The sequence below is a fragment of the Pseudopodoces humilis genome, chromosome 1 (assembly GCF_049639895.1).
Source record: "Pseudopodoces humilis isolate 2021_Gansu_Grassland_sample_001 chromosome 1, ASM4963989v1, whole genome shotgun sequence".
NCBI classification, from domain to species: domain Eukaryota; kingdom Metazoa; phylum Chordata; class Aves; order Passeriformes; family Paridae; genus Pseudopodoces; species Pseudopodoces humilis.
The window spans coordinates 91,562,233-91,684,128 of NC_142200.1; the positions used below are offsets into that span (position 1 = coordinate 91,562,233).

At 42.1% G+C, this 121,896-nt stretch overlaps 1 protein-coding gene across 1 annotated transcript; it reads right to left on the reverse strand.

The window, feature by feature from the left end:
• Nucleotides 1–65,367: 65,367 nt before the first annotated feature.
• On the reverse strand, nucleotides 65,368–121,583 carry MBOAT1 (membrane bound glycerophospholipid O-acyltransferase 1). Its single transcript, XM_005525341.3, has 13 exons — nucleotides 121,450–121,583; nucleotides 98,584–98,729; nucleotides 97,990–98,067; nucleotides 94,599–94,694; nucleotides 84,375–84,430; nucleotides 82,092–82,146; nucleotides 79,212–79,395; nucleotides 77,373–77,565; nucleotides 74,508–74,611; nucleotides 71,676–71,740; nucleotides 70,206–70,338; nucleotides 68,919–69,070; nucleotides 65,368–67,220 (listed from the first exon to the last, which is right to left on the reverse strand). The coding sequence occupies exons 1-13, from the start codon at nucleotides 121,537–121,539 to the stop codon at nucleotides 67,088–67,090; spliced, it is 1,485 nt and encodes a 494-aa protein (XP_005525398.2). The 5' UTR covers nucleotides 121,540–121,583; the 3' UTR covers nucleotides 65,368–67,087.
• Nucleotides 121,584–121,896: the final 313 nt, after the last annotated feature.

Sequence of the window (121,896 nt, forward strand, 5' to 3'; positions counted from 1 at the left end):
CGAGAGACTGATCCTCAGTACCCATCCATTCTATTTTTTCAAAGGGCTATGCCATTTTTCTGCAGAGATTCTGATTTTGCACTCATAATTTTATCATCTTCCTGGTGCTGGTCCTCTTAAACAAGTGTTTGTTAACATATCATGAGGAGACTCACATTCAGACTGTCATACTGTTCTACCAGATTAAGGTATTTGCATATTTCCCTGCAAAATAAACCCATTGTCACAGTGGATTGATAGGAAATAAAGAAGGCAGAAAAATGCAGATTTTAGCATGCAAGCCCATGTCTTTCACCTATTGTACAATTGGTTTGCATTAGCTGATTAGTGAGTGTGATGGTTTGGGAACACAAAGTTTTGCCCCTCTTTTCCGTTTTAATGGTAGCAGATACACAAATAAAATAAAGGAATGTCACCTCTTGCAGTCAATGACAAGAGCACAACAAAATCACAGACCACCAGCTTTCTAAAGTATCCTGAAACCTTGAAAAGAAAGATGACTGATACACGATGCTGTTCTGGAATGGTACAACCTGACAATCTGCCAGGGAGAGAGGAAAGAGAAGTGAACAAATTAGAAAGGGGGAGGGGGGGGGGAAGGGAAGAAAAAAAAAAGAAAGGGAAAAAAAAAAAAGCTGAAAATACTTTCAACCGTGTGCCAAAAAAGAAAAAGTTGAATTTTAGCAAAAGCAACACCCCAGTGGACACGTGGTCTCCAAGTGTATTATTCCATGCAGATACTAACGAAGGGAAGTCGCTAAGTGTCCATGTGCTCCTAGCTCGTCTGTGAGTGCCCAGGCTCTGTCTCCTGTTTGACAACCACATGGCACTTCTGACAGACACATAGGAGGTCAGGTCTAAATTCATCTTCTGAATTTGTCCATGAGGGATCAAGAACATCACTCATTTTTTGGGTGTATTTGTATACAAATACACACAGGCATCAACTCTTCAACTCTTCTGATGGGAGCCAAATTTCTCCAATTTGCCCAGACTGGCCCTTGGAGCCCAACAGGACACAAGCCACAGCACATGTCCAGGTTAAAGAACATGAACCACATATTAATGTAGGGAAAAAACTATGGAAATGTTTAAAAGGATATTGATTCAATAAGGGACGCAAATATCTGGCTGAAGTTGCTGTGATACACAGATGAAATAATTATCCAGGCTACTTCAGATGTTAGGAGCATTGCCAATAGCTGAAAATTTTTGTCCCTAAATAAATGGGGTTAAAATGGACTTTTTCCCAAGTGAGCAGCCTCATGCATTTTGCTTTTTATGGGCTTCCTTCTCTGTGTTCTCTTTTTTGTTCTCTTTAATCTCTTTCTTCCATCTCCTTCTTCTTCTTCACCTCTTTTTTTCATCTTTTGGTCTCAAGAAAAATAGAATTAGGTAAACCATTAAAAAGGAGAGAAAAGTATAAAAATCAAGAGGATTTTTTTCACTGCCACTGCTACATTTTGGAAGGAAAAAAAAGCCCAAACATTCTCTTTTGAAATGTTTGAGAGTAAAAAAAAAAAACAAACCCATCCCTTTTCATTCAGGTCTAATCATTTGAAAATTGAGAATTTTCAATTCTCAATTTAAAAGGCGTAATGCAGGTTAACATTACATCTCCGTGGTATTGGTTTTTCCAAAGTCACGATGGGAGTTTTAGTGTCTCTCCCACAAACATTTTGCAACAAGAGAAAATGGTTTCCTCCCCCCACTCTGTGTTTTGCCTCCCTCAGGTGTGACATAGCTCTTCTTTGTTTTAATCCAGCACTACCTGCACCCACCTCGTGGCATCTCTGTGCCATCTCTAGTGTCGTCTCACTTCCTCCTCTGTGCTAATAAGGAACATTTAGGAGCGGCTCCAGCTCTGGCACTGCATTAATGAAGCACTAACATTTGTTAGGAGAGAGATTCAGCGATGTTGACAAGTGACTTTGCTGATCAGAGGAGCGTAGTTGGGTTGGAAGGAACCTGTGTTCTTGAAATGTGGGAGGTGAATTATCTCAGTATTCAAAAAAATAAACAGAGACAAGTTTGATGAGTTTAAATTCACAGAAGAGCTTTTTAATATTTCCTGAGGTTCTAATCAAAGAAGCATCTTAACTGGTCCCAAAGGGAAATGAAAGATGAAAGGAGCTGACACTGATGCCCACTCTACCTTGCCTGGCTGCTACCGGAGGTTTTTTTTGATTCTTTTTTTGCTTGTTACTAAAAATAACTCAGCGGGTAAGAATTAACAGTAGGATATTAATGCAAAGTCACAAATAAAAATCCATTGCAAAATGTAGCACACCTTTAAAATTTTAACGTCTAGTAAATTTAAATCGTGGAAATTGACATAGATCGGATGAAAGAAGATACAGCACCTCTAGCTTATGCCAACTAAAAATAAGAATTATTAATGAAGCTAGGCTTTCTTCTGCTGTGCACATTAATTATTTATGATAATAATACTCCGCACTGCCATATTAAAGAATTTTCTTCACCCAGCTTCCCAGAAAACTCCATCTTCTGAAACCCTCAACATGTTAAAAAACACAAAAGAATGAATTCCTTTCAGTGTATTTATTATACTGGAAGATGAATATAGTCTTGGGTTATTAAACTGGAATGAAAAACACATCTTATTAGAACTTACATGGTGATTTTTATTCTCACTAGTTTCATATAAACTTAATGATGCAGACTGCATTTTTATGCTCATCTATTTTAAAATGGTGCCTGGAGCAAAAGAAGCTTCCATTAATGCCAGTTTGGTATTTCAAATACAATTTGATGTAATTTACTTCAAATATATGTGAACAGAGAAGGATAATGTTGAGAGTATTTGCTGGATTCAGATCTGGGTTAGCTCATGGCAGTGATTTGTTAAAACACAAGTTTTATGAAATGGAAAAAAAAAAAAGAAGAAGAAAAGGAAAATGAAACTGTTTTTTAAAAGATAGGGTAAAATTAATATCTTTATAAAGATGTTGTTGGGGAAATTTATTTTGAATTGTCAGAGTTTAAATAATTAATTCTGAAAACAACATTATTATTATTACTATTATTATTTAGAAATCAACAACAAATGAAAGTAATTTAATAAGAGTGTTGGACCACATTATTTTAGAGCTGCTGTATTTGTTGTGATCAATCTAAAATAGGCTATGACTGATTTTTTACATATATCCTTTCATTTATTTCCAATCCAAGTTTCACGTAAGTATATCTTTTGTTTTTCTTATAGCAGAGACACTTGTACTTGAAAGCACACAGAAGCATCTGCGGAATGTGGGCTATGGCAGGGGCAGGGGTCTCATGCAAGGAGAGGAGTTTTCACATCCAAGGAATGCATGGACAAAAAAATACAATTCATGGTAAAAAATGTGCTTGAAAATGGTAAGGGTCTGTATGTGGGAATGTAATATCATACTATAAATTCACACTGTGTTATCTGCATCTACACAGAGCATCACACTTCCAGTGTATCTTGCTGTGTCAAGGGGAAGCATTCTGAAGCAGAAAACATTGCAGCAGGTGAAAGGTGCTGGCTCTGCTTTCCTCCTGCAGCTGGAATCCCCTGGCAGGGGTTTGCATCCCCTGCTACATTGGGACACCCACCATTTCCACAAGCAAGGAGAAAACACAGTTATTGCCTCCCTGTTTTTGTTGCATTTCTGCCTGTGCTTTTTCTTTCTTGTTTTTTTCTCTTCCAGGGGTTTGCAGGGAGGGAGGGTGAACCTGAGATCAAGTAAGTGGCTTAAGGGTAAGATTATAAAAGCATTGGTGAGATGTGGGCACATGACCCCCGTGAGGAGACTTTGTGCCTAGTTCCTCTAGGGCATTTGCTAAGGCTTACTCCTCCTTATGAATTTCTTGAACCTCTTTCACACTCCGTCCTTCTGAAGATAAATGCTACCCCTGCCTGAGCCTATGGCATTGTAGCCTGTCAGCAGGTGGTCACAGCACTACCCTCTTCTCATGGCTGTGCTGTAGAAAACCCTTGAAAATTTAGGCAGCACCAGTTGCCCTGATTTGGGCTCCTGGGAATGCTGGGGAACAGCACCAGGGATGGACAGGCAACCCCTGCAGGGCAGTGCCCCTGGACCAGGGGCTCCACACTGCAGGGTGGCTGGGGAAGACAGCCCACCACCTCTCTTCTGCTTGGGAGGCTGAAGAGAGCCTGCCCCAGAACAAGGACCCTTGTCCTAGGTGGATTAGAGCCCTTTCTGGTTTATTTCCTCTACATAAATAATCAAGGACATCTGTAAAGGAGTCTGATGGAAAAACATTCCTAATTGGTTTTTAGGCAAGGATTGGACAGCAAACTGTTTCTGGAGGAAATGTGTCACAACATCATTTCATAAAGCAGCAACAGCGTTATGAATGTGTTCATAAGTTTCAGCATACAATAGAAATTGTTATAAGCAAAATGAATGCCTAAGAAAATTAATGAGCATATTTGGTGTTTAGTAATAGACTCTGTTTCCTCTGCCTGGGACAATGAAGAGGACACTACACGTGACCTCATGAGTTATACCATTACAAAGATCTTCAAAATCATCTGCATTTCAAAGCTACATGTTGGATTTTTTTTTTTCTTAAATCCAGGCAACCCCATCACCTGAAATGCAAATCTTCATTTGTGCAGTTCTTTGTTTAGACAATGGCAGAGGCATGGCCTGTGCTAGAGAGATGTTTAGTGTGCACTGGAGAGAGGCATTAAGATAAATCATGCTATTAAAAAAATAAAAAGAAAAATCCCACCTGCTTGTTTAGTTTGAGATTTCATTACTGTGGAAACTGTGCCCATTTTGACCCAGGGGTGCCCCTCATGAGTCAGTGACAGCACATACAGGAAAGGAGCAGGGGACAAATCCTGTGCTGGGTCCTGTCTTCTGTTCACTTGTGTTCCTGACAGTGAGGGCAGTTCCTGGATCAACAAATAACCACTGAAGTGTGACAGATTTTCTGAATTCAGTGATTACAGAGTCTTCAAAGTCAAAAGGAGATCACAGCTTGGGTGAAAATGCTGGTGGAGGTCAGCTGTATTAAAAGCGATTATGTGTTAGTACCTAACAGCTCTTGCTCAAAAACCAGGTAGTCAGCTTGAGGGATATTTTGACCTTTTCCACTTTCCATCTCCCTGTTTCTGATAAAACAAACAGGATGACCTCTGCAGCACATACTTCTCAAGCTGGTATTAGACTGAGACAGATATTGAAAGCATGAGACCTTTCCTTTTATCTTTTCTGGAATGGTCAGGTTTGAGATTGTTACTGGAGAAAACCTTCCCTAGAGTGAACCTGAACTCATCATCACTGCTATATCTGATATTTAGAAAACACTTATTCACATAGGGCAGACTAGTGGGTACTTTGAGCTACCTTTCAGCTATCAATGAGTTTCACTTCAGACATTTGGGTCCCAAAACAGGTACAGCACCTGCAAAATGGTTTTTATTGACTTGGTTTTATTTTTGACAAACGGGAAAGAAAAGAAAAATCAAATAAAACACTGCATTCATGAAAACAGTCCAGCACTGTTTCACCATAAATCAGCTATTGCTGATTAGATCTTTAATGTAATGGATCAATGTCCCAGCTGACACAAAGAAACTTCACTGTGCTGTCTCACACAAGCTAAAGTTTTGGTGCAATGTCTTTGCCAACATCATAAACACTAGCTGGATGTTTCCAGTGCATTCAGCATCTAGCACCTGCTGGGCCACACAGCAAAACAAGCCCACTGGCGCTCACTTCATTTCCGGAAAAATCAAGGCAGTAGGAAAGGAAACAAAAAAGCCATGTAGCCTGCACATAAATAAATAATATTAAGCCTTACTTTGTCTGTAATTAAAGAAAGGAATGCTCTACAAAGCATCCACACACAAATTAATTTATCATTCAGTACTCTTTTCTAGCTTACTCTGATCTTGTGCATTGTCCCATCCTTCCAAAAAACAGCTCTGTTGCCCACCAGGCTGGTGGCAGCAGGTGCACAAGCAGTTGCTCAGTCCCATATCGATGCTTCTGTCCCCTGGAAGGTGCCAACCACATCCCAGGCTGGCATGGAGATAAAAGGCATAAGAGACTTTATGCACCAGGGTTGTCTGGGCTTGAGGCTCATACGTGAGGATTAATGCTGCGCTCTGGACCCATCTTCACTTTTTCCACCTCCTCTTCCCTATCTATGATGTTGGCAAATGAACTGGAGAGCAGAGGGCAATTGCCCTTGAGCCTTAACAAATGCAAAATATAGAAAGAGTTGAAGCTTGTGGCGTTTCCTTCTGCCTGTACAGTTAAACCCCCTACAACAAAGGGACCAGGGTGACTTTTGGGTACTGGAATATGGGTAGAAGTCTCTTCTTCCTTCCTGGAAGATAAACAAAGCAAGAAGTAGGTAAAGTGAGAAGCAGCAACATATCACTGCCCATTTATGGCACTTGAAGGAAAAATCTAATCTGTGATTTACTCATTTAAGTGTAATTTCAGTTCACCTACAATGTCATGACCTTCTTGATGATAGTTATATCTGTTATGTGACATGGATAGATTGAACCTCTTGCATATGTAGAAATGGGTTAAAAAATGAATGTTCTGTCCACCCTACTTTACTACCGCTGTGATTTAGTAAAAGACTAGTTGCTGTCAGATCCAGTAATTTGAGTCTCATCTTACAACGAAGTATATATGCTGATGAAAAGCTGCTTTAGCAGCAGAGAGACTGCTAATTGTTTGATTATACAGGTCTTCACATTAATGAAGCACTATTCCATGGATTTGGAGCATGGCGTGCAACCAAATTACCACCCCAGCACTCAAGCTGTGAAATCTGATTATTCATTAGCCAGTCAGTGAGTGGTACAAACATCTTTTCTTTTTTTCAAACCGTCAAAGGAGAGCGACTGCTTTTTTTTTTATTTTCCCACTCATCCCTTTAAGAATATAAGGGTTTGGACTTTTATCAATGACAGTAGCTTACTTAAGAATTTAAGGATAAACACGCTATGTAAAGGGGGCCTCATTTTTCTCCAAACTATGCTCTGCTTGTATAATTTATCCCTTATGTTTACTTAGTCCTGGCCTCCCCAGAGCCTGTCACTAACTGACAATTGTGGTGCATTTAATGAATTGAGAGTAGACTATACCCTCCTTAATTGACAAGAGTTACTAAAAGATAAGGAATCAAAGCAGGGAAAGCTCACAGTGCATCTGCCTCTACCAGGCAGACCTGACTGAAGATGGACGCTTCTGAAAGTAATTTTCAAACTTCTTTTATCATCATTTTTTTTATAAACTTGGATTTTTCAAAAGGGAAATTTCTCTCTCATGTAAACAATGAAATGGAGAAAAAAAAATTGGATGTTCTTAGCAAAAAAGGCTTCCTTCCTTCCTTCCGCCACTTCCTTCCTTCCGCCACTTCCTTCCTTCCTTCCTTCCTTCCTTCCTTCCTTCCTTCCTTCCTTCCTTCCTTCCTTCCTTCCTTCCTTCCTTCCTTCCTTCCTTCCTTCCTTCCTTCCGCCACTTCCTTCCTTCCTTCCTTCCTTCCTTCCTTCCTTCCTTCCTTCCTTCCTTCCTTCCTTCCTTCCTTCCTTCCTTCCTTCCTTCCTTCCTTCCTTCCTGCCTTCCTTCCTTCCTGCCTTCCTGCCTTCCTGCCTTCCTGCCTTCCTGCCTGCCTTCCTTCCTGCCTTCCTTCCTGCCTTCCTGCCTTCCTGCCTTCCTTCCTGCCTTCCTTCCTTCCTTCCTTCCTTCCTTCCTTCCTTCCTTCCTTCCTTCCTGCCTTCCTTCCTGCCTTCCGTCCTTCCTGCCTTCCTTCCTGCCTTCCTTCCTGCCTTCCTTCCTTCCTTCCTTCCTTCCTTCCTTCCTTCCTTCCTTCCTTCCTTCCTTCCTGCCTTCCTTCCTGCCTTCCTTCCTGCCTTCCTGCCTTCCTGCCTTCCTTCCTGCCTTCCTGCCTTCCTTCCTGCCTTCCTTCCTTCCTTCCTTCCTGCCTTCCTTCCGCCACTTCCGCCACTTCCGCCACTTCCTTCCTCCACTTCCTTCCTTCCTTCCTTCCTTCCCACAGCACACCTAATCTAACAGAGATTCCAGCTACAGCCAGCCTGTTTTGTACAGAGAATGTAGTTGGGTTCAGTTACAAAATGAGCAGTGTGGAAATCCTCCCTCACATGGTGGAGAAGTACTGACATCTCTAGCAAATGGGATTATCTGTAATGAGATTACATACAAAGAGATTAAGATGTGAACTGACACTCCTAGGAGATACAAAAGAGGCTCCTGAGACAACAGAGAAATGAGGTGTCAGAAGCAGAAGGTGGAATTGCTTCCTTGAGAAGGTTTTTCATGATAATGATAATGATCTTACCCGTATAATAGCGCCTTTCATCCAGAAAGATCCCCAAAGAGCTGTACAAATGCTGTACACTAGTTCTTTTCAGACCATCATGGATATGCTTCCACCTCTGGTCGGAGTACAGCAGCTGTTTAACCACACACAAGCTCACCTCACATAGCAGCACTGGGCAGGAACTATTAAGATAAAGGCTGATCTCAGGGAAAATTCGCGATACCAAAATATATCTATATAATTTTCAAGTCTGAGACATTTCACAAGACTGTATTTTGGATTTGGGTTTTCATTTCTTTGTTGTTTTTCCCCCTTGCTTTTCACTATTCATACTGACATGTTTAAATAAGAATTTTGAATTAGTTTTTCAAACATTCATTAAAAATGCATCCATTTCCTTCCTTAAAAATTGTTCAGGAAAAATGAAAGACCAAAGCAAATATGAAAGAACAACGATTTTGAAATTTTCGTTGAAGCTTTTGACCCTATTTTAGGTTGCATCTGACTGTGCAGTGCATCAACTGGCCACTGCCAAGCAGATGATAGACAGATGAGACTTGTGCATGCCTGCTGGTGGACACAGTTTTAAAAACAAGACATCTCAAATTTGACTGATAAAGCTGTGATGGAAGTCACCCAAACCAGTGCAAACTGAGGAGATACCTCTTCCAAAGATAATCTTTGTGTCTGGGGTGCTTCAGTTTTTGTCTCACAGAAAGCTACAGTACCTACTGAGCCTTTTAACTTTTCTCTGTAAAGCTGCCTGGCAACAACTTCATATGAAAAGCCTCAGAACATAGGCAGTAGATGTTGTCCAGAAGAAAAAAGTGATTAAAAAAAAACACTTCTGTGCCCGCTCATAGCTCATCAGAAGAAATATCTGTGCTTCAGGCATGGCTTGAAGACATGAGAGCAGCATAGGCGTTCCTCAGATACAGCTCCTGTCTCACTCTCTGAGTGCTAAATTACCATCCTTGTTCTTAGTAGATTTTATTAGTCTTCTTGTCAGTCTTGTAAATGGAGTTTAACAGGAAAACAAAATGTATTTAGACAATATGGTCTATGTGGCATAGCAGCTAAACAAGTCTCATTGTCAGATTCTTTCAACTCTCTGGCAAAAAGGATAATGAGACGTTTTGCTTGCTCCTCCACTCCCATGTTTCCTCTGCCAAGCAACCACCAGCATCAATGCCCAAAGGAAAGCTTGCTTTCAGAGAGGGGGCTTAGTACTAACCCTGGATATTATTCTCCTCCTTCCAGCCTTCAAGCCAAGAAGCCTTAGGTCACAATTACTCCTTCATGGGTTTCCAGGTACCAGGGGAACTGCTCACTACAGACCACGGTGCAGCATCCTCCAGTGCCTGTCTCTTCCCTGTGAAGGAGCTCCGGGTCCCAGCCCCTAACAGCACCTGACAGCCCTGCCATGACTCCACAGCTCTGAAAATACCCCTCTGTGGTCCAGTGTCCCTGTCTGCAGCATGGATAATGATGCTACTTATCCTGGCAGGGGTGGCTTTTATTTCTCTGTCAGTCACAGTGCACAAAAGAAAAATACACATCTTTGTAGCATCCCTCAGGCATCACAGATTGTTAAAACCAATACAAATTACAACTATTTCACCCGCTGCTGCTGCCATTGGTAAGCTACCACCAACCTCCTGAGAGCACTGTATAAACAGGAGATCTCCTTTGCTCCTCCACATTTGAACTGTATCCTCTCACCCTGGATGAAAACCCACAACTTATTGATGCTAACAATGCTGTCCTCATAAATGAAATTATTCTATCTTTTTTTACATTTTTTTTTTAACTGAATTTTTTTTCAGGCACTAAGATTAGTTTTCTAAAGACACTTGCCAATACGAACATATAATTTTAGGCTTTAGAGGCTTTTTCCTCTACCTTTATAAGATTATACTGGCAAAACCCCTATGTTTGACTCACTTGTCCTGAAATAAAGCTGCTTTGGCTGATGTAGCTTGGATCACATGAATGGCACATCCAGACTCCTGACATTACTTGTTTTCTGCCACAGGCTCTAGCTACCCAAGGAAGGTTTTTCTCATCTAACCATCCTGACAAGGTCCACCCTAGGACATGTAAAAGGCTAAAAAGTCCAGCTCTAAACTCCCCCATGGGACTTCTCCATTTTGGGATTTCTCCAGGAGGAATCAAGTGGGGAAACCAGCCTCTTGCTTCATTCAGTCTGGTGAGAATCCGAGGCAGGATACATACCACAGCCTCTCAGCCAGCTCAGGTGCTGCCACCATCAGCTGTCCGGCCCTGGCTCAGCACTGCTCCCACCCTGCCCCAGTAAGCAGATATACTTGGCAAAACCCATCATATCCCAGAGTGGACAGGAATCCATTACTCACTGAAGAGGGTCCTGCTTATCACTCTTGCTCTGCAGCACTCAATAATTTTGATCTCTGTCTGGGCTACCAACAAGCACTTCCAGTCCAAAGCAAGAAATGCAGCAGCTTTCATCACCCACACAGAAGCTTTCATTTTAAAAATAATGCCTTTCAATGTCAGCTTGGCCAACAGCTGCTTCTAGAAGATTAGAGCTTTTCTCTGCCTTCTCTGGCAACCCAGATGGATTTGTTTGCCTAGTTTACATTGCACTGCATTGTTCAGCTATCTGTAAGCGTGATCAGTGCTGGCTTCCAATATTTCAAAGCCTGTGGCATCATCATCATCTAATACCAATTATGGGGGAAAAAAGCCTCTTCCAAGTAGCAGCTGTTGGGTTTGGGAGGGGTGATGGGGTACTCTTTGTTCTCTCACACTTAATCAGCAAGATGAGAGGTATTGGAGCTCACATGACACAGCACTTTTAGGACAAGAGACTACATCTGGTCTGTTTCCCAGGATTTTCCTGGGTACCTATCCCGACAGTGTATGCAGTGGCACTTCTACATCAGGATGATCAGGGCTTTCCAGGAATGTGCAATATAGCAAAACTAACTTTTCCTGACTGGCTTCATGTGCTTTTCACATCAGGTTCACACCATACTACACCACATCCTGCACAAAGTAAATTAACTGATCCACAATTGTTTGAGAAGAGAAAAATTACATTGGAGGTTTCAACAATCTCTTCATGCTTCTGTTTATCCCTCCAAGCTCTCTTACAGTAGGATTAACATGTGCTTAGATGTCTCCTGCCACACATTCAAGAAGGACAAACAAGCACAGACTGCCATGTCTCCCCAGAACTTCTGTTTTTCTGCCTCCAGCTCAGCAACTAAGTCAATATATTAAGAACCACCATCAGCAGTCTGGTTTTTTGGAGCTGCTGAGCGCCCACAAGTCCCAGAGATATCATGTACAGATTCTCCCTGCTGAGCTTCCTTCCCAAAAGTTTTCACAGCTTTTTTTATTATCTTGCTTCTTCCCTAGTTTTCATTAACTTGTGGGTATTGACATGTGTACTTCACGGTAGAGAACAGAGTCCAGTCACTCTGCAGACACAATCCATGACAGATCAAAATGCCTGTAACAATATGGATTTTCCTTAACTTCAACTCATGTCACAACAAAGTTCTTCATGAGACATTTGGCAGAGACATTGCTCAATCAAGAAAACATTTCATAACTTGGGGACAATAAATAGCCCTATTACATATGCTGCTACTTCTTTGTTTACAAGACATTTAACACAAGAATATCAGCTTCTCTGTGATTCTTCATTTTTCTCATTATTTCCAGATATTAGGAGCAGCTCATTTCCACCTGCAAATCAACTGTTTTCATGCATATCCATGCAAGGCACAATATATTTTGAATAGGCAAACGCAAACTGTGAGGAAAACACTCAAGCATTGGAGATATAGACCCTAAATAAGTGCAGCTCACAAAATGAGATTGTAATTTTGGATAGGAATCAGGGGTAGCATTTGCACCACCAGATGTCATAAAACTTGCTATTTCACATTCCTTATGCTGGAAAGTGCTACATCTGGCTCAGGAACACATCAAAAGCTATGTCTACACAGCGTTTTGCAGGCAGACTTAAGCTTGATTTGACCACACTCCAAGCCAGCCAGGAAACATGTGGCTACACCAATACGGTGCCAAACCTCAGAGAATCTGCCCAGATGAGAAAAAACTGTGTATGAGAACAGTCAGAGCTCAGAGCAAGTGTCTGCCTCCCTGCAAAAATATGTGGATAGATCAGGCTCAAATTTTCAGGAAACCTCCATGGGATTTTTTGCTTAACCTTCTCCATCTACATGGCTGGTAGTTACAGTAAAGAAATCTCACAAATCAATAATTTTCTCTAAAATTCTTTTCCACAATGACAAAAGGTGCTTTCATGGAAAGCTGTGAGAGCTTGACCAACAGGCACCTGCTTTGTGGGGGCTCTCTCAGCAAGACCTGCAGATGAGAGCAGTTGAGGATGTACAACCTCAGTTCAAAACACTGGGAAGAATTAGGGCCTCTTTGTCTGGTAGCTCTCAATTATTTGCATGCTGAAGCCTTTCACATGTTTTGGAAGCAGATGCTTTTTTCAGACGTGCAGGTTGTATTCCAGGTTGGTTTCTGAAATATTATCAACAACTGACAGATAAGAAGTTGGACTCTGGTGAACCAGAACAAATTTGGTGTGGGTGATCTATTCCTCATCACAGCTAAATTATTATTAGTCTTTTAAAAAATATATGCTAAAACTCAGCCCCACTAGTTTAATGAAAGACTGTAAAGTTATGATTTATGCAAGCTCAGTTACCATATAATATCACGCAGACTGCATCTATTTATCACCTATTCCATGTGTTTGCAAGCAGTTTGAGCTTTCCTTTTCCTCCCAGATACTGCATTTGGACAGAAGTCAAAAGTTTATTTAAAACATGAGAGAATCACTGTAGAAGCAGAGAAGCAAAATGGTGTCGTGTCCTCAGTTTTGTCATGCAGTGAAGCAGCTTCCAGGCCTGGAGCAGATGGGAAACCTTAGTTTAGGCTATTTCATGGAGTCTGCTCAGGCTGGTGATGGGCTACAACAGCTTGAGATCCCCCTGACTTCTGATGATCCTCCTCCAACACTCCCTTCATGGGAGCGATGAACTTTATCCTCCACTTCCATCCGTTTTCCAAATGTGTGCCAGGCACTTTGTAAGTTGCTGGTGAAAAAGCTGAACGCTGACCCAAAACCGCTTTTTGTATGAATGCAAACCATGGAACACCAACCAGATGGATGATGGCTGAAGCACCATAGTGAAGACATTCTGGCTTTCCACAACCATGAAGCACAGCCTCTTTCTCCATGTAGGGAAGTCAACAGTCTGATCTCCCCACCTGCATTTAGGAGGGGACTTTTGCCTCATGAAATAAGCTTGGTGTGTGGGTTTGAGCATAATTTGTTTCCTTGGGTGAGAGCTGTTTGCCCAGACTCAGACAGTACAAATGCATGTGATTTACAATGAATTCAGTGGGAAGTCAGCATCTGGATCTGCAGTATTTCAAATTATTGCTTAATACTGAGAATGACATGCCTCCGCTTTTGAAGTGTTTTGTGTGAGATACCCAAAGGAAATTTTCAGACTACTGAGTTATCATTGCTGAGCTACTGCAGCTACTATCTGTCCTAACATTTCACTGTAACAAGGTTATATTTAAGTTACCAGCAAGAAGGGTCTTGCAAGACCTCCTTAAATCAAAATGTGGGTGAAAACCAAAAAAAACTCCAAATTTTGTCACACCAGTGATGGATTTTGCAAGTAATCCATTTCTCCTCCAGCCCAACCATCCTGAGACACTGGATAGTATAACTTGCACTTCTCTCTGCTTTAAACTTGCTACCAGCCATCATAACACTTGCGACAGCATTTTATTGATCAAATCCCTTGGAAATGTGACATTCCCAAATAAAATTTCAGCATGACAGAGGTAGCAGAAAGGAACTAGCCATGCCAAGGCAGAGCAGTTTCATTTCTTACTTATGGAGTCATCATTAATGTACTACTGTCACCTCTCACAAATTTAAGGGCCCTAAAAAAACAATGGCAATGTGTTGCCATAGAGAGGGACTGCCCAGAGCTCTCTGGGTGACACTAAACAGTCCATGTCTTTATTACACTAGTGGGAGACTTCTCTGCCTTCTCCTAAGGCAGATGTACAATAATTGCTGCCAGTCCCAGCAAAATCCCAGCAAGCACCGAAGATTAAAACAGGCACAGGGGACATTTGAAGACACAGATGGTACAAAAGGGGAATTTGACCGTGTTTTACAGTCGTCTTCTGGCATGTGTCTCTGAGACAGGGGGAGTAAGCATGCCAGCAGCTCAAGGCTGCTCTCTTGGGTCCAGGTGAGTGGCACAAAGGGAGATGCAGTGCTTCCTGGCCCTGGGACCAGCAATAAAGCACTGAGCTTGGATTTGCTGAAATAAAAGTATCTTAAAAGTGCTAGAGATTCCATGTTCTTTCAGGATTGACGACAACCAGAAGTTGTCTCATGCAGTGAAAGATCTCTTGAGGTAGTAAAGACCTACAAATGTCTAGGAACAGGAAAGGGGCTTTTTACTTCTGCCTATGAGAAGAAAAAAAAAATGGAAAGACCACTTAAAATAGTCCTTTATTTGTCTCAGGCAAGTAAGGAGTGAGATCCTCTTGAACAGCTCTAAGCAGACGACAGCAGTAGTCATACAAAAACATATAGGTCCATCTGCTTCCCAGAAAGTTATGTTCAGTAGGTATTTACGGAACTAATTTCTCTCCTTACTTCTTTTTCATCAGGATAAATGTTATGAACTTTAAGAGGTATGAAGTTCAGAGAGTGGGGACAAAATAATATAGATGAATTTCAAGGTAAAAATGTACACTCCATCCTCAATTCACTCAGCGTAAGTACTTTATGAATATGTGAACAGCTGGTGATTTTGCATATTGCGTCATCTGCACCGTGGTAGGGAGGTAGAGAGATATGGATAATAACAAGAAGCTTTGGGACTTAACTGAGAATTGGCCAGGACATTGTGGATATAAATTAGGTATCTTCGTATAAGGGTAGATTTTATACTAAAGTTTTCACTTTTTTTTTAGTTGACTTTTTGTCACAGTGCTGGTTATTACAATTTCTTTTTAAAGAAATAGGCAAGTCATCTCTCCAATAGAAACAAGAACAATGCCTCTTACTGGAGTTCCATGAATCCACTTCGATGTCACTTGAAAGACTCCCAAGGAGTCGAGCTGTTTGGTTTCTGTGAGACAGCCCAGGAGTCTCTCTGTGTCCAGCTCACGCAGCTAAGTTAAGCTCTTATTAAACTCAGTTGTTATTTTTCTAACAGATTCTTAATTACTGTTTTTTGAAGCAACAATCATCCCACGCTTCACATTCGCTTTGTTTCTCCACCTCTTCTTGCGGTGCAAGCATGTGGGCAAAGCGTGGGAGGCTCCAAGAGCCCAAGCAATTGAAAATTGATGCAGCGCTTTAAAATAAAGGAATGATCCTTATTATAAGAGGGGAAAAACAAAGTAGCACACTGAGATAAACAAAGAAGCACAGACAATGCAAGGAAAATAATATTAGCAGATGTTGAGCCAGCCGTTAATGATCTGTTTTATATTTAAATCTATCGTTTGAATGCCAGAGCCAGAACACCAAGGAGCAAGAAAGAAGCCTGGCAGCAGCCATGCACTTCACTTTTATTGCTCTGACTCCAGTCATTGATGTTGACTTTTTAAGTTATCAGTGTAAATTTTTTTCACATGCAAATGGAGTGCTGATGGAAAAGCAGTGCTGATGGCACTGGGAGAGGGAAGGGCTCTCCTTGCAGACCAAGCACAGCAAACCCCTGAGCATTGCAGCTCTCCTGAAGAACAGTGCTCAGAGCTTGTAGGACCTGGACCAGGCCATTTGTGCAAGAACCATGCAGGAGGTCAAAGACGTCTGCAAGGAGCAGCTCCCTGGCTCTATTTTGTCTTGGCCGGCAGGCTGTCAGAGAGCACATCCCTGCTTTTGAGACCTGTAGAGCTCATGCTGGGTGACAGGCACTAGAGCTGCCTTTTATACTAATTCCTCCCTACAAATCATACCTCAGTTTTCAGCAACAGATTACACCCGACATGTTTGTTGCAAAGCAACATGATGGATAAAAACTGGAGGCAGGAAGCTCCCTCATGTATTGTTCATTCAGGGTCAAACATTCAGTTGCAAACCTGCTAGCAGTCACCCAAGAACTAAATGTCATACTATATCTCAAGATCAAACTTCAGCTAATTTTGACACCACCACAGAGGGCTGGATCTCATTTCGCCCTGCTCTAACACAGATCCTCTCCTCCTGCACCCCTGTGAAGAGGAAACCAAATGCTTGAGTCTGCACAGGGTTACAGCTCCTTTTGCTCAATTTTCTCCCAAGGCGTGGGGACCTGAGAACTTGTCACATCCTGCAATATTGCACCAGCTGTTTGGACTCAACATATCCAGTGGAGGCATTCAGCTTGGCTGCTCTTCCAGGGCTGAGCTTCTTGGTTTATTCCAGACTTTCCTGCTTTGAGTTTCCTCTTGTCTTGCATGAGGTGACTTCCCTGTCCTCACTCACCTGCTCCTGAAGTAGCTCTTTCCTACTGGCCATATCCTCCTCTTCCATGTATTCATAATTTTATTTGCATTCCCTAACAAATACGGCATTTCTACCTTGGAGGGTGGTATTTCCTGCTCATGCTATATTCAGTACTTTGGTAAAACCCTGTAAATCATCACGCCTGAGAAACAGACACTATCCAGACAATCTGTTAGTAACACAGCTGTCTGCTTGCTGTCAGCCTGACATGGACATGGAACTGAAAAAAATCAACCTAAATGCAAAGGGCATTGCTCCAACATTTCCCCCTGCACTTCTCAGTATCCAAAGGAAGAGTCCTAGGCTGCTCACAACTTTTGACCAGCTGCAGACTACCTGGATCCAACTACTGCTGTTAGCTATCTTCTGTGCTTTCAGTGGCAGGGATGTCCTCCCTAGATTGTTTTAGGATCAACTGATTCTCCATGAAATTATTTGATCTGTCAGGCTGTTTGACTCTGACTGTCATAAAAATGTCATTACAAACTATTATGCATACTAATATTTCACTCCAATATACCACCTAACTTAGAGTAGTGATACAGTTGCTTTTAGGTTATTTAAAAAGAAATAATCAATTTCATCCTTGCCCTATTAATTTTGGATCAATGTGCTTTTCAGTTAAGACAATTTCACTCAAGACATGGTGTGGATGCAGGAAGATTTGGTGCAATTTCCACATGTCCTGTTCCACTGCCTATCCAGATGAACCACCTTGGGCTTCTGTGCAGTCCTGAACCAAACAAATTGGATCCAGCATGCATGAAGTCAAGCACTTTATAGTTGCTCACCATGGCACTACAAGTACTTTTTGCCATGGCATTGAAATCTTGCCACTCAAAGGCACCAAGTTTGTCTTCTGAAATATAAAAATTAGCCATTATATAGTTTCCATACTTTTCTATGTACTGATGCCAGTAACAACCCTGATGTTATTGGTCCAGAATCTTCTTCAAGTTAAAAGTAATTTCAATCACCTGGATGGAGTAAGGATTCTCTTTCCATACTGACTTTCTCCCAGTTTACTGAAGGTCCCCCACTTTTCAGAAATAAGAAAGGTTTAGCCAGCTTTAAAAATTCTTGTAGTTTGAATTACACAGAACTGCTAATTTAAAAATATATATTAAGTTTTAATGTTTTTTAACATCTCCCAACACCACTTCTGACCTTACACGTGTACTCCAGCAGCCCAGAGAAAACAGACTCATGGCTCTTTGGTTTACCCTTTTCCGTAGCCTACTAGATGCCTATGTTTGCAATTATCTCCCAGTGAACAATCATGTAAAGTCAGAGGAAAAAGAAAATAGATCTGTGATTTGATCCTTGCAGCCTCCACACTTCAACAACACAATGCATTGCAATTCACTGTTGTGGATGCTAGTACTTGGTAGTGAACAACTGGGACATTACTGCATCCATTATATATTAATAATAGAAGCATGTATCCTATTTTTCTTTCCTTTCTCTCCTCTCCTATCCTTTTTATAATAATTAACATGGTAATAAACATGTAAAACTAAAAAACCACAGAAGTGGAAAACTGATAAAGGCCTCTGAAATGATACCAAGGGAAAAAAAGAAGCAGTGAACCAGAAGAACATATAAAGTTATTGCCATTGAGCTCTGCAGAGAGCAGAAAATTTGAAAGAATAATAAATAACGAGGTCAATTAAGTTTTCCAGCAAGAACTGAATCCAAGGTGAGCTCAGCTAACTTAAACAACTTGCCATAGATACAATAAATGCTTTGGTTTGGAAGATCATCTGGTTTCAACCTCTTTGCCATGGGCAGGGGTGCTGTCCACTAGACCTGGTTGTTTGAAGCTTCATCCAGTCTAGCCTTAAGCACTTCCAGGGATGGAGCATCCACATCTTTGGGTAACCTGTTCCAATGCCTCACAACCGTCACAATAATAATTTTTTCCCTAATATCTAATCCAAACCTACCCTCTGTGTAGTCTGAAGCCGTTTTTCCTTCTCCTGTCACTGTGTGCCCTTGTGAAGAGCTGCTCTCCCACTCTCGTGCAGGTCCTTCAGGTACTGGAAAGTGCTGAGAGGTCTTCCAGGAACCTTCCCTTCTCCAGGTACAACAGCCCCAGCTCTCTCAGCCTGCCTTTGTGGGAGGCCCTCCAGACCTCTTCTGATCATCACTGTGGCCCTCCTCTGGACTGGCTTCAGCAGGTCCATGTTCCTCTTACACTGAGACCCCAGAGTGGGGTCTCAAGAGAGTTGAGAGGGGAAAACCTCCCCCTCATCTTGCTGGCCACACAGAATGAAGCTGGCTTTCTGGGATGCAAGTGCTTATTACTAGGTCGTATCCAGCTTTTCATCCACAAGCACCCCCAAGTACGTCTCCACAGGGTTGCTCTCAATCTGTTCATCCCTCAGCCTGTATTTGTGCTTGGGATTTCCCCAGTCCAGGTGTAGGACCTTGAACTTGGCTTTTTTGAACATTATGAAGTTTACACAAGCCCTCCTCTCAAGCCTGTCCCTCTGGATGGCATCACTTCTTTCCAACTGTGTCGACTACACCACACAACCTATGTTACCATGTAAACAAAAAGAGAGATTCCTTATGCTGGAATAACAGATGCCATTCAGGTTTAGGGAAGGGGGAAATAGACATATTTTTTCGGGCACTCAGACATCCAAGAGTGTTAGCAGCTGTACCCAGCATGGAGAGGCAGCCTGTGCTCCCTCAGCAGCAAATGTTCCACCCAGCCTGGTTCACAAGGACCAGGTCCTTCCCCAGACCACATGCTTTGAACACTTTTGCTCTGCAATTAGCAAAGCACAACATGAAGTGGTGGAACAGCAGCATTGCCTGGAGAGTGAGAGGGGGAAATTCAGTCTATGCTGTGAAAATGGAGGTAGCCAAGAGAGTAGTGAGCTCTTGAGGAACTCTGCTGTGATGAGTATTAGCTTCATCCTTCTGATTAGCTACTGCTCTGCCACTTCATCCCTGGGTGTATATGTACTTGCACACACAGACATGTGGGTACACATAAGCCTCTACGTCCTGCCAGCTGAAAACAGGAGCTTCTAGATAAAGTACATACACTGAGGTCTTAAGTTCAGTTTAATGAACCATTGTGACTAAATTTGGCAAGATTTCTTGTCTTGCTTCTTTTCTGTACCTCAGATGGTTTTGATCCATTTGTGAGAAATTTAGTTTTGGCAAGTGGAAGTCCTTTTTCACTGCCAGTGGTTAATCTGCTCTGTGACACATTCATTCAACCAGAGAAAATCCAATATTGACATTTGTACCTTGGGGGGAAAAGAGGTTAAACACTGGATGTAAAATAAACTGCTGGACTGTGCCAAGCCACTGTGTAATATCTATATCATGTATAGGCAAGTTTCTTGCCCTTAGAAGTCAGATGCAGCTCAATCACATCTGGGCTGCACTATCGTTCCACATATTTGGTCAAAGGGTTGCTGTTGGACAAGGTCTGGAAGTGTCTCTGATAGCTCGACTCAGTTGCTCCAGCCTTTTGGTAGTCCACGGAGAACAGATGGCTCACATACTGCTAAACCTCTTTCTTGTTTCCACCTGCTAGGATTAAAAGGCAGCTTAAAGTACAGTAAATACTCTCACAACATTAATTTTGTCTATAAGAAATTACTGTCTTGGCCACAAGAAGGTTTTGCAGTTTCTGATAAGAAGGAGATGGTCTCTGTGGCCAGACATTCACATGTGGGAAGGACTGACCCCAAGAGCCCCACTGAAACATGCTGTCAGTGTTAATCATTTTCACTACTGATGTGTCTAAGAGTCAGCCAGAGAAAAAATCCCATTGTTCAAGGCAGTGTGCAAACATGAAATGGGGTGAGACCTTGGCTCCAAAGAGTTCATAGCTCAAAGAAGACCTCAGCACCCTTTACCTACCTATTTTACATTTGATTTCTAGAGCTGTGTTTAAAAGTCCTGAAATCTGTGACCTTTGCATACCTTGTGCAATGCCTTTATCTGGGAACAGTCTCACTGATTTCAGGAGACGTGTTTCTTACATGTATGTGATTTTGATTTAGTCACACATATATGTGCTCTTGGATGTGTATGTATAGTCTGTATTTCAGATTGTCACAGGCATAAATGTTGGTCTAGAGAATATTTCACAGAGAAAGATCAAAGCACACAGTATTAAATTCTCTCTCTACAAAACTAACTGTGCTTGACCTTGGGTATAGTGCTGATGAAAATAAGCAAGATTTCTCAAATGTTAAGTGTTTTTCCACAAAGGTAGCAAGATAATATTGCAATAATGATCAGAATTGGCTGAGTTTTAAATGATGATTAAGTCTTACAAAGCATTTCTCTTAACTTTAAAACTTCGGAATGACCAACTGACTTTTTTTATACTTTGTCATTAGAAAGAATATTGTGGACGTGTTGAAAGTAACCTGCCATTCAGATTTAACCAAGTTTAGGCAGATACCTGAGAACCAGCCAGAGCTGGAAATGAACCACTGCTGCTGATTATTCTGACTGCTGACAAATAGAAACTAAGAGTTTTCATAAACAATTAACTTTAAAAATGCCTTAACTTCTTCTTTCCATTATATCTAGAACTTCAACTCATTAATAATGAGCCAGACCAAAGTGATGATGGCGTCACACAGACTGCAAACATCCATTGCTTGCCTAAAAAGTTCTTTACATGTACTGAGGCCAGTGCTGCTCACCCTGAACTTTGCATAAGACAAATTTAACAGAGACAGAAATGGTATCCTGACAACTGTTTTACTGATACAGTCATTTTGGTTAGAGAAATAACAGAGGAAAGCAAGGTGAACATCAGAGACTGCTAAACTCAAATGTGCAACTAATGATTGGAAAAAAAAAACCTTTCACAGCTGTAAATTTGAATTCCACAACAAAGAAGATACGAACCACACAAAGCTGTAGTAATGCAATATTCAGTGGGGTTTTGTCCAGCCAACAGTATAGGCATATCTTTAATGAAGAGCATTGTGGCCAGCAAAGCTGAGAGAAGTCACTGAGAAGTAACACCCAGAATCAGTGAGAGGAAGAACACTGAACATTATCTACCTAGACAACAAAAAAGTTTTGGGGCGGCATTGTACGAAAAGCTGATTTATGACAGGATAACTACCATCTACTCAAAAGAATAATGTTTTCCTTCTCAACTGAAAAGCATTTTACTTGATTACAAAAAAAAAAAAAAAAAAAGAAAAAAAGGAAAAAAACAAAAAAACCAAAAAAAACCCCAAAAAAACCCCAAACAAATGAAAACAAGGCTCTCTCCTACAAAACCTTCACAAAAGAAAGGTGTTTCAAGGGATTGCTCTGATCTCATTGTAGCCCAGGTGAAGACATCTGTAGCAACAGAAATGGAAAGGAAGATGATTTGATCTGCAACACATACAGTGGAGTTAAAAATAAAAATTTAAGAAAGAGTTCATACATAAAAACCAGGTGAAATAAAGTGCATATAGGCATAAATAGAGAGGAGCAGTGGATGAGTCTGGTACTGAGGACAAAACCACAAGTCCAGAACAAAGCAGTTAAAACATCACACTGGTTAAACATGGATGAGACTGGTAGGGTACTAACATCCTGTCATGGCACTTAAAAGTGATGAAAAGCTGTGTGCTCTGCTAGACATGGGACGTGAATCAGCAGGAGTGCTGTGAGCAAGGATCACAGACCCAAGGTCTTCTCTTTGTGGATAAGCAACCACACACACATTTCTGAGGGACTACACAAGCAGCAGAAAATACAGCACATCTCCAAAGCTTCCCCTTTATTAAATATAAAATTATATCAGGCAGTAGAAATCAGTGCTGCCACAGTGACGACTCACTCACTGAATCCATACCTACTGGTCAGGCTACAGCTGGAGGCAAAATCCCCCTAAATTACCCTGGCACAAACCAGCGGTGGATTAGAGCTGTCTCCTTATCACTTTATAGTTTCCTCATCACTTTATTGTCTCTGAAAGAGACATTTTTCCTTCCTTCCATCTTCTCTGGTTTATATTCACAATCACGTACAGCTTCATCAGTGAGCAATGTGAATACCTATATATATGTGTATATATAGTTTCACTTCTACCAGAGATCAAGTATTCGGTTTCATCAGAAAGTTGTCCCAGTGCCATAGAGGGCCAAATACCAAGGAAATTATATCTGATGCATCCTGTATTACCCTTTAATCTGGAGTATATTCCAAAGACAGAGAAGGTGCGTTAACAACATTATCAGGGTGAATCTGTGCTTCTAGGTACTCAGCAGCTACTAAAATTTCGGTCTTTAGAACAAAAAGGTTAATGTCTGTTGTTATCACGGAGCTCCTGTTAAATCAGATGCAGACATGGTTTCCATCTACCTTTAAGGTTCCTCTTCATGTGCAGGGAGCACATTTATTATCAGCATCAGCCTCATAATCTTGGGATGGAGGCTCATCTGGCTTTGGTGTCTTCTTCATCTTCATTAACTCTAATTTCATTATCACCTGTCCTGGAATGACCCTGGGATCACTCACTACTTCTTTCTTTCTCCTCTGGGAAATGAATTTCTGGTTTTGTCCTCAGCTACTGAACTGCTTTTGTGAGCCCTGCAGCAAATAATTAATATTAGCAGTATCCCCTTCATCTCTCACCAATCTGGGTGCCCCACCCCATCTTTAAAGCACTACTGGCTCCTTGACTCATCTTTCTGTTTCTGATATGTTTTTAAAAGCCTCTGGAATATTCTGCTTGGCTCAGTACTCTTATTTCATCTGTCATGTGAGCTTTTCTCACCTTTTTTTTAAAAAAATCCATTTATTAACCTTCCTATTCCTCACCTTCCCTTCTTGCATTTGATGTTTGGCAGCTCTCAGAAGTCTTTTGCATGACACAAGAACCAATTTTTCCAGTTAATTATTCAACCCCTTCTCCTGCTTCTCCCCTCCCCCCAAACAGAAGTGTTATGAAGGTGTGCTCGGGATGACAGGGCATTGCTGGATTGAAGAAACAGCCTGAATTAAAGGTCTTTTCACAGAAGAGAGGTCTTGACTGAAAATCTCAGAGGGCCCCCTGACTGGAGGGAAAAGTCCTGTAAAAAGCAAGCACTCCAGCTCCTCTCCCTTGCAGCAGCAGCAGAGAACATTGTCATCTGATAAAGGGCAATAACATTTTATTTCTGTCCTGCACCTAATGAATGGGGCTGTTTGGCATGCAACAGAAACACGAAGTGGGGGAAGAATGACAGAAACATATAGTGGGGGAGGAATGACAATGACCAGGAGAAGAGAGAAAAGGAAAGAAACATTTTCTTTAGCTCTGTGTCTTTGACACATATCTGAGGTAATAAACAGGGAGTTGTGTGATCTAGTTAGTTGCATTTTAATCCATTTTCACTCTTAACTGCATTGGAGAGGCTGCTAACTTAGATTCATGTATGGCTTTACACTGCCCCTTCACTGTTAGCAGCCTTACAAGAACAAAGTCTCCACCGTGGACTACTGCTCCTGAGGAGCGCACGGGCAAGAAAAGCTCCCCTGAACAGAAACAAAGAGGAAGAGCAGGATCCTTTGCATAAGCAAGGGGAAAATGGAGCAATTGTGCTGCACAACATGAGGCAAGAGTGCAAGTTTGGTGGCTGGCAGCAACCCGCAGCCATGGATCTTTGGAGAAATAAATCCTGGCACCAAGAATTTGGGAGAGTCCAATAAAAACGTAGAAGCAAAGGCAGAAAACTCTTTCCTCCCGGTTATGTACATGTGTCCACACAACCAGCATATGTTAAGCCTTTAAATGAACATTTGGCCATGAAACAGTAGCTATGGCAATACGCAGCCACAGATTTATGTACTGTATGTACATATCTCGTAGAAAAGCTCTCTGTTTCTGAACCGGACTGGCAGCTGCTTGAAATTTTCCCCTTCCCTTTCCCTGAGGTCTCAGGTGTGGGATTCATGAGCCAGTGTCTCAGCTAGAACAGGTGTCTATCGCTGTGTAAATAGCAATTAGGCCCAAATTTCAGACTTTTTTCAAATCCCTATCTGAGGAAAAGCCCAGGAATAAATAGTTGCTGTAACGGCCAGGGGTATTGTGTAGCATTATAGCCTCCAGCTGGGCTATTACATACTATAGACGGGTGAAGAATACAAGCACCTGACAGATGTGTTCTGTTAGCTTCATTAGAAAAGAAACAAAGAAACTCCTCAATTAATAGCAGTGGAGCCAAAGGGAAGGGGGGTGCGGGAGGGAGGAATCATAGCCTGTTATTTAAACAGAGTCAGGGAGCCTTTCACTGATGGCTTAATATGATTCATTAATAAAAACAGCTTTTTGAATGCCCAGTTTAAGTCAAAAGAAATCACTAGCGTGGGGTTTTTTGTTGATGGTGGGTATTTTTTCCCTGCAAAAGAAGGGCAAAATGACAAACTAGAGTTTCTGAATTCATTTTGTGTAAGACTGCTCCTTCTCATAGCTGCCTTTCCCTGGGGTATTTATCCCTCAGGGTGGTGGCACAGTCATCAGGAGTTGACAGGGTCATAGTGAGACTTTGGATGAGAGAAATTTGTAGGGAATAATATGGAAACTTTCCATGTAATATGGAAACATTCTGTGCCTCAGCTAAGAAGGTTTAAGGATTTTAAGGTATCAAAATGGAGCACCTCATTATGATGGAAGTCAGATGCATCTGGAAAGCCACACCTATCTATCATGATGTTATTCCTGATTTGAGGGCCTGGATGAACAGCAAAGCCATGTCGAATTTAGTTCTCTGCACCACTTCTTTAAAATTTATAGACTCCAAGTCTCTGTTTAACGCAGTTTTAATCATAATAAACTTACGTAAAAACTTTACTGCACCTCCTTCTTATGCCCAGGTGCAGGACAGGGTAGAAAATCTTGCAGGTAGCTACAGAAACAAATTTCCTCCTCCTAGATGTGAAATGAAGCCATCACCACCTTTTTATATCTAACAAAACTCAAAGGTAACATAGTTCTTACGCTGCAGTGCTTACTGCTCTCACTGATGGTGCCTACAAGCATTATCTTCTTGAAACACATTGGAAAGAGAGGGAGGTGTTTCAAACACTTGCAGTTTCGGGGGCTCCCAACAGGAAGCCATCTGTGCAGGAGGGTTTTAAAAACGAAGAAATTGCTGCAGCACCTCCATGGGGTGGTGTAGAATAAATGGGAGGGAAAGGATAATTTGGCATCTGAGACTACAGAAGAAGCCCTGCTATGGAGGTGGCCACCATTTGCATCTTGACCTGCCAAACGAACACAGGCCAAGAGAAGAGCTTGCAGGATTTACCAGGCTCCCTCTGGGCAAGGAGATGGTGGTGGTGTGGTTCTCGTGCAGCAATGTGGATCCATGTGGTACAAGTGTGGTGATAACAAAGCTGGTATGCTGAGTTGGAAGGTTGGTTTGATGAAATTTTTTACAGAAAGATTGAGGAGACCAACAACACCTATCAACTCCTCTCACGTATTTCCTTTCAAGTGGTTTCCCATAGTGAATTAAATGATGTTTTGTCAAATCCTGCCCCTAAATGTACCAAACGATGGATCTTTCATCACTTCCCAAGGGACAGTCGTCCATGGCCAAATTGATCTGGCTGTCAAGGATTCTTTTATATATTCAGCCTAATTTTTCCTCTTCTTAATTTCATCCCATTACTCTTAGTTAAACCCACTCCTATTGTCCTAAATAATTCACCTCCCTCAGGAATTAACCCCCTCCATGTATTCGTAGGCTATTCTTTTGTCCCACTGTAGTCTTCACTTAGCAAAACTATCTATATTTAATTCTTTTAATCTCTCTTCATAAATTAGTCCCTCCAGCCAGTGAGGGGAAGGGCATATTCGAGACGTTGTTCAGTGATGAGCTAGGATACTCTGCTACAGTCGAGATATCTAGAGCATGGAAAATGCCTAGGGGAAGCCTAAACATTCATATTACTTTTTTTTTCTTTCTTTTCCCCAAGTGTTTGAATGGCTGTAGACTAAGTGATATTTCTGAAGGAGAAAAACATTACTAAAGATCTCTGTTTAATTCTCCCTTTTCTGTGCCACTGTTGTAAATGTCTGCTTTGTCCTCAGTTAATAACCTCCATCACCAGCTGGCCGGCTCTTGCTTACAAGCTTCGCCTTCCTTTACACCCTAGCCTAGATTTTTTATATCTGCGTGAAAAGCAGGAAATCAAATAGTGTAAAAACAGGTTAAACTCTATATGATAATAAACAAGTGCACTGCTGCTTTGGCATGCTGGAGGTTTTGCGTCAGGCTTGAAGAAGCTGTTTACTTGTGATAGTTGGTATACTTGTGAAAAAGTTATTGCTTTTCTAATGTACATAAATTCCTGACGAAAGAGATTGCAAGCACTATCTTTTTACTCTACAGACAGAATCAGACAAGAACAGTACTATTGCCCTTCCCACCCAAAATTAATGGCTTGGAGGATTCAGGTTTATGAGTTAGATGTAAATTAATGACTGGTTTATTTGAATTGTTAGTTTCCTTCCTAAGGGTAGTTTGTATGATAGCAAAGTCTCCCTTTAGGAAAACCTGTATCATTCTGTATGACTTACATTTATTTGCTGCAAATCACTCTCTGTTTCAATCAAGCTCTACATCTGAAGAAAGCAAAGTGACTTATACCAGGAGAGGATAGCATAGTCTTTGAACCATGGTTTTTAGTCTTTCTTTTTAAAAAGAGTAGTTGTTGTTATTACTTGTACTTTATGTCACTTTTCCTATGTAACTTAAACACTCCTTTACCAGCAAGTCGAATTTTATCTTAAAACTTACATCCTGACACAATCTTCAAGTAACCATCAGTATTTGTTAAAGGGGCTATAAGATTATTTGACTTTTGTGTTGAAAAGGGATTTTCAATTGCTTTAAATACATCCAAAGACTTGGAATGACTGGGCCTGTGCATTGAAATCATTTAAATATCTAAAAGAGAAATGCAGAATCCAGCACATGAACCAGTGCCCATAATTGGCTCTGATACTTCAGCAATTTATTTATTTTTCTCTACAGCTGACTTAATACCAAAAAATGAATTCAGTGCTTGCCAAATGCCTATTGCAAAAAAAGTCAAACAATTCATATTTGGGTCATACAAACCTGAGAAACATTAGAGACCAATAAACGAGGTCTTCTGGAAGATATGAAAATAAACAGACCCCTATGTTAATGTGAAACAATTCAGTCTTAAAGCCCCTGGCTATTATTTTTTCTTTTTGCGTTGTGGCAACACATAGGATCACTTCTGGTTATAAATGCTGTACAAGCACAAAACCCAAAAAACGTTCTTAACATTAGAGTTTTTTCACTAAGGAACATAATTGGATCATGAGAAAGCTAGGGATGTGTGTACACATGTCCAGGGAAAAGGAGCATGAATCGCATGCACAAGGTGCCCTATGAGTGCCTTCTTTCTCTCAAGGATTCCTTCTCTTCCACCAAAGACAAAGCCCATCTGTCTTCTCAGTGACCAGAGCAATGGCTTAATGTGGCTGGTGGTGGCTACTTCTAGTCAGGGGATGTCCATGAAGAAGGCTTCATCCAAACCCGTGAGACCTTCAGATCCTTCCCTCTGGAGTGTCAAGGTTGAGATCCTGACATGGTATCTCCACCTGTCAAACAGCTTTGTTCCAAAATAAAAGTGCATATTTGCTTCTCTTGTAATGTTTATGGGTCAACTAGAGTGCAAAATGTGAACATACACAGGCTGGAAACTATTTTAATCTCTGGGTTTTTTATATTTTCTTCTTTCATCATCCTGCATTGCAAATTATTCTAGTTCTATTTCTCTGGTGTATTAAACTAGTGCATTGCTAAGTCTCAGCTCTCCATTCAGGTTCTGGCATCAAAGCCTTAGGCCAATTTTATTTCATTTGTATTTTCTTCCAGAGTAATGTCTTTATTCTAAAATGCCCTTCTCATATCAGCTTCTCAGGTGGCTTGACAAAAGTAGAAAGTGTGAGGAAGGAAAGAAACCCTCCCCCACACTGCAGTCTGCTCTATTGCTTTTATGTTTTCACCCTCTCTGAGGGGAAAAATGTACAACACACATCGAGAAAATGGAGTTCAGGACGCCATTTAACAATGAAAGGGATATTTTTCTAATCCTAGCTACACACTTGACCTGTTCTATTTTGTTTATATTTATATTATTTATATTTATCTTTATAATTATATTTATATTTTTATATTTATATTTGTATTTATATGTATGTATGTGTGTGTATGTATTTAAAAAGCCCACACACAGAGTTTTAAAAAACAGTCAAGCTGCTGTTGCTCTGGGCTAATTTATTTTCAACTGCAAGTGGCACATTTACTCAATTACAAACAAAATTTTAGTAAAGCAGAGTGAAAATCTATCACATCCAATTATGATGACAATGCAGTGCCATGCTGCTGAGGGTTAGGCTGGGACCAGACTTGTTTTTCTTGAGGCCATCAAGGATTGCGCTGGAGCTTTTTTTATGCGTGGGTAGAAAAATGATTTAAGCTGAATGACAGAAAGCCCAAACCATTTTGTCATATTAAAGACTGTCAAGGACCCGTCTCAGGGTGGAAATGTTTCATGTCAGATATAATGCCAGAATTAGGCAAGGTAAGGGTGGCTGTGAGCAGGATATTTTAAACGTCACAGGACAAGGGGAAGCATAAAAAAAGTTTATCCACTGGTTTCACACATCAAGCAGTTGCAGCACTTTAAAACTTTTATTCCGTTTAATATTCCCCATTGTGTCCAGCAAAGGGCACAGTGCATTCTAATAGATTTTAGTTGTGAAAAACTAACGTGTCCTACCTATAAAATCACATGCACTTAAAAATATACAACCAAACATTGTAAATTCCCTTGCATGCATACACATCTGCCTTCAGCAATCCATGCACTGGCGACCCTGAGGACACTGAAATTTCTGGGTCATGTGCTTTTGCAAAGATCTCAGTAAGCTGTGCCACCTCACATCCCCCTCTTGCTTTGTTTTCAGAAATAACGATTCTCACCCCTTTAAAATTAATAAAGATTTGGGTGGCACAAAATACAGACGATTCTCGAGCACAAACACATGTATGCATGTTTTGAAGGCTACTCCCCGTTAAGTGCTTTGGTTTTGGATGGTTTAATCTGTGTCCTTAATGTTTTAAGGCAGAACAATGGGTTTCTCAATTTAGGAATGTGCATGTTAAAAGCAGGGATCAGATGAGACCTCTCTACCAAAGCAATGAGTTCCACCCGGGTATTTCAATAAATCTAATCTACAAAAATCATGAGTACATTTTGGTTCCCAAAAAACGTTGTGCCTTAGGAATGGAGTATTTCAGAAAGTAGCCAAACAGTGCCAGTAATTCAGCATCAGCAGTCAGGAAAAAGAAACCTCAGTTCACTGCACTGGTAAGCAAATGCGGCTGATTGCTCTCTTGCAAGTGGTGACGATTCAAATTCCTCAAAAATTGTAACAGCTTCCAGTAATGTTTTCCTTTGACAGCACTGGGACAAACTTTTTCATTCATTCACTCTTTCCTCTGAAGCTTTATGTCAAAATTAAGGATGAATAAATCCTGCTTCTTTCCCTGCTTTCTTTTGCTTTACCCCACAGCTCTGTTTTTTTCTTTACTGGAAAAACAAAAAAAAAAATAAATAAAACCATTAAAGGAGCTCCCAGTAAAATAAAAATGGAAAGATTCTAAAGCAAAAGAGGACTTTTTTCCTCCCAATTTTATCAAGCACCTATTTTTGCCACAGTCTGGGGAAGAGCAGAAACCTCTTTGCAGTCTACCAAGATATTGCTGCCTGAATGTATATTCATATTTTAGATACTATAGTGACAGATGCAAGAGAAGTGAGATTTTCTTTGCAGCAACTGGATGACAAAAATTATGGGATTGAAAAACATTTTCTTTCCTTGGGTATGCAGATTCAGAAATGTACCATGCATTTATAATACTATCTCTTTACATATTATTCACACAATAATGTGTTTTGATTTGCTGCAAATTACAGAAGACTTAAAATTCTAATTTTAAAAAAAAACTTTCCCTGACTGCCTCTATCACACACACAGACACACACTCATTTTCTATACAGTAATTCCTCTTTCTAGTGATCCTTACAAGAATATTTGCTCAGAACTATGAAGCCTGAGAGGATGCATTGAAGGACCACTCCTGTAGCTACTTTTAGTGGGGTCATGCAGGGGTTGATAACGGCATTTTTATGTTTCTTCTCTAGCCTTTATGTTTCTCTTTGTGCTGTATTTAAGGCAATAAACCCAGAGTGAAATACGGAAACCACAAACTCATTTCTGTCCATAGGAAAAAAATACCCTATGGACATTTCTTCACACATACAATATAGGAGTCAGAAGCCATGACATTAAATTAATTCAGTATCACTATTTTACTCATGTCAGAACAAAGTTTGAGAAATGATATCTGGATAATGGAATTTTATTGTTGTTATCACACAAATCAACAACCACACTCAGCCTGAAGTCAGTTTACCACAGAGGAAACTCCTCCTTTCCCAGTCATCCATACTTACAAATTAAACATTCCCAGATCTGAGGTTATGAATGAAAACCAAGGTGTTTGGAAGTTAAATCAAATGTCCATATCAATAAAATGTCTACTGGAGAACTGTCTCTGCTAATGTTTACATTTTAGTCAGGACTACTTTTGACATTTCTGTAAATAGTAAACAGCCACGGGAGTTATTTTCTCGCCTACGTCAGGGGAAGGAAGAGCTTTGGAAGAAGTGAGTATTCATAATTTGGACACAGAATTTCACAAAGGTAGGTTTTTGGATGGACAAAGCAACAACCAAGGTAATTGGTCCTCCACAATGCCCAGACAACATCTGAACACTCCTGAGAAGCAGCTCCCAAACTATTTACACTGCACTAGTTCTGCATATCTGAATATGCATATCTGCATATCTGCATATCCTGTTACAATCCCAGATTGACCTGCTCTGGGACTCAGTGGAGAAAAAGATACCAGAGGGAGCTGTGAGTGATGGGGAAAGGAAACTACTGTGAGGAAAGCACCTAGAAAAGAGAAGGGGTTTGGAGGGACACTGGGCCACCATCATAGGCTGAGGAAAAAAGGTGGACGAGGTGCTGAAGGAAACACCTGGAAGTTTCTCAGCTAGGAGCTGGCTTGAGGATGACATGGTCCAGAAAATGACAGGAGTGGAAACAGAAGCAAAGCCCACCAAAGGTGTAATTGGTCCCAGGGCAGGGCTTAGGACACCTATAGCCCACCATGGAGATTGTGCTAGATTGGGTCACCAGGTTTCTGTTCTCTTGGAAGGCATGTGGCCTTCCACAATGGACAAAGTTGGTATGCCCAGCTGCCCCAAACCCTAGGCATGCAGCACAACCAGTGTGACCTTGTGCAGTGTTATCAAACAGCCTGGCTAGCACCACTCCCACAGGGTTCTCACAACATGCAACAACCCCTCAGGTTAAGGCAAAAGGCTCAGATGATGCTGGTTCAGCTTAGCCTGATCCTCCTATCAGGCTAAGGAGAGGCAGAACAAACACTAGTGAATTTATCAGAAACAAGAGATGGTTTATTGAGAAAGTGTTCAACAATTACCTCTTTGAAAGAATTTGGAGCGTTGCCCCTTCAACAGTGCCACTTTCCATCCGCTCCAAAATTAGATTGGCAAATCCCTCCTGGCCTTTTCCTACCAGGAAGACTTCCTACTCATCCATTAGCCCTGAATCCCACATACTCAATATAAACTGACGACTGGTAGTCAATGGTATTGGCAGACCCGCTCATCAAAGCTATTTGCACAACAGGAAACAGCCTGTTTCAGTTCATCATTGTGTAACTCAGCGCCATGTTATTAGAGATATGAGGAAAATTTCCATAGGAAGAGCGATTGAAAAGAACAGGACTTCTAGTTTAGACAAGGAACAAAAATGGATTTTTTTATGTGACAGTAAAAAAAAATCTACTTTTGAGTTATCTACTGTTTCTCATAATGAAAGAACAAGAGATTAAAAAATGAAAAGCATTCAATTGAAAACTGATAAAAGGGTTTATTTATTTCTATACTAAATGCAAGTAACTTCAGGATCTAAATGTCAACTGATATGACTGAAGGCAAAAAAAGAATTCAGTAGGATTAGAAGTTTATCTGGATATTAAGAATATATATCATTACAAAACTAACCTGCCAAGCTATATTTTTTTTTTCTGCTGCAGTTAGTAAATATAACAAACAGCTTTTTTTGAAAATTTTGAGGTATTTTGATGTAGTCAACCTGAAGATTTAAAGGAACTCATAGAAAATCACTGAAAAATGATATTGGACAGCACTTGCTCTCTCATAATTCTACCTTACTGGTAATCTGAATCAAATAATTAGTTGATAAACAAAAAAGGTTGCAAAACATATCTGTTGACAAATACTGTAATATTCAAACTTCACTCTCACAGTTCATTAGCAGAGTAACCCCTTGGTGAAATAAAACAAAAAACAAATCTACATACTTTGGAGGTTTCCATCATGCAAAGGTATTTCATTTTTTTAAAATATCTTTACCCCACTACATTCAGTATTAGGATTATGCACACTTCTGACTTCAGGGCTACCTTATTTGAGGATGTCCCAGCAGAATTTAACTTGTCTCTCTAATAAAATGCTTGGCTGGTGGGTCTTACAGTTTCATCTTGGTAAATATGTGCCAAATTCATCTTCCAGACTTGAACTGACTTCCCCCTAAACTCACAAGGTGAGCTACTGCATGTCTAACTGATTTAAATTCAAAGTGAACAGCATGTATCCTCTACAATCTGCATCTTTCTTACAGCTCATGCTTCCAAAACACGACAACTTTGAGACACGGTTTAAAAATGGAGGAAGCTATTGCAAAATAAATATTGCAGCTCATTTTACATGCCCAAGCCTGTGAAATACCTTCATTAATCTACCTCATACTTTCCATCTAACAGTTCTACCAGATTTGTTAAAAAGCAGATATGCAAATTTTAGATTGAAGGGAGTTTCTTTCGGGAAGTTGAACATAAGGGGTAAATAAGACACGATTGTAAACAGACATTAATTCAACTGCAACGGCTTCATAATTCAGAGTATTAGATTAATGCTTTATGAGCACATTATCTACAACTTAATGTAAATGCTGTAACAAACTGAAATTCAGAGATAGAGACTCTTCACAGGTTTGGCTTGGACCCCATCCACAGAGGCTTTATTAATCAGCACAGAAAGTTTAGTCTAACCTTTGCCAGTCAGTTCAAGGTAGGGAGGCTTCCTGAAGGATGACATAAATGTCTTCCATCCTCCCAGATATCTAGCAGCTCCCTCTGCTGTAGCCATAGAGCTGGGTCAGACTTTCCCCTGTCACCTCATCACTCCTGATGTGCTAGACCTCTTGAGCCATGACCGAGGCATTGCTGCTGTGGGTGCAAGAGCAAGCCAAGCTGAAAAGGAGTCTGCATGAGTCACATGGACAAAATCAAAAGCCAAAGCTCTGAATCACTGGTTATGGCCCCAAAACACAGCAGGACACGCACACACCTCACAACAGCAGAGACGTTCTCAAGCCCTGTCCCATCCATGCCAGCCAGAACTCACCACATTCCCATCCTGCATCCTTTTACTTGTCTTTAATCCACCACACAGAAGGAAAACAGCTGAATCAGGAACAAGCAGAGAATGCTTTTTAGCAATATTACAAACGTTAACCTAAACAAACAAACAAGCAAAAACCCGGCATGGCGGTAATAGTGATGAAGCCACAGTACTTTATCATAATCCCATCTAGTGAGACAGGGAATTTTTGTCAATATGTTTCATGCTCAGAAAATGTAATGCTCAGCACTTTGACACTACTAGCCAAACACATTTTATTTTATTTTATTTTATTTTATTTTATTTTATTTTATTTTATTTTATTTTATTTTATTTTTTATTTTATTTTTAAAAGCACATCTTGGATCCAGACCAGTGTCTTCCCACAGAAACTTCCTGACTCATTCAAACAAGGACACATGGCAATGCCCACATGAATACAGTGCACTGGGAGAAAGCACCAAGAATATGGGTAGAAGTCCTTGAGACAATTTTCAAAGACATTTGCAAAACAGATTGCTAGGAACCTTTTTAAAAGAATTTATCCACTGAGGGCCCTTACAGATCTGGCACAGAGACATGTAATTATATCACATTACATGTTAACAGTGGAGACAAGTATGAGGCCTCCACAAGCAACCAGTATGAGCAGTCTCAGTGACAAGGCAAATCTGCTTGTAGTAAGGGGTTATGAAATAACTTACCAACTTCAAAAATATCTTCTGAAGCTGGACAGTGGGTGTCTGAGCTATGCCATGGAGTATTAGGGTTTATACCACTGGGCAGAGTGCAGCTCTCCTCCTCTTTAGGCATCCTCAGGGTCACACACCTCTGTGAGCACCTCACATGTCTGCAGTCCACTCTAGATTTCATGCATTTACCCTTCTCTCTCTGAGGTCATCTTTCCATCTCTCACAGCTTCTATAGACAACTTCCAGCCTTTCACTTTGCAGATACTTTCATCTTGCATAACAAGCTTTTTTAAAAATTTCTTTATTATTTGATGAACTGAAAAGTTTTGTAAAATAGACAAACTCCTTCTATTGGCTGAAGAGCGATTTACACAAGGGAGGTTGCTTTTTAAGTCCTACACACTCTAACACATTACTTCCTTTTTTCCTTTGTTTTTTTTTTCCTCTGGATACTCCACTAGCTTCTGTGATTTCTTCCAACTGTCTCTATGGATGTCCATCACCTTTTTTCACTAATTATTATTGGGTTTGACCTATCAACCTACCTGACTTTATCAAGTTATTCCAAAGTTCAAAGTTCCTCACAGTCTTCAGGAGCTCTGAAACCAATGGGGTTTTGTATTATCTCAAATATTGTTAGCTGATTAATGAAAACTTTAGGTAACAGCTCACAAGAGAAGAGCACTAAGCAGCACATCCCTGTGGATGAAGGACCTATGAGGGTCAAAAGGCTACAAAACCTGGAGCCAGTCTCAAGCCAAGTTTAGCAGCGGCCAAGGCAGGCTTACCACCCACTCTCAGCATTATTCCAGTAACATCTAGTGATGTTATTCTATCAGTTACCAGTAACTCTAATGACATTTATTTTGTTCTTAACCCTTACTGAACTTGAAAATTCTTTCACCCTCCAGTGGTTCAAATGAAGGGAAAGGTCTTATTGTACAGCTGTGCAGAGAGGCATCAGGACAGCAAGCTTTGAACCAAAGGCTTTGAAAAGCCTGTGAAGGGAGAGTGTGGAATTCACTCTACAGTGAAGCATCACTAACCCTCAAGCAATCAGCATTAGCCCTGAGAAACCACTCTACGGCCTCCTGAGAAGGCTGTGGGACTGCAAGGGTGAAGCCCTGCGGATGGAGCTGCTGCTGCTGCTGCTGCTGGCCCACACTGAGCCCTCAGAGGGCTAACAGCCTGCCACAGGAATACTGGTGTGAGATAGCCATAGCCTTTAGAATTGGATAAGAAAGAATAGAAGGGAAGCGGTGTAAAATGTCACATCCAGACAAGAGAACAAAACAAAGGGTTTTTTTCCTCTTACAGCAGGGAAAAAAAGTACTCACAGGAGCTTCTTATCCTTTCCTCCATCATTTTTTTTTTTTTGTCCTTCTCAGGTTTCCTTGATGCAGGGAAATAATTCTCTCTCTGTCGACACCTATGCAACCACAGACGTGTCAGCATGAGCTGACTGGGTGGAAAAGAAAAAGAATATTTACCCCCAGCATTTCTGGGATCTGCTGCATTGCCATTACTGCCGTGATTTATCGGGGCCTGTTACACATTTTACCTTAAGCTTCTCAGTCACCCAAATGATTTTCTCTCAATAAACAAAAAAATACCAGTAAGCTGCTTAAGTCTGAGGGAAAGACGTCAAAGGGGAAAGGAGAGAAGGGGTCTGTCCGAACATTCGCCGTGTCCCCCCGCCTAACATCTGCTTCAAAAATGGGAGTAGTAAATACAGCGAGGAGCAGACCACTGCTGATGGATGCTGAGGGATGCTGGAGCACGGCAGGGGCAAAGGAAGCACCTCCACAGCCCCTCCTGGCCCAGCCGGGGCTGTCTGCCGGAGCCCCCCTGTCCCCGGCGGTGCGGGGGTGCAGCTGGAGGGGCGGGGGGCCATGGCTGCAGAAATGCAGCCTCAGCAGGGACGGCGAGGCTGTCAGCCTCCAGAGCACTTCCCTGCGAGGGAGCAGATAAGAGGGAAAAGGTGAATGGGAACACTTGTCACAGCAGATGGCGGCTTTGATTTGCAGAAGAAAGAGGGAGGGGGGCGGAAAATCGGGGAGGGGCGGCCGTGCCTGCCCGCCCGGTCCCCGGCGCTCCCCCCGAGCCCCGGCCCGCCAGGGATGCCGCACCCCGCCCTGCCCGGGAGCCCCGGGACTTGCTGACCTTCCCCGCAGACCTTGTAGGACCAATGTATTTCGGCAGCTCTGGCCGCCTGATACGTTTTATTAACGCTATGCTAATTAGCTGGAAAGCCACACATTGATTTTCTTGAAAGAATTCAAGGATCAAATAGCCATGAATAGAGCTGGCAAAACCTAATCTACTAATGGATTTAACTTAAGAGAAATATAAAGCTCAAATAAAAAAAAAAATATGGTTATTTGGGAGCTACTTAATAAGTACTTATCTTTAAAATACTTTCATGGAATTTCTGTACTCCACTGGGGTAGAAAAAATACAGTCATGTTTTTTAAACGTGCTTGTGCAATAGTTCTAAACAATGCCTTTTGTCTTCTCTCTTCTATCTTCTCCTCTTCTCTCCTCTCCTCTTCTCTTCTCTTCTCTCCTCTTCTCTCCTCTTCTCTTCTCTCCTCTTCTCTTCTCTTCTCTTCTCTTCTCTTCTCTTCTCTTCTCTTCTCTTCTCTTCTCTTCTCTTCTCTTCTCTTCTCTTCTCTTCTCTTCTCTTCTCTTCTCTTCTCTTCTCTTCTCTTCTCTTCTCTTCTCTTCTCTTCTCTTCTCTTCTCTTCTCTTCTCTTCTCTTCTCTCCTCTCCTCTCCTCTCCTCTCCTCTCCTCTCCTCTCCTCTCCTCTCCTCTCCTCTCCTCTTCTCTCCTCTCCTCTCCTCTCCTCTCCTCTCCTCTCCTCTCCTCTCCTCTCCTCTCCTCTCCTCTCCTCTCCTCTCCTCTCCTCTCCTCTCCTCTCCTCTCCTCTCCTCTCCTCTCCTCTCCTCTCCTCTCCTCTCCTCTCCTCTCCTCTCCTCTCCTCTCCTCTCCTCTCCTCTCCTCTCCTCTCCTCTCCTCTCCTCTCCTCTCCTCTCCTCTCCTCTCCTCTCCTCTCCTCTCCTCTCCTCTCTTCTCTTCTCTTCTCTTCTCTTCTCTTCTCTTCTCTTCTCTTCTCTTCTTTCCCTCATATCCCAAGTTCCCAGGCCTGGGCTCCGCAGAGGTGTCCCACACTAACCAGGGCTAGCAGAGACAACACAGGGATCCTCCTCTCTCCCTGCAGCACATCTCCACCTGATGTAAACTATCACCAAGTCCAAGATCCCTAACCATGGGCAAGGCTCCCACTGTGGCATGCACTGTATAAGCACAACACAAGAAAATGGTCTGAAATACAAAGAAATGAGGCTTAATGGGAGAAAGAAGATGTAAGAAAAATGCAGACAGGAAGAAAATATGAGGGAATAACAGGAAAATTATAGTCAGCTGGGCAGGCAGTCACACCAGTACACCCACAAGCAGTTGCTCAGTCTTTTATAGATACCATATTAAAGGACAGTTTGAAGGCGAGTTGGACAGCAATAACAAGGCAAGCTTGGATTTGGCTGCAGGGGATGCATCTTGAGCTCAAAATGCAGCAGGAAAGAAAACAGAGAGACACTTGTTTTAAGTTAAAACAATGCAACAGGGAAGAAAACACAGAGGCCTTTGATTGAAAATTTAACAAATGAGTAATAGACACCAGAAAATTGCCTGACTGGAGGTGGAAGAAGATATTTCATGAGTACACAGGGGATGGTGGTGAACCATTAATATTCTAACTGGGGAATCAGGCCTTGAAAACTAGGATATGTAACTGATTTCAGTGCAGCATGGGAACACAAGTAGGTGGGATAGATCCCTCAAGATTGACTGGCACCGTCCACATAATGAGGCATAGAAAGCCTGGGATATCTGGGTAGGTGGGTGACCTGGTAAACAGCATTCTCCCAAAGTTTCAAGACACAGAGCTCAAAAATAATATTTTTAAATCAAGACTACCAAATTAATTAAATTAAACTACACTGAAAAATTACATCAGTCTTCTCCTAGGCATAAATACGAACTAGCAGGTCTGAACCAAGGAGCAGTTTGTCCAAGGAACAAAGTCAAAGCTGGACAAAATTGAAGCTGGTATCAAGTGAGCAGAAATCTCGAATGTGTGTCTCCCCTGTCATTGTATTATGAAAGGGAGCACACAAGCTGCCTTCTGGATCTCTCTGCAAGCCATTTTCTCTCAGTGACTCAAGATGTGCACAGTTCACTAGCAAAAAAGATCATTATTTTAACTGTCAGCAACAGCCTCAGCCTGTGCTGCCATTCTGTCTCACACACCAGTAACAATCAAAGCCATCCAGTTTGAAATTAGCTGCCAGTCCTCAGGATGTTGGGTGTGTTAGAACAAAATCAAGCAGGGCATCCCACACTGGGCTGGGTATTCAGTGCTTCCAGAACACAAAGGAGTATTCTCTCCATTTCTGTTAACACACTGAACAAATCTAACTTTTCACCAAACCTTTCACATCTAGGTGATGTAATAAAGTGTGTTATCATATTACTGTTCATGATATGCAATCATTCTCAAAAAACTGGAGTTTTCTCCCCGTGTTTGCCTGAGCTTCCATGTGTTCATTGTTTTATTGATGAAACTCCATTTAGCGACGAGTGGCTTCCATCAGATTGCACAGTTGTCAAAACTCTGAAGTGCAGGGATTTTGTTTATTCACCCTGGCAGCACAATTGGTCTCTGTCCCCCTCAAGAAGCAACACTGGCTGCACCATCACACAGCTCCAGGGCACCGCACTGCTCCAGGATGTCTCAGCAGGGAGAAGTCACTTTAAAAGAGTTACACTAGCCTAAAATCTGACCAAGGCAGGGCAGACTGAACACACTGGGCTCCTGATAATACAGTTCTAACCTTGTAATGTGATCCATCTGTTTGGCACCCTTTTCATATATTAGTCTCTCACAATACAGTGTACTTGGGCTCTCGGTGCAGTTCTTGGACAAAACTAAGGCTCCAACCTCAACTTCCCCCTTTGAGACACTATTTTCCTCCCAAAAATTCCTTTGGAAAAGTTTCTGCAGTCTTCCTCACTCCTATAACTATGGCTAAAAGTGAATCCTGGGTGTGATAGACCCAGCAGACCTCAAATAGGTTGTGTTCAGTGCAGTAAGGAGACTACCACCTTTGAGACAAACTCTAGACAGAGTATTCCCAAACAGAAAACTACCACAGCATTTATAGTCTGCACCCACCTAGTTTATGGTCAAGACGTTCTGCCATGTAACTAAGAAAAAAATACATTTATTTTGATGTTATTAGAGGGTTATTTCATTGCTCTTTTTTCACAGATGGCTTGTGGTGCTCACAAAGGGACCATTGCAGTGCTGGAAAACAATGCCATGAAAATACTCGTGTTGTTCAGCAACTGTGACTCCTATTTCATGGGACTTCAGGTTTTGCAGACATTTGGCTTTCTCAGGCTCAATCTAAATCCAGGTTTTGGAAGACAAGAGCTGACTGCACATGAAATCAAAACGATAATGGTGGCAGGAAATAATTGGGGGAGATGGCAAAAGTGATGCTCGCCATCTGGATGGAGGGAAGCCTTGCCCTTTGTTGCCCGGCTGGAGAAGGCCTCCTGGATTTCCAGATGCTTTTGAATGTTCCAGTGGCAGCAGGAGCTACGAGTGTTTATTTCCCCTTCTCCTATCTGCTTGGTGAGGAGATTTCAACCTCTTGTCCTGTTGGACTGCGTCGCCATTGTCTGTGCTTTTCTCATCTCCAGACTGGATCGCTGCCATGTGGTCTGCTCAGCTCCACGTCTGAGGACCACTCAGAAACTTCAGCTAATTGCAGCATGCAGCTGCCTGCTTACATATCCACATTTCAGACACAAACCATAGAGCGCAGATGGCACACAGGCTGCGCCAATTTTCAGTTCATTTCCAGGTGCAATTCGGGCCTTAGTTTCTAAATCTCCTTGTGATCTGAACCTGCTCGTCCCACAGAAACTACCTCTGCCTACGAACACTAGGTCCACCGTGGAGATAAGTTGGTGCCTTTGAACTGGAAGTCCTTGGAACAGCACATTTGGAAATGGCTTTGTTTTTTTTTTCTCAACAGAAGAAGGCCCACACTCTTGAATTTGCTTTCTTGTGTGGCAAACCTTCAGGGCACATTGCAAAACTTGTCTCTTTTGTTAAGTTTTAGTTTAAAATATTGGGGTGGGCTGGGAAGGAGAGGTTTTCATGAGGACACTTTTACTTTCATTGTTGTCATGGCAGTATAATTCAGTAGGGAATATGAGGTCTGATTTGTTTTTATTTTAACTGCAGCTAATGAAATCTAAGATTGTGCACAGCATAAATGAAATCAAATAATAATTGCAATTGTTTCAGGCCAGTGCTGTTTACTGCAGAGCCAGGGAAGGAAAGACAAGAGCACTGTATTTCCAGAAAGGACTGAGTAGGTATGGCCAAACAAAAGGGAGTTAAACAGATTACCACCCTTAGCTCCAGCTAGGGGATGCCACTGATAAGCTCCTTGGAAGGGTATTCTTGAGGTTTCATGTGTCCTTCAAGCTCATATTGAGAGCTCACTGCAATATGCGATTGTCATTGGTCTAGAGAGGAAAGGACAGAGTCACTAACCAAGACACACTGAAAAGAGAGAAAAGAGAGAAAAGAGAGAAGAAGGGAAGGGAAGGGAAGGGAAGGGAAGGGAAGGGAAGGGAAGGGAAGGGAAGGGAAGGGAAGGGAAGGGAAGGGAAGGGAAGGGAAGGGAAGGGAAGGGAAGGGAAGGGAAGGGAAGGGAAGGGAAGGGAAGGGAAGGGAAGGGAAGGGGAAGGGAAGGGAAGGGAAGGGGAAGGAAGGGAAGGGAAGGGAAGGGAAGGGAAGGGAAGGGAAGGGAAGGGAAGGGAAGGGAAGGGAAGGGAAGGGAAGGGAAGGGAAGGGAAGGGAAGGGAAGGGAAGGGAAGGGAAGGGAAGGGAAGGGAAGGGAAGGGAAGGGAAGGGAAGGGAAGGGAAGGGAAGGGAAGGGAAGGGAAGGGAAGGGAAGGGAAGGGAAGGGAAGGGAAGGGAAGGGAAGGGAAGGGAAGGGAAGGGAAGGGAAGGGAAGGGAAGGGAAGGGAAGGGGAGGGAAGGGAAGGGAAGGGAAGGGAAGGGAAGGGAAGGGAAGGGAAGGGAAGGATAACAAGTACCAACAAATCCTGGGGTGAAAAAACAGAACACAGCAAAAGAGATCCCTAAGTCTCCTTTGTCAAAGAACTATCCTATTTTTCCTTTTCTTCAGATATAAGTCCCTCCTTTGCGTAACCATCTCCGCTTGTTTTCTCAGGATCTTTTCAGCTGGGTTCAAACATCATGGATTTGAACTGAGCAGTGAAACTAAATAATGCTTCCAGAGCAGAAATAAAAAACTCGTAGAAAGAAGAAAGGCAGATTGCTGAAAATATCCAGATGATAGAGCTGATTCTGTTGAAAGGCACATGTGCATACATGTACACAGACACACACAGGTAGATAGCTCATGATTTCTCAAAGTATTTATTTGTGAAGGAACATTTCTTCACATTTTTTATGAAAGATGTGTTTCCACAGTCTGGAAACACATCTAATCATCTTATGGACACTTGTATCTTTTTTAGCTAGAGATCTATGTATATTTTTATTTAATAAACCAGCTGTAATTCATGATTGCTTTTGGGTATGCAATGAAAGTTGTAGTGTTTCGATTCCTGTAGCCATGTATGGCAGAGTTTCTTGCCTAGAGCTTACAGGACAAAACCATAGACAAAACACACTGCAGAAGTCACTCCAAGACTTCTTGGAGAAGTCTTGGAAAGGAGAGAAACCCAGGGCCCCAAAGCATGTAACCACGAAAGAGCAGGATATGTCAGCTCTTTGGAGCTGTGCTTTCTTTACCTTAGAAAAGCTTTGTTGAGGGAGTCTCCAGTGGTATAAAGAGAACTGAAAGCTGCCTCAAACAGGCAGCAGAAGGTTTGGTCTTTTTTCCTGTGATGAGGATTGGCATAGTTCTGGGAGAAACAGGTTTATACCATCTGCTTCCCCCTCTGGTTCAGAGGAGAGGCAAAGGACAAGAATGCCATGCACCACTCTTGGCAGCATGATTTACAGGAGACCAATTTAAACTTCTGCCAGTAAAGTGTTCATACTGCTAGATCATCATGTCTTCTATCACCATGTATGTGGCTATGTCTGTAACCTCACCGACAGAGCAGGGTAAGGGTATGTATTCAGAGTAATAAATTATTATTATTATTATTATTATTATTATTATTATTATTATTATTATTATTATTATTATTATTTGGGGGTTGGTTGGGGTTTGTTCTTTGATTCTCTTGTTAGTTCTCTTTAAATGCTGAAAAATTTCTCAGTTGCACTAACTCCGTTGCCAAATGTCCCAAGTTAGTCACCAATAATCTCAACACCTTCAACAGGTTCTTCCTTAAAGTTAGCTTCAAAGTTGGTTTGCTCTTCGAACTCCAGGAAGAGAAATTTGGGGTTGTAACTCTGTTTTTATATTTGCAGCTCTCCATCCCAGGGAATCAGTGTGATGTCATTGATTCAAATTCTTAATTTGAGTGAACTCAAATTCACTCAATCATGAGTTCATGTCCTACAAGTCTAGAACTCAATGGGGTGAAAGGAAACAAAAAAACCACTGCAAGCTGGACTTGTTACATGAAGAACAGGAAAACCAGCTCTACATTTTGCAGTCAGAGTACATCTTGCCCATACAGGCTTCTGTGAAAACTTCCACAGAGGTACTCACCAGCAGGACATTTCCTGCAATGAGGGGATTGGCATCTGCACAACACTGAGGACTGCGGTAAGAGAAACAACACCTACCTGACAGAGTCATTTGGGGTGCTGCCTGAATCACCCTCTTTAGCAAAGCAGATTTGGAGAGGCGCTGCAGAAAGGAAGGCTGTTGCTTGAAAGTCTCAAAGTTCCACTGTGTGCCAAGAGGCACTGTCAGGAGAGCACGAAGCAGGTTAGGGCAGGAGACTTTCCTGGGGGGCAGAGGACACTGCTTGAGATGCAGGCAGCCTGGTACAGCTAGACTTGCCAGACCTGTACTCCTGCACCAAAGCCCTGCCTGCCATGCTCGAGGCAGAGCAAAAATGGACTTCCCCCCTGGAAATATTATAGCCTTGGCAAGAGAGGACCTTGTCTGGAGGTTGGTATGAGTCAGCTGTGAGGGTCTTTTGTGTGTGTGCACGTACGTGTGTGTGTGCATTTACAGAGTGTGCTGTCAGGGACTGGTTTTCAATGATGCAAGTCTCCTCTAACTGATAACACTCTAAATAACAGGTGAGTGACTCCTGGCAAGAAGGAGATTGTCTGACCTCATTGTTTGCCTTTTTTCCCCTCTCTTTGTTCTTCACAAATAAAGGTTTTTTAATAAACTGAAAGGTCCTCCGCTCCTGCCTGATGATAAAATGAAAGGAACCAGTGAGGTATGGTACAACGTGGCAGCAAAAAAAGAGAAGCTCATCAGAAAATAACAAAGGTGCAAGTTAAAGATAAGGCAGCTGTCAGAGATTAATCCTGCTGGCCTGATTGTTTTCTTTAATACCAAGGCCTGCAATAGCAAGCGATAAGTTTGCTGAGTAATTTGGTTTTTGGTGAGGAAATAAAATTCAGGTAGGCCTCATAATTGATTTCCTTTTCTTTAGTTTTCTAAACATTAAACAAAACAAAACAAAAAACCCCAACCTCTCCTTTGACTACACTTTTCTTTTTTCAAATTTGCTCCAAGAGCCTTCCCCCAACCCAGGTCTGCAGGAAGACAAATGCAGGGAGGGCAAACACCCCTTCCTTCTCCAGCATCCTCCTGGGAATACTAAGGACTAACTGCATTTCTTAGACATGATAAATTCTGCCCATTTTTTACTTCATTTTACTGTCTGAAAGAGGGCAAAATGTGAAGTGGTGGGAAAGTGAAGTGGTGGGAGAAGGAAATTTCAAAAGAAAGTAGGTGCTGCCTGTCACCAGTGTGTTACCTGGTACCTGGACACGGCACTGGTCACCATCTGCAGTGGGAGAAGTGCAGAAGGACAGTGTGGTATTCATGGGGCTGGGGATAAATCATTGCTGTCAAGCTGTGGAGGTCATCCAAGGGAGTGACTCTCTGGGGCTCACCACAGCAGCACATGGGGCCTCCTGTCTGGTGCCTGGCCCTGGATGTGGAAGAAGGAAGAGTAACCAGCAGGAGGGGTTATATACCATGTTGGGCTGGTGGAAACCCACTCCTCACCCAAACCCACTTCCTACTTTAGGGGTGCACACAGCCAGCTGTCGGGAGGCCAGGCACTCCACACACTGCAGTTCTGGGAGGAAGCAAGAGAGAAGAGAAATTGAGGGAGGGAAATCTCTCCAAATCAGGAGGTTTGTCACAATGAGGCAGAGCTGCTCTCAAGTGAGAAAATGGCCCTGAGAGAGAGACAGCAGGAGTGTGAGTGTGCATGTGTGTGTGTGTGTGTGTGTGTGTGTGTGTGTGTGTGCGTGTGTGCTGGTGCACGTGTGTGTGAACAGGAGGCAGCAGAGCCTTAGATATTGTGACAAAATGAACAGCCCCCGGCATGCTCATCCAGCAGCTAATTTCTCATCTTATCTATTATGTGAATGAGATGGGAAAACAGTTTCCTGTTTTTCACAGATATCACTAACACGAAAGATACAGAATAAATTCCCTTGAAGGCCATGCAGCCAGATCCAGCCACAGTCTCATTTGTTTCAATGGAATGAATAAATGCAGTTAGGGACTGCCCATTGATGGAAAAAAAAGTCTGTAAAGCTTTCTGTAGAAGCAAACGTGCTGCCACCGCCTCAAAAACAAATGAAGAGCCTGGCGCACACTTTCTCCCCGTCCACTGACAGCACACATGCAGATGCAGGCCTTTGCAACACACAAGGACACACACTTAAACCTTGCCGTTTCCCTTGTTGAAAACAGGTATGTCTAGTGTTATAATGCAGCACCGGTGCTACTTGAAAAGGGAACCCACAATGAAGGACTTCCTTGTCCCTAGGGAGCTTCTAAGGGTCTTACACCAGGTGTAAGAGCAAGAAGTGATGGGTGTGCTGAGCCCTCAGCGCACCAAGTTTAGGGTGAGGATTTGGAGAGACACATGCTAGGGTCAAACACAGGGACCAGACCAGCTATAGTAAAGCCAGACTGCCATGAAAGAGGGCTGTACATCTCTTTTAAAGCATAGACTCACAGCAAAACCTATGGGAACAGCAAACAAACAAATTTCTCTGGGTGTCCACGGGCAGTCAGTGGCTGCAACTACAGCTACACAGGCCTGTGACAGAATAGAAACAGTGATTTCACGTTAGCACTTTCCAGGCCAATTCTGCCTATTTTGTGCTGATTTTCATCTCTTTACTTTTCCCAGCAGAGGGAGCACCGGGCCAAAGTGCTGAGAGGCAGAGACCCATAGAAGGCCATTTCAGAAGTTTCCTCCGTCAAAGGCACAAATGGGAGTAGGGAGCAATGGGAGGACCCAGCCGCCCTGCAGACTGGGAAGCTTCTCAAAGACCAGTCCCATCCCAGCTCCTGGCTGGAGGGAGAGCAGGGCTGGGCAGGAAGAATGGCTTTTGGCCACATCAGGGTAGGAAATGCACAGCTGCATTGCATCACGCACATCATGCATCATGCCCTCTGTGCAATGGGCCCTGAACTCCACTCCCAGTGTCCCACCTGCTTGCCTGCTTCTTAAATTTTAACTTTTGTCTCTCCTGCTCTTTTATTTCTGCCCTAGGGCAGTGGGAGCTTTCTGCATTCCCTCAGCCTCTTACCCTGAGTACATCTTCTGATCCACTGTAGCTGGGGGAAAAGGGATATGTACCTGTCCCCTGCCGCGAGATTGGGGTTTGACCCACAGCCCAAGTGAGTACCAAGTGTGTCAGGCATCCTTGCCTGCTGCCTTTCCACTGCTAGCAGAGGATGAATCCAGAGGATGAACCCAGAGGATGAATCCAGATGATGCCCAGCATCGGAGTCTGGATGAACAAAGAGGTGGGTAAATACCTCACAAAAAGAAGATAGAGAAAGAGAAGTGGGAAGCAGCAGAAGAGAAACCTGAAGAAGGTTAAAAGAAATGAGAAGAGACAAGTCTGGTACTTTAGTACACTAAAAAGAGATGCTTCAGTTACACTGCAGCAAGGCATTAGAGTAGGAGAAATGAAAATAAATTCAGCCTACAGTCCTAATGAAGTAAATTCCAGAGTGGGCTGAGACCTTAACTGATACAAATGAGGATCATTATCTTCACTCTGCTATCCTGCTCAGCACAAGGCAAGGAGTGCAGAGACAGGAGGGGACAACCAAGGATGAGATGAAGTACAGCCCTGCCACCCTGCTGCTGTCCTGTGATGAGGAGCCTCATGCAAAGGGCCAACAGCAGCACTCTCTGTGAATTGTGCAGGCCATCTGCAAGCCCCAGCCATCTTGTGGCTTAACCCCAGCTCTTGGTCCAGTACGGAGAAGGGCTTCTGGATGCCAGGCTGGCAGGAGGAGTGCTGGGTCTCTGGAGAGATGGGTTGTGAGCAGCTCTGTGTTTTTCCCATGTGTGTCCTGACAGGACATTAGCAATGTGTGGGAGAGGTTTCTTTGGTTTCAGCTGTCTTCTTCTGCCTGGTAATGCCTACTCAGCTGTTGGGGTCAATCCTGGTACCCTGAGGACTGGGTTGAGCACTATGAGATAAGAAACTGCAGGTACAAAACAAAGTGATTCTCACCTGCCCATGATTAGTGTTTCTTCCCAGGGTGAGTGAGGTGGGCACAGTTTTGATGCTTCCTGCTGTTATAAAAAAAAATTTTAAAAAAAATCCCCCAAAACAAAACAAAGCCAAACAAGAAAAAAACAAACAAACAAATAAATAAAAATCCCAGCTATGCACTGGTGCAAAGCAGAGCAGCACATCTGCTCAGCAAAGCAGGTCCCTGGGAACAAACCTCCACCCCCATCCTGCTAGTGGGATGCAGACTCCTCGGTGGAGCCAGGGAGATGTTTCAGCCGGCTGCTGCGACTGCGCAGCCCTGCCAGGCTCACCTGGGAGCCCACCTCTCCCACCAGCCATCCATCTCCTCCTGACAGCAGTGCGTGGCCACTCTCCCACAGACCGGAGATTTATGTGGTGTGGAACTCACCACCATCAGAAATTAAAATGACCCCAAAATTTGCCACATCCAACATTAAACCTTGAGCCTTGCTGCCCTATCTCCTAACCTTGTCTTCTTCTGATCTCTCCTTCAGCTCTTTCAGAAGGAGCGATGAAAGCTACAAAGAAATATGGCAGAAGCTTTCTCTTGGTACTTTCCATCACCACATTTACATGTTAATATTTTATATCATATTTAATATTGTCATCATAAGTCCCTCTTGGCTTGGCTCAGTCAGGTATGACATGTAAGCAGGCAGTGACTTAGTTTCTGAGTATTTACCCCTAATGAAAAGAGCTGGAGCCCAGATAGGTCTGAGAAAATAAAGACACATTAAGATAAATTCACTGTGGCATTAAATCAAACTCTTAACAGGATGTTTCATTTAACATTTCTCTAAGACCCAGGCAAAAGCATCTCATCCAGAATCAATGGAAACATTTACCTTATATAAATGTCTCTGCTGCAGGTACAGGGTAATGAAGAATTCAACAGAATTTAAGAGTGAAATCCTAACGCAAAACTTAAGCCTTTACCCAATTTAATCTCTTTAGCAATGATCTCGATAAAAGTCTCATTAGAAAGATACTGGAATGAAATAAAAATTAGTTTGGTGCTTTCAATCCAGAACACGTTGGCATTTTGAGGTCAGATTTTTGAGTTTTGAAATTATATTTGAGAATCTAATGTCAAATGTTTTTAGGTGGTTTATTTTGGGGGCTGTACTATTTGTATTACTTATCAGGATAGTTCTGATAACTGACATCAAGGAACACCATAAAATTGTAATAATTAGCTTTCAAATTAAATAAATGACCAAGTGATCTACTTCTGAAAAGCTACAAGGCAAATTTCCAAAAGTGAAATTTCAGAGAAAATATTTAAACAAACATATTTCTGGTTCAAACAGGGTAGAAATAACAGACCCAGTGAACTGAAAACTCAGTCTCAGCCATCTGTGGTGGAGGCTTGCATCTGAGCACTGCTCCCAAGCAGGCAGCCAGCATGCTTGCTTCTCTCTGAGGATGCAAGCTAGCATGCATTGGAGTAGGAGGTCCTCTCCCTGACCTCCCAACTTGGTTTGTGGGGCTGGAGAAGAGGAAAGGGTGTGCAGGAAGATGGATAAGAGCTCCAGCAATCCATTCGTCAAAACAATCCCAGTTCAGTGTGCAGGACTGCAGCACGCACATTGCGGCTTTTTGCATTCTAGAAAACCAATCCAGATGCTCATTTTCACCACCATGTCACAGTAAATGAGTCATCTTCAATCTAAGCCAGACCTAGAAACAGGGGCTGGACCAGAATTCGCATGAGGTTTTGTTTATCTTAATTTTTCTCAGGCTGGACCACAGAGGGCTGGAGTTGGGTGGCAGGTTTGGTTTTTTACATCACTACATTTGTGTAGCTGCAATGGGGTTTCCTCAATTGCTTCACAGTTGGGTTTGCAACATTTAGACAAGCACAGTGAAATGCAAACTCAAGGTACTACAGCAAACTCATGTTGCCCTGAGAAATCCCTTTTTTCTTTGTTATGCTCTGGGGAGAAGCCATTCACAATATTGTGTTGGAGATGTATGATCTGAAGGTTTATGATAAAGGTGCCAAACCCTTCATAAGCTAAGTGCACCTTGTGTCAGGTCCACAAGCATCACAGGTGAGGAGGTACCCCTTCCTTTTCCAAAGCAGTGGCAGCTGACTTCCCTTTCAGCACACACACCTCCTCAGCACATGCAAGCTCCAGGGTAGGTTGTATCCAAATCATCCAAAACTACAGCTTTGAGAAGACCCTATAAGAACTACATCTTTGCCTCACCTAGGGAGGAGCTGAGTTATTCACCTCACTCACCACAAACTGGTTTCAGCCAGTCTGGCTGCTGTGCCAGGAGCAGGCAAGAGGGATGGCTGTGGCTAACCCTGGAGCTCTTTCCTAAGTAACTCATTCCACCCCACAAGCCATCCCAAAATGAGTCTTGTCTGGCAGGTGTCCCTGGGGCAGCTTCAAAGGTGCCATGCCCTCAATTCCCCTCTCCTTCAGGGAAGCAGCCGGATCTATCCTGCCTGAAGGTCTCACTCTTGATACTGAAATTCACTGCTGAGGAATCTTTGGTGAACCAGGTGCCCAAACCTAAAAGGTCGCAGAAGCAAATATACAGACATCCCAAATACGGCCCTCATCTCCCTGGATTTGATTTTTATTCATTTAAATACAGTTTTCTTTTGTTTTAAAATCGGGAACAAAGATGATTTCAACACAAGGAGTATGCCTAACCAGCACCAAAAACAGAAGGAAAGATTGGCTTTGGGAATGACTGGCTAAAACCAGAAGGACCCAGCATTATTATTTTATTTATTACAATCTGCAGGATTTTAGGGGGGACATAGCAATTAACAAACATAAGAAGATCAGAACCCTGCCCTGAGGGGCTGGTTTAGCTTAAATTAGGCAGACCAAGCACAAACAAGACCAAGTTCTTGGGTAACAAGAACATCTAGAATTTAAATAGTAAATATTAAGAAAAAAAATCAACTAGTGCTCAAGGCCATAAGTCATCCTTTAATTGACAGCAGTTCAAAGGAAAGTTTCCCAGGGGTGAGAGGGGTGAGACATTTCATAACCACCTGCTGTGGGATTCTCCTCCATCCCCACGAAGCACAGGGCTCCAGGAACTGCTGGCCATGGGCTCGGAGCTCAGGGCTCAGCTGAGCCATCTCTGCTGACATCTGACCTCTCCTCTCAGGTCTGACCACGAAGGAAGTGGCTCCCCAAAAGGTGTTGCCAACCAGGAGAGAAGGCTGATGGAAAAGTGCACCCAACTGCACAGTACTGAAGAAGGGCTCAGGGTGGAAAAGCCTGAGCCAGTCATGAGTCAGGCACTGGACAAGGACGGTGGAAACCTGGATTGCCTCCCAGCCTTGACCTTGGACAAGTTCCTCTGTCTCCATTTGCCTGCTTCCACTCCCAAATGTCATCTGCCTTCATCGTGCTGTTTGTAAAACTCTTTGGGGCAGCAACTGGCTCTTGCTACGCTCTTGTGCAACACTGCTCACAACAGGATCCTAGTCCTCCCTCAAGTCTACTGGCATGGATCTAATGAAAAAAAAAAAAAAAGTGAGGGGAAAAAAGGTGTAAAGAATTGAAAATCTGTAAAAATATTCAAAGACAGGCAATGTCAAGGAGTTCAAATGAACCTCAACTAAAGATCTGATTTCCAGGGCTGCTACTAATTATCACAAATAAAAAAACCCCAGACCTGGCTTTGAATAATCAATGAATAATGGCTAGGATATATTTTTCACTCAGAAACAATGGAGAATTTCACACTGAATACATTTTTGTTGAAAAAAAAAAGACTTTTCCAGGTTTTTCCCTCCTTTTGGAAAAATTTGCCATCATTTTAAGAAAATTAGCACCGAAGTTACTGCTGAGTGGTTTTGCTGTCTGAAAAAAAAAAAGCTTCTTTCAGTAAATTAAATATCTCAAGAGTTATCCTGCTAACAAATTTTATTAAAGGATACTATGGCCTATTTCACAAGAAATAAAAAAAAAGTCTGTTCTGGTCCCCACACAATGAAAACAACTTTAGAAGTTCAAAATTTGACGAAGCTGTTTTCCCGAATTGAGGCCTGCTCTATTTTTCACGCAGTGTTGACAAGAACAAGATGAGAAAGAAATGCAGTTTCCATCATCTATTCAATCTCTGGCCCCTCTAACGATTAGCAAAAGTGCCTGTTTCACTGGTGTTTTCTTGTTAAATAGAAACTCTTCCCGTAGAAACACAACTCAAAACCATCAAATCATTTCACAACTGACAGATGGTAACAGCCATCCAAGCAGCCCTCAGCTGGTTTTAGCCAGAGAAGTGGAGGTAAGAGCTGCTGTATCATGATCAAACCATGTACACCTCATCCATCTTTTAGGATTTCCCCTCTGAAAAAAAGGCACTAAAAAGCTGCAGTCACACAACTCACTGGTAAAGCCAGCTTGGTAAAGCTTACCATTGCTTTGCTCTGCCTTGAAACTGATTTCTTAATTAGGAATTAATTATTTTTTTTTTAAATAGGGATATGGGATTCTCTCTTTCTGCTTTCCCCTAACTGAATTACCCAGCACACAGAAAAAGGTGAGCAGCAAGATGAGGATATTCAAAGGTTCGGCATGGTTTTTGAAATCCAGATGAAGCTGTTCCCCACCACAGGAAAGATTTATCAGCATTGTCCTGTTGTTTTGTAAAATGATTTCTTCCAGAGCAGGCAAGTCAGGAAAAAGCCAGCAGGCATAGAGATGAACAAGGCCATGTGGGAACCTAGCACTTAGTATGTCTGTGCACTGTTAAAGTTGCAGCCTGGCAAACTACTTTCAATCAGTAATGGTCACTCAACAGCCTCTTTGGAAGTAATTCTTGGCCTTGGTCTCGTGTCTGAGACAGGTAACTTCAGCTAACACCAATTCTGGCAGGCTCAAAGCTGTGTCCAAGCATCCCAAGGGATGGGCCAAATGAAAATCCTGCTATGCAAGGTGTGAGGTGTTTCTGGAGAGGAGCAGTGCATGTGAGGGAAGCTGCCCCTGGTGTTGCTCTGGTTCTGTGTACAGAGAGTTTTCCTTCCCTTCCTGGGACTTCCTGCCCCGCTGCTTTCACACTCACTGAATTCACAAGAGGCAGAAAAGCAGTGTACTACATAGAGATAGCTGGCTATGAGCCCTCAGCCTTGTCCCTCACAGATGTTTGGCCTCCTCAGAAAAAGGTCTAGAATGGACTTTGGGTGCCACTGTCAAAGGACCTGAAAGAAAAGCAAACATTTGCAAATGCTCCTCACTATCATTTTTGGGTCAGAAATACAGGCAGCTGTGGAACACACATAGCATTACAAAGCACCCTTCACACCATGCCACCATCCAGCCCCTTCTGTACCTCACTTGCACTTCCAGAGCAGCCTTCATGTGTGCATGCAGTGAAAAAGAGGTTGGAATTGAGGAGACTCCCATGTAAACGGCCCTAAAAACCACTCCTTTGATACACTGATGTTTTCTAGCTTCTACTACAGCAGCTCTCATGGAGCTGTGACATTCAAGGAGGATTTGTTCGCAGCACACAGATACATCATTATCTAGACAATTTTTCTTGTGAGGCTTATTTTTTTCCCTGTGTTATTGAAATGCCTGCACTGTACTCCTGCCCTTGCCTTAATCCTTGGGGCATGAGCACAAAGTAAACCAGGAGGAGTCCGTCGTGCTGTAGAAATAAAGGGGAAGTCGTGATAGGAAAAGGGAGAACAGTTTTAAATTAAATGAAGAGAGATTTAGGTTAGATGTCAGGAAGAAATTCTTTACTGAGAGGGTGGTGAAGTACAGGAACAGGTGCATGCCCCATCCCTGGAAGTGCTCAAGGCCAGGTTGGATGGGGCTTTGAGCAACTTGGTCTGGTGGAAGGTGTCCCTGTCCACAAGAGAAGTGTTTGAATGAGATGATCTTTAAGGTCCCTTCCAACCCTAAAAACTCTGTGATTCTTTGAAATAAAATATGAAAAAGAACACATGCAAAAGGAAGAAAAAAACCAAACAAAACACAACCTGAGGTTTTACAAGAAGCTGCATAAATTGTCTTTGGGGCTGAAGGAGAAAGAAATGCATTTGCCTCAGGTGAAGGAGAACTAAATCCATTTAAGTGCAAGCTGCAGGATTTTAGCCATTTCACTGATACAAAATATAGCAGCATTAGTGGTTGACAATACTGAGAATATCTTCTCATCCCTAAACTGCTAGTGAGCTGAAGGTCTGATGGCTTTTAGGCACAGAAAGGAAACCTTCAGGGTTTATTTCAAACATAGCAATGCGCTAAATATTACGGTGTTTCCCTGGGTGGGGGGGAAAAAAGAAAAAAAAAAAGAAAAAATAAAAAAAGAAAAAAGAAAAAAATAAAAATAAAGCAGGAAAGAAAGGGGTAAGGATCCTAGCTCTCTGCTCTCGTCTTCCTTTGGTTTTGCAACAGGAACAGCCGGGTTTGTGCTTCCAGCATCATCTGCCGAATTCTTGGGGGAGCGCTGCCCCCTGCCGGGCACTGCGGGCACTGCGGGCCCCCGCCCTGCCCCGCGCCCCCGACCTGGCCTAGGACACTGCCAGGGATGGGGCATCCGCAGCTTCTCTGGGCAACCCGTGCCTGGGCATCGCCGCTCCCGCAGCAGAATCTATTCGTAACACCTAATCTAGACCTACTCTGCTTGTCTGAAGCCATCGGCCCTTGTCCTATCACTGCATGCTTTTGTAAAAAGTCCCTTTCCTGCCTTCAAAGCCTCTCTCCAGCTTTCAAAATGGAGTCCAGGAAGGGTCAACTTTTCATCACATCAGTCTTATTCACTCGCTGTTTGATTCTCTTCGCCACAATGCCATGCCGGAACACTCAGCAGGATTTCATTACGGTCACCTTCCTTAGAGCCACCGACGGATGGGTGTATGGTCATTCCCCCCACTTCCTACTGCTCTGCTGAGCCATTTTTCAGCCTAAATATGTACAGATAGTTTTGGTGCATCTCTCTTAGGGCTGGGAGCAGTGGTACCCCTGGAAGCACAGCCCGCTGCTTGGGGCATGCCATGGGTGATGTCCTCCAGCAGCTGCCTGACAAGGTGGGAAAAATCCTGCCACCAGCTGTGACAGCCCAGTCAGGCACAGGAGGCCTGGACTAGGAGCACTAAAGCAAAAGCTCTGAAAAAAACCCGTTTTCCTCTGAGTGTTTGTGTGTGTGTGTGTGTGTCTGTGTGTGTGTGTGTGTGTGTCTGTGTGTGTGCAATTTCCATAATAATTGTGTCTGTTGTCTGCAGACATGAATTCATTACAGCAGGAGGTAAGAGAACAGCCAGCCTCAATATACATTTCAAATTCCTTACTACAGCCTTGATTTATAAGGCACAACCTGAAACACTGAGCTGCCTCTCAGTGAACTGAACTTAGCACGATAGCTGAGAGGACTGAAAAACAAATGAACAAATTTTGTTCTTAAAACACTCCATATGCTTATTTTTCATTTTTAAGAGTTGCTAGCTACGTCCTGGGTATCCCCCTGCTTCCCCCACTCCACCCCCCGCCTTCCTCCTGTGCATGCTCCATCGGCACTTGCATTAATCCGGGCCCGAAAGTACTAAATTGATTCACAGTAACGCAGGCACCCAGGGGCAGAATATTGCAGGAACAAATGAATTAATCATCTCAGAGCCTCTGTGCTAACCCACATAAAAGCCCACTGCTCAGAGTGGTTCTGATGAGGGGCTCAGCCTGGCCCCTCAGCTGACCACACAGCGCCGGCTCCCACAGCAAGCATCCCATCTGCTCCGGACACCACTGGACACGCAGGTGGAGGCTGCTGGGCACAAGCCCATGGGAGACAGCACTCGTTGAAGAAAGAGCTCCAGCATAGAGGAATTGGTCTAACAGGGAATCCTGCAGAAAGAGAGAGGTGTGCAGTCATTATAAATGGACCTTCACGGCCACAACAACAGGAAACAGAAAATAATGTTTTGCAATTAGGGCCCGCAGCTGTCGCAGCGCCAGCACACCGGCTATACACAGGTGCAGCTATTACAGCAATGAATAGCACACACTAAAGGTGCCATCCACATAAGCAATAACACCAGAGCTGAAAAGGTATTTCCATTTGCAGCCTGATGTTGGGAAGGAAAATAGCACAATAAGTAGGCTGACTCCCAGCCACCCAGGCCTCAGCCTTATCTGGAGCACCAGGTGGGCAGGTGGGCACTGGCAGAGAAGCTCCTTTCACCGTCTGACTGGGCAAACCAGGTAGTGTCTGAGTCGAGACCATGAGGCTTCAACCAATTGAAAAACTGGCAAATTTTTTGCTTTCTTCGTTGGGAATAGAAAGTTTTTAGATGTTTCTTCCCTTCCTGTTATTTAAAACACCCAAAAGATTCTTGAGAGTAGGGGAAAGGCACGAGTCTCTCTTCTGGTCTCCTTCACACAACACTCTGGCAGTGCCACTCCTCCAGCTTCAGTGGCTGGATCTCTTACCGGTGGGAACAGGAGTCAACTAGACACAGAAAGAATGCTGTGGGACTCATTCATCAATATTTTGCCTGTTTCCCCCACCCCTGCCCCTGTGTCAGCCCCAGGCGGCAGCAAAGGGGCCTGGACAACCTGACCTGCAGAGGTTCCCCCAGCCTCACTGATGCTGCTTCTGCGACCTCCCTCTGGTGCAAAGTGGTTTAATCTTGTTTGGCTCCATCGTGATCCATTGTAGCTCTCAACCACTCTCCAGTGGCATAGATCTGTGACTCCGGGGGCACAGGATGATTTCTCTGCAGTCTGCTTTGATCCCCTAAATTTAGAGAAAGGTCTTAGAAAGGGAGAGGAGATCACAGACATCCCAAACCTTTACAAGCAAATCAGACATTTTTCAGACCGTTTTACCACACACACATCCTTTCTTACATCAGAAAGAGGAGCTGTTTCAAAGACACTTGGCAAAGAGCTAAGAGAAAAGCAAAATAGGGGCTCTCTAGTCCTATCTGGCAGCCTGGCCCAGGGTGAGCTTTTATTTTTCTCATCTGTAGGCCTCTAAACATTTTTTCACTGGTGGTGAAGATGTCTAAATCACAAATACAAGGTTTGCCTTTTCCTCATGGAGGTTTTGGACGCTGCCCACAGACCCACAAGCATCCACAGGTCACAGACCCCTGGCTTTGTGTGCAACACATGCAGCAGTCACAGGTACAAGGGTGTCCTCATGCCCCCTCACCTCTGCAACTCTGAGCCCACGCCAAGGTCCATGCTGCCACAGAGCCACATAGTTTAAAGCTAATGTGAGTAAATAAGTCCACCATGAACTGTGCCCTTTCAACTTGCAGTCCAGACACAGACCCAAGCTTTTATTAGTTTTTTGGGTTTTTTTTTTAAACTTTGCACAGGAAAATCAAATCACTTGTCACCCTCAGCCTTTCTGCTACCCACCAGCTTCAGCTGGGCTTTTTTAGAATGAGCCAGCTGAGCATGGAGACACAGGGGTGAGGCTCAGGACTGTCCTGCTGGGATTGCCTGAGCCAGCACAGCGTGGGACAGGGCTGTGACATCCGTGGCATGGCTCCATCCTCTGACCTGGGATGGAAGCTGAGGAAGGGTCCGGATGTTTTCGGACTGATAGTGCCAGGAACCCTCTGAATGCGGGCAGGGGAAGCAGCTACCCCCAGCACCAAGGCAAAAGCATCCTCCAGATTCCTGAACAGGTCCCAGTTCACCAAGGTAAGCAGAACCAAGTTCTTTTTATAGGCCTTAAAATTGAGGAAGGCAGTAAAATTAATTTGAAAACTTTGCAGGAAGCTGGCATAATGAAAACAAAAGTGGATTGATGCACTGGCTGGCATACCCTCGCTCTGGGAAAGAGCTCAGGCAGCCACTTCCAGAAAAGCTGGAGCCTGCTGGAAGAGAGCACAAAACAGGAAACACTGCTCAAAGGAAGCTCACAGACAAAGTGGCAATGTGGAAGAAATTATAATGATTAATACAGTGCCTGAAGTGGGCAGGGGAGCCACAAAAGATTGAGAAAAAAGACCCAGAGATTTGATTTTCCACTGCCCTTCATCAACAGCAGTCATTTTATACCAGCACAAAGCGGGAGTGCAATCTTCACAGCACAGAACAAGTGCACTTTATGTTGCCTTTCTCTCTATTTTCCTGCTGCAAAGCTCCCAGGGAAAGGGGCAATCAACACCATTTGTCCCTGACCACTGGGGCTTGGAGCCTGAGCTAGGACAGAGACCATAAACAACAGACAAAGGGAGAGGGAAATCACTAAGAAGAGCTACCACATTTATCTCTGGCTAGGGTGGAAGAGGCAGTAAGAATAAACTGGAGACAACATCCACTGACCAGCTGCAGAAAAAGCAGAGTTGCAGAAAAGAAAAACTTGTTCCTTCTCTTAATTTGATTGTGGTCCAGAGTTTTGCCATAATCAATCTCTTCTAATATCAAAAGCAAACCAAATTAGAGCCTTAGATAATAACATTTTAAGCCTGTAGTTCAGATTCAGTCACTTCTCTATATCCATCACAGCAAGTCAGCAGCAATAAATGAATGAGGATTGATGGACAGGCATACAAAACAGGTATGTGATGCCACCAAGGCCAACCAGCAGCTTTTGGCTGCTTTCAGAAACAGCTTTCAGCAGACCAACAGTCCACTCTCAGGGTGTTTGGGGTTTGTCCTGTGAGGTGCCACCACCCTCCAGGCACCGTGGTTTCTCCAGAGTGAAGAGGGTTAAGGTTTCAGTTCTTGGCTTCTGCTCTCTGAAAAGCTATGGCTTGAATTAAGAGTCTTGCTCAGGTTTGCTGTGGATGGGAATATGTTTCTTCCAGGTCTGTCTTCAGGTCCTCAGTGCAGATGAGCAGCAAATCAAACTGTTTATGAGATTTTCGCTAAGAAATTTAAACATACCTAGGTGACCTGTAGGTTTACAACAATGGGCAAAGGGACACGTTTGGTATATCTTTCCCTCAGTAAATTAAAAACACATATATTTGCCAATTATTTATTTGCTACATCAAGTCCAGAGCAGATGACATTTGCATGATTTGTATCTCTGTGACAGGGGAAGTAAGTTTGATCTCTACACTCTGTCTTTATAAATAAAGAATGTCTTTTCATATAGACATTCAGATGTATAGTAGTTGTATCCTAATTTCTACATATATTCTGTGATAATGCTTGGACTAAGATTCTCACAGAGGGCGAAAAAAAAGAAGGGGGTAAAGGAATGGGCCACTTCCCCCTAAACCAAAAGCAAGCAAACAAAACCAGAACAAATTTTGTGGCTAGATCCTTTATTTTGTTGTTTTTAAAACAGAGGAGGAACATATTTTTATCTGGATATCCAGAATATTCTTCCAGCTCAGAAATATTTATCTCCTGACTTGCACTTTCTTGCAGTAGTCTCTGAATTCCTTTGAGCCATTAAAGGATTTTGTCCTCAAGTCATTCCCATTAGGGGAATATTCAATTTAGAAACTTGCCTCCTGCTCAAGGTTCGCATGTGAAATTCACAGTTAACACACCTCTTCACTGAGTTTCAGGTCAGTGCCCTATCCACTGAAGACAGAGAGATATTTAACAATTAAATAGTCCTCTAGGCTATATCCGTATGAGGTAGTCCAGGAGTGCCTCCCAGCCCAGGGGTTTACGTGCCCTGACTGCTTTCACTCCATGATGAAATGGTGTCACCCTGCCTCTCCTCACACTCCTCATCCTGTAGGAAGGAAAATTCTCTCCAAGCATCAGGAAGGACACCAAGTGCCCTCCCCATCCTCAGGGCAGGCAACCGGGGTCTCTGGCCACAGAGCCAGCCCCGCTGCTGAGCACTGCTGAAGAGCTGGGCACAAGCCCCAAAATTTTCCCGTGGTGCCTAAATACCTTGTTTAAATCTGTCCATTGCTTCAGGCACCCAAGAAGTGGAGCAGCCTGAGAGGCAGGAGGATATAAGGATGTATTTTTGCCTGTTCAAAGACGACACAGTTCTGCTTGTAGAAAGCAAGATATTTTTCTATTCTCAGGCTTTTGATATTAAGAATTAGCTATCCACTTTCCAGAAAACAGGGAATTAGTCTTTCCAGACTACATGTTTAACAGAGAAGAAATGAATCTTCATGAGCTCAAGACATATTCCCTCTTCTTCTCTTAGCCCCTCACCCCCTGCCTCATATCTCTTCTATGCAGTTTTTCAAATAGTTTAATAATATTCACAGGGACATTAGATTAATTGGATTTTAATTCCAAATGACTGTGAAAGCAGAGAAGTGAGTCACCAGTCCATGCTAATGAGAAGATCTATTAAGGACCCTTCTCTGATAGACACATAGAGTAGGGTTATAAATATTTCATATTCAATTAATTGAATTTTGCCCCCTGTTATATGATGCTGCCCTGGAATGTTAATCAACTGGGACCAGAGAGAGAGGGAGAGAGGAAGAAAGAAGAGGGGAAAAAAAATCTAAAAGAAAGTCTTTAAACAACATCAGAGCCATTCCCATCCCCAAATCCTCCCAGTTCACACGGCGCCCTGCACATCAGAGCAGAGGCTTTCATACAGACTGCATCTGGTTACACACAGTGGATAAATTAATGTTAATTAATCAGACAGTCATTTTATGGAGAACTGTGCGCAAAAGGTTATTCGAGCCCTGCTGCAAATAGATTTATAGGTATAATTGCCATGTTGAATGACCCTCTGTACATGGGCTCATTAAACTGGCCATCAGTCAAGAAGTCTAATTGAGGAAGGCCCATATCGTGCCGCTGGGACCACGCGCTGGCTGAAAACAAATCTGCTCCGCAGAAGCCAGCTCTCTGAAAGCCGCCAATAATGCCACTTTCCATCCTCTGGGCACTTCTGCCACTGCCACTCCTGCCAGCTGAAACTCTGGGCAGGAAGGAGAGAGGAGAGCTCCCGTGCCCATCATCGCGGCTTTACATCATTTGCAAAACACACCGGGGGACTGGGCGCAGCGTGGAAATGGTTTTATTGACAGCTGCGCTTTCCAAATGCTGCTCTGGCCTTGGCAGCTGGGAACAGCTTGGAAGCACAGGCTTCAAAGTCGCCAAGATCAGAAGGCAAATATAAAGACACTAAAGATTCTTGATGACATTTCACACTTCAAGAGCGTGTCTTGATTTCACTGGAGTGGGGGGAACATGGGAGAGTCCAGGCCAGGAGCTGAAATGCCTGGGACTGGCAAACAGGCACAGACACATACCCCAAAAGCAGGGCAGCTCGTGGAGCTGCAGTCCTTCCCTCAGTGCCACCCAGGTCCTTCAGCTATGCTGTGGCAGACAATCATTCCTGTGGGGGCTGTGTCCAGCCCTGTGGGTGCTGGGTCCAACATAGAGCCTTCTAAAACAGCAAACAAGCCTTGTCACCATCCCTGGCAGCAGATACACGAAGCCTTAGGCCAGCACTGTGAAAACTTGCCTTTTACAACTTCTTGTGGCATGAGCTGCCTGCTCACAATTTATTGTCACAGATTCTCTGCGCCTCCAGTCCCCACCAATGCAATTATTGGTTTGAGGATTGCCCCTTATTTCACACACCCAAGAGGCCCTGCACCCTGGTTCACACGCTGAGGGCTGCAGCGTGTAATTCTCTCTCTCACACATGCTGTGGATCACATGTGTGTTCCCAGAGTGGAGACGAGGAGGAAGTACATGGCACCTCCCACCACCCCAAACTGTCCTGGGCAGCCACCCACCAGGGCAGCCAGGGGTGGCTCTGGGTACCAGAAATGGAAGGTTGTTGTCCAAGCTGGTTCCTAAAAACACCTCCAGTGGAAACTGCACTGTCTGCTTCACACTGGAAGGTGCCATTTAAGAGTACTTGGGGAAAAAATAAAAAATACATCAGAGTAACAGACAGGTAAATCGATTTGAATGTGTTCATATTATCCCTTCCAATCACTTCAGGTTGCCCTTAGTAGTATATAAGCCTTTTCAGACATAAAATAGCCACAAAATACCATCTTTCTCAAACACAAATTAAAAATTAAAGCAAAAAAACTAAAGCACACTAATACAGAAGCCAGCAAGGCAAGAATAAGTGTGAACAAAGAGAAAACCATTTGCCTCAGAGCAGTGACAATGTCACTATCTGAAGATGTTTCTGGTGAAGAGGAGTCCATCCCAGGACAAGGCAAGGGTTGCATAGCATGTCACAGCAGCATTTCTCTTCATCCTGTCCCACAAGGACATTGGCCTTGATGTGTTACATGCTCCTTTTCAAGTACCGGTGGGCACAGCATTTACCTGTACAGCATCTGACAGAAGGATCAGGAAAGCTGACTGTGAGCATGGCATGCTCCTGGATCAGCTGCCTGCCACTGATGCCAGGGTTTCAGAGGACAGCAGCACAGCCCCTCATCTGGGTGCACAGGGAGCCATACTCCAAGACAACAGCCTCCAGGCAAGCCTGGGGTCTCACTTTCAGAGCTGTTCTATGGGTGGACAATAAATTTGGTCCCCAGGGCACTTCTCAGAACCAATACTCCCTCATCCTGTGCACCCCTACTAAAGACCATATTTGAGTCAGGAGAATGAAACTGTACCGCAAGTTCTTAAGGCATAAAACCATCATTTCTTCAATGAACAAAGCAGCATTTCCTCCTGTAATAATAGGGGTTTCCCCCAATTTATCTAAGGTCTTCAGTTTCTCCTGTTCTCCTGCTCAGCATACCTGTGTTGCCACAGGTGTGAGACCCACCAGCTGCCTGGCAGTTTGGGCATCTGGGCTGCTGCAAAACCTTTCGCCTGTGCAGTGTCCCCCACTCAGCACAGGAGGAAAATCTTCTCTTGAGTGCTCGCCCACAGAGGGCACCACTCGTAAATGTATGTGAGTAAATGCGCTGCCACTTCACTTCTCACCAGCACAAGCCCAAAACCCTTCATGCATATCATTACTGTCATCTCGGGGAAGAAAGGGAGCAGCAGGCTGATGGCGCACAAAAGGGGAGGCTTTTAAAGCGCAGACCGTGCATTCGCGCTCATGCTGAGATGTCAGGCAAGGCTTCCCATTCTGTATCGCTGTGGAACGCCTCTAGCCCCTGAGAGCTGAACTGCATCAGTTCAGTGACATAAGGAAAGAGAACAGTACCTCAAAGGAGAGCTGATATTTCCATATGCAACCATGCATGTCACTTCAACTTGGGCAAGGATGAGGAGACACACAACAGGTGGACTATGGGGATTCTACCCTTAAATTAGTTAAAGACAAGTTTTTATTTACTTCTGCAGCTAGTAGATAATTTTTCTGAAGTCCTCAGTCCAGGGATAAGAAGACAAAGGGTTTAAACATGAGTCACTAATGTCACTGATAGGAATTTTTCCCCTAAACTTCCTTGGGTGTTGGGATTTCAACCTGTATTTCTATGAAAGACCCTAGATCAGGTTTGCTGAGCCTCCTTTTACATGTGTAGAGAGGTAAGTGCAGCTTTATGTAAACACCTACCAATGGAGCAAAAATCTACAGCTTTCTCACCCACCTGCTTCATTTTAAGTGTTGAAAAAAATCCCAGCTATGTGTAATGTATGCACACAAAACACAGCAGCCAAACAGGGAGAAAAAACATCTGCCCACCTTGTATCCCACTTCTGTGCTGCCTCCATTGCTTGGCAAGCTCAAAGTGGACATGCAGTAATGCACTTAGGGCTGGGGACAGATTACAGGACAGTAAAAGCATACATTGTGCATTCAGGTCACTGAAGAAATTGCTGAGCTGTTGCTCCTTTAAATACCAGACACATAGCTAAGTTGAAATGAAGTTTTACTCTTCATTCAGTTTTTTCTTCCAAGTGCATCTCAACTTTTAGTTTAGAAAAATCAAAATTTGCTGAAAAGCAGCAGCTAGAATATGCCTTCAATCCAAGGGGGTAACGGTGGTGGTATCTTTTTGGTATTCTCATATTTAAAATCAACCTTTGTCCATCCAGTAAAATATATCTAATCATTCTCATTTCTGTGTGATAGTCTTTTATTTCTTTCTTACAAACCATCAAGATTGTTGCTCTCATCAGAATCTCTCTAGATGCTTTTAAGTTTTTTGCAGCACAAAGAACCCAGAGAGGGATTAGAAACTACTAACATGTTGGTAATTACCATCATGTATTTTAATCACTGAAGCACACTCTCAAATTACACTAGAATAAGAATTCCCAGAATTCAAGTTCCTGAAATCAGCCTTTTCTAAACTGAATCTCTACTTTGGCTCTTTGAGTTACGTACTCCTGTGCAAAGTAGATGCACATTACTAGCACAAGTCTCCTCTAAAGCGTAGTGGCTGTTTGTAGTCTTTCTATAAAACAAAATATCATCCCCCTGAGAAGAAGGAGAGGAAGGTGCAATACAACAGATTGATCAAGGTAACCTCAAAGCTTTCTTTTTTTTTCAAAGGAATATTTTACATATTTTTATATTCCTTCTGTGTTAGCTTTGCAGGACTGCCACATTTGGCTAGGTATGCTGCCTAGTCCATGGTAACATAGTACAGCAAAGATTTTAGGTAATTTTCTTCTTTTCCACCCAGCTTTAAGACTAATTCAACCACCAAGTTTCCCTGCAAATGCCATGTTTCAAAAAGCCAGTTTCAATTTTGGCTCATGTAACGTACCACGTTAAATCCGTACGACCGGTTCTCTTTGATTCCCAGGGTGCCTGTTTTCAGGGACAGGTTCAGGTTGAGAAGGCAGCATGACAGGACAGTAACAGTTTGCCCAGACTAATTCATCACATTACATGAGACAAAACTACAACATAAGTCAATGGCATTACATATAAGCAAGTTTCACTTGGGGAAACACTAGAAGAGAAACCCCACTGGTCATACCTGGCCCCTCTTGAACACACACAGCTCAGGAAGAACTGCAGAACAGGGCACGAGCTGTGCAGGTGGATCTCAGGGCGCAGAGCAGCAGGTACAGACCCACAAGCCCCTTTGAGAGCACTTGTTTTCCAAAGCAGGTGCTAAAGCCGACCTGCTGAGAACGTTTGCCTTCCACAGTCTTCCCAAAGCCCAGAGTCAATGTGAATTTTGCTGGGTCTGCCAGAGCTCACACTGATTCTTTTGTTTCTGGGAGGCAACTGCAGACTGGCTTCAGCTCACAGGATTCCAGGGCCAGCAGCACCCAAGTCGCCATCCCTTTTTTGGGGATGTGCCCTGGTTCCCGCCCACAGGAAACAGGGATGGCACAATCAGACCTCGAGAGAACCAATAGATTCCCAAGATGCAGCTAAGGCTGGTGCCACAAGGAGAACATACACATGAGGACAAAAAATGACTGGCCAAGATAAGGGAAAAGCTGCCACGAAAACAGACAGGGGTCACCTTGTCCCTGTTTCAGCAGGATGGAAAGCTCAGCTGCTGTGTAAAACCCAGCAGACCTGAACACCTTCCCTCACAAGTGTGATTCCACCCACCCACTCTCCCATTTTCACATTAGACGTTAGTGATCAATAACGCCAGGCGGTGACACAAAGCAAATTGTTTATTCAGATCAATCTTTTAATCCCATCTTACCCTTTAAAATAAATTAGCAAATAAACTCTTCCATGAACTATGCTCCAAATCATAATGTGGGCACAGGACAAAAAACTCCCATCAGAGAAAAAAAAATATCACTTTTTTTGAACTTGTGTTGGTTTCACTGATTTGTTTCTTCTCAAAACATTAGGATTCTGCAAAATTTTAATCTGACACAAAAATAAAAATGCAGTGAACAGCAAATTCTATCCTCAATCACACATTAGTTAAATGTCAATAAAGTAATACCAATACTTTAACAGGGGAACTGCTTCTAAATCCTGATAAAAACATTCCTGGAAAACATTTAAGAAAAATGTTTCAGTTCTTTTTGATGTGGGGTACCAGTCTATTTTACTGGGTTAAGTGGATTTAAGGAAAAAAACAAAACAAAACTAAACAAAAAACCCTGACACAGCATTTTGCAGCAGGTTATCTCAATGCACAATGAGTGCTTAGGAATCAAGCCTCAAAATGTCCCTGTAAGTCAAGGACTTTACAAGCGAGGAAACTTGGATCAATAGTTAAGTCATATGTCAAGATCACACAAGGACTCAGTCTTGACTCTTGTGATGATCATATCACATCACAATATTTTGTAGAGAATGATTTATTATGACTGTGATAATTACTGCTCAGGTTTCCTATTAGTGTTATCTGCAGGAATGTAACCCCTCCATCAGATGGGATGTTTTTGAGTAGAACAGTCTGATCCACTACAAAGCTTTTTCAGATTTAACCCATAACTGCAAGTTTTAAAACACTAACCCTGCATGGCTCCTCACTCGAATTGATACCAAAAAGGAAGTGCTGCATCACTATGACTACAAAGTAAGGCTGATGTAGCAATGAGCACCAGCTGCATCATCAGAGAAGCACAGCTCTACAGAGCACAGGCTCTATGTCCCTTCTTTTACTCTAGATTTGAGTTTCCCCTTCTGCCTTTTGTTGTTCGTTGACTTGGCTTTAAATTTTGGCTTAGCCAGTTATCAGTGCTCCCAGACACCGATTCCCAAGGGACTTGTCTTGCCCTCATCAACAGCAGGTGTCACATTGAAGGATGTGAAGTACCTTTGCTGCCCAGCTCAGGCTGCAGTCCCTGCCCCGGGGTTTGCTGGGGAAAGCCCCGCTCCCCTTCCCCCCGCTGCTGGGGCACAATTCAGTGCCAGCACCTTGAGCAACCCCATGCCTGTAGTCTTCTACTTGCACCATCTCTCTCCACAACCAAGAGATGAAAAGTTTCCCCTGACAGCTGCCTACAGCACCAGGCTATCAGGCAGCTGGTCTAACTCTTTACTATCTGCTTTCTGTCCCTCTCTCTAATCATGAGATTATTTGTTGATTAATAGTTGTGTATTTCTGTAAAAGAGAAAAAAATGCCTCTCTGTGAAAAAGTTTAAATATATAAAAACACTTCATAAAAATATTTATTATAAAAATGAAATGCCCCATGAGCCTGTAAACGTTGCCTGTAGAATCTCCATTAACTGGAATAATTTGAAATACAGTCATTCAGGCTCTTCCCTGCCCTCTCCAGTATGATTTTAAGACAGCCAACAGAAATTCTACTTGTCTTGTACTTCAATCCTCCTGCAACCCGTTTTTCTTCTTATTTTTTTGTTTACAATATAACAGTTTGATTTCCCAATGCTGGCAGTTTTCTTTGGAGGCATCATTTGACTTTGCTTTTAATAGAGTTCATCATGGCCTGATTCTGAGCCCTTCTTACAGAGTGGGTTTGAGGTCTGATTGGTAACAGGAGCAACACCAGGATGCTTAGAATGTGCATGTGAAAATACACAGACCTGGGAACAAAAGAGAAAGAATATTATATTTTTTGTGGGAAATAACATGACTTCTGCAACCCAAACGTGCAGAATCTAGTGCTAAGGGATGAATGCAGAATGTATGAACTTGACATAGAAAGCACAAAAATATACCCTTGAATTTCACACAGTCCTGGAATATGGTGTCTGCTGACATGGATGAAAATGCTGCTGTGGATGATAACGAAGCAAGAAAACCATCAGCAAACTCTAGAATCCAAAGTCTGACAGCTCATAAACCCATGTAATTCAACCCCAGACTTATTCAGCCCATCTCTCTTTCAATGTTAGAATACACAAGGCCAAGCTCTGAAGAAAAGTCATTCATGCTTCAAAAAATTTTAAAAAGTGATAGAAAGAAAAAATTCAAAGTGCTGAGATCTGAAATAAATCAAAACACTCAGCTTTTAACTGGGGAAGGTCAGGTGATGACGTTTACAGAAGGCCTGCATTTTTGAAGGTAACTACTCAGAGATATCTGTGTTTGGTATGTTTCTAAACATCAAATATTTTTATTTCAAATAATTCAGTATACACAGGGTTGAAGAGAAATAAAAAATACTTAAACCAAATAGATGAGGTTCTTCCAGCTTGGGGAAGATGACGTTTGGGACCAGTATAAACACAGTAATGCACATTTCTGTGGTCTCACTTATGCTTTTTACCATAGTTCTTAATATCTTTCTAAGGTGCTTAAGATCACTGCTTGTGGTGTGAAGTGCTCCAAAAATTCACGCCCTAGTCCAAAAGCATAACATTTCCTTGCTTATGAGTCTCTAAGTTTAAGTGTTAACTATGTTCAAAGTTAACCAGGGCAAAACTATTAAGAAATGAAGCTAAGAAAGATTTGGAATAATTTTTACTCCATGGTAAGTTTTCTGTGTTGAAATCAAATGTTTCAAGAAACAGGAACAGAAAATGTTGAAATTCAACCTCCTGCAAACAGACTGCCGCTAATTTGACTATCAGTTTTGTGTCTTCTACATTGGAGTAGGGAATTGTCTTTCTTCTGAACCAAAAGCTGCTACTCCATATTGACAGTAAAACGAAAGAAGAGTAAAGCCATGTAGTCCCATCTCCCTTTTCTAATTATTTTCTCAATTTCTCTACTTCAATTTGGCTTCATTAGAGCACATTCAATGTGCTCTGCAACACCAGTGTTTTGTTATCTTTAAGGAATTTGGGGAAGTACTCACTTTGTAAGAAAAGAAGCATACTTTCATGATGAAAAGCATACTCAATTTCAAGGAGCAAGGCTCTGCCAGGAGCCCTCCATATCTCCTGCTGAGTGATCACACCTCCTCTTATACGCATTCTGCAGCTGGAAGCCTGGTTTTTGCCCAGCACCTCCTTCCTGCTGCCAACTCGCATTATTCTTAACCTCTTCAGCCTTGGCTACTGCTAATGGTTGAGACCCAGCTGTTTTGAAAATGTAAATTGAGTATATGAAATGTCAGGCTAAGGACACAGAATGAGAAGAAGAACCAAAGTGCTCCGCCTGGGCACTGTTATAATCTCATTACGCTACAGGAGTGCAAAAGTTACCTCTTATACTTTAGCAAGCATCTGAACTCCTTTCAAATTTGATGAAATGCTAACTGCCTTTCAGTGTGGTTTGGGTTATTTAACAAAAGTCTATGCCACCCTGGAGGATAAAGTCAAGGGGAGAGGACTTACTTGTAAAACTTAATGGTGGGCTCCACAGCTAGCATAACGAAGGGTGCGACAGTGTAGCACACAGCCAGCTGAGTGACCGCCCAGGTAACAACGTCGTAGGTTATCTTAAGAGGCACTGACGAGAGGAAGTAATGTCTGCAGTTGTTTCTTATCTGCAGGTCAGGGAGAAGTAAGCAGAAAATTATATAAATTCATTTCTTAGGCAAAGTCACACTGACACACAACAGTGCATGGCTCTCTGCTTGTCATCAGCATTAGTATCACAGAAAGGTTTATACACCAGCTACAAAGCACTGGAAGCAGAAATACAGATGTGTATGGACTGGCATATTCAAGATCTCACAGTCAAGCAGTGGCAAAAAGAGAAATGGCCCCCCAGTTTACTCTGTCATAACCACAGGTGCAGACTCTCATTCCATGTGTCTGGCAGAATATTTTTTGTGAGGGAAGTTGTTCCTCCCTTCTGGTTTTCATTTCTTATGGTTATCAACAGTAAATAGAAGTTACTTTAAATGAACAAGTAAGTGCCATTCCCTAGAGACTTTAAGTTAGTTTCACATCTGTGAAATCCTCAAAAATGAAAGGTAAAGCACATGTTCAGCAACCTGCTCTAGCGATAGTGGTTAATAATGGTCACTAGATTAATTCTCCTTTCATATTAACCTGGTTATTTATCCACAGTCAAACTCCAAAAGACAACAGTGGTGCTTCCCAGTCCTGCACAAGTGGCTGGTTCAGCCTGAAAGATCAGCAGTGATAAATTTAACAATAGTGAGACATGAGCCCTGTTCTGTCTTGGTGACTCTACACAAAATAAGGCCCATAAACACAGAGACCATTTTACTGCATCAATTGTATCCACACAAATTGTTCAAGTTTGGGCTAATGCTCAACCCATGGCAGCTTCTTGTGCAAGACTGGGCCCAGAGTTAAACCAGCATACAGGCAACATGACCCAGCAGAAGTCTGGAAAACAACATGACCTTGAATCCCAAGATAATTTGCACAGACATAGCTGGTGGCACCCCTAACTGTACATGCTCAAGCAACATTTCCTCTGACAGCCAGGGACAGCAGTACATCACATCCAGAACTGGTGCTGGTTTTAACTGCTGGCTACTTCACAATTAGTATCAATACACAGCAGAGTTTCAGCAAACATCAAGCCTGCAAAGGCGTGAAAGAGGGCTCACAGCAGGGACAAGCTGCTTGACCATGTGAGGGTGCAGCTGACAGCTGGATAGAGCCTAGCATGGGCCTTAGAAGAGAACAATGAAAGGTACATACTGCTCTGGCTGCGAGTGTGATAAGGATTCCAGTGAGAAATGTAAAATAATATCCAGGATAGATACCATGCCACAGGGCCGACAGGATAAATGTTAAAGCTGTAGGGTACCAGGGAGCTCTGTCATAGCAGACACTGAAAAAATGAAAACAAAACAGAAGAGGTTGAACAATGGCCACTGCACTTGAAATCCTTCTGTTTCTAAGGTCTTACTCTGTTTTCTTGGCTGTCTTGTCTTGGTTCAGTCACAGACTAGGGCATGAGGCACTCTCCCTTCATTTAAATAGTGGTTTAGATGGAATGCAGAAGCATGCTTAATGCAAAATAATTTCCAAAGAGTGCCTGTACAAATATTTCTGGTGCTCAAAGCATCTGAATCAGTAATGGAATAAGGGCAGGCAAGACTTTGCTCACCTTTACATCTCTGTCTGGAATCCTACATTACCCTTCCAAACTCTGATGACAGATCAAGAGCAAGTTGAAAGACAAAGAGATGTGACCCCACCCTTCACTCTAGTGAAGAGAGGTATTTTTAGGCACAGTTATCTGGCAGATGCTGGGAACAACAGGGAGTGCCGTAAACTATTGCAAAACAGGGGATTCCAGCTAACTTTAGCAGCAAAAAATCTTACTCCCCAGATGCAAGGATAACAGTTCAAGTAAACAACACTCAGTCTATTTGGCTATCTGAAGTTTAAATGAAACACTGTGCTCCACAGAAATGAGTCAAGATAATGCATTTCTTACCAGGAATCATTTGAATAATGAAAAATAGTAGACATTGACTTTTAAGATGTATAGATTTACCATCATTATAGTTACAATAACTACAATAAATCTGTGCCTGCGTTTCAGGCACTGTGTCGACTGTATGCTGAGCTTTAATCGCACCAGAAAGTGAAATGAGTAATGAGACACTGTCCAATCTACAAAATTTGGACTTATGCTAATATTTATGGTATGTGCCTTAAAAGTCACAGGTTAAAATCAGATCATCTCAGTGCTATAAGTCTTAAATATCCTAAACAAGGACTCCCTGGCAAGCATCTCAGGGTAACTCCAAACCAGACTTCACTGGGGCTTTGAAGATTTTGACCTTATTTCTTGCTAAATTTATGGATCCCAGTGACACAGCAAGACTCACCTCTGCACGGGAAACATAACATAGCAAAGCAAAACAGTACAGGAAAGATAATGGAGGGAAACAACAAAATGCTATTGCTTTTTATTATGGAAGATTTGAACAGCTCGTTTATGACTTTGCTGCTCATATATAAAATAGGAGCATTTTACACTTGCAACAATAAAACTTTACAGCACCAAATACCCTTGTGTTGCACCAGCTAATACAGGCACAGGAAACAAAGGAAGAACAAGAGGCTATACATTTATGAGAACCACCAGTCAGCATTTTTCCAGGCTGTGGAGAGCTTTTGGACCTCACAAGCAAGCAACTGCTTCATTACTCTTACCGTTTCAGCCAGGCAGCTGTCTGAATGTTCCAGTTCTCAATGTACATTTTAAAACTTGTAGCAGTCTAAGAAAGAAGTTCACATGGAATGTTAGCAATGAGGCCTGTAAAATATTACTTGCAATTTAAATTAGTGAGAAGGTACATGGAAAATATTAAATCTAGCAGCTAACTTTTATTAAGACTGTGCCACAATCCATCATTATACTAATATGACTTGGGAGGGACATTAGGCTGATAGCTCACTGCTAACACTTGGCACTTGCTCTAAAATCTCACTTTGTTTCATATAATTAAATACAGTGTTTGATTACTTTTCAAATAATGGGAAATCTGAGAAGCTTTCTTGTTTTATATGCCTGGTCTTCCTTTCAGCTCATAAACAGCTTTATTTCTGGAAGAGATATCTTGCCACCCATTATGCAATCTGGACTTCCCTACAGTACTACTAAAACAAAGTGTTATCAAAAAAAAAAAAAAAAAGAAAAAAAAAGACATTTATTATTATTATTATTACTGTTTGGAGAATGAAGGGGGAAGATTGAAAAACACAGGCAAAAAAATTAGGATTAAATTTAGAAGCCAATTCTCAGCCCACTGCTAGGCTTAAGAAACCAGAGTGACCCCAGTATCCTGAGAGAACCACACATATCTCCTCCTCTGAGCTCCCCCAGCTTTAGGGGGCTGGTGGACCCTGCTGTTGAGCATCAGTTCCCCTACTGCTGATCAACTTCACCTCCCAGCTCCACCTTGGTCCCTCACCTGCTGGCAGAAACCTCCAAGGACACTCTTGCCCAGTGGGTACATGATTCAGTGACACCGCAATATTTTGCCATATCAGCCAAAGGCAAGGGCACACTGAAAAAATGCATTAGGGCAAAGGCTTCCAAGGGGAATGTGCAGATATCTTTGCACTTCCACGCAGAATCCTTAAAGCTAGCATTTCATCCTCTGCTTTTAAAGAGTTACAATGATTAGCAATTCCCAGTGCAGCACTGCTACATTTTAATTGCATTACTTCACCAAGAGAAGCCAAGAAAAACACAGTTTCTCTTCCAACTAATATTGTCGCTCTCTTTTGGCCTCCTTTAAGTTCCCCTGTTACATTACCAAGAGAGGAAGTAGTTGCTGGCTGTCAAAACAAGCACACTGCCAAGGCTTTCAAATCCCTCACGTGCGCTTAGCCCCATCATGTTTTAAGGCCCACACAACTCCTTCCATGTGCTTATCTTTTCTATGGATCAGATAGTCACACTTAGCACTCAAGTTCTCAACTTTGAGGTAATTTTACGCATGCATGTGGCTATACCTGCTGAATATATAGACTGTATCTGTAAACACTGTACAATCACACTTAAACTTCAACTCCCAGCATTGCTGCTGGTACATATAGTGATGGTTCAAGGCTTACCCAAAGCCATGGTCTCTGTAATCTCTCTTTTTTTCATTGCACACATGATCAAATCTGACAGCAACCTATTTAATGCTCTTAGAAACAATTTCTGATCTCTGTTGCCCATGTGACCAGCAAAGGAAGTAAATTTTGAGAGGCCATCAGTTCAGTGAGTAGAGAGGAGCAAAGGCTCCTGTTTCCTTCATTTGGTTTGACTGAAGAGTACTGGCTGCCTTTTACTCTCCTCCTTCAAACGGAACTAGCCTCAGCCCACCAAAGTAAGAATCATGTCCTGCCCCAAAACCAAATCAGATGTAGAGTCAAGATCTCGGAGTGGTATCTAAGGAGCTGCTTTCATCAGGAAGTGTAAAGCATTTCTGGGCTGTGTGTCCTGTACTCATCAAAGAGTACACTGAGGATTAATCATGGTTAAAAAGGTAAAAGAGAAAGAATGTTGAAAAACAGGGGATGTACATCGAGACTTCCAATTTTGGCATCTTCAATGAAGAATAACAGGAGCTCTTTCATTTTTGAGAAGAGCTATTACAGCACATTCACTTAGTCACAGATTGTTCAGCAATAAAGCAGTCAACTTATTTTTATCTATGATTACTTTTAAAATCACAACTAGAGAATTACAGAGGAAGGCTCCTCCTATTTCTAAAGAAGAAGCCTTTAGAAAGCAGTTGCAGACACATAAATATTTCCACATCTCACTGGCACTCACAAAATATTCTTCAGGGCAAACAAATTATATGGGCCATCTTTTGAAGACACAAACATGAATAGTTTTCAAAAGGCTAATGGATCTCAAAAGTATGCAGCAGTCACAAGGAAGGAGTGACAGATGTTTTGAGGAACACTGTGGCTCGCTGCATGGTGTTCTAGATCAGCAGCCATTTAAGCTCTGTGTGCCCCTCTCAGCTCCCACTAAGGTTGCTTGGATTGTACCTGTTATGTCTCCTACCCTTGCTTTTCTCCATGTAGCAAAGGCAGCTCAGCCCTTGCATGTGTCTGTGCCACTTGTGGCAGCCTCTTTCACTACCACTACTTTTCTCAACTGGGCTACAAAAGTGAAAGATTGTTAGAAGTAAATAAACAGAACACACCACAGATGGTGAAGAATCATAGCTGTGAACAATTTACTGACCCACCGAGCTCAGCCACAATCTACAGTAACTGACTGCTCATTTATAATATCTGATATAATTATTTATTAGCCCTCACTAAACTATTTAGAAATACAACCTGAATACTGAGCATGAGGAAGCCTGTGAGACAGATGCATTTTATCTGTCCAACAGATAAAATACAAAACCTCTTCATGCTAAAGAGGAGCAGCCTGGAAGCATAGATTTACTTTCCTTTCAGTAAAGCTTTTACCCATTATCATGCTCATTTCTGTATAATTATGCCAATGCAGCCACTCCTTTATCTCACCTCAATGTTCCAGATATTCAAATTGGACAACAGGTCCCAGCGGAAAGTGCCTCTCTCATCAACTCCACTGAATCCATAACCAGCTGCATTGTTGACTGCATCTGCTGCAATGTCAAAGCAAAACAGGTCAAAATCAGACTGCTGGAAGAGACATGTTTGCTTACAAGTCAGTATGGCACCAAACAAACATTCAAGCTAGCTCTCTAAAATTTAGCAACCCCTCTTTCTCGGAGAAGCTCCTTTTTTGCAAAGGGGCATTACTATAAGGCTACACAAGAGTCATTTTCTCAAGAGGAAAGACTAGCTACTCCTTGTGCAGAAGAAATAAAATAATAAAATAACAATGAACATAAATCACTTTTACTACTCTTTGGCCCTTATTATTCATCTGAGACAGATATTGCCATAAAATGAATGAGCATTTTTCTCAAAAGGGCACCTGAATGTCACAGCATTTTCCAGAATTCAAAAAACACTTAATATCTCAAAGACATGCTTGTTATTTCTCTTAAGAGTTCCAGCATGGCTATGTTAATTAAGACTGTCATTCAGAATTCTGCCTTTTGCTAATTCAGACAAAGCCTTTTGCTAATCCTGTTGCTGAGTGTCTCACTAAAGTGCCTCAAGATCTCTACGAACCCAATATTGAGTAACATCAGTTACACACTTAGCTACTTAAAGCAAGTGAAAGCTTGGATAACAGTAGGCATTACACACTGATGCACTCTTGTCAACTACCTCCCCCCTCTGAGTGCCTGGGAGTCACCTCATCACTGGGTCTCCAGACTCTGATTTCAATGTGCCCTTGCTAGAAATACCTACTTGGAGTACTAAGAAAGCAGAAGGGAGAATTCATTATTGTCTCTTGCTCACTAGTTGCAGCCAACACTGAGGATCATTGGAAGAAAAAGGGAAGTGCAAATACAGGTAAGCCTTTTCCTTCTAGGTCATTTACAAAACACAAGCCTGGTTATTCTTTAAAAAGGTCAGCATTTCTTCCCCAAGAGTGAAAACTGATTTTACTTTGTAAATGCTGTGAGTACAGGCACAAGCTCATGGAGAAGCCCTAGTGCACAAAACTAGGGAGGGAACCTAATTATAAGCAACAAGACTAACAATAAATAAATAAATAAACAAGCAACCTTCTCTAATCTGAAACTTTCTGTTTTGTTTTCCACTTTCCTTAATGGGATAGATTTTGCTGATGGAAAGAAACCTCTCCATGTTTTTCATTTTCTCCCTGTTTAAAAAACCCTCAAACAATAAACACCAACCCTGCCTGAAGTTGGCCCACAGGTTCCTGACCAATCTCAGAGACTGGAGCTGCACATAATCATCCCCCCAGAGCAGTGGACTCCTGGATTTGCTCCTCCTTGCTCCAAGGGTAGAGGGACCAAATAATGAGTGTTTCCTTGCCAAAACCAAGAAACCAGCAGTCATGGGATGAGCAATAATTATACAGCAGACTCCTTGGCCTTTTGCTTCCCATGCCGCTGTCTGCAGAGCAAGGTGTGAAGCACGGAAAGATCTCAACTGTGCACCCTCCAGCAGCTCACAAAACCCGAATCTCCACAAGCTCCGCAGAGGTGTGCCTGCTCCCTGCAGGCTTGAACAGCTCGGGCTGTGGATGGCTTTCACAGCTCCTTGGATGAAGGCACTCGGGGACTCAAAGTGGTTTCACTGACAGCTCAGAGTTAGGTTTGCAGTTGTGCACTCAGCACAAGTAAAGCGAGAAGCAGGATTTTCTTTCCATGGATCTGGAGGAATTCGGCGGCGCAGCTCCCACACAATAGCGTGCCTGTCCTGTGCTGTGGACAGGAAGCATTTATTGCCCATTCCAGCAGGCACTTTTGTAATGCCCTGGGCCATGCCACCAGGAGCAGAACTGGGGAAGGATAAAAAAAGGATAAAGTGCCTGCTGTTCTGCTGCCTGGATTTGGGATGTGAATAGAGGAGGCCTCACCCTCCACTATGCAAGGCATACTTTTCTGAGAACTGCCTCATTTTTAAGACATTTCTAAAGCCTCTGCAGCTTGATCTTGTCACAAATGCAAATTCAGTTTATCTCTTTAATAATAGACTTCCAGTTAACTATAATGCCAGAAAAAAAAATGGAGGCAACAATTTAACATTGGATTCCACAAAAGTAAGTTTGTGAGCAAGCCATTCTTTATCTCAAAGCCTTTCCAATCCCACACATGCCAGTCCTGGCTGCCTTCCCTGAATCTGACAGTTTTATTCCCAGCAGTTTAATCACAGCCTCGCAATCAATCTCCTTGGCTATTTCCATCCTATCTCAGTGACGCCCTGCTCAGCTTCAAGGTACATGCATTGCTTGCTGGACTTCCAGGATGTCCCCTACACACACAATGTCTTGCAATACCAGCAAAAAAATCTGGGATATTTTCAGCCTGACCTAAAGGACTTGGCTCCTCACACATAGATTGTGAAACATGACTTGTAGAAGAAGAAGGTAAAACGCAAAATGATTATTTTGACCACCAGTCTAGCTGGCTCCTAAAAAACTTGTTTCCCTCTTTAGTGAACCCTCTTACTTCTCCTCTCCCTTTTTCTTGCAGAGATTTCAGTCCTTCCCAACACTTCCTTTGCTCCCCACGGTTCTCCAGTCTCTCCTCTGGATTGCTTAAAGCCAAGGTGTATACAGGACCCCACAGTGCTTTAGAGGCAAGGCCCAGCACCAACCCCCCAACAAGCACTGGGTCCACTGCATAAAGGAACACATCTCCCACATGAACTAGAGGTCTAGGGACAATTTTATTTCCCCCCATCCCAGGTTTCAGACCTCCTCCCCCGTTTAAGAACTTATTTGCTACACACAAAGGTATATAATGTAACCAGACTTACCCAGCGTCCATGCAAAATAATACTTTGGTTTTGCTGCCTGTGTTACAACATACAGGTAACCAAGTCTTGACAAGAAGGGAGTTTTATCAAGAAATTCGTTATCAATAATATATGCCATAGGAAAGTTCTTGGTAAGCGTCAAGAATAAAATGAGAGATACTAGTGTGATACACAGCTTGTACATCACTGCTCCCTAAAAAGCACAAACAATGAAAAGCATTCATTAGAAACATTTGCTTAAGGGGAAGAACAAGGCAGTGCTCATGACATACAAAAACAATGGGCTTCAAGAGCCATTAAAGTTGCTAGCTACTAACTTGATACTAATTAATTTAGAAGAGGTGACCAAGAAAAGGCCAGAGTCACAGCTAGTTTAAATTTGTTTACTGAGTCTAGTTTAATTTGGTTTACTGAACTACCTATGGCTAGGTAGAACACTGACAAGTCAAAATCAGTGATGAACTTCATGACAGACTCCACATCAGTGTGCAGAAATTCTAAAATGGGAAAGCAAGCAAATAAACCAAGCCCTACAGTGGAAAGCAGAAGTCTTCTCTAAATGCACTGTCCTCTCCTGGAACTAAAGACTGGGTCCTCCTGGAAGCCAAAAGCACTGATGTTCAGTACAAGAGTAGGTCTTACTACCCAGCTACCACCCAGAAGTGTTGCTAAAAATGACTTGTCCAAAAAGCATCATGCTGTTACAGCACACTTGTACCCACGGTACAGGGTATGTGCTCTGCCACAGTGTTTTCTATTCCAGCTCCCTAGCTTCCTACACACCATTATTGACAATCACAGCAGTAGTTCAGAGATTGTTTGCAAATACACACCATGAGCAAACACTTCTTGATCCAGTTGCAATTAAAAAGTAATCTGACACTTGGATACCATGTGAAAATTGACTTGTGCTCTCAAAAGGCTAATAAAAATGCAACAGACTATTGAAACAACCATGTATTTTTTGACCCTTTTGATTTTTGACCTCTTTTTATATGTTCTCCAAATTCTGGAATAAAGTAATGTGAAATTGTTTTTTATGCAGATTTTAATACTTTCTCCTGATGTGCATCCTCCACAATATAGGCATTATTCTGACCTCAGTCAGACTAATGCAAATCAGACATAACAACACGAGAGGCAGTAGAAAGATAACTGTGTGCAACAGGAATCATTATACAAAAGAATGCGCTCAGCTTCAGAGGAGACATTCTGCACATATTCACAAAGCTACACGTTCAATGTCACCTTAAGATAAGAGATATAAATCTGGACCTCATGCTACACTATCCTGCTTTACAAAAAGGCTATTTTATAAGAAGGTTTTAAGTAATATTAGAAAAATATAAAACAAAATTAGCATTTAAACAATGTGAAAAAATTACTTCTTGAGTCATCTTAAAGTGTGTGAGATACTCTTGCAAATCACCTGGACAGGCTACAGTTTCTGACTAGCCCTGATTCATGTACTTCTAACATCTTCTGCACTATGGAGGAGATTTGACTATTTTGTTTTTTTCTGACATTTCCTCTTCTGTCTGGAGCTGAACTGCATCTTGTCATTGTCAGAACCTGCAGCCCATCCCCATTGCTGCACAAAGAACACCCATTAACAACGAACCCATTCTGCATGCCAAACCCATTTGGCAAATTCACTAGCCCCTTCACCCCTGACCTTGTGATAAAAACAACAGCCACTCACAGAAAAAACTCACTGTAACCTTTACTGGCAAGATAACTCAAAACTGGTTTTTCTTCTTAGCTTTTAATTATGAGAATCATGTACAAAGCTGTACTTTCCTAACCCCTGCAATCAATCTTTGTAATTTTAAAACTTACAGTTGGAGAAGGATCAGGAAGTCTGTCATAACCCTTCTGCTTCCAGTTCACTTCTAACAGTTTCATGTGCACATGCCTCCCTTCAATGAAGGCGATATAATCCTTGTAATTGCTGCAAGGCCCTGCTATGATGCTCATAAAATTGAGGAGATAACTTAAATACTCCAGTAAAGAAGGTCTTGACCTGTGAAAAGTCAGCCACACACAACAGAACAGACAAAAAAAAACCAAAAACAAAACACAGTAAAACACAGCAAAGGCTTTCACTAATTTTTTTTGTTGCACTGTCTACCTCAGTCCTCACCTCTCTCCTACCCCTTTCCCCTCAGCTGAAAGCTCTCTGGATCTGTTCTGGGAAGATGAAACACAGCCTGTTATATTCTGATGATGTCTGGTAGATGGCAGTCAGAGCAAAGGTAACATGGAAATGCTTAAACTACAGGTGAACTAATGCTAATGATTTGAAAAGCTGTAATCTTGGGAACTTCTTAGCTAAAAACAGTAATAAATTTGTCCATTTTGGGCAGGTCAGCAGTACCAGGAATGAGAAGCTGGTAATTGGTTTTGGACGTCTGTCCAGGAGGTCAGGGACTAAACTGCCTTGTTATACAAACCACAGGGCAAGGAGTCTCTAAAACTAGGGCTCTAAGTCCTGGGAGGAGCTCTCACTCACCCTTCAGTCCAGCCTTTCAAAAAATGGGAAGTGTCACATGAGACATACAGGAAGAGAATGAAAAAGCACTCCTTCCTACTGCTCACACAAAGGAAGCAATTCCCTGTATTGCATCATGAACACGAAAATGAACTAAGGGAGGGAAAATGAATTGAAGGATGGCTGAAGATGAAAGTCAAGGAAAGTGTCTCATATTAATTTTTTTTTCCATTTTGCAAGTGCATATCCCACCAGTTCCTTCTGGGGTTGTACATTTGATGTAAAATGAAGAAGATCCACTGTCCTTGCTACAAATCAGTAGGATGGAAAAAGAAAGATGCAAAGGCCTCTCAGCACTAGTGTAATTTATAAATTGTGAGGCTCGCGGTTTTTACGTGGCAAAAAAGGCCAACATCCAAATTGTGCCCTGTGTTCTGTACCGCATTAGAGTGAGTGCTCTCCACAAATGTCCTAATTGTCACCATTCAAGTAAACATGGAGCCCTCCAATGAGAACACAAACTTGGGCACAGTGCTTGAGGGCTCTTCTGCCCAAGACACAGATGGACACGCATAGCCAAAACACACTCAAAATTCTTTAATACTAAAACAAATTTCTAGCAGAAAAACTAAGCAACAGTTAAACATTTTCTGTTGCCTACTTCTATTCTGAAGTGGAATTAGTTTGAATAAACAGTTAGATCAGCAAGGATTTTCTGCATTCACCCTGCTGATTATTGTAGATGTTACTGCCTGAATGGTATGTTCTCTGGTGAAAGCATTTCACAGAGAGATGCGGCAAACAATTTGGAGTAAGAGTGATCTTTCTGTCCTGCAAAATCTGGTCCATGGTGCAGGCTTCCTAGCTCTACTGTAAGATTGAAAATAAAGTCATTAGTTTCAACAACTTGGATTCTGCACATGGTTGGGTGGGGAGACATGAGCAGTGCACGAAGGAATGTACAGAGGATGAGTGAGAAACAAAAACAGACTAAGAACAGGAGGGAAGACAAAAGGCTGTATTACCAAAGGGGATTTAAAACTCTTCAATTATGACTTGTCTGCCACTGACACTTAAGCTATTGGCATCTTCTTTTCTATTATGAACTCATCAACTGTATAAGAAAATGAAACCCAAGCCTGTTTGGTGAGAATTTGACTAGAATTAAGGGCCAAGTGCAGTTAAAAATCATGCTGTGAGCTTCAAAAACAGACACTGTGGGGTCACAGCAAAGTTATACAAGGCTACCTACAAGATTTTTCCTTCTCAAGAAATGATTCCCTTACTTTCTGAAGCTCATAGGCAGATTTTCTGATGGCTGAATCTTCTGCCTTGGAAATGAAGGAAATAATTTCCTTAGACTTAAACAAACATATCATGGTGAAAAGTAGTGATGGTAAGAGTAAGAGTAATTCTGGAACACTAATTCTTCATTTAAAAAAAAGCAAAACAAACAAAAAAAAACCCAACAAATTCATCTCCATGTTGCACTTGTATTGAGAGACAAACTAGGAAAAAAAAGGGAGCTCAAGAAAGTGCTCTCTCCATATGAAAAATGAGAGTATGAAGAACTAGGAGTATTAGCATTATGGAGGGAGACCAAAAGAAATAAAGTCCAGCATTCAAAAATTGTGGCAAAGAAAAGCAGCACTTCAAGTGTCAGACTCAAATCAAAATGGATTTTTACCATGCAGGGAATTGTTGACAGGTGAGGAGTATTTACTTGGAAAAATAACACATGGCAGATCAGATGAAGATAACAGCCAACAAGTCTGTATAGTATAGTCTTAGCCTGAATTTAAAAGAGTTAATACAGCAAAGACTTCTTCTGTTACATGTGGAGTACATATTTAAGTCAATGAGATATTGCCAAGTACTTCAGTGCCTTACTGACCAGTACAGGGTGATAAAGGCAGAAGTCCTGTACTGCAGAAATAAAGAATATAAGGGAGAAGGTATGTTTGTGTAAAGAGGGCAATGACAGCAGTATTACAAAAACAAAACTGCTCAAGCAAATAGAAGCAGCATGTAGGATTTTTGGCATCTCATGGACTGGAAAGCAGCAGGAAACATTTTCACTGCTGTGCCACTATGCTGTTCCTGACATTGCAATGAAAAAAAAAAAACCCAAAAAAACAAAAAAGCCCCAACAAATAACAAAAAAACCTAAACACTCAACTTCTTTGGAAAAAATTAGACACACATCACTAAGAGAATAACATCCTTACTTTACAGCAAGCCGATTTTGCTCAGCAGTGAGTTCCTCAGCTTGTCGCCCTATTCCTGGAAAGAAAAGTCACATTAGATCTTTCCAAAATACAAACAGTAAAAGATATTCCCAAAACGTTATGCTTGCACCCCACAAATAAATTTCTAAAGCCATAATTTCAACATCTCTTTGTCACAGGTGGTTTTAATACATCTCAATGCCTAACTTCTATGTCAAGTTCTACTCTACCTCTTTACCCAGTTCCTTACCTCATTCCCCCTTTCTCACCCTGGCTACACTGTCAGGAAGAGCAGCCATAGCATTCCCACACACACAATGGAAGTGGCAATGCCACCAACTGGCGGCGACCCCCAACAGCCTCTACAAACTGTCCTGGGCTGGAAAAACCTCTGCTGCCAGAAGCTGCTAGCTCATTTAAGCACAAGCCTCCCGCTGGCTCTTTGGTGAGAAATGGAGCATTTCACAGCAGGAGGAGTGGGCAGGGGAAGGGAAACAGGCGCTCAGGGAACAGAAGCTCCACTGGTGTGAACAAGCAGCCCAGCTGCCTGCTGCTGGAGCAAGCCTAAACACACACATCAGTAATAATCTGGAATTGTACAAGGTCCAGACTGGAAGGGTAACCTCCTGTTGAGTGCACGAGACCTTTGGGACCAGAGGTAGTGCACAGACTCAATGTCCCAGGGAAATGATGGAAAAATCTTGTGTCACAGCCAGTGGTAAACAAATGCTGCTTATAGCAAATGCCTCAAAGCCTTCACCCTAAAGCTCTAGCTGCACATACTGCAGGGAATCCCAGTGGCTTCAGCAGGACTACACGGGATGAGTCACAGCACTCCATGTGGAGCATGTGCACAGCCCCAAAAGATCAGGGGCTTGGCTCCAATTGACATTACTGTTCTAAACATACTGGCCTTAATTACCAATACATTCACAGGACCCACATCCTAAAACGACTGCTGATAAGCTGCTCATTTCCATTCCCTCTCCACTGTTTCAGTTTGTAAATACTGGGAGGACCTGTATTTCAGAGAAACAATTAGCACTTAATTACTTAAAGGACTGGGTATTTTGTTCATCTGTCTCTATTTACAGACAGCTGTGTTAAATTTTTACAAATAGAAATTTGTCGCGTTAAATTTTTACAAATAGAAATTTGCCACTGATGCTTGAGCTGCAAGCTGCCCTCATTTGATCAACTGCTCCATATATGGATGTTTGCAATGTAATGAGCCTTTTCCACCATCATTAATCTGTAGGATTTCTGGTCTGTTTAAAACGCTCCTGCCTCTGCTGTTGTCTTTTTGTTTTCTGTCTGTTCATTTACCTTCGACATCCTAGGTGTGCTCTTCAGCTGCACGCTGCTTTGGAATTGCAGCAATACCTGAGCTGACTCAACTCACAGAAGCAGAGAAGCCTCAGCAACAGGAATGCCAACAGCATGGTCAATTAGCCAAGCTTCCAGCTGTACCTATTATAGCCAGCTAAAAGCATTAGATTATCTTGTGCAAACCTGGCTTGCAAACAATGCCAAACCACCGTGTGACCATCACCTAAATCCTTGCTCACAACAGCTCTGTAGCAAGGCACTTATTCAGTCACCCACAGCTTGTGAGGCAGTGGGCCTCAGACCATCAGAAATTCACACTGCAACATCAGTAGGCTAGAGCAATAATGCTGCTAATGACAACTGACATTTTTAGCCTTTGCACTGTACTGGACACAGGCGTTTTACTGGGAAATAATAGTGCTCTTTGTCACAGCACAGCACAAGACTGAAGACAATGTTATTTTGCTTGCAACTGCTTCTCTCTGCACTGGCGAAAAGCTACTGAATTCTATCACAGCTCATGGAGTATATTACCACTGAATACATCACTGCTAGCACATTTTTTTGCTAAATTAACATTAATGACTGAACCTATGTATCAAACACAACTCTTGACTTCTGAGAATCAGTAGCAGCTTCAGCGAATTTAATGGAGATGCACTGTAGCATCTAGACAGGAGATACTGGTATGAAATACTGGTAGCTAAAATCCAAATTTGCCCCAAGGAAGTAGAATACCCAAACGAGAAAAAAGTTGTCTCTGATATTGCAAAGACAGTTTGATCCTAAAAACTGATAGAAACTTTAAGTTTCTCATTTTCCTCCACAAAGCGTTTTTTTTCTTCATTTGGAACAACTCACTGAACTACATTCATTCACTCCATAAATCAGCCACAGAATGCACTGGTATAAAAAGGCTGTCTTCAGGACATGGGAAGGGATTCCTTTTCTTACCATCATGTAGCTGGCATGCAAGTGTTGTGATCTTCTGTGTAATTATCATCAGCGGACTACAACAAAGACAGAAACAACAGTTACATGTCTTGTAATACAAATTATTCCCAACTTTCTCACTGAATGCCTTTATGCCTTTAAAAGGCATAGCTGTATTAGCAACAAGTGGAAAATATCCAATTAAAGCTGAAGGAGGAGCTCAGGCATAAGACAATTGGGTTCAAAACAACCCCACAGTAACTTGCACTGGAATTTTTAATTGCTAAGTGCACACAAAGCCTTATTTTTTGTCTCCCTATCGTGCAGCAGTGCAAATTGTAGTTCAGAAGAAATCACACCACCAGGACATACCAGCTTGTGCAGCCCACTGGGCTTTCTTTCAGGCAAAGACCAAATTGAAGCCCCATACAATACAACACTAGAATACGGCAGGGCTGCTGTAACCCAACTCTGGCTCTTCTTACTGTTACACTCCTATTGTCTGTCTCCTCAGTGCCCTAAAAAAATGTTGACTCTGCAGATACAGATGCTTATTTCCCCACATGAATAGCTCTATCAATTAGGACTGTGTGCAAATACCAGAAGAGCTGTCAGCACAGCAGTTTCCCACTTGCTTCTTGGCCACGCATCTGTGTTGTGAACAGCCTGTACAAGATACACCATTCAGCTGGGAGTGTATGGGAATCTGGGATCTGGAGCCCCTGGAAACAGGAGCTGGTTGTACCTGAGCCAGGCTTGCAGCGACCCAGCAGCTTTGGTGCCAGCTAAGCATGCAGCATAGGAATAGCCACTGTTCCCAGTAGGGTCACTCATATTTCCTGTATCCAGAGCTTCCTGGCACCGAAGGCAAATGTGAGCTGATGCAACTAAGGAATGGGGGAAAAAGACTAAACTCAGGTTGGTGCCATCAAGAGCTGGTTCCCACAAGGATAAAGGGCACAGCCAAGAGCATTTAGAGGAAGATAAAAGGAAAGATGGGAGGAAAACCATGGGGACACCTGACCACTTCCTCCATCAGCTGTGGTGCCCTAAACACAAAACCTATTGCTGAACATCTGCAAACTGGAAGAACCCATGGCAGGCAAAAAGCAAGGGATGAGCACCCGCTCACACTGCTTCTCCCTATCTCTCTGCCACTGGGGACACTGGCACAGGGTGCCCAGATGTCTCACAACCATGGTAGCCATGAGATGGGAAAGAGTGATGAGGACACACCACTATTTTAAAAGCCTTAGTTGTGATGACTGTGTGTAAAATCAGTTCCAGAAAAGACATCTGTCTTCGCTGAGGATTAATACAATGGGTTGTTTCTCCATTTGAGAATAAATTAACAACATTAACCAGATGGGAGTTTCTGTTTGAACATAAATTATGTCTTCTACCTGGAAATGAAAACTTGAGTTTGTACACATTTATTTAACTATTTACACAGTTTGACCAGTATATGGAACTTTTTTTAAGAGTCATAGATGATTAAACCAAACATTACAGCTGTTCATTTTAACTATTGTAATATATTTTCTGAACACAATTAAAGAAAAAGGTTGTTTGTTTTTTTTTTTTAGCTCAAGCACTGTGGCTGTCCCACAGATTTCTCAAGTAAAGGAAAAAAAAGTGTAACTTAAATCCAATGATGTCTCTGTCTAAAATAACGATCAAATACTTATGTTCTACAGAGATTTTCAAGAGATTCTGGATCATCCTTAACTAAATTGACCCACTGGTTACAATCAAATGTAAACCCAATGGTGAAGATAAACTGTTTACAACCTGATTATCCCACTAATATAAATCAAACAGATTCTCAAGATAATTCATAGGCTGAGCATGGAAAACACACAAATACTGGCAAAAGACATTCTTTCATTCTGAGTGGTCTTTTTTCTAACACTTAATAAGGCTGATCTTTTTCAAGAGTCCACAAGTAATTCTGTGTGGGCAATTTGCATTTGCTACCCAAAACCAGAACATGCAATATCAGCCAATTACTCAATCAGCAACTGTTTTTATAATTTCAGAAGTCCCTATTTGAAATGTCAATAAAAAAAAGTTTGCACAAAAAATTCAGAATAGGCTTAAATATACACAGAATTTGAATACAATTGTAACAGAGGGGTTTGTACAGCAGCTCTTTTTGGGTTACCTAGACTACTGGTAGTAGATAAGGAATGGACAAATTCAACAATGACTTTTCACCTTCCAGCAATATTGTCAAATAGTCATTCTAAACTTTATTCCAATTAATCTTTCAAGAAAAGTGATTTATAAGCTGTTTTTACCATTATCTTCAACATCCTGTTTCTCAAAGTAGATTTTCCCAGACAAAATTTAGCTTTGCTTTCAAAGATACATAAATCCTAATCCTTTAAGCATATGAAAAGGCAGATTTTTTTAATCCTTAGGAGACACAGAGGCTGTCACTGAACCAAACCATTTTACTGCAATAAACACAAATTTTTATTTTGACAGTGTTTGACCTTTCTAGCTTTATGGGGGAACATTAACACTTGTTTCAAATTGCTTCAATTTATTGCATATGTTTCTTATGGCAAGCACTTCACGCCAATATTGAAGTGGGTAACTTTAAACCTCAGGCTCTGAGCCAAAACCGTATGACTTCAAGTGTCTAAATTTAGGCACTTGTCTTAGACAAGGCCCCCATGGTAAACCAGAGAGAACCAAAATGCAAACAATCCAAGGGCAGCAGGAGTAAAGCCTGCACTGAAGTCATGCCACATATAAACACAGAGGAGAGAGGTTCTCCTCATCTATATTAGGAATTCATTGCCTCATTGGTAACACATTGTAAGACAACAGAACAAGTCAGCCTTTCCTGCACTTTAATCAGAGAAGATGGAGAGTCTGTCTCCCTCAAATCCCATCTCCAGAGGAGACAAGGAACAGCAAAGTGTCTGACAAGGCAAGTGGGAAGGAGACATATCATATTACATGACATACATATTTTCCACAGTGGCTGGAAAGTGGCCCAGCAGAAAAGGACCTGGGGGATGCTGGTCAATGGCTGGCTGAACAAGAGCCAGCAGTGCCCAGATGGCCAAAAGGCCAATGGCATCCTGGCCTGTGTCAGGAACAGTGTGGGCAGCAGGAGCAGGGCAGTGATTGTCCCCCTGTACTCAGCACTGGTGAGGCCACACCTCGAGTGCTGTGTTCAGTTCAATTCAGAGAACATTGAGAGGCTGCAACATGTCCAAAGAAGAGGAATGGAGCTGGGGAAGGGTCTGAAGCACAAGTCCAGTGATAAGTGAATGAGGGAGCTAGGATCATTTAGTCTGGAGAAAAGAGGCTCAGGGGAGACCTTATCACTCCCTACAACTGCCTGAGGGTGCAGGCAGGTGGGAGTCTCTCCTCTTGAGCTGCACCAGAGGAGATTTAGGTTAGACATCCAAGGAGATTTTTCACAGAAAGAGTGATTAGACATTGGAATGGTCTTCTCAGGGAGGTGGTGGAGTCACTGTCCCTGGAGGTGTTTAAGGAACGACTAGTTGTGGCACTCAGTGATTGGTCATAATTGATGACCTCAACCTAAATGATTCTGTGATCTCTTCTCTACCCTACTCAGGAAGGTGGAAACCTTGCTTTCACAAGATAAGTGTTGGGTATCAGTCAACACTTCACACAAAGGGCAAGCAATGTTTCAGGTGAACAAGGAGCATCTTCCTCCCTCCTCTCCTCCTGCCCACCATTTCTCACTGACTTGACCTCAACGGGACCATGTCTTTGCTGCAGGAAAAGGCAGAGAACAATAAACAATGGCATTACTGGAACTCTCTCTTAAAGGTGGGGAGGGAAGAATCATAAATTCCTAAACATGTGAGTTTTGATTATTAAAACTTTGAAATACCAGAGTATTGAATTGCCATTTCTATCCAGCCTTTCAGGCAAGCTCTAACTTTAAACAGCAATAAAACATTAAGTAAGACATTAAATACAGCACCATATCGTATATAGCCAACTGTTTCCAACATGATACTCCTTTAAACATTAAACTCTACTGGAAAAAGCCAATAGTGCTAAAAATAAGACAGGAAGTTAGCAAAACTATAAAACTCACAATCCCTTTTCTTACTTCCGGATTTTGTGACGCACAGGTTTTTGGAGGGGAACAATTAAGTTGAATTTAAGAAGAAAATCTACCTACTACACTTGTACTTACAAATGAAGCACGAAGATTTATCCCTAGGAAGGAAGAATTTGAAATAAACCACATTTAGAAGCCTAAACAACTTGCAATCCATCACATTTGAACACCTACCGATTGCTTTGTAGCCACATGCTGAGTGGTGATTCCACACCCTCTCCACTTGTCCTATTAAGCACAACAGTTACAAACTACCACAGAAACCCAGAATCTGATTTATGTGCGGTGTGATTTCACCTCCCTTCCCATGTTTTATTTATTGGCTATGAGTTTAATCTTAGGTTGTAGCTGCGCACTACCTCTTATACACAAACCACAGTGGCCAACTTTTAATGTAAAAAAAAAATTTAAAAATTAAGAAATTGACCCAGGGACAATTTTATTTTAAAGGCATCTAATAGAAGGTATAGACAGCTTTGGGTTTTTGTTTACCTCATGTTAGATGCCTTGAAAAATAGCACAAGACTAAGATGCAACCATTTACAGAGAATGCTCAATACAGGGGTTTACTCCCCTAAATAAACCTTCCAAATGAAAACATACCAGTTAATATATTTTTTAAATACAGCTTTCCCCAATGCAATAAATTTGCCAGAAGCACAGGCCAGTGGAAGTAAAGATGTTTTGTTTGTAGACTGCTGTGAGGGTCCTCACCGCATCACAGGCTGGCTTCTGCACTGAGCAAGCTTTGATGCTTACGAGAGAAAAGACGTTTTCCAAGCACAGTCTGCTTGACCTTAGGTAATCCCGTGGAGAAGTCTGGCACACGCTTGCTAGAAATAGTTTCCACTGACCTGATTTCACTAAGAGAGGAGGTGGAGTCAAAAGGCTCATAGCAGACAAGACTCCAAAACAGAGAACATTTATTTCAGGGTTACCTTTGCAGCGCTGAAGCCGTGACAAGAAGTTCACACAGTCACACCCTGCTGTGACAGTAACCATTGCTGACAAGGGGATGGCCAAGCTGGCAGTGAGCTCGTACTTTTGCTTTCAACAGTAAGAGGAAGAAGTACTGAAGTATATCAGAGGAAAAACACTTCACTAAACACACTCGCCACCTTCAAAGCAACTTACAATTTCCTTCATGTGATGTGTTGCCTTTTTCTGTGTGTGTGTGTGAAAGCTCCCAAGCAGTATTTCTTAAGCCCTCATGGTAGAAACATTTCACTTAAAAGAGTGTTTACTTCTGGAGAAGTGTCCTGGGATGTACTAGATGCATGGAGTTCTCTAGTAGTGCTTGCCTGCTTGAATTCTGCCTAGTTCCCACACTGCAGTTCTTGCAGGGCTCCTGCACATCCAATGGTAAGTGATCTCAGGGCTGCTTCCAGTGGACAAGCACCCAGCTGAGCAGCAAAGCAGCAAACAGGCATGGAAAACAGACTGACTCCCCCTTACTCACCCTGCACCTGCACTGCTGCACTGCCTCTGGGGACCAGCTGCACACCAAGCACTGCTGGAACAGACACTGCAGCAATGTACTGCATGTCACACATTTGGAAGACCAGAAAATGAAAATAACGAACTGAACTTGCAGGACCAGACAACATTTCTGCTCTTTGTTTTAACATGGTAACAGAGTACATCTATCTTTGCTTTCATCAGCAAATGTATTTCCTTTGTGAAAAACGGCTGCTGTATTTTTATTCCTTCCTTTTGTGGTTGAAACTAAAAGTCCCTGAGAGAGGAAAAAAACAGCAACAAAGCACTAATCACCCAGTAAAAATTCACTGCCTGAAGTGACACTTGTTACTAAAGCATCTGCTTATATATATGGCTTTTTTAGAGGGTTCTCTCAATAGTCATCCCTTTCTAGGAGGTTTGCTGAGAATGCTGCTGCTGCTGCTCTGCATTTGGGATAGGGCGAACACAAAGGTGGTGTCTGGAGAGTGATGTCCACCAAAGCACTTGTGAAAGATCTACTGATTTGACATGTGGGGAGGAAAACCCCTCAAGTCTCTCAGATACTTCAGCTATGGTCTCTCTAAGACCATAGAAGATTGAAAACTGCCAGTGGGTGTAGTGATCTTCACAATCTGAGTTTCTCTCCTGTAAGGAGTGGCAGCAAGAATCATAGAATCATTAAGACTAGAAAAGACCTCTAGGATCATTGAGTCCAGCTGTTAATCCAGCACTGCCATCTTCACCATTAAACCATGTCTCCAGGTGCCATAACTGCATATTTTTTGAACACTTCCAGGGATGGTGACTCCACCACTTCTCTGGGCAGCCTGTTCCAATGCTTGGAAATACTTCCCATGAAGAAACTTTTCCTAAAATCCAATCTAAACCTCTCCTGGCATAACCTGAGGCCATTTCCTCTCGTCCTGTCTCCTGTTATATTGGAAAAGTGACTCACCCCTGCCTTGTTACAACCTCCTTTCAAGCACTTGCAGAGTGATAAGGCCCCTCCTGCTCTCCAGGCTAAGCAACCCCAGCTCTCTCAGCCTCTGCTCACATATGAAAGAAACTCCCATATGCACAACCAGTCTCTGACATTTCACTGAACAGCCTGCAATATTAGGAAATTTTGCTCAGACACCGCAATATTTCAAAGAGGAAACTGAAAAGCTCTATGGCCGTAATCAAGCAGAGGATTGAAACAGACACAGGTCTCATACCTTCTGAATTTTTTCTGGATGATCATGTGCATCTGGCATTTGGTCATGAAGCTTACTAGACTGAAACCTTACCTATTACTATTTTCCATAAATCAGAATCAAGATTCCTTATTTTAAACTAATTTTCCTTAAAGCTATATATTATTATATATATATATATATCTATATCATATTGCTATACTCAATCTGAGCCTGTGATACAAAGGGAAAAAACACAAACTGTATGATATTATTACTGTTTTTATTAAGTTGTATAGGCAGGCAACTTACCAGCATAATCCTCTTAGCATAAAGGAAAAGAAATGAGAGAAAGAGTTAGGATTTCATTTTTCCAGGTACAATGTATAAATGCCATGGCAAACCAAGCAAAATAAAACATGCATGTTTTTCTCAAAGATTGATTTGAATTAAGGTGGAAGCACAGGATTCAATTACTGTACAATTAGCATTCAAAAACAAATAGGATTTTTGAGGAAGTAGTAAATTCCTAAATTATATCACCATGTATTTGAGAAATAATATAACCAAAAGAAATTTAATAACATATATACACATTTTAAAAAATTAATTAAAATTGAAGTGCAGCAAGCTGGAAATTGTTTTCCTTAAAACCTGGCAGTCATTTTAAAAAAAAACACAAGTTTTTCCTTAAGTGCTATGCAATACATGAAAAACTCTTAAGTCAGGAAATAGCTGCAAGGAGCTTGAATGCAGCTCTGTCTGTGGGACTGAGTGACCAAACCTTCCCTTTTTAGGAATTAAGAACTAACTAGTCACCAGCAGGTAAGAAGTCCCTTCTTATTTCGTAGCCTGGAAGCGATGTGCCACAGCTTGATCTTTCACTTTCCAGTTTGCTTAAGATATGACTCAGAAGTTACCTTGTTCTCACCATCTTTACCTGCATTTTACAAGCTCTGTTCTCAAAATGGGAGGGCTCCAAACAAATAGCACAACCAACTGTTACTAAAAATGCCCCAAAAATTTGCAAATTTGCAAATATTTGCAAGCACACTTCAGAAGGGTTATGCATGCAAGCTGCTAAGTGCACAAGGCAGGTCAAGAGAGCAAATGAGGGATGCTGGCTTTCAGCACTGCCACTGGGACACACTCAGTGATCATCTGGCTCACCAATTCAGGGAACTGACAGTGGAAAGCTGATGGCAATAGAACTGGTTATATGCCTATTGGATGTGGATTAAAACTTCCTCCTTGCAACCAGATATCACCAGACTTATGGAATACTAAGTCAGCAGATGATGGTTTCTTTGTTTCATCTTAAAGATTCCTCTGAATCCAGTGTCTTGCCTTCTCAGTATATATCCCCAGCCACGTTCACCCAAAATTGTGGGTGGCAGGAGGGAGATGAGCTCAGTTCCACGATTCTGTCTCACTCATTTCTGAAAACCTGAGGGAGAACTTTAATGCCATCCTCCCAGCTATGTCCTGTCCTAATGATTCCCTATTACCACATGCAACAGATGAGGAACCATCAAATATGGGAGAATGAACAAGGGGAGGTTCAGTTGCTGCTCATACATGGTAAAACTCTATCCAGGGAGTATATTTTATCTCTCTGGGTCATCACATCTGTTCAGTATGGGAAAAAGCTTCAACGGGCACATATTTGCAGCTGAAGAAAACAGGTTTTAAGACAGATTTATGATGGTGATCTGGGTGTCAACACTTTGGATTGCAAGTTTTCAATACTTCACTACAGTATTTTTATTTATTCGTAGCTTCTAAAATATACCATGAAGGTGCAGGTCATATCCATAAACAAGTTCCACTTGATAGTTTTATTTTTGACTGAAGTTTAGGAATTGGTGTGTATCTTGAAGAACCAAGTCAAAATCAAATAACACAGTAAGCATTAATTTATCAAGAAATAATTTATTAATTAATCAAGCATTATTGTTTCACTACCATTATTATCCTCAAGGTCATCATTAAATAAGAGTAGTTACTTTTTCATCAAGGGAAAAGAGAACACTTCCTAGTCTATAAAAAAACAAATACCATTCCTCTTCTTTCACCTCCAGTCTCAGCTGGATCTTTATTAAATGTATTCAGCAAGAGAGAGCTAATATGCCTCACAGAGCATTTCTGAACATAATATTCAGAAAAGTATGATCTCTCACATTTCTCTCTCTGTCTCTGCCTCTTACACACACTGAGCTATAGCGTTCCAATCCCATTTATAGGCTTTTTGGTAGGTCATGCTCTTTGAGGACATGCTTTTGTGTATTAAAAGAACTACAGAAAAAATTACAGAACTAAACTTCTTTAAACATATAAGTTCACATTACTGCAGCCTCCTTAGTAAAAAACCTCCAGAGTTTGAGAGAAACTTCTCCTCCACCACCTGAAGTTTAACTAAATGCTGAAACCCACCACCTCAGAGAGCGAGACATACACAAAGACAGCAAAAACCTTCATTCTCCTACTCTGTGCCAGTAAGATCAAAGAGACTTGGAAGAGCCATGTAAAACTTACTGTGTGAGTTTACAGAAATATTTCATTGTATGTTACTAATTACTCTGTCTTCAGACATTCAATTAAACAAGCGTAATACAGATTAGCACACTGGTTTTAAATCGTGCAAAAGCATACCTTCCTCTCACAAAGTACATAGGGTGAGCTGTCTCTATCTTTGCAAAGCATCCTCTACTGCTTCCCTGAGTGAAATCAGAGACTACAATATGTATGAAAACCGTTTCACACATATCACAGCATACAAAAAGTTGGGCCATTTAAGCAGCAGCCACAAGCTGGCCCCACAAGAGAAACAGTGCTGACAACCCAAGCTGATCCCTTGTCTCTCTGCCCTCCTCCCAGCTCCACCTGCAACTCCTCCCTGCCCAAATCCTGCTCTCACACCCTGGGGTGCTGGGCTGGGGAACACCTTCCCAGCCGGGGCTTCAAGATAAATCAGAATGGGGGAAAGGAGACACAGAGCTGACAGCTGTGCCTAGGAAGCTGGAAGGAGAGCAGCCCACCCCACCTCCCAGGGCAGACCACCACCAGGGAGCAGAGCACCAGCCACATAAGTCACTCCTACAGCTCCAGGGAGAGACTGCCCAACTTATCCTCCCAGGCTGTTCTGCAGGGAAACCTAGCTAGCTCACTGCACTCTACCTTCCCAACTACACAGCTTCTAACAAGAAAACAGTAAAAACAATGAGTCAGTGCAAAAATCATACAGTGCTTATTCCTTTTTAAAAAAAAAACAAAAAAAAACCCAAACAAACAAACAAACAAAAAACCCCACCCAAATCAAAAACAAAACAAACCCCAACAAAACTCCAAAGATCACAACAAAAGCCTCAGAAAAAGCTTAAGGGTAAGAAAATGGCAGGTGCTCCACAGACAACATAAAAATTATTCTTACAACTTACTGAAATCAACTAACACTGATTGACATAGGAACCAGTTTGCAGACTCACTCACCCGGAAAAATCTGTAGTGAGAATACCATAATGAAATATGTATATTCGGCTTATGTGGCACAATGTGAGGTATCCCATAGCTACGACAAAGGAGTACCTAAAAACATAACACACAGAACACATAGTTACCAACACAAGTACCAGCAAGAACTAGAATCACTCAAATTGGGTTGGGCTTGTTTTGATTTTTTCAAATCAGAGTGTTAAAAAGTCTGAAGCTACGCTACAGGACCTGGAAGGAATTCTCAGAGGAGACTGATGGTGTTGTATGCAGCTGAAACCTGACAGAGGTGTCTCCTCATTCTGGGGGTGAGGAAAAAATGGAAGAAGAAATAGGATTGATTCAAGTTGTAAAATTCAATTTTCAAAACTCCCATCTTTGCATATTATTTCAAAATTTCTGTCCAACTTAAGTATTTAAAACCAGATGATACTGTATGTCAGTCACTGAAGTTATCCACTGCATTTTTTGTCTGTAAATGTTTTTTATATGCAACTCTTCTTCAGATCTAGCAAAGACTAAAATATTTCAAGTTTAAGGTGTTCATTCTCATGATATAAGGGCAGACAATGGCACACAGCCTGATCTTTTCAGCTCTCCATGCTGAAGCACACCATCTTCCAGAAAAGTCATAGAATCAGATAGATTGGAAAGGACCTGTAAGATCACTTCAGTGCCCAGCTGAAGAAGTGTTCCTTAGGTAGATTGTGACAAATTCACTCTGTGTTTCAAGATGATAGCACACTTCTGTTGGGCAGGGCAGTAGCCCTGAATAATAGATAGAAGATTCTATCTTAACAGCTGAACAGTCTGAAGACTGGAAATGTTGCAGCATTTGCATGGGCAGATGCAGCCTTTCATAAAAGTAATTTCTCCCTGTATTTACACCAGCAAGAAAGAGGACACTGGGGAGGAAAGAAGCAGGTGGATCTTTGGAGACAGACTGACACATGAAGCAAACAAAACAGTGCAATGGCGAGCTGGGACACCAGAATGAAAGGCTGGCACCAGATGGACAGGCCAGGACCAGGTCTACTGGTGTCCTCCATAGCAGAGGTTATCCATGTAGGGGAGAAGAGGCAAAGACCAACAGACAAAAGGAGATGGCACATCCTGCAGGCCTGGTAGGGCTGAGCCTCAGGATACTGGTAAGCACAAATTGCCAAGAGAGGTCCCCCTGCCCCCAGACCCATGAGAGCATCCACCACAGGGGAGAACTAAAGGTGAAATCAGACAAGAGGATCAGTCAGCAGACAACTGAAAAAAGAGCCAGGCCTTTGTCAAATTATGGCTGGTTTTAAAAGAAATGAGTTTTTCCTCCCTGGGGGCTAATAAACTGCAGTGTGAGTGACAGTGATGGATCACAAGGCAACCTGTGGGTCATGTGGCCCACAGCAAACAGCTGGATGAAAGGCAGACTGAAGGGACATGACAGATTCTTCAGCAGATTCAGAGTAGAATTTATCGTATTTTATCTGGGTCAGGCATCCAGTCCTGCCTCAGCAAGGTCCTTGGATTCCCCTCTCATCAGCAGAGAATGGCAAGCATCCATCCAAAGGCAAGTCACCCAGCTCAGACATGTAACAGCAAGAGACAGGATGAAGGATCTAAAATAAGCCTCCATGCTGAGGGGTAAAGCACTTAGATTGAAATGGGGGGAAAGCAGGCAGAGATACACTGAACTGCTGCTGCAGCTGGGAGCATTTCTGATGCTGGATTAATTCATCCATTTATAGTCCTGGAAAGCTAGTAGCTTCACCAGAGAGCAAACTAGCAAAAAATAACCAGGGAAAAGAGTATGAAGGTTAAATGATGCAGTTTATTAAATTTTTTCTCTTCCACTGCATTTTTCTGAGGGAATAAAGAGCCAGGTCTTGAAGCCCCACTCTGAAGGAGCTGTTCCACTTAGGAACAGGTCCAGGCCTTAAAGTGGCATTGTTCAAGCTTACTCTCATCTGGTTTGAGTATGTTGTTACTTTGCCAAAACTAACGATGTGAATGTGCTTTGAGTCACACTGTTATGGCTAGCAGAATGCAATAGAGAAGTCCTAACCCAATCCTCTCTCAGAACTCCTGAAGTTTTTCAGCAGGTTGGACTGACATTTCACATAGACTCAAATCAACACACAACTGTCTTGCAGCAGTGGGCAACACTATATGAACTGGCTTGGTTTGTGTTTCAGTATAAAGCTATTTTGCTATTAGCCATTGTGGTTAACTGGCTAAAGAGAAAGAGTGAGGGGGTTTCCCATTGAAGCTGTGTCCTTTTCCTTATCACCACCCCAACTTGTCTAGGAAGATGCAAATAACTTGGATGATTCCTTTGTAGACTTGGTTGCTCCAATCTACAGTCACTAACTCCTGCAATTCCCTCAATTGACAGGAATTACACGACCAGGAAACCATAACATGATTTTTCTAACACCTTTTTATTTTGGTGTCTGGATGGCATTTCTTTAACAAACATTGTCCAATTACCTCTTTTTTATTATTTTTTTTTTAATGACATTATTAATTACCTCTAGACTTCTGGGCTTTGCACTCTGGGAGAGGGTGAAAAAAACACCTCCTTAATAACTATCTGGCTAGTGCAAAATGCTAGTAACTGCTGTAGACGGGATTTTTTTTACAGTTCACATTTCTAAATAATAGAAAAGTCATAAGTAGGGTTCCCATTTAGATATTAGAGAGGTGTCTCTTCTGGAAAAAAAGGAAGGCGAGAGGATTATCTATCAGATTCTCAAATAGTCCTGGCCTTGAAGGCAAGTGAAGAAAGGGTCTCTGTTCCCAAGCCTAGATTTATGTGGATTCTGAGCATTCAGCAGCAGCTACAGAAACTGCCAGACAGAGCAGAGACAGAAAACACCTGCCACATATCCAAACCATACATTTCTACTTTAAGCAATAACAGTTCTGGTATTTTCTACTTTTTCACAAAGCCCAGTACCAAAAGCAAGACCTCATTTTGTGGATCACTAAGCTACCTTATTTGAATGACCTAACTCAAGAATAAGTGGAAAATACCGAAAGGCCAAACAGCAATCAGGAAAACACATAAAAAAGGAATATCAAATGCAAGCTGGAAGAATACAAGACCAAGGAGAAAATGACTTCATTGTGTTTAAGACATCAAAGGTTTGTCCATAAATAATTATGCCTGCAAAAGTCAAATTTTGAGGCCAGCAATTTCATAGGAAAATGCAATACATCAACCCAAAAAACCACAAATTGAGATTACAGCTGTTTCTGTAACTCCATGAACAAAGCTCCTGCAAGTTACTGGGAAAGAAGGAAAGAAGAGAAGGTGGTTCTAAAAACTCCCCATGATTCTGCCTGAAAGCAGAGAAATTATGAGAGGGGCAGCTGCAGACTTGCAGCCACATCAGCTCACCTGTGGATGTTGGGAATACTCGCCATATTCATAATGCCATAGTTCATCACCACCAGGACAAAAAGGTGAATGGAATACCTTGAAGAAAACAAAGTGAGTAGTTAGATAATTTCTGTGTTACCTGGAAGTGCTGGCAATTGAGAGTAAGAGAATATTCTCCCGTGCAAATGACATCAGTGTGATGTCATATCAGGGTACCAGTAAAGCTGGATTACCACACAACATCTTTATAGCCTGACTATCCAACACAGACTGATACTAAAAAGATATTACCCATATGTTTAACTGAAAGAGTCGCCTGGCTCAAAGTGCACATTCAAGTGGGATACATCTCTTCCAAAAGAGGTATCTTCACAGCAGACTGGTGAAGAAATTCCAGAACTAACATCACAAATTAAATTAAATACTTTGCTTAAAAATACTTCCATGAGTCATTTTACTTTGAGGGTTTGGAATGGTTATGTTGGTTAGGATCTTTTTTTTTAAGGTAGCATTAAGAGCTTTCAGATTAAAAAGATGTAATCCAGAAAAGCTGATATGAAGTTTAAAATTATTTTTACCCAAGCCTTGTCTAAATGGTGACTAAATACTTACCACCCAAAGCAGAAGACAGCAAAGTATATTCCAAAGAGGGTGGCAAATGCATGGCGAACAGCAGAGCTGGCATGACTGGGACTCAAGTAAATACGAAACCAAAATGCAGCCAAAAGTGCAAACAGCTGACAGGCTACAAAATTGATCTGTAAAAGAAAAGCAAAACAAAAAACTGTTTTGATTCTTGGGGGAGGAGGGGAAGGATTCTCTCTTTTCTCAAAACAATTAAGAGCAGAGGTAGGAAACGGGGGGGAAATCCTGAGCTCCGAATCTTTTGCTTCTCAGCATTCTCACTTGTGAACTCATGTGGTAATTTTTCTTGGCCAGTGACAGAAGGGATTAAACAAGCACACAGCCACCCAGAAGCAGATGAGGAAGGTCAGGCTCCAGCTACCCCAGGTGGGGCTCTGGGGGTTCTCGCTCTCCTCTGAGGAAGGCTCTGCTCTGCTGCCAGCCTAGTCCAGGTGCAGGGCACATCATTGTCATTCTCAGTCCTCTTGGCAAGAGGTGGAGGCCAGAAAGCAGTCTGGGACTCTGAAATACTACCCCAGTACCTGACATTCCCCCAGCCCAACACAAGGGCAAAATCGACAATCCTGATGTGACACTGTTGACTAGCAGTGAACTTAGCTGAATTCCTCCACTCCACAGCATCTTCCACACAGACCTTCCAACTCTCCATTTTTTTTGTGGTTTGAGTGCAAAGAAAACAACTTTTCTTTACCATCAAGCAGACACCTAAAAGAATATGTTTCTTAAATGTTCTTTGGCTGCTTCCTATGAAAATCAGTCTGGCTTCACTACAAGGAGGTAGTGGTGGCAGTGGGAGCACAAGACATGCAGAAGGCAAACAGCACAGGAATAGAGGCTACTCTTGTCAGACACAAGGACAAGCAAAGTCTCCAGTGTTCTCCAGAGCAAAACCAATACTATGCTGCCTTCTTCAAGTCCACCTTCTCTTTGACAGCTTCAGCAAAAAACCCAGGAGTCAGAGGGAAAACAGAGCTCAGGATCTGCCTCTGTCAGAGCAAATAAACCACTGGGATACAACATCCTGAAGTCCAGCCTGGACCCTAGACAGCTGGAGGTAAATTCATTTGTTCACTTGCAGTGTTGCAGTCCTTTGTTTTGTTTTTTTCTTTCTTTTTAATCTTTTTTTTTTTTGTTATTCACCCTGAGCTCTCCAGCAGCAAGTCATCCCAGACCAAGCAAAACTAAACAGGCTGCAACATTTAAGCAATCACTTGGATTAGAGGATTATCCAAAGCTATCAGTCCAGGACAGGATAATACATCTCACTCGGAAATGCTCTGACATGCTGGCTGTCCAGGGGTAGCTGGATTCTGCCAGCCTTCTTGTCAAAAACATTTACAATGTGTTTAACAAGATACTATAGCCCCAAAGTGCTTTTATTCTGGTGGACTACATCCAACATGGTGTTAACTGTTCATGCAAATGCTTTCATTAAAGGTTTGTTGGCTTCATTGGTGCAGTTGCTGTATTTCAGTGATGCAGGCAGTCATGCAGTAGAATAATGCAATCATTTAAATACTTAGGTGTGCTGAATTTTAGTTCTTTGGAGCAGAGACAATATAAATTTATTTCTTGCTCATGCAAGCAAACAGTATTTATAACAAATATTTATAAATAAATAGAAATTTATTATATTATATATATCATAAATTATAAATTTATTATATATATGATAATATATACATCCATATATATACATACATATATAAATATAAAACAGAATTATAACCAAAGCAAGTAATTCTCATTTTTAGTGCAAGATTTATAGAGGAAAACAACAAAATTGTGCTGATCTCATAAAACCCAGATGCTGTAGTAGAAATCCTGAACTTGTCTGTTACCATAGAGTTACATTCAAAATGCTAATACCTTGCTCCCACCCTTCCACAGACAGAGGTGCAGCAGAAACCACTGGAGCCCATACAGCGTTCCTTTCTAAGCAAGTCCCCAAGACTGATGGGTGCCAACTCATCAGTGACAATTCAGTGAAGCTTAATCCCCCCCCATCCTGCTCCAATTTAGGGTGACACTGGCACATCCAGTGCGGGTCAACTCTGTGGCATGCAGAGCTTCTCTGATCTGGTGTAAAAAAGGAAAGTGCAAAGACTCACAGAAGCTGACATGACTGATTGTTTGAAAGACAATACTCTCCTCTGTGCTGTGCCACTCACGGAAGCTTTACACCAGTAAAAGCCATCATGATAAGCAGGCATTTGCTTTTTGCTTTCATCCAGCTCTTCTATGCCCAGTTCGGAATGTTAAGGATGCTGGGATCTCAGAGGTTCACACACACAGCACGAGGAAAGTGCAAGATCCCAGAGCAGACACACTTGTAACATTATTTAAACAGCTAAGGTGAGGAATAACAGTGGCAGCAGCAGCAAAAAAAGCAGCAGCACCTTCATCCCAAGCCAACATCCAGCAAAGGACAGTTCAGCAGCCTCACGTACATGTGCCGTTGCTTGCCTTCATCTTTGAGCATGTGTTACCTGTGCTCCCAACCTTGCCACTATCACACCTTCATTTTGTTGTGCAAATTAACCAGGACATTTAGCCAAGACTCTGTGCTCTTTTTGCAAGGGTCGGTGCAAAGCCTCATACCAGGTCAAAACGTCACCCTTATGTTTCATTCAGTTTTTGGTTTATGAGGGCTGTTTCTGCAGAGCAGCCAAACATCACAGACCCAATGCACTCAGCAAGCAATAATCTGGCAATAGACCAGACTTGCTCTGTTCTACACACAGGAATAGAGGGACACAACAGCTTTTCAAATAACCACCTCTATTTAGTTATTTCTATGTACCATTTTAAACACAAGCAGTGTTCACTTGCATACACACAAAGACCAACAGCTCATCTGACAGTGACTTTACTGCATTCCATTTGACATTAGTTTTATTCTTCATGCTACATACTTAAGGCGTCCAAGTAAACAGATCCCTAAGAACTTTAAGAAATGTTGTGCTGCATCACAAGTAAACTAAGCCACACTTTCCTTCCTTTCCCTTTCCAAAGGGAAAAAGATTCATACTATTCCCTTTTGGTTATTTCCACTGTTGCTAAAAACACTTTATAAACAGAAAATTCAGGGCTTCTGAACACTGATGAATGGTGTCCAGGCACAAATAACACAGAAATAAAAGTTATATGCAAATTAACCTTTTTCAGCATTGCAAGTCATTTGACCTATGTTTTTAGCTAGTCACATCTATTTGGTGTTGCCATGAAAATTTTGCACATCTGGTTTCAACTTTGCTAGCAGAAAGGAAACACCTTTGCTTATTACAGTCACTTTCTTCCATGCTCTAGAGAGTAAGTGTAGTAAAATTAGGAGTCAGAGCACATGATATGCTGCCAAAAGAAGACAGTATCTTCCTTTCATTTTCCATGATTAAACACTGGAAGACAGAAAGGCAGTCTCATCACAGTATTCTGCAAACGACATCTGGAAGACTTGTATCTGAGTCACAGCCAGCTGGAGACAGCCTTGCAATACAGAAACAAGATATCCCACACTTCTGGAGAGAGAGAAAATCTGGAACAGCTCCAGCGCAACCGAGTCGATCGTTATTGTTGTCTGGTTAATGAATCCTTTAATTCTTTATTAGTCTCAACTTTAAAAGGTTGGATGGATCCAGAGCAGGTATGAACAACGAAGGAAAAAAGTAAACTGTAGCTCCTCCCTTTATTCTTTCAAATGCTGCAGTAGCAATAACTCAGCAGTGATGTTTCAATTGCAAATCTGAGTTTCACACAAAGTTAGCAATCAGATCAAACCAACCCACCAAGTACTCATGATGTTGATGCAAGAAGAGCCAAACAAAGTGGTTTCAAGGTCTCCCTATTGGATTATGCTATAATCCAAGCCTTCAAAGTACATAAAAGGTCAGTTCCATCTGTCTTGAGCCTTTGCATCTTCTCCCATTTTTAACAGGGTGAAACTTGGCAAACATTGGACTGGTACTGTATGAAGGGGAAATGCTAATGCCTAGGGATTTGGAACCACCTTTTAGGTCATCTCCATCAACAGGCAGGGCCTTTTACACAGGAAAGTCATCTCCTCAACTTCCTAACCATTCTCAGTGGAAATCCATAAAATTTTTTGCTCAGTATTTTAGTTGATCCAATTAACCATCTGCAAGTGGGCACTTCTAAGGGAAAGTACCAGTGGGCAAATCACAAAATAAAGGTCCCAAATGCCTGGAGTTAAACAAATGCATTTAAAAATCTCACCCTTTGGAGGACACGAGCCCAATGTCAATAACACTGAATAGGAATAACCATCACTTTTTGTCCTGGGAGCAAACTGGCTCTGTAGTGAAGGCTGGGTAGGAAAAAAAAAAAAACAAAAGTAGTAACTTGTCAAATCCCTATAACAGGAGAAGCCATAGAGGATTTCCAAAGAGAGAGGTAAATGTGTTGCTTGGTGCACTGAAAAGTTACTGAAAAAAACCCCAAAAAAATCTTAAAAGGAGAAAAGAGAAAGTGCTTTTCCTAGCTAGAAATTCTTGAGATGGGAAACAGAAAATATGAGAGGAGACAAAACCTGACAATACACCTTTAAACCAAATAATTACAAAGAGTCTTGGTCACTGCTTATTATAGTTGGAGGTAGGCTACTGATAATCCACTTCAGGAAGTTCATTTCTGCTCACCCCTTAAGTCTTGCATCTGCAAATCTCCCTGTTTCAAAAAGTGGCAATATATATTTCAGAATGTATATTCACACTCTAGGAAGAGATAGTTAAGTACAAACACACAGCCTCCTGTTTCAGTGCTTTTAACCTTTACCTTACAGTTAAGTATCAGAAGGAAACATCCTGCATTCTGTTTTGACCACAAAAATACTTTGTTTTTCCTCTACTACATTTTTCCTCCCTTAGGCTTGCCGAAAATCTGATCTCACTTTCCAAAAATCTAGGAGGATATAACAAATTGACCACGCAGTTCTCTCCAAACTCCAAATGACAATTAAGTCCATTAGCCAAACCAGATCGTCCTCTGTAAGCAAAATTCCTATTAATGCTCTAACTCTGACAATCACTACAAGCAGTCACACTGCTAACTTGCCCTTGTTGGATGACAAGGTGCTGGTGTGTCCTCAAGAGCACAGAACCTTTGGATAAAAACCAGGAATGTTGCACATTCACACACATTCACAGACAGAGGTACAAGTGTGTTGGAGCACAGCCATACTGTCAGAATATCCCCAGCCAGTATCCAGGTCCATGTCCACTTCACCATGTGGCAGATGATGCAGTCAGGTTATAGATATGACAGAAGGCACCTCTACTTTTATTCCAGGCTTTGGACTTACCAGCCAAGTGAGAGAATAAAAGGTTAAATCTGCATTTCATTTGCTGAAAGGAAATATAAGAATAGAGGACTCTCATGGTGGCTCAGTATAAATATGAAGTTGCAGCTCATGGTCAAGATATTCTGTATTTGTTGTCATGTACTGATGAGCTTCTGAGCTTTAGGAGACTGCTACAAGGTTGTTATCCAGTAAATTAGAATTTCTCCTCTATTTGCAGACCTACCACAGACGACCAAACAGCTGCTTTTAGTATTTAGATAAGCATAAAGAACCTTGCTAACAGAAACTACTGACAGCAATAGCAACTCCTCAAGTCAAACCCCTCTCTGTGGAGTACAACAGCGCTTGGGTAGTATTTTGGAGAGGGGATGCCATAATAAAGCATTCCACTCTGCCAGAGATCAGCCCCATCTTCCAGGGCAATGCCTTTCTTGCAAAGAATAAAGCAAGAACTACAGAAATTCAGTAATTTGTTTTCCATGTTTAAAAGTTTATTTTGCATATATAACCAAAGACACCTGGCAAAAAGCATGTTTAAGTTCACTTTGCTGGAGACATTTCTACTTTGATGTTGGAAAAGAGACCTGCTGTTATTACAGCATTTCATAACATCTAAAATGTAATATTTAGGAGGGGCGTGTTAAGAATGAGAGATGGAATAGTCTTTAATCAGATCTCAAAGATATCCGATACTTGCTGAAATTTCTCAAAATATTTTGATTTTCCAGACTATTTTTATGAACTATAAGGACAAATATTCTCTGCAGAGATCACTTAGCTCTACACAGAGAGAGGACAAGCACCTCCAGAAAGGAGGGCAATATCATAGAGACCATGTCAAGTTTCCCACTGCTAGAATTCTGACTTGGGCTTCCATGAAGAAAAAGGATTTGTGTAACACCATCTATGCAGTTCCCCTTAATGCCCACAGCAGTATTGCTTCACACAGAACTCAGTGCACTGACAGCCAGCATGAACAGGCATTTGTAAAGGGGGCAGAACTGACTTTCCCTTGCAGGATGCTGTATTTTCTGTTCATAGCCAGCCACTGCGGGCTGCAATCAGCATGAATCAGAGAGGAGGCAAATTAATTTACATTGGGGAAATACTGGCTCCACTGCTGACATGTCACATCTCCAGTGCTATACACAAGCTATTTATTTCTCTGGCTTTGTGTTGTAGGAGTCCTATGGAAGATTTTGGGGAAGACAGAAGCAAAGGCTTGAAAATAGAATTTCTCTCATGGGAGAGACAGAGAGAGAAAAGCATAAATGCATGACTAATTTAAGATTATTGTCTTCTTCAGAAGCAGCACTAAGATGTCAAAGCCTTGGCATTTTTTGTGCAGCCGCATGCAGAAAATGGAGTTGGTGAAGTAGAATATACAAAACTGACAATATTTTGGCTTGTTGTGCTGTTTTCCTGGGTAAATTCTGTTTCCCTACTTACAGGGTCAAATATCCTTCCATGATTTAGACTGTAAACTTGAAACAGATGTTCCTTCTGGATTACCTCTATGAAACCACTTGCAGAATAATCACTAGCAGGACACAAAATATAGTTATAGATTAAACCCTGAGTCATCAAAAATTGTAAATTAAAAACATTTAAGTCAAAAGTAAGCTTGAGAAGTCAAATCTACATCATAATGTTAAGTCACACTCCCATACACTTACCTTTGATAAATTTAATATATAGGGTTGATATATAGCTGATACAAAACCAGCTTTAGTTCACTGTCAGCAGCTCTCACATTGAGCTGTAATAACTCTACATGTTGAACAGATGTTTAAGTGATGATCATTTATGTGCAGCAATGTTCTGCCACTACCTGTACCTCATTAATTACTGCTCTCTCAGCAAGTGATGCCAAATGATGAAATTCGCTTGTATCTAAGATAGTCAGCACTGATTCCTACCTGTAAAAGGAACAGCAGCAAAATCAAACAATCTGGAGCCTTTAGTCATTCTGGTGGTTCTTTTAAACCAGAATGCCTTTAGGTTATTAGAATACGACGTGTTTCTTCAGACTGCTCAGCAGTGAGGAAGCACACTAATTACAGAACCTTTAACTCCAAAAAATACTTTAAAAGCATAATTTGACATACCTCTGTGCAGGTGGAGTATTGCACAGTATTACATGTCAGACATGACTAAAAGCAGAACTGAAGCCAGCAGGTCAGAGTATGGTATTTTAATAAAAGAAAAAGGAAAAGAGGAGTGAAGTGTCGCTATCCAAACAAGAAGTTTGACACACACACAAAAAAGAAAAAAAATCCCAACAAAATTAACAAGAAAAAAAAAAACAATACCAGAACTGCCAGCTTTGCTTCCTCACAAAAGAGTCACTTGGTTCAAGTACTTCTGGTAGGAAAGATGGCATCTTGTACCATCTACTTTCCTTGGTTATGCACAGATTCATAATGATGAAGAAGAAACAGACTGACCTTATCACCACATTACTCCATCACTCCAGCTGTTCTGTCAGGTATGCTCAGAAGGCCCCATTTAAGCATATGTAAAGTTAGGAGAGAGATTCTTAAGTGAAAATGAAAAGAAAGAGGGAGACAACAACTCCAGGAGAGTAAAATACAACAAAGCAGACATTTGAGTCTGTGCAAAGACTTCTCTGAAAGTCCATAGAACTCTCAAGTTCCCAGGGTGGGAACACCACAACATTGTTTCCCCTCTCTCTTTCTAAGCCACCTGCAGAGTTCAGGCACCCATCTGGAGCTTGGATCCTTGGTTTCCATAATCATTAAATACACCCCTTCCCCACCTTTTCCTCATAAAGGAATTCTTGCATAACAGATACTGACCCCAGCCAGTCTTTTCAGACATGATGGGTGCCCCAAACCCCAAACAGTTATTTCCACACCACCTCTCAAGAGCGCTGCTGAGCTCCCACTCCACAACTGTGTCCCTTCATCCACCACAGACAATGGATGGACACCACAGCACCAAAAAGGAAGCAGGACCAAGTCAGGTCTCATTAGACATGATCCAGCTCGAGTTCACCAGCCTCAAGCACTAACTGATCCTGAGATTACAGTCCAGTTTCTACATCTGCATTCTTGAGTAAATAACTTCAAAGTAGCAGCACGAAGAATAGCATCAACACAGACCTGATTTTTCTCCCCCCGTATCTAAAGGTTTAGCTTTTACAAACTTAGGACACAACACAGTAAGTAAAGCACCTTTTCACTTTGTCTGCATAACTGATAAATACACAGCTGATCTATTCAAAACACAAAGAAGGAATACAGACAAATGTTTGTCTACCCAACCACCCTGCTAGAAGGTCTTTCTGTGACTTCAGTGTAAATGATATTCTCCAAATCCCAATGGGGGTTGCCTGAACACAGGAATGGCAGGATACTTATGGCAGTGTTTGTGAAGTCCCAGTTCAGAAACACGCTTAACTTTCAGGCTGGATGAAAGCCTTGAGCCTGCACATACTCATCAATTTAAAAATAAAACAATACGCTTAAAGTGCAATCTGTCACTAGAATGGGAACTGGCACATCTAAAATAACTTGCCCCATTCTTGCTGCTGCAATGTCTGTGTGATTCTGTTTTCAGCTCCTTTTCTATAGAAAAATGTCAGTGGTCTTTAAAATTACAAACCAATGCAAACAGAGCAGTTTTGTTCTCATTATCCCAGTGAGTGCACACAACAGAAAGAAACAAATATCAGTAAGGGGAAAAAAGTGCCAACTTGACAGGTTATTCTAAGCCAAAGGAAAGTTGTTTTTTTCCCCTCTGTAGAAACTGTCAGCACTGTGCTAAATTTAAGCACATTATCCTTGGAATTAGTGGCTTGATCAAAGACTAAACTTTTCAGACATCGCAATGGTATTATGTAACACTTCATTAGGCCCTTAAACACAGAAAATCTGGAACATCCTGTATTTAAATGCTCAGTCATGTTCGTAGTAACTTAAAGGCACTGTAAAAATTAGCGTATTAGGACGTGCTTAAGAAGTTTAGGCATGGACTTCACTAGAGAAAAGGATAGATTTTATCTGACCTAACAATCATCTCGATACCAGAGCTACTCCATCTAAGTTTCTTTTCATTTCAGTGTGGAAAAAAAGGCAATTCTAGGTTGCAATTCATCAAATCCTGAAGCATAACTCTAAAACAGGTACTTCTACTATAAAAGTACTCTAGAAAAGTAAATTTAGATGCAGAAACACAGACTTATAAGAAGTATTTATACTACACACACTAACTTTACCAGAAGCAAAAATAAATCCCTGGATTGTGAAACTGGACTTCATTTAGCTGTAAGAAACAAAGTTTTCAAAAATGACCCATAGATTCTCATGCTTTATTTTTTGATTCAACACTTAAAGACATCATAAAAAGGTATTGCATTCCAGAAGCTGGTATTCTACACTAATTTCAAGTGCCTGAAACAGAACTGGGATAAAACAAAACAAAACACAAACCTAAAACCAAACAGACAAAAAAAAAGGTGCCAGTCAGGAGAAAAGCAAACTAGCATATCTACTGCTAGATACGTGTGGGAGAGTTTTAGGGTAAGAACGCTCCCACACAGTGAGTGTAGTCAAACACACTCAGTTTCCTGCTTCCCCAAGCAGGTGCTACAAACCTGACTTCCTCCTGTCCTCTTCCTTGCCTAAGCAGTTTTCTGTCTCAGAAATACACAGGAACAGCACTTGCAGATGGAGTGAAGAACAAAGCACATGCTTTCAGACAAGCATAAAAACATAATACGGGGTACATCAACATGGAAAGGTGAAGATCTGTGTTGCTATCTTATGCTCCAACCTAGCAAAATAGAGGGAGACCACACACTCTCCAATAATGCAGTCAACAGAATTTGGTGAAAGAGATACAGAAAGTATTTCCAGCTACCTTTCACAGGCAGAAATAGACGCACAAAACTTTTGTGAAGCCAGCAGTAAGAGCCAGGGAATATGCACAGTGAATCTACATAATTATTTTTTTTTCTTTAGAATTAATTTTCAGTCAGCTCAACCAGATGTACAATAGAGAGGTTTTCCACATGGGGAAAAAAAGAAGCATGACACAAGGGCAGGAAATATATGTACAACCACACTTTTTGGCAGTAAACCTTAGTCAGAACCATTTAACTGGGAAAATCAGTTTATATTTAGACAATTATATTTAAAACATAAGAGATAGTAAAACTCACATTTTTTGTTTCCAAAAACAATGAAAACTTTATAATTTCCAGCAGCTTGCTGAGTCACACAGTTCCCCCAAGGCACTTGATTCTGCTGGCCAGCAGATTTTCTAGATAGTTATTTTCTTCATTTTTAGCCTATTTTCAAAGAGCTGTGTATGTGCTGCTTTTTTTTCCCCCAATTCAAGCACAATTATCTTCATTTAATTCCTTTGCTATTACAGTGACCATGCAGAATCAGCAAACCTCTGTTAACTGCCAGCTCCAGATACTCACTTTCACAACCACAAAATACTGGTCCTTCCTATTGTTCTACGGCTTAAAAGTAAAATTATTGCTCTGTGCTTTTCAATATATGACTTGTTTCTCTAACCTTCATTTATGTGGGCTGCAGACTTATTTTGAATCCCTTCAGAACCGTGGTAGGAAGAGAAGACTCCAAGAAAATATGTACAGTGAAAATACCCTGTTGTGGCTTTTTTTCTCCTTCCTTATTTCTGCTCAGAATTTGCAGTATACTTGCATCATGAGCATTTTGGATCGTGAACCATGCAAAAAGACAAGAACATAACCCCAGCTGTTTAGTTATGCCTGTTACAAGCACCTTACATCTACAGCAAATATCTCTGAAAGCTGAACTTTGGAGCATGCCTAATTTTAGGCACTCAGCTTCAGACACTATTAAAAACAAGTAACTTGGAGATGACAAGTGCTCAGGACTTGGCACAAGTGAAACATCTCAACCACCACTAAACTAACATATTTGGAAATCATCAGTACCTTTCAAAAAAGTCATGCTCTGAAGGAATTTGAGGGGTTGCCTGCTCAAATTAAACAAACAAATAACAAAAACCAAAAAAGCCCACATTTCCTAGTTTTCAAACTTAGCAACCAAATCAAAACAAAAACTAACAGGAAAACACACAGCATGAACAAGCGTCAGTTGGTGAATAAAAAAATGAAGAAAAAAAAAGATATATTTGGCTTTTTCTATAAATTAATTTTATTTGCACTATACTATATTTGATGAAAAAATATTTAATTTCCTTGCCTTTTTAAAGAGCCTTCTTTACATATCCCCCCACCAGAGCTCTGTAGTTCCATTTGCATGCAGTACAGCAGAACTTTGGCTTATAACACTGATATTTTCCAAAGATAACTGTGATATGAGGAGGAAAAAACTCACTCACATTTGCTTAATCACGGTATTTTTGTATTCTTGCCATGTTTATGAGTCAGCAACAGCAGAAACTTAACTTGCTTTTCTTAGGCAACAGGAATAAGTTTCACTTTTTCCTCTTCAAAAGTTAGGAAAAAAAGAGAAGAATGTTCTTACTTTTTAAAATTATTACAGTGATGCTCCTACTGTGCAACTTATTATCCAAGAAATGAAGTACAACAACAAAATTCCAAAAACTCCAAGTGAACTCTTCTCCAAATACCCTAAGAATTTGAACAAACCCAGGCAAAAGAAATTCAACAATCCTTTAAGTTGCACAAACAATTATAATTTCCCTTTCAAGCAAGTGCTTTACACATAAAGCCTAAAAAAACCCATGCTTTGAAACAACTAGGACATTGAGCAATCTGCCCAGCTGGCTTACAAAATGTATTTCCACCTCTCTATCACAAGATTTTATACCACTAACATCTGGATATCTCAGAGGCACTTTGAGAAAGCATTTCAGGTGGGATTTCTAGCAAATTTTGCTATTTAAAATTGCACATGGTGCTTTTCACAGTGTTACTGTAGCACCAAGGTGCAGATTCAGTTTTGGGGAGCGTTTCAGTTTCTCTGGTGCTGGGAGGCACCCAAGCAATGAGTGGCATGGAGTTTATATGGGACAAGGGAGAGGAGACTGGGGAGCTGGAGGTGACCAGCCACCAGGGTCCCCAAAGACCACCTGAAGCTTTTCCAGGTCACAGGCCACTAGTTCTACATGTCAGCAAATAAATGAGGCCACTGTCTCGTAGACAGAAATTCTCCAAGCAATTGCAATAACATAATCCTGGACACAGACAACAGGCCCACTTGCCATTTAAGGTCTTCTAAAACTGGACAGGTACATCATCCTTATCAGTGACTATGCTCAAAAACTGAAGTGCCACGGGAAAAGCAAAGAGAGAAGGCAGATACAGAATCTATTTTCTCCTGATAATCATTTAAACCTTACTCTATCTAGGCAAAAAAAAAAAACAAAAACAAAAACAAAAAAAAAAACCCACCAAAAAACAACCAGGAAGCCTAACTGAGACATCTAGGCAACCGAGGTAATGGTGCACATTAAAATGTATGAACTGATAAACAGATAGATAACAGACTACAGATCAGTATGTCAGAACCCTATCAAAGGACGAAGGCAGACTTCACCAGACACCTGCTGGCATAGTCTATTCAAAGAATATATGCAGATCACAAAACTACCAAATACAGAATTAAAGATATGCAGCATGAACTGAACAGAGGGGAAGTGCTCAGCATATGGACGAAAATCCATCAGCAGTTAAAAATCAGAATAGAAAAGAAAGAGGACAACCCAACAGGGGAATACATTGCACATCATGTAAGGAGCCAGTTACTTTTCATACAAACTAATGAACAGAAGGACAGCTGCAGCTGGGGCTGCCTGAAAGTGGGATGTCAGAGAAGTGACCTTTCCTGGGCATTTGCTGATCTTCCCTGCAGAGGTCTGGTGCTTCCTGCTATATCATCACCACGTGAAGAAACTCAAGTAATAAATCCAGCATGGAGTCAAGGTCTGGGAGGGGATGATGACTCTAGCAGGGCCACTCACCCATAATGGAAGTAGCCATGCTTTGGACTGTCAGCAGTGATTTGGGATCCTAAAGGCATCAGCAACACCAGAGGCAGGGCTGACAGAAACCAGCACCTGCAGAGGGAATCCTGAAAGGAGCCAGAAAAAGAAGAGGTACTTCCAAAAGATTTTTCTTCTAAGCTACACTTACCCTAGAAACTCATGTTTTTCATATAAAAATCCAAGTCCATTTTGTCTCTGGCCAAGTTCTTGGCCTTAGCAGCCTCCTGTTGACAAGGTTTCGCAGCCAGATCTGGACTACATGAAAAACACCTCAGTTTTAACCACTGTTGAATCTGCAGCCTGTCATGTGTTTCTCTGAACATGAAGAAACATTGGTAAAAAGAAGGGAATAAGTCCCTTCTTCGCTTGACCAGAAAGGTTGTGAACTCCCCATCCCTGGAGGTGTTCAAGGCCACCTGGGGCTTTGAGTGATATGCCCTAGTGGAAGGTTTCCTGGCATAAGGGTTGAAGCTAAATTATCTTTCAACATATTCTCTTAATGTAAGGCCAAGATCGATTTCTTTCATGCTGCTCACATACACTTTCTCCATGATCCCTCTTAAAAGTCACATTTCTAAAGCAAACCTCTCAGTTCCTTCACTTTGCTTTAGCAGGTTTAAGAAAACAAACTTACCCTGTATTTTTTTCTCTTTTATCTAGTTCAAATTTTCATTCTGGTTCATGGCAAAGAATGGCTACAGTCATCTTTTCATTGACAAAACCAACCACAATGGAACAGAAATATAGTTATGTCAGTCTGCCCTGGCCATTCTTTGTTCTAATCCTCATTTTATTTACTGATTAGAATCAGCAGAACACCTCTGAAAGTTTCTTTCTCCAAACTGCTGAGCCCATTTTTCTCTCTTCGATGTTTGGTTTGCAAATTGGGAAATAACACCCTATCAGAGAAGTGGCAATAAAGGTAAATTAAAATTAAAATTCTACTCTCTGAACAAAAAAACAAACAAGTGTTTTCTCTCTCAAGAATCTATCATATTTCACAGTGTCTCACAGCAATATGCCTACACTTTCAACATATTCGTACAAAGTAGGGAAAACCCACCCATACTCTGAGTGCAGTGTTATTGTTGCTGTGGCAACTACAGACCACAATTTCTTGCCTCTAGGGAATTAGCATGAACACAAACATATACATCAAGGCATAGGCAGCTGTGGGTCCCAACAGTGCCTACAACTCACAGTGGATGCCAAATGCTGCCATCAAAAAATGAATTTAACTTTTAAAAAAATGAACTTTAACTTCTGAGTCACTGTCTCCATTTGTCTACACTTTGTTTTCACCTTCAATACAGCATAGTTGGCAAAATAGCCTGAGAAACCCTGACACATAAGAAGTGTAAATGTCAAACTACTTAAACTCCACTTGTGAGTAAACAGAGTAATTATAAAACTCTCTCTAAAACAGATAAATTATTGATCTATCAGCTAGAATTTGCTGATATTTATATATTTATACTTAATGTAAACCATTGGAGTCAGGGATTTGAACCTGCCCTCTGTATGTGCACATGAGATAAACAGTCAATACTGCACTCTCTTTAACACTACCTCACACTGGTAACAGGAAAAAAAAACTACTTCCACCAGTTTATAATGTCATTTAAGCCAGATGTAAGAGTTAAAAATTAAAACTTTTCTACTCAGTGGTCCTTTAAAGAGTTTTACTTAAAACCAATACATGAACATGAAAACAAGAGCAGGAGTTATTCAAGAAAAGTTGAAAGCAGGGGGTCCTCAACTGTTTTAGGTTTTGCCTTGTCATTTTGCCTTCCCCATTCCTGCCCTGTTTGCATACCAGGGCCAAATTGCACTTGAACAAGAAACCACAAATGAAGAAACAGTTCAAGTCCAATTAGAGCTTTGTCACAAGACCAGGGCCTGTGGAAGCAGCAAACACTCACCCAGCTCATGAAAGTCAGCATTTGAAATCTGCTTCTTGGCCTGAAATTGTTATTTAATTTTTCTAGTGTTCTGCACCTAATCCAAAGAAATTATTTGAATGAGTATTTTCTTGCCCCCCTTTTCCATCCCAGATGTCCCCAGCCTGACACACTCACTGAAGTTGAAGGTCACAGAATATAATCTCTCACTGATCAAAAATCTTAAACTTGCTATTCCATAGGGTTGCCAGGTCTTTGTCTGGGATTTAGCAGCCAGATACACACACTCAGGTCTATTTGCTTTTTGCTTAGGTCATATAGGTAAGGCACAGCTTCCCATCCACTACACTGCAGGCTGTGACATGAGGGCACAGGCAAAACTCCCATTATCCGGCCAGTCTGTTACCAGGTAAACACCAGGTAAATGTTGAGAGTGCTCAGATCTCACAAGGACAAAGCAGCCATAAATGAAGAATTGTTCTGATGTTTAGTATTTGTTTTGCCTCAGACCAGATAGCATGGCAACACTCATGCTACGGACTGATAGATGAACTTTCTTAAAAGTTTTCAGAACAATGAGTACCATTTCCTGTTGAAGAAAAGAGTAAAAATAATTCCTGGCTGGAAAAGCTGTCAAGTTAATACTTTGGATTTTGGTTTTAAAAATTGCCTTCTTTTTGGGTATTTTACTAACACTTAGAGGGATGACTGAGAACAAATTCTTTGGAAATTTGTAAATGTTTCAACATATTTTATTCAAAAGTCCGTTTCCAAGAGGTTTTCTCCTCACATTATTAAGATTTACTTTTTTTTAAAGCCTGGAATTTTCTTATCATAAGGGAAGTCTGAAACAAAAGGGAAAAAATAATTCCACTCAACTCCATTAAGGATGCAACATACTGTAAGTAGACCCTATCCAAAAAAATTCTAAAAAAACCATTTATGTCAGAACGTGTGCTTTTGTTTTTGTGCCTGTGCTTACCTGTGATTTTGCAAAAGCAGTCTAAAATGCTTTAACCCAGGGAAAAAAAACCCTGGTGAAAATAAACATTTCTAATCAAGGTCATAAGAAGGGAGACTGATGCAATCTTGCTCTGGGAAAGGACCACCCAAAGGGTTGCTCTTCGCTGTTTTTCTCTGTGGCCGCTCTCCCTGTTGGCAGAGGCGGGCCTGGCTGACCTGGCTGAGCCCTGTGCAGAACGGGCTGGATTCCACCTATTCAGAAGTGACCAAACCAGCCTGACCAGTGCCGTGCTCTGAAGAAACCGGCAGATGAAGGTCAGAGAATTCCACTATGTCCGTCTTGGAAAGTGCTGAGGTGGAGCAAAAATGGGTCTGAAGAGCAAAGGAGCTGAGGGCGAGGTGCCTCATTCCTGTGGCTCATTGTCTGGAGGGTCTCAGTTAGAGGAGCCAAACTCAAGTGCTGTGTATCCCTCAACAGCTGAAGCTCTGCAGGTCCCTGGGGAGCATCCTTGGGCTTCACATTCTCAGAGAGGAACCCTGTGTAGATGCTCCAGGGCCGCTTTGTGTCTGAAGCGTGCCAAGTGGGACAGTCAAGGGATTCCTTCCCAAAGCACGCTCCTGGTCCAAACTACATATTAACATAAACACTCTCACCACTATTAGTAAACTAACGGTAGATATTCTTGCATCAGGCTGTACTTTTAAGAGCAGGCCTGAGTTTATGGAAGATCTCCTTAATGGCCCTAACTAGATTATCCAAGCATCCAGGAGATGAGATTTGGTACCCTCCAGGTTATCTGTAACTACCAAGTCACCTAGAGAGGGATTTTTCGTTCACTCCAAAGTAAAATGTGGCCCATTGACACGTTTTAAAAATCATGTTAGCGGTTACTTGATTTTGGCCAAGTACGAAAGGTTGGATTCCTGCAGTAATGCCAAGCCCAGTGCTGCAGCCTCCCCTGCCCAGGGACTAGCAGCACCACTTTGCAGTTTGGCAAGCCTGCCTCCAGCGCTGCCCGCCCTTGCGAACTGTAACAGGAGCCAAGGAGCAGCCAGAGTATTAAATACCGTGCCAGGCTGGCAAACGCACAGCAAATCCCTCAGCATCAGGGGCTCCCCCGAAAACACAGAGCCAGCTCTGTGCTCAGTGCCTAGACCCCTAGGCTGGAGCCCAAGAGTCTTCATCACTACTTTAGATTTTCTCAGAATAGCTGCAGAGCACCAGTAAATCAGTGCTGGCGTGATTAATGTGAAGAGAAGGTTTCAGGGAACTTTATGCAGCCCTTCATTGTTTATTTTTCCAGATCTTGTTTAACACAGATGAGAAGGAAAGTGCTTAAAAAGGGGGAAAATTGTAAGCAGCTGATTCCAGTTGCACTTTTGTCCCTTGCCAAATTAAAAGCTTAATAGGACAGGCTTTGGTTTCAAGGCATGAGGGATGTGGAAATATTTACACTCGTGGTATCAAGGCTTCAGCCATAAGGTTCAAGACTACAGTGCCAAACACAGTGAGAACACATTGGAAAAGGCAGCACACATTTCCAAAGCAGAGGAGAACATATGTTTATTGCAATTGTTAGTCATAACTTACCTGAACAGAAAAAAAATGCTTTGGAGACGGCCTTAATCTTTGGAGCAAATTACCATACCTCTGTCCCAGGACTGTTGCAGGATACAGACAGAATCCTGGACCTTGCACAAGTGACTGAAACAAGTTAGAGACTGGATTTACTGTAAATGCACCATGAACTGCCCTATTCATGAGCACCTGTTTAACTGGAGACCCAAAAGAGGGTCAGAAAGATTCTTCCTCTGTTCTTTACATCATGCCTTGTCCTTCATGACATTATAATAAAAAGCTAATGGTTTATTCTAAGGAAAACAGTTTTACAAAATCTAGGTACTCAAAAGTCAGAAAATATCAAAATTAAAGTTGGTTTTGGCAATTTAAGTAATATTTCTCTATAAATGTGTTAAATTCAAATTTCATTTCTTCTATTTGCTTCTCAAATAACTAAAATTTACATAGCTTTAATTTTGTGTAGTTGAATGTGTTAGGCAGCAAGGCATTTAATGTAACAAATACTGCTGCAATTCAAAATGGAAATGTAGAATTTTCAATTGCAAATTATGGCATTAGGAAACTGAAATGTAGCATTGTTCATACCAACCATGACAGTTGTTTCCAGTGCTTCAGAGCAGCTTTTTTCAGTTAAAAACCTGATACTAACCCCACTTAAATCTTTAATGAACTTCCATCTTCAGTTATCTCGCTTTGGTCTGTAACAAATTACATTTCTTTAATGTGCATTACATTTTCTAATGTCTCTATTGACAACCATTAAAGGATCCTCAAAGTTCACAGACTAAAGTCTGTTAAGTTCCTAGCAAGATAGCTTTTTATTTGACTTTACACTGCCCAAAAAGTGGATAAGAAAAAAAAAATCAGAAAGCAAAGAAGTAAAACTGAAATCACACAGGAAAGAAAAAAAAAAAAAAAATGTTAAGGGAAAAAAGTTAGCAAAACCATCCCTGATTTTGGGATCAGAATACATGTTGATTTTTGTAAAAGTTATATAAGATACATGTGCTTTTTTCTTCTTTCTCCTTTTTAAACCAGTTCACCATCATGCTTTGTGCAGAGAGGAATGGTGGACAGACATCTTTAATATTCCAATTATCCCAAGATTCAGAGGCATGTCCTGGAATCCCTCCACAGTTAGGTTTTTATTAAAACTACTGCCAAAATATAAATATGCAGATGACCTACAATGAAAGAATTAAAATGAAAAATGTTTCATTCCCACCAGAAGACAAAGCCAAAATTAAGTTCAAGTGAGCTTTTTTTTTCCTCCTTGGGGAAACATGGCAGGCCTCATCAATGAAAACACTGAAATCAAAAGCCCTCTGTATTAAAAATAATTAAAAGCTCTCATATAAACATGAGAAGATGCTCATACAGTTTTGTGAGGGAAATTCCTCTGAACTTATTTCCCTCAAAGTTAATAACCTTGGTGCTGTCTGACAACAGGTCAGGCTAATAAGGCCTGTAAATATGTAAGGTGTGTTGTACAGCAGTTGACCATTTGCACTAGGGTTGCTACTTATAAAGCAATAGGTAACCTGGTATATCAAGAGTACTACAAAGTAACCTTTAGAAGTGAAACTTTTTAATCCTACGTTTTAATCCTCTGGGCATGAATTGCTTCTGGAACCTAGAGTTTAGGAAGGCCTGGTAAAACTACGTATGGATAAACAATGCCATTAAATTTGCCTTAAAAATAGCTTGAAATAGTATATTTATTTCTTCACAGTATTTTTACATGCACATGCTTTGTTTACACAAATTACACTATTAAATATTTAATGTTTGACTTCCCATAACTCACTGATTTTTGGTAGAGGAGTATGTCCTGAAATTGGTGATTTTGGGGCATATATAACAAGAAAGTGTATATTTTGCCAAAAGTCACTATATAAGCAAGCTGGAGGGATGACATTCCTGCATCAATGATTTTAGTAATACATGATATGGAAACAAAAAACACCCCAAAATTCTTTTGCAAATCCTGCTGAAGGTATTGTCATTGACCTAGACAGATATTTTTAGAACACAAGTCAGCTAAACTTCAAAGTCTGCTTTCCTGAGATATGAAAATTAAGTGAACTCAGAGTCTTTTCATCCTCTTTCAAGATCATTAGTCTTGTTACCACATATAGCACTTCTTAAAAAGTAATATTTCAATGCTAAATTCAAAGATCAATCATCCATTGAAGAGACATGTGAATACATGCTGACACATCAGGATTGTTTTAGCATCTAAAGCGCAAAACACAACTATGTCCTCACGCAGTGCACTGTCTCCTAAAAACGTGAGTGGTCTGCCAGGTACACAGTGCAGATAGGAACTCCATCCTCTGTAATTCTGGGCTGATTTAAACCCAAGTTGTAATTTTTTACTTAAGAAAACCAGCAGTGTGAAAAACGACATTTTCATAACCATCCATGCTTCCCACAGTGAGTGATACAACAGCTGCTTCCAAGATGGCAAAACATTTTCCATGTACCATTACCACAGTTTTTCTGCCCCAGCGATGAAAAGGTAACAATTACAACCTTCATTACTCAGACCTTGAGCTCAACTTTTTTTCTGGTCTTTTCCATAGAGTGAAATCTCTCTCACAGCACAGTTCTCATGGAAAACCATCTCTATAAAAGAAGGGACAAGTCTCCTGTTCTTTTGACACAGACATATATGGCTTTCACATACCAAAGTGACCTGGAGGGTCTAAACTCCACCTTTGCCTCTTGCTCTCCAGGCATTTCCTGGCATTTTTGAATGTTCAGGGCCAGCCACGGGGAATTGCCAGCTGTATGGAGCAGAGGGAGACTGGGGCTGTCACCATCCAACAGGCTGAGCACAATGATGTGGACACAGAGTGGCAAACCAGAGATGGCTCCCCTGCTGTGCTTGGGCACCAAGCAGAAGGCACAGAGAGTCTGTCAGTGCTGCAATAAGGGGCTCATGTAAAACCAGTCCTTGCTCCACATGGGATTCAGGTCTGGCAAAATTGTCTTTCATATACAGAGCTCCATTCTGTGCAGAGGAGCAAGTGGCTGAACTTTTCCCCGCTTCAGGAAAACACTCTCTCATTCTTATGAGAAAGGTAAGCAATCCACCTGGCAGAAGAGCCGTGTGAAAAAGTTTTGATTTTGCTTCTGAGGGCCTTAGCACTGCAGGTCAGAGTCGAGACTCATGTGATTTGAGGGAACAGTGGTGGCACAGCGCTTCCACGCACACTCACAATCTGGGTACATCTTATTCCAGGACAGCAGAAATCCCAGGTGCTTGGCATGATGCAGCACACTGCAGTGAGGCAAGAGGAGTGGGGGAAATTTTTTAAAAGTATTGATGGCTTAATCTCACAGGGAAAATTAAATAGGGGGGTTTTCAGGTGAGGAAAGCTCTACTTCATTGCAGCTATGCTGCAGTTCTGTGATGAACCCCAGCAAGGGGGGGTTCCTCCTGGCCCATCACTTCCCTGTGCCACTGGAGCCAGCAGTGTGATGGGGAGGGACAGCAGCTACGCCTGCACACACACTAGCACAGCCCAGCCATACTTCTGAGCCCAGAGCACATGGCCCTGCTCACTGCTGTGGGCTTGAGACACAAATCACCAGACACAGAAGTGCCCACCACCCATGAGACCAGAGCCCAGGGACAAACACAGCACGTTGAGTCTCAACTCTGACCTGCAGTGCTAAGGCCCACAGATGCAGTGAAGCGTCCTCAGGCCCAGAAGAGCATGAGAAGAATCTTCTCCATAGACAACACCATCTTTGTATCACCTCAGCTGAACGGAAGGGCAAGATTTTGAAAGCTTAGAAAGAAAAACTGCAGTCTATCAAGACTTCATTGTTAGGGAACTGAGTCAGCCTAACGCTGTACATACACTGTGGCACCACAAACTAGCTGGAACAGTAAATGTTTGCTATTCCTGGTTTCTTTGATGTTCCTGTATTCATCAATCATGGTATAGAATACCTCAAAAAAGAAGATATCACTATTCACATGCCTTCTAAACTAATAGCTCACAGACAATTATAGGCCTTCATTGTTTGACTGTTTTAGTGTTGAGCAACATATCTCTCTCTTCTTGCATCAAAACCTGTTTTCTGTCAAAAAGGGGAAAACTGGCATGGTTAGATGAAGGAGTTTAATCTACAAAATGACATATTCCTTACTCAGCTTTAAAAACAAACAGTAGTAAAAGATGACACATAGCACCACTCACTCTGCAAACAGAACAAAGCAAATAAATCTCAATCTTCTGTTGGTTTTTCACCAAGCACACCTCTGCTACCCTGGTTTCTTAGAGTACAGCTCAACTTCCTAGTAGCTTGGTGAAGTGCTGGCCAGCACCTTTTTTCTGGTCAGCACAAACTTCCAGACTTTACTTCCTTGTCGCTGAAAGAATGCAGGAAGGCAGCAGGTGCAATGCAGGCTTGAGAATCAATAAAAGGCAGGGGGTGGGGGAGAGCAACGTTTTTCTGCCGGTTAGGGATAAAGTTAACTAGAAGACTATAAACAATTAGAAAACACCACCACAGCCAAAAATCTACGATGCTGTTAAGGATTTAATGCAAACTTGCCCTCCCAGAAGACCACTTGTGTGTGTGTGTGTGTCTGTGTGTTCTGCCTATCTCCATATATGCACTTCGCAACTCCATCAGGCACTTGGACTAGGCTGGAAGTGACTTCTGAGCTTCCCTTCTACAGTCCTGTAGCCACGAAAGCAGCGCGTGAACCTAAGGATTCCCTACAGGGCATCCCGCATCTCCTCACGCGGTACCCAGAGCTGGGCCAGCACCCGAGCTCCTGTAGCATTCCAAACCGTGCCGCAATCAGCCCAGCACCGTGACTGACAGCATCCAGCAGCGACTTCTTGCGAGAGCAGGAAAAGCGCCAGGCGTTGCCGGGAAAAACGAAACGCTTTTCCCGGTGACAGCAGCCCGACCCCCGCCCAAACCCGCTCCCACCGCGGGCTCTCCGCGCTGCTCCCGAGGCCCTCGGGCAGACACGTCCGTGCCGCCCAGGGATCCGCGCTGCGGATGCCGCCCGGGCCCGCCGCTCCCGGCGCGGCTCGCAGCCTCACCTGGTCCAGCGGGATGCCCAGCAGCGCGCTCAGCGGGTGCAGCAGGGTGGAGCCGGTGGTGCGGTGCGGGGCTCCGGGTGGCTCGGCCATGCCGCATCCCCCCCCTCCCGCCGCCGCACGGCCCCGGTGCCACCTGCGCGCACCGCCCGCCGCCGCCGCGCCCGCTCCGCGCCGCGCCCGCCCCGGGGCCCTCCCTGGGGCGGGGGCGCCGCCGGCGGCCGGGGCGGGGCGGGACGGGCTCCGGGGGCGGGAAGCCCTCGCCATCCCCGGGGCCGCAGCTGCCGCGGGCCCCGCGGGCTCGGCTCGGCCGGGCGCGCACGGACAGCCACAGCGGAGCCTGCCGGCCCCGGGCTCCTGCCAAAAGCACACGCTTGTCCGGCACCCGCAAAGCCAAGGTGCCCGCTCGCAGCTGCCCCGAGCAGGGGAGGGCTGGGGTGTCACAGCCAA

Excerpts from the sequence above, each read along its gene's own strand:
- MBOAT1 (XM_005525341.3), bottom strand. The coding sequence starts at position 121,539 with ATGGCCGAGCCACCCGGAGCCCCGCACCGCACCACCGGCTCCACCCTG. Across the intron at positions 94,695-97,989 it reads AGTATTCCCAACATCCACAG|GTACTCCTTTGTCGTAGCTA; the intron begins GTGAGCTGATGT and ends TTATGTTTTTAG. Across the intron at positions 69,071-70,205 it reads TCACACTCGCAGCCAGAGCA|ATAAGAAACAACTGCAGACA; the intron begins GTATGTACCTTT and ends CCTGACCTGCAG.